General features: G+C 64.6%; 6 protein-coding genes across 19 annotated transcripts; 4 read left to right on the forward strand and 2 right to left on the reverse strand.

Moving 5' to 3' along the window:
• The first annotated feature begins 2,502 nt into the window (after positions 1–2,502).
• Positions 2,503–28,259, forward strand: CEP170B (centrosomal protein 170B). Of its 4 annotated transcripts, none has more exons than XM_038545915.1 (19): positions 2,503–2,550; positions 5,202–5,333; positions 12,567–12,656; positions 14,234–14,312; positions 15,026–15,084; positions 16,115–16,253; positions 16,970–17,074; positions 17,221–17,703; positions 17,995–18,719; positions 18,799–18,969; positions 19,438–19,528; positions 19,707–21,407; positions 22,570–22,813; positions 24,759–24,918; positions 25,217–25,360; positions 25,497–25,585; positions 25,940–26,033; positions 26,136–26,187; positions 26,317–28,259. In XM_038545915.1, exons 2-19 carry the CDS (start codon positions 5,229–5,231, stop codon positions 26,550–26,552), a joined length of 4,767 nt encoding a protein of 1,588 aa, XP_038401843.1. In that variant the 5' UTR covers positions 2,503–2,550; positions 5,202–5,228; the 3' UTR covers positions 26,553–28,259. The 4 variants fall into 4 exon arrangements, with proteins under 4 accessions (XP_038401843.1, XP_038401842.1, XP_038401844.1 ...); XM_038545914.1 differs by lacking the exon at positions 2,503–2,550 and adding an exon at positions 4,699–4,952; XM_038545916.1 differs by lacking the exon at positions 2,503–2,550 and adding an exon at positions 4,699–4,952 and having other exon boundaries at positions 22,675–22,813.
• Positions 28,260–38,739: 10,480 nt separating this feature from the next.
• On the forward strand, positions 38,740–46,245 carry PLD4 (phospholipase D family member 4). Of its 2 annotated transcripts, none has more exons than XM_038544064.1 (10): positions 38,740–38,995; positions 41,439–41,638; positions 42,108–42,291; positions 42,463–42,583; positions 43,111–43,238; positions 43,797–43,997; positions 44,635–44,774; positions 44,886–45,051; positions 45,132–45,228; positions 45,746–46,245. In XM_038544064.1, the coding sequence occupies exons 1-10, from the start codon at positions 38,969–38,971 to the stop codon at positions 45,946–45,948; spliced, it is 1,467 nt and encodes a 488-aa protein (XP_038399992.1). In that variant the 5' UTR covers positions 38,740–38,968; the 3' UTR covers positions 45,949–46,245. The 2 variants fall into 2 exon arrangements, with proteins under 2 accessions (XP_038399992.1, XP_038399993.1); XM_038544065.1 differs by having other exon boundaries at positions 41,445–41,638.
• A 2,350-nt stretch (positions 46,246–48,595) lies between these two features.
• Positions 48,596–66,074, reverse strand: AHNAK2 (AHNAK nucleoprotein 2). Of its 2 annotated transcripts, none has more exons than XM_038545919.1 (7): positions 65,982–66,074; positions 65,310–65,414; positions 64,488–64,629; positions 63,999–64,183; positions 57,221–63,843; positions 55,366–56,716; positions 48,596–54,336 (listed from the first exon to the last, which is right to left on the reverse strand). In XM_038545919.1, exons 2-7 carry the CDS (start codon positions 65,322–65,324, stop codon positions 48,985–48,987), a joined length of 13,668 nt encoding a protein of 4,555 aa, XP_038401847.1. In that variant the 5' UTR covers positions 65,325–65,414; positions 65,982–66,074; the 3' UTR covers positions 48,596–48,984. The 2 variants fall into 2 exon arrangements, with proteins under 2 accessions (XP_038401847.1, XP_038401846.1); XM_038545918.1 differs by having other exon boundaries at positions 48,596–53,790; positions 54,358–56,716.
• A 4,618-nt stretch (positions 66,075–70,692) lies between these two features.
• LOC119876532 (vegetative cell wall protein gp1-like) lies at positions 70,693–76,420 on the forward strand. Its single transcript, XM_038545989.1, has 5 exons — positions 70,693–70,809; positions 72,385–72,624; positions 73,565–73,812; positions 75,210–75,294; positions 76,181–76,420. Exons 1-5 carry the CDS (start codon positions 70,693–70,695, stop codon positions 76,418–76,420), a joined length of 930 nt encoding a protein of 309 aa, XP_038401917.1.
• An 8,407-nt stretch (positions 76,421–84,827) lies between these two features.
• Positions 84,828–92,926, forward strand: CLBA1 (clathrin binding box of aftiphilin containing 1). Its single transcript, XM_038545990.1, has 6 exons — positions 84,828–85,000; positions 86,501–86,948; positions 88,079–88,224; positions 89,828–89,957; positions 91,072–91,182; positions 92,234–92,926. Exons 1-6 carry the CDS (start codon positions 84,828–84,830, stop codon positions 92,396–92,398), a joined length of 1,173 nt encoding a protein of 390 aa, XP_038401918.1. The 3' UTR covers positions 92,399–92,926.
• Positions 92,927–95,914: 2,988 nt separating this feature from the next.
• On the reverse strand, positions 95,915–104,174 carry CDCA4 (cell division cycle associated 4). 9 transcript variants are annotated; one of them, XM_038545927.1, is made up of 4 exons: positions 103,121–103,433; positions 99,783–100,019; positions 98,949–99,259; positions 95,915–98,300 (listed from the first exon to the last, which is right to left on the reverse strand). In XM_038545927.1, exon 4 carries the CDS (start codon positions 98,292–98,294, stop codon positions 97,566–97,568), a length of 729 nt encoding a protein of 242 aa, XP_038401855.1. In that variant the 5' UTR covers positions 98,295–98,300; positions 98,949–99,259; positions 99,783–100,019; positions 103,121–103,433; the 3' UTR covers positions 95,915–97,565. The 9 variants fall into 9 exon arrangements, with proteins under 9 accessions (XP_038401855.1, XP_038401851.1, XP_038401850.1 ...); XM_038545923.1 differs by lacking the exons at positions 98,949–99,259; positions 103,121–103,433 and adding an exon at positions 104,113–104,128; XM_038545922.1 differs by lacking the exons at positions 98,949–99,259; positions 103,121–103,433 and adding an exon at positions 103,501–103,601.
• Positions 104,175–115,255: the final 11,081 nt, after the last annotated feature.

Here is a 115,255-nt window from a genome sequence, read left to right on the forward strand (position 1 = left end):
CTGCGCATCTTCTTTGGGAACACGTCCGGTTCAGCACTTTTAGTCTATTTATTCTTTTTATTTTTTTAAATATATATATATTTTTAGATTTTATTTATTTATTCATGAGAGACACACAGGGAAAGAGAGAGAGAGGCAGAGACACAGGCAGAGGGAGAAGCAGGCTCCCTGTGGGGAGCCGGATGTGGAACTCGATCCTGGGACCCCGGGGTCATGGCCCAGGCTAAGGGCTAAGGCAGGGGCTCAACTGCTGAGCCCCCTGGGTGGCCCTATTTTTTTGAAAGATTTATTCATTTGAGGGAGAGAGAGCAGGGGGAGGGGTGGAGGGAGAGGGAGAAGCAGACTCCTCGCTGAGCATAGAGCCTGAGGACAAGGACGCAGGGCCTGATCCCACCACCCTGAGATCAGGACCGGAGCCAAAACCAAGAGTCGGACGCTCAACCCACTGAGCCACCCGGGCGCCCCTCAGCCTGTTTATTCTTGTACCTTTACTCTCCACATGAACTTTAGAACTCCTTTATGCAGTTGTAAAAAAAATATCTTGTAGCTACTTCTACTGGGTTGTATTCAGTGTACAAATCAGTTTGGGGGGGCTGTGGCCCCACTTGCCCTGTTTTCCTTTCCGTTGCTCCTCTGTGGGTTCCTGGCTGGTGCGCCTCATTCTTTCCAGGCCCTCCCTGTGGCTCTAGGTCTTCCCCCATTCCTGATGGCGCCTAGAGCTGCTCCCCAGTTCTGTCCTGGCCTCCCAGATGTTATTGGCTCACCTGCTTGTCCTCCGGGTCCTCACCCCGTGCCAGACTCTCAGCGGCTGACCCCTGCACACCTGATCACCTGTTTCCCAGGGACAGCAGGCTGTCCAGGTCACTGCTGGGAACCGTACTTGCCTCCCCTCTCCCTCTGCTTGGAAGAAGTCAGGATCCTGGCAGGAAAAAGACACAAAGAGAGAAAAGGACTTTTATTTAGGGCCATTTACCAAGGTGGGTGAAGCTCTGGGTGAGGGCTGGCCCCAGAGCCCTGAGAGGGTAGGAAAGGGCCACTGGGCAAGGGCTGGGGCCTCAGGGAGAGGGTTGGTCTGTGTCCAGCAGGTAGTTGGGGAAATTCCCCAACCTCTGGGCTGGAGGCCAAACTCACCCGGAAGCCGGGGTGGGGGATGGGGCCACCAGTGTAGTCGGGAGCTCAGGGCAGGGTGTAGGGGGGGCAAGCCGGGAATGCCCAGTCCAACCTCTTCCCTCTCCTCAGTCTCCACCTTGTCCAGCCCAGGGCCTCTGGCTGGATACCTGACCCTCCCCGCCCCCACCCACTCTCCCGGGCACCCAGAGCTCTCTAATACCCTCGTCAGGGCAGGTCCTGGCTGGCATCAAACCCTCCTGCGGCGCCACGTTGTCCTTGGGATGAAGTCCAAACGTCTTGATCACCCCTGCAGGTCCCTCCCCGGGCCTGCTCCGCCCACCCCCTCAAGCCCGGTTCCCACCGGGCCCGGCTGCCCGAGCTGGCACAGGGGGGCCTCAGGCCAGGCTCAGCGGCTCCCAGGCCTTCCCTCCACTGCGCACCCGGCCCTCGGCCAGGCCTTCCCCATACCTGGGAGGCATCGCCCCGCCAGGCGTCACCCACGCGGCCCCCGCCCCAGCGTCAGTCCCTTCCCCCTCCCACTCCCGGTGCCCCTGAGCCCTAACCCCGGGAGGGGTGAGCACCCGAGTCCCGACCCACCCCGCCCCTCGACCCCCACCCCGGGCCTGGACCGCGGGGGTCGGCAGCATCCGGGCGGGCCTCTGGGACTCCCCCCCTTACCCCAGGCTCCCCCCTCACTCGGGCGGGCGGGGCTCAAGGTTAGGGGCTGGGGAAGGCTCCCGAGTCGGGTTAAGCGATAACCCGCCGGCCCGGGGCCAGGACGCGGGGGCAGCTCCCGGCCCTAGGTTCCTCCCCGCAAGCGGGGGCGGGTCCCCCAGCCAGGCCGTGGCGGGGCGGAGACCGGGAGGGGAGGGGGGCACGGGGGGCTCCGGGCGGGGAGGGAGCTAGTGTGGGGGGGCGGGCCGGGGACCCCGACCCAGACAGCCAGGGAGGCGTGCGGGGGCCGGGGGTGAGGGGTGAGGGTGGGGGCGGCCAGGCGGGGAGGGGGGCTCCGGCGGGCAGGGAGCTAGCGTGGGGGGCCGGGGACCCCGACCCCGACCCCGACCCCGACCGCGAGGGGGCCTGGGGCGGGCGCGGGCGGCCAGGCGGGGAGGGACCCGGCCCGGGCGGCGGGGGCAGGGCGGCGTGCACCTGGCGGCGGGGCGCGCCCTAACCTGGCTTCCGGGGGCGGGGCGGGGCGCGGGCGGGGGCGGGGCGGGGCGGGGCGGGGCGGGGCGGGGCGGGCGCCCGCAGACGTCAGGGACCCGCGCGCCAGGCCGGGGCCGCCGCTCGCCGTGGGCTCGGCCGGGGCTGCCGCGAGCGTGCTGGCCGCGCCGGGCATGTCCTAGGCGGCGGCCCCGCCCAGCGCTCGGCCGGCGGGCGGGAGGGCCGGGGCCGGGGCCGGGGCCGGGCCGAGCGGGGCCGCGCCGGGCCGAGCCGCAGGTAAGAGCGCGCCCCGCGCCCCGCGCCCCGAGCCCCGCGCCCCGCGCCCGCCGGGGCCTCCTGCGCCCGCACCTGCGCCTGCGGGGCCGCGCGGGGGGCGGGCGGGGCGCGGGCCCTCGGGGCCGGACAAAGGCGTGGGCCGCGGCGCACCTGGCGGGGGGGGGTCCCCGCCGGCGGGAGGGGCCGGGGCGCGGGTTCGCGGCCCGCGGGGGCGCAGGCCGGGCGCCGGCGGATCCAGAGGGCGCCCCCGCCCCGCGGTCCCCCCCGCGGCCTCCCGTCGCCGTGTCGCCGCCGCCCCTGCCTCCTGGCGCGGCCCGGCCCGGCCTCCGTGGCGGTGCCCCCGCCGCCCGCCGCCCGGCCCCGGCCCCGGCCCCGGCCCCATCCCGCTCCCCCCTCCCTCGGGCCGGGGCGCGGGGGCAGCTTGGGGTGTTGCCGCTCCCCCTCGCAGCGCCGGCCGCAGGCGGTGTGGGAACAGCCCAGCTCGCGGCCGAGCCGGTCGGGAAGGGCTGCTGGTGGCGGCGGGCCCGGCCCTGGCAGCGCCGCAGAGCCGGCTCGGGCCTGGGCCTCCCCAGGCTGTAAGGCGGCGCCCTCCGCCGGGTGGGGTCGCGGCCCGTGGGGGTGGCAGGTGATGGAGGAGGGGCGTGGGGGCTGGGAAGTGCGGTGATGGGGCAGGAGCTGGGCCCAGGCTTCCCCTCCCCCCACCGCGGGAGGAGGGGCCTTAGAGGAGGTTGGGGCTGCGGAGGCCTCCGGAGCCCTGGGGGGGGCAGGTCCCCACCCCCTCGGCCTCCAGGGCCCAGCGCTCCGGGTGGACTCTGAGGCCGCGCCTGGGCTCCGGGGAGGGGGTTCCGGCCGCCCTGTCCTGGGGCGCTGGGGCGGGGCTTTCCTGGTGTTCCCACCTGCTCGCCCCAGGTGCCCTGTGGGTGTGCTGAGGGATACGCGGGCACTTGGACCGTCATGGACCGTGGTCCTGGTGGTGGCCTCGCTCACCGCCGCCCGGGAAGGGGGCTGAGGCTGGGCCTCTGGGGTGGGAACCGCAGGGGCGGGGGATCCCCCCACTGCTCCCGCTGTCACTTCTCTCCCTCATCGTCTGACCTCCCTCTGTGCTCTGTCCTCGGAGTCCCATTGTGACCCCAGGACCTCCCCGGCTGGCCACCGCACCCACCCACGCCCTTGCGCCATGTGCTCTGCCCAGTGCTCCGTGCCCGGCATCTTTGAAGTTGTTCATGACTTATAGGCCAGGCGGCCACGTTTTCATTTTGTGCTGAGCCTCCCAGAGATGAGGCAGGTCCTGGAACTACCCTTTGGCTCCAGCACACGCCCAGGACTCCCCGAGCCTTGTGTCCCCGCATCTGCACCGGTTACTTCCTCTGCTTGCAGCGCAGTCCCCAGATGTTGACAAGCCCGCTTCCATCCATCTGCTTCCTCTCCTGCTCCTGCTCCTGGTGGGCATTGCTCAGATGATGCCTTCCCCAGGAGCCTTCCCAGACACCCCGCCCCGTCCCATCCCCCCACACCCACTGCTTCATTTTTCCTCTGGGACACTCACACCTTCTCAGAGCCTCTCACCTTTGCTGTCTGCCTCCCCAGCTGGCAGGAAGGCGGGTGATGCAGGTCACAGGGGGCTCAGAGCCCAGGGCACCCCTTGGCACACATGCAGTGCTCGGGGTGGGATCTATCCTGTGTGTGTGTTTGTGCAGAGAAGAGTGGCCAGGACGCCTGTGGGCGGTGCTCTGGGTACGCATGGAGGCCCTGTGCACACGTGTGTCCTGTGAGTGTGTGCATATTTGGTGCCCGTGCACCTGTGCTGCTGGAGCCACACAGCTCTGCCCTGGGTGAGCGGGGCACCTATGTGAGAGCGCGGGCAGGCTGGCTGCCCCAGAGCCTGGTGTCGAGGTGGCATGGGCCCTTGCTGTCACTCAGATTGCCCCCACCGTGCCTCGCCAGCTACCATGGCACTTGCCTGCCCATCTTGACCATACCAGCCCTTCCTACCTCTCCTTCACTGATGCCCGCAGGGCCTTGTAGGCCCCGGAGCCTGATGCCTCCGTTACCTGGTGCTGTCCTGGCCTGGGGACCTCTGCGGGATGGCCACGGTGGCAATACAGGGATGTTGGATCTCCTGTAAGCGATCGCTGTATTGACAGCTCAGAGTTCCTGTCTTCAGCTGTCCCCCACCCCCTGGCCCTCCTGCCAGGCCCACCCCAGAGTGTCTGGTGGGGGAAATAGGTCCTCTGATTCAGAGTTTGTGTCCAGGGCGGGGTCAGGCCCTGTACACCTGGCATTGTGGGGACCCTGATGGCCATGGCAAGTCCCACTCGAGAGCTGTTCTTCGTTGGGTCATGAGGAAGTGTGCGGCTCCACACGTGGACAGTGTGGCCCGTGCCTCATGGACTCAACGCCGGGTACCTGGGTTGGGGGGACAGAGCACAAGGGAAGGCCAGGAGAACTTAGCTGGGGAAGGCGTCCACAGGGGCAGGCGCACTCCAGGGAGGGCGGTGGCCTCGTGCGGCTGGGCCCAGTGTCTCCAGTGGCAGCCGCTGTGCTGCCACGGGGGTGCTTGGACGTCAGGGGGCGGATCTGCGCCGGGCCTTTCGCGTCCAGGGGCTGGGACCCAGGAAGGGAAGCCTGCTCTGACGCCTCCTTCCCCTCAGGGCCAGACGGGCCTTGCCAGCGCCAAGATGAGTGTCACCTCCTGGTTCCTGGTGAGCAGCAGCGGCACCCGCCACCGGCTCCCGCGAGAGCTCATCTTCGTGGGGCGTGATGAGTGTGAGCTCATGCTGCAGGTGAGTGTGAGCATCTCTGGGGCAGAGAAGGCAGGGGCGGGCCCAGGGCAGGACAGCGCCCGTCCTCCCTGCTGCAGGAGCCTGCTGAGAGCCCTGGAGGCAGCCGAGTGCTGCGTGCCTCTGCCTGGGCCTCCGCCTCGCCTGGGACCCACGGGGGGCGAGTGCAGGCCTGCGTGTGCGCTCACAGGCCAGTCCCGCCTCCGCGTGTCGGGGCTTTCCTGACAGGAGGTCGTTCAGGCTTCTGTCAGGTTCTCAAGGCATCGGGCACCCACCTTTGGAAGGTGCTGGAAAGTGGACCTATCCGTGGTTTTGTTGTCTGGGGCCCCCCTGGGCCATGGCAGACTGGGGAACCGTGAGGCCCACTCTGGCCGTCAGAGCTGTCCGAGGGGAGGCTGGCGCCCCTTGAGGCACCCAGGTAGAAAAGGGTGGTGGCGCCAGCACCCCGTGCACTTGGCAAGCAGGACCTTTAAGCCCTGGTCTCAGAGTCTGGGTCTGGCTGTTTGGGAATGAGGATGGAGGGGAGGTGGACTGACCCTACAGGGTTCCCCTTAGTTCAGCCGTCCTTTGCGCTGCTCCCCATGGGGGTGGTCCAGCCGGGCCTCCTACAGCCCTGGCCCCTGCCCCCACGCTCACGCCCCCCATTATGGGACCCCCAGAAGGAGACACGTGTCCTGGGTGCAGGGTGAGGCCTCGCTCAGGCCCTGGTTCCCTGTGCCAGCCGGGCTGCTACTGCCCACTCCTGGGACGCGAGGGGCTCAGGCTGCAGACGGGGGGCTCAGGCCCCCCACACGCAGATGGCAGATGTCGTCTGTCTCCCTCTCCTGAGGGCGAGCCTGTCCCTGTCTGGACCCCCTGGCTTCTCCGCAAAGGTCCTCAGATTGGTTGACTAGACCGGCCAAGCTCCCGCATCTGTCTGCTTGCTGGGCCGCCTGGTGTCTGCGGCTTGGCACAGCCTGTCCCCTTATTTCTCTTCCCGCTGTTGGACGCTGGAGAGGCCGCGTCAGGGACTGTCCGGGGACGGGCAGGTGTCTCTGTGAAGCCTGAGGTGTATCTCTGAGGCCTGTTGGGCACCCACCTCCTCGGTCACCGCTCAGGTTTGCCGGTGTTGGGAAGCAGTGGCCTGAGGACAGGGGAGCAGCAGGCGGGTGGCGCCAGTCAGGCTTCTTCACGGTGTCAAAACGTCCCTCTTCCTCTTCCGTTGTCGCCTGGCAAGAAGTAGTCTTGATTTAAAGACCGTTTACAAATATGAAGAGCAGGTGCAGGCTGCGGGGTGCACCCCTGGCACCCCGAGCCCCCAGAGCACGCGGTCCACACGGAGCAGGTGCAGGCTGCGGGGTGCACCCCTGGCCCCCCGAGCCCCCAGAGCACACGGTCCACACGGAGCAGCTGCAGACTGCGGGGTGCACCCCTGGCCCCCTGAGCCCCCGGAACACGCAGTCCACACAGAGCAGCTGCAGGCTGAGGGGTGCACCCCTGTCCCCCGAGGCCCCAGAGTAGCAGTCTACACAGCAGGTGCAGGCTGCGGGTTGTACCCCAGGCCCCCCGAGCGGCCCAGGTGAGGCCTGGATGTGGCCAGCTGCTCCCTCATGGTGTCGTGTAACATGACCCCCGTTCTCTGTCATTGGAAGCAGACCCGAAAGTGTGCTGGGTCCCTGACCCCTGGCAAGGTGCTGTGGCTGTGAGGCATGTTGATGCCTTCTCCGGTCTCCCTAGGGTGGCCAGGAGGACCTCTTGGAGGCGGCACTTGACAGGGGCCTGCAGATCCTGGAAGGCTGTGGGTGCCCGGGGCCCAGCGTGCGTGGTCTTCCCGCCCTGTCCTGCCCTTCCTGCTCTGTCCCCCCGCACCAGGCCCTCACTCTGTTTGCCGCCCTTCGCAGGTGCCGGTGGAGAGGCCTCTGGCTCGGGAGGCAGGGGTCAGGGCGCTCAGAGCGAGTTTGGGTCCAGTTCCTGGTTCTGGTTCGTCAGTGGTGGAGCCTTGAGCGGGGCAGGAGCAGCAGGGGCTTCTCAGCCCTTTATGCGGGGCAGCCCTTGGCTCGGCTGCACCCGTGTTCTTGCCCTGGCTGTCCTCCAGCAGTTGGGGAAACTGAGGCCCCAGGAGATCGTGTGGGTGTAGAGTGAGCACCAGGATGCTGTCCAGCCCCTGCAGCCTCCCGCTCTGCCTGGGCCCTGAGCATACTGGGCGGTCCCCCCCTGTGTCTCCTGGAGGTTCCGTCACACCCTTGCCTTAGATTCCACATCTGCTCAGGTGGCTCACACGGTGTCCTCGCCTGTCCTGTCCCCAGCCTCCAGCTCCCTGTGCCCAAGCTCTGTGCTACCGAGCAAAACCCATCAGCCCCCGTCCTCTGCAGCAGGGTCCCCGCCAGTGGTCCAGGGACGAGGCCTGACTTTCCCTCTCCCTTACCTGTGCTTGGGCATCCCCTGGTGGCGCTGCTGCCATACCCTGGGTCAGGGACACACACCAGTGGATCCCGGCCTCGTCCTACAGCTGCCTCATCGCAGCCCCTCTGCCGGGCGCCCTCCCCTGCGCGTCCTCACCAGCCCGCTCCTCCTCACCCCCTCCCTGCCTCGTGCTCCCGGAGGGCCCGGGCCTCCCCTCTGCGGGGTCCATGCTTCATACCCGTGTTGTCACTCAGCAGTTGTGATGGAGCACCACACTGTCCTGCCACCGGGAGGGCCACGCAGAGACCCTGCCCCTGGGGTCACCACGCCAGGGGTGGGGCCGGCCACACACATGTGAGCAGGGACCTGATGATTCCCCGGGGGAGAAGGTGAAGGAGGTGGCGCTGGGAACGGGATGGGGGACGAGGGGCCGACTGGACGCTCAGGAGGACAAGGGGCCCAGGGGGCCCGCAGGGGTGAGGCTGGGGAGCAGAGGCCTGTCCAGGGGGCCCGTGCCGCGAATTAGGCAAGAGGGGCTGTGGCTTGGACCTCAGGGGGCAGAGGGAGTGTGGGGGGCATCCTGGAGGCAGAGCCGGCCAGCCTGGCCCCGTGCCCCCCAGGCTCTCCAGCAGCCACCGTGTCCCGTGCAGTGCCAGCCTGGCCCCGAGCTGGTGCCCTGCCGGGGTGCTAGACGCCGCACATGTGCGTGGGTGCAGGCCCAGGTCTGCCGGGTGCAGAGCCGAGGCCACCTGCCATGGGTCTTGCCCTGGGGTGGGGGGGTGCTCCGGGGCACGGCGGGTGCCTGTGCATGTGTGTGTGCGCCCACGTGCCATTGTGTGCTTGTGCACAGATGCCTGCCCTGCGACTGCCCAGTTCGCCCCGTAGGAGTGTGTGGCAGCCGGGCTCCGTCTGGAGACCCCCACCCCGAGAGGGCAGGCGGGGAGCCCCCTGGGCACTTGCAGCCCCGCCAGGGCGATGTCGGGGTGCGCTGGCAGGAGGCTGTGCCCAGAGCCCCGGCTTCTGGCCGCTGCCGGGATCAGGCTGTTCCAGGCAGGGCCCTTTTTCCACACAGGGTCACATAAAGTTTGGAAACATGTCTTTATTCTTTTTAAAGTGAGTATAATTAGACCTTTTCCCAAAAATCTATGTTGGGAGCTTCTCAGGGCCCTTTTATTAGCCTGTTTCACAATATTTCCCATCACGCGTGGCACAGCTGCTTTCTGCATCTGTATCCTGTTTTTTTTTTTTTTTTTTAAAGATTTTATTTATTTATTCACGAGAGACAGAGAGAGAGGCAGAGACCCAGGCAGAGGGGGAAGCAGGTTTCCCACAGGAGCCCGATGTGGGACTCGATCCCAGGAGCCGGGATCATGCCCTGGGCTGAGGCAGAGGCTCACCCGCTGAACCACGGGGCGTCCCCTGGTTTGTGTCCTGTTAAGTCTCTGATCCAGGACAAGGGGCTGCTCTGCCTTCTGTGCTGGGCTGCCCGGCCTCCGAGGTGTGGATCTGGGGCCGGCTGCTGGCTCGGGGCCCGGCGCTGGGAGGGTGGCTTCTGGAGCTGGGGCCCCTCTCTGCCTGTTCCCCACCGGGCCTGGTGCTACCTGCAGCCTGGGAGGGGGGCTTTGCAGGAGATGTGCCTGGTGCTGGAGCCCCAGTCATGGGTGGAGGGTAGGTCTGGGGACTAGATGGGGCAGCCCAGGCTCTGGGTGCAAATGGTGGGGGGCACTGCAGGGTCCAAGGAGCCAGAAGGCAGGGCGGGTGGGAAGGTGGGCACAGGCAGGGTGGCAGTCCTGGGCAAAGGACCCAGGTCCAAGAATGGGCATGGCCTCTCCAGAGCCCACAGGGCGGTCTGGCCAGAGGGCAGGGCAGGGCAGGGCAGGGAGGAGGTTTGGAGAGGCCTCTGGGACCTGTGGCTCATGGACGAGGCCAGCCTTTCCTCCCGGGCTGGCCGGGGGCCTCAGAAGTTTCTGCAGAAGAACGATGGGCTGGACCAAGGGCTGGGAGGATGGGAGAAAGGGGGCCGCAGGGGGTGATAGGTTGCAGAGGAGGGCCGGTGGGTGCCCGGGGCAAGGGGCTGTGTGGGAGCAGCCGGACGCCCGGCTACTGGCATTCCTAGGGGAAGGCTGCAGGGCCAGGGGGGCGGGGAGGGGGGTCTGGTTTGGCCCGGCCAGGCTTGAGCTGCCCAGAAGGTGCTGGGGTGTGTCCAGGGGCTGGAGGTCTGAGGCTCGGGGAGAGAAGGGAGTTGTTCAGGCTGGGAGGTCAGCCCGGAGGCCCCTGGAGGGGGTTCCTCCTTGGCAGAGGTGGCGTCCGAGCCTGAGGGATGGCGCGCCCTCCTGCTGCCCGCCCGGTCCGCCTTGGGCCAGCCTGTGTCACCCCGCGTGCTGGTGTGGAGCTGGCAAGAGCCCCGTGGCCACCCCTTCCCAGGCCTGCAGCACCCCCGAGCGCTGATACCTGGCGGCAAGGAGGCCAGGGCCCGCCCTCAGACAGGGCTGAGGTGGGCAGCTGGGCTGTTCTCGAGAAAGGGTGCAGAACCCCAGACCCCTCACCAGTTCTCTCAGCTGCCGGGCTGGACTGTAGGAGTCGCGGTCGCTGACTCACAGGGCGCCCAGAGGGGTGGTTCACTGGCTTGGGGAGAGACGAGCCCGAGCGCTCAGGCTCCCCCACGTGGCTGCTGGTTCTTGCCAACCCCACTGCAGCCAGGAGACCGAGGCCCAGGTAAGGGATGCCGGGGGCCCCCTGCACCCGCACCCCCGCCTGTGCCAGGTGGCGGGCCTGCCGTACAGGGTCACCCTTTGGGGGTAGGTGAGCACTGGGCGGAGCCACACCCGGCACAGGCAGGGGAGTCTGATGGAGGAGGGGGTGCCTGGCATCCAGGGAAGAGGCTGTGGCCGGAGTGGCCAGGAGCTGTCTGACCGTGAGCGCCAACTTTGGGTGAGGAGTTCGGGATGGGGGCAGAGGTGAGGTCTGGGGGGAGAAGCAGTAGGTCTCACGGTTGGACACGGGTCAGATACCCACTGCTGTGGGAGCAGATGAGTTGGCACCAGGACCCCCACCAGGCTATCCTGGGGGCTTCGTAGGGCAGATGCTTGCAGCGGGCTGTGCTGCTGACCCGTGCTTCCCTGGCTCCCTTGGGCAGCACTGGGGCACATGGCCCAGGGGTGGCCTCTGTGTCAGGGAGGCTCCGGCTGGCCCCACTGACCGCTCTACCCACTGGATCGCCCCTGCACCTCTGCTTCCTTCCAGAGGACTGAAGGTCCACGCAGGATGAGGTATGGGTCCTGCGTCCCATTCCCTCCTCGTGCCACCCCCCCCAGCTCCCCCACTGCGGCAGCATCCCTGTGGGCCCAGCTGGCCACCTGGGGAGTGCAGGCAGGGCTGGAGCATGTTGCCTACTGCTTGGGCTGAGGGCCACAGCCTCTACAAGCCCTGCCCGCTGCGGGCTGCCCTCCAGGGCACCTGGCACATCGGCCAAGCTGAGTGACCCGGGACAGGGCAGGGCTAGGCCACAGCCTGTGCTCACCCCCACCGCAACCTTGCTGTGCCCTAGGGGTGTCTAGGCCTTGGGAGGGTGCTGGGGCCTCCCCTGGAAACCAGGGAGCAAGTGGGCTGTGTGGAGGGCTGGCCGCCTCGGGGAGGGAGGGTCTGGGCACACAGCTGTGAGCTGAGAGCCCTGGTGGTATGGTGACGCAGGGACTCAGGTGTTGGGCCACCCTCTCACGGGTTAGGGGCCATCCTGTCCCTCGCCGTGGAGAGCTGGTGTGCAGCCCTGTCCCCATGCATGTGACCTGGAGGTAGGTCTGGGTGTCCTGTGGAGGCCCCGTCTGGCAGGACCACAGGGTCCCGTACTGTCATCCTGGCAGGTCTGGACATCTCCTAGGTTGGCCATTTCTGCTGGCCTCTCCAGGGCCTGGTCCCCAGGCCTGTGTCTCCTTAGGTGGCGGAAGAGGGATGCAGGGGCCACCCAGGGATGCCCAGGGCCTCCAGCAGAGTGGATGTGGGGTGGGCAGTGGTGCTGTGCTCTGTGCCAAGACCGCGGGCCTCGTGGCTGCGCTGGCCATGCCTGAGCAAACAACGTGACCCCATTAGCCCGTCCCTGTCTCTGCACCGCGAGCCTGGCAGTGGAGAGGTGTGGTGGGGACTTGCGTGTGCTCTTCTGACTGAGGGGGCGGGGTGCGTCCTGGGAGCCGTCATGGGAGGTCTGGTGGCCAGGGAAAGTTGGAAGTGCTCAGCTCTTATGTGTGCGCGCTTGCACGTGTGTGCGCGCGCTTGCACGTGGGCGGCAGGGTGTGCTTAGGACATGTGTGAGCCCTGTGCATGCAGGCACATAGCTGTAGGGTCTGAGACCCATCCTGCATGTGTGTGACCATCGCTTGGAGAGGCTGTGCCCCTGAGGGGCTGCCCAGGAGTGGGGGGGCCTCTCCCTGAGCCCCCAGCCTCTCCAGCCCCCCTGTGGTCTCTGCCTGCCCTCACCCGCCCTTGGGAGTGAGCAGCATGTCCCAGATGAGCAGAGGTTCTCAGCCCTGCCCCGGCTGACCCAGGGATCTGGCCCACGGGTGCCACAGAGGGCTGCACAGAAGAGGAGGGGCTTGGGTGGCAGTGGGGCGGGAGCACCTGCCCTTGGCATCTCAGCAAGTCCCTGTGGCCTGTTCCAGCGGCTGAGACAGCTGGCGCAGTCAAGCCTGGGTGGGCTGTCCGGGTGTCGGGGCGCGGGCCGGGTGCTGCGGGCTCCCAGGCCCCGTGGCCAGTGTCGGCATTGCCGGGCGGTGGAGGAGGCGGCTCCCGTGGGGCGTTCCTCCGCCTCCTGGGCCTCACCTCGCCAGGAAGGCCAGCTGACGGCCGTCTGTGTGTCCCCAGTCCCGCAGCGTGGACAAGCAGCATGCCGTCATCAACTACGACCAGGACAGGGACGAGCACTGGGTGAAGGACCTGGGAAGCCTGAACGGGGTGAGTGCGAGAGGTGCTGGTGCTGCCCCCGCCCCCTGTGCCGGCCCCGCCCCTCTCGGGACCTGCCCCTTGCTGGCCCCGCCCCCTCCGCCTCTCTTCCCTGTGCCGGCCCCGCCCCTCTTCAGGGCCCCGCCCCTTGCTGGCTCCACCCCTCTCCTGGACCCGCCCCCTTGCTGGCCCCGCCCCCTCCGCAGCTCCCTTCCCTGTGCCGGCCCCGCCCCTTACTGGCCCCGCCCCTCGCTGGCCCCGCCCCCTCCAGAGTCTCCATTCCCTGTGCCGGCCCCGCCCCAGGACCCCGCCCCTCTTTGGCTCCGCCCCTCCAGGCCCCGCCCCCTCCAGCACATCTCCATTCCCTTGCTGGCCCCGCCCCTCTCACGACCTTTCTGCCTCCCTCCCTCTCCTGCGGGCCCCGCCCTCCCTTCGTGGTGTCCCCCGTTCAGAACACCCTGTCCCCCATAGTAGCCCCGCCTGTGTTCCTCACCCCAGCTTCTTCCCCACCCTGCCCCTCACATCATGACCTACTCCTCCGCCTTGGCCCCCCCCCCCCCTCGTGACCTCCTCCCTGTGCTGGCCTCCCCTCTCCGCCCCCCTGCAGCTCTGCCCACCTGCTCTGGTCCTTTCCCCTTGGGGACCGCATCCCTCTGCTCTGTCCCCACCTGGCCTCCTCCCGGATCTCGTGCTCAGGTGGGGGGAAGCCACCTTCAGGTGCAGTGGCTCCATGGCCTCCTTGGGAGGGCTTCCCGCAGGGCAGGGTTGTTCTGGGGGGAGGGCCCTAGGGTGTGCAGGGGAGGCGGGCCTCCTGCGGACTGGGATACCCCGTCCTGGGGGATGCGGGACCCCTGAGCAGGGAGGGGTCCAGTGTGGCGGTGCTCGGGTCTGCCTGCTGCCCTGTCCCGCCCAGCTCGGGCCACCAGCCGTCTCCATCCCGAGCTCGCCTCCACTCGGGGCCCCCGGGCGGCGTCTGCCCCCCCCAGCCCCTCCTCTGTGGGCCCTCCTGTCAGATACAGTAGCCCGACCTGAGTGGGGCTGCGGGGGCAGTGAGCATCCGTGTTGCCCATCCCTGCACACCACGGCCCTGGCCCGGGACACCGCCCTGTGCACCCACCTCCTGCTCGGCTCCCGGGACCCTCCTCTGTCCCGTCCCCAGTCCTCCACGCTTCTGGTTTCTTCCACCAAACTCTGGCACAGTGGCCCTGCCTGAGCCATATCTGTCTTCCCGCTGTCACCTGGGCTGCCGCAGAGGCCTCAGGCGTGTTGGGCGCTCACACATCTGGCCACAGCGTGGTGTCAGTGGCCAGTTAGAGCCCCTGGTGCAGGGAAGAGGATCTCTGGGGAGCAGGCATCACCTAGCCCAGCCAGCCCTGCCGCGGGGCCACTGCCACCCCAGGGTCCCGGGGTGCTGGGCGAGTCCAGTCCTTCAGCGGCCGCCTGTCCTGTGGTCCCTTCGGGGTGTGACGCTGGGTGCACGTGCATCAGAGAGACAGTGCCTGGCCCAGAGCAGCTTGGAGGGAGGGGGACCCCAGAGCCGTTGCCCTGCCCGTTGCTGGCCTGGCCCTCTCACCCGTCTCCCCCCGCAGACGTTCGTGAATGATGTGCGCATCCCGGACCAGAAGTACATCACGCTGAAGCTCCATGACGTCATCCGATTCGGCTACGATATCCTTTCCTGGCAGTGGTGGGGGCCTCAGTGGGCGCAGCAGGGGCCCGCCGGTGTGCGAGGGTAGTGGGCATGACCCCAGGCGGGGCTCCAGCCCCTTCCCCCGACAGAAGCCCCCCATCACAGGCACCTGCTTCCTGCCTCCTGGTCTGAGCTCACACAGGACTTCAGGAAAAGTGAGCCCTCCCTGGGACCCAGGGTCCCCAGTGACCTGGGGGCTGCCCGGATGTGGCATTCTGTGCTTCCGCCCCGAGGAGCATGCTTCCCCTGGGGCCCCACACACATGGCGGGAGCGTGTCCTCTTCTCTGCCTGCCTCGGCTGCCACTCGTGGGCCCAGACACCATCTGAAGCCCCCCCCCAACGCCTAGAACCTGGGGAGGCCAGGGCTGAGGGGTGGTTTGGGATGGGAGCTGGGGCCCCACCTGGCTTCGGGCACATCCCCTGCCTGCCCTGCCCTGTTCTGCCCTTGCGGTGAGGGGCTAAAGGACACAGTCATGCGCGTGTGTGCTGCTTGTCCGAGCAGGTGCAGTGTGGACACACGCTAGGTGCACAGGTGGGTGTGGGGGGCAGCGCGGTCCCCCCAGGCCTCCCCTCTCCGTCGGACTCGATCAGGAGCTGTCTGGTCTCTCCCTGCGGAGAAGGCCCGCCCCACGTGACCCCATGCCCCCGTCCAAGCTCTTCTGCTCCTGGTTCGCCTTAACTCGCTGTCACATTCCAACATGTACGTACTGGAGCGTGTGCAGCACCGGGTCCCCGAGGAGGCGCTCAGGGTCAGTGCCCGCACTCAGCCCAGGGCCCCGCGGCCCCGCACCCCGCCGCCCCGCCCCCGCCCGGCGCTCCCATATCTCTTGGCTGCCTCGGCCTGGCTGTGGTGCCATGAGTCAGCCTGGCCCGGCCTGTCCTGCAGGATGGCCCGGTCTAGCAGGTGGGGGAGATAGTCGCTCCCCGCCCTCCCGGCCGTCGCGGCTGGCGGGCGTGGAGAGGAGACTGCGGTACCTGGCTGGGGGCGGGGAGGCTATCACAGGTGGTAGCCGGGAACCGGCAGGAGGGGAAGCCTCTGGGGACAGCCCTGGGGGGACTCCTGGGTGATGAGTGCCTTCGGGTACTCCCCGTTGGGGCTTGAGGGACCTGGGTCGGGGGCCATGGTGGGAGGACTCCGCTCTGGCTCGTTTGGTGGGAGTCATGGAGCATCGACCTGGGGCCACTGCCCAGAGCTTTGCCCAGGAACCCTGCGTGGAACCCTGCGTGGGGGAGACTAGCCTTGGCCCCGAGCTGTGGGCAGCACGGGCAGTGTGGGCGGCCTGCCCAGAGTCACAGGGCCAGTGTGACCCTGGCCCTGACAGCTGCAGAGCTCAGCCAGGTGGGGCCGCTGCACGCACACGCCCTCACAGGTGTGCACACACAGGCACACACACAGAGCTACACGGTGTGCCCACATAGACCACTGCTGCCCGCCTCTCGTGGCCCCTGAGCCGCTGACCCCATGGCCTGGGGCCTGTCCCCACCCCTCTGTGTCTCCTGAGTGGGGGTTATGAACCACCTCCGATAGCTGCTGCCCACTCCAGGCTCCTTCCTGGAAGCTTTGTGTTCCTGAGGACCTCCCCCCCCCCTGCCCCCCGCCCAGGCTGGGGCAAGGACCCCTGGCTTTGAGCCTCAGGATGTCACCTCCACGGGAGTCATGAAGGAGACCTCCTGGCGTGAGGGGCAGTGCAGGCCGTCTCTGGACCAAGAGGGAGGCGGGCTGCCCTGGGTGTCCTCCTGGAGTGGGCCCTGCCCTCACCCCTGCCTCACTGCCCACAGCACGAGAAGTATACCAGCCAGCTGCAGGTGAGCATCAAGGGCCCGGCACCCAGGAAGGGCGAAGCGCTGCCCCAGCACCCCCCGTACTGCGAGTCCTTGGGTCCCAGGCCAGAGAGGGGGGACCGGAGGCCAGGAACAGGTAGGGCAGCATGGCATAGGGCCTGGGAGGGAGGTGCACACGGGCCTGCCCCCCACGGGCCTCCCCGCGACCTGCCTCATCTGGGTCACGCTCCCCTCCCAGCACAGCCCCTCCACCCGCCAGCCTCCTGGGCTCATGGCATCCCGGCGGGCACAGCACAAAGCTGCCCTCGGGTGAGCTCAGGCACCCATGCACCCACACCTCTGCACCCCAAGACACACCCACCTGTGCACACAGCACCCCTGAGACCCGTGTGGTCTGGTCAGCCTGCGGGGGGCCCAGCCTTCAGGGTCGGCCCTCTGTGACTTGAGTCGTTTACAGACCCTGGAGAGAGACCCGCCCTGGCTGTGGACTCTGCTGTCCTGTCCTTCTGGCAGGGAGGCTCTGGGGGCAGAGGGCTCAGGCAGGGCTGGGGGGTTGCCTGCCTCAGGATGGGGCAGCTGAGGACTGTCTGCCCCAGGTGAGCCTCCTCCACAGGGAGGCCTGGGCGGGGCTGGGGACAGCGAGGGTCACAGACTCACAGCGGTCGCTCACCACAGATGTGGAAACGGGCCTCAGGGTGATGACGCTGGAGCACTGGGGCAGGGGGGCCTGGGCTGAGATGGGAGGTGAGGCCAGGGTCCCTCCAGGACCTAGGGCTTGCCCAGCCCCGGGTCTCCCCTCCTGGTCTGCGTTGGGGCCACAGCGACCCAGGGTCAAACGCTCTCCTTGTGCAGAGGCAGCGGCCTACCGCACCCCCCTGTACGGGCAGCCCTCCTGGTGGGGAGAAGATGATGGTGGCACCCCGCCCGAGGAGCGGCGCCAGGAGGAGCCCTACGCAGGTGGGTCCCAGAGGTCGCTAGAGCTCCTGAAGGCGGCCTGGCCTGGAAATGCCCGCTGGGGGAGACCGAGCGGACAGTCCTGGCGGGGCAGGTGGGCGGGCGTTGCCACCCTGGGGCCCCCAAGGACATGTTCCTCCCTCCCCCAGAGCGGCCCAAGGAGCTGGCGCAGCAGGACGGGGAGCTCCCCGGGACGATGCCTGGCTTCCGGGCCTCGGTGGAGCCTCAGAGCTACTCATTCAGGCGGGAGCCCAGTTACTTTGAGATCCCCACGAAGGAGGCCCCGCCGCCGCCGCCACGGCCCCCCGAGGTGCCGGCGCAGGAGGCACCCACCAAGGAAGGGGAGCCGGGCGGGGCGGCCCCCGTAGTGCAGAGCCACGCCTCCTTCACCATCGAGTTTGACGACTGCAGCCCCGGCAAGGTGAAGATCAAGGACCACGTGACCAAGTTCTCCCTGCGCCAGAGGAGGCCGCCGGGCAAGGAGGCCGCACCTGCGGAGGCCGTGTCCGCGGAGACCAAGGTGGCCGACTGGCTGGTGCAGAATGACCCGAGCCTGCTGTGCCGGGCCGGCCCCGGCGACGACCGTCACAGCACCAAGAGCGACCTGCCGGTCCACACCCGCACCCTCAAGGGTGAGTGCTGGGCTGGCGGGCCCAGCGTGGGGCTCCGGACCTGCCGCGGGGCGTCCCCACTGGCCTCAGTGCTTGCCCGCTGGCGGTTCCTTGCTGAAGACCTGCCTCCGCGAGGGGGCAGTCCCTCGTGTTCCCCTCGCTCATCTTGGCCACGCGTGGTGGCTTCCGTGAGATGGGCGCTGTGTCCCCAGCCACACGTGACAGCTTGGGCATGGGGTGAAGAGCCCCCCACCCCTCAGATCGCTGCATCCTTTCTCTTGGCCTGACGAGTTGCGGTTCCCCCACCCCCAGGCCACAAGCATGAGGACGGCACCCAGAGCGACTCGGAGGACCCCGCGGCCAAGGCGGCGGCGGCGGTGGTGGCCGGGGTCCCTGCGGAGGGCAGCGGGGCGCAGGTGCGGCTGCAGAGGCAAATGAAGCGAGATCCCCAGGAGCTGCTGCACAACCAGCAGGCCTTTGTCATCGAGTTCTTTGACCAGGACACGCCGCGCAAGAAGCGCTCCCAGTCCTTCACGCACACCCCTCCCGGGGACCCCAAGGCCGACAAGCGCCGAGGCCCCGGGCCAGCCGACAAAGACCGCTCGGGCGTCCCTGCCCCGGCGCGGGGCACAGGTGGCAGCTCGGGGCCACAGCGGGCCAGCTCGCTCAAGCGGGAGAGGACAGAGGAGCGGCTGGGGGGGCCCTCGCCCACGCCCCGGGGCTCCGCGCGGCCCTTCGGCAGTGTGGGACGCCGCTCCCGTCTGGCCCAGGACTTCATGGCGCAGTGCCTGCGGGAGGGCTCCCCGGCCGCCCGGCCCGGCCCTGACAAGGCACCCCCAGCATCACCGGCCCCCGAGACACCCCGTGGGGCCAGCCCCGTGGCCCCGGCGACCCCGCCACCACCCCCCGCCGACCCCCAGCTGACCAAGGCGCGCAAACAGGACGAGGACGACAGCCTGAGTGATGCAGGGACCTACACCATCGAGACAGAGGTGCAGGACCCGGAGGTGGAGGAGGCCCGCCAGATGATCGACCAGGTCAGCACGGCAGGGCGGTGGGGGCCGGGCCGGGGGTGGGCCGGCACTGACCCGGGGGCCTGGCCATCCCTCCTGGCAGGTCTTTGGGGTACTCGAGTCTCCTGAGCTCTCCAGGGTGTCCTCCGCCACCTTCCGTCCCGTCATCAGAGGGGACAGAGACGAGGCCGGCGACGGGGTAGCCCAGCGAATGGCCCTACTGCAGGAGTTTGCCTCCCGGTCAGCGGGCATGGCACCCCAAGGGGAGCTCCAGGTACCTGGGTCGCACGCTGCCTGGGGAGGGGCGGGGGCTCCTGCATCGGGGCCTGTGTGAGCTCGGAGGTCTTGCCTGTGTTGGATTCCAGGCCCCAGGGGAGGCTGGGTCCAACCTCCTGGGTAGTGTGCCCTGGCAGGTGGGCTGGGGCCCCCGTGTGGAGGGCTCAAGGGCGGGCCCGGAGGCCCCAAGTCAGGCTGGGCCCCTGGGTGTGTCCCGTGTACCCACAGGCAAGGCTGCGCTGAGTCACAGCGGCTGGCCTGTGAGCCCCTGAACCGGGCTCAGGTTAGGTAGTTGTGTTGGGGGCAAACGCAGGAGCGCATTGGGGTTTCCTGGCTGCGTCCGTGGGGGAGTGTGCCACGGGTAGAGATGGCATGGGTAGGGCCAGGTGTCAGGCGAGCTGCTGTGGCTGCCCGGGCACCTCCTGCCTCCCCTGCGGGAGACACACGCTTGCCCTTTGCTCTGCAGGGCCTCACGGTGCCGGGCTCTCCCGGGAGTCAGAAGTGGGTGTCCCGCTGGGCCAGCCTGGCCGACAGCTACTCAGACCCAGGCCTGGCAGGTGAGTGGTTCAGGCTCAGCGGTGGGCTGGGGCTGGGGCTGGGGCTGGGCTCAGGCCTTTTACTGGACCTGCTGGTGCGAGCGTGCCGGCCGAGTCTGGCGGAGGGCCGGGCGTCCCGTAGGCACCCAGGGCCCGCAGCCAGCGACCGCTCCCTACCAGGCTGCCCTTGTCTTTGCAGAGGAGAGCCCTGGGCGCAGAGCCGGGGAGCTCGAGGGGACCCTGCCTGTGCGCCAGCGACGGCTGCTCCCACAGCTGCCCAGCGACCGCGCAGACAGCCCTGGGGGCCCCGAGGCCACCAGGAGGAGCGGCCCCGGGCCACCAGAGCCAGGCAGTGAGCAGGCCGGCTGCTTCTTGGGCCAGGAGGACTTGGAGCCTGACAGCCTCAGCGATGCCAGCGGGTCGGACGGTGGGCGGGGCTCCGAGCGGGGTGGCGGCCCGCAAGAGGAGAGACGCCGGAGCCCCCAGGAGGGACTGGCATGGACAAAGGGCCGGCGCTCGCCGAGGGCCCCTGGAGAGCCAGCCCCCACCTCTTTCTTCATTGGGGACCAGAACGGGGAGACGGCCTTCCCCAGGAAACCTCTGGCTCCAGGGGAGGTGGAGGGCCCGGGGCGGGTGGCCCAGGCCAGCCCACCGGCGAGGGACAGCCTCTCCGTCGGCACCAGCGGGAGGATGGTGATCCAGCTGCGGACAGGGCGGTCCCCGGAGCCCGAGAGCCCCGCCCCGGCCTTGGTCCGGCAGGACAGCTTCAGCAAGGAGCCGGCTGGCGGCCCCCCAGCGCACGGCCAGCTGCCGCACATCTCCAGCCACCCCCTCCTGCAGGACCTGGCTGCCGCCCGGGCCTCGCGCATGGACCTGCACCCCCAGGACACCCACCTGATCCTGAAGGAGACAGAGACGGCCCTGGCCGCCCTGGAGGCCCGGCTGCTGTCCAGATCCGCGGAGGAGGCAGAGGGCCCCACGGGCAGTGCCCCCAGGCCGCCGGAGGACTCGCTGTCCGGGGACTCTGACGTGGACACGGCCAGCACTGTCAGTCTGCTCAGCGGGAAGAACGGGCCCAGCCCAACCAGCCCGCAGCCCGCGGGACCGCAGAGGGACAAGCCGCCGTCCCCGCAGGCAGCACAGGACCCGGGGGGTGTCGCCTTGAACAGCGCCCGTGAGCGGCTCTCGGACAAGCAGCGGCGCCCGCTGGGCCCGAGCGACGTGGGCCGCGTGGAGCCGGGGAGGCGCCTGGCCGTGCGGCGTGGCCCCGGGCCCCGGGGCTCCTCGGACTGGCCTGACGACGATCGGGGCTGTGGCCTGGCGCCCCCGCCTGGCGCCGACGCGGTCACCTCTGACCACGAGGCCCCCGGGGCCGCTGGGGCGGGGAGGCCAGGCCCTCGGCGGAAACCCGCCGCCCCGCCGCCGCCGCCAGCTGCCCGGGAGGAGCAGAGCCGCGGCCCCGCCGGCTCCCAGAAGGCCCAGCAGGTGCTGACCCGCTCCAACAGCCTGTCCACCCCGCGGCCCACGCGGGCCTCCCGGCTGAGACGGGCCCGGCTGGGGGAGGCCTCGGACACGGAGGCTGCCGACGGGGAGCGGGGGCCCCCCGCCACCCCGGAGCCGGCGGGGCGGCCCGCCCCCGAGCAGGCCAAGAAGCTGTCGCGCCTGGACATCCTGGCCATGCCCCGGAAGCGGGCCGGCTCCTTCACAGGGCCCAGCGACTCCGAGGCGGCCCCCGCGCGGGCTGGCTTCTCCGGCCGCAGCGTCGAGTTGTACTGCTCGGGCCGCAAGCCCGTCATGGCCGAGGCTCGGGCCGCCGCCAAGAAGGCCGCCAGCGCCACCGCGGTCCCCCGCCAGCCCTTTAGCAGGGCGCGCCCGGGCAGTGCCCGATACTCGTCACCCAGTGAGTGCCGGGAGCAGGCGGGTGGCCCCGGGCCCAGGCAGCCGGGGCGGAGGGTGCGCAGCTTGCCCCGTTCCCGTAGGCGGGCCCGTCTCCACGGACGCACACACCAACCGTGTGCATGTGTGACCACCCTCGGGGAGCCAGGATGGAGGGCTCCGCGGCTGCGCGCCAGGCCTCGGGCTTGGGGTGCTCTGCCCTCGGCTGCCCTGCCAGGGCGTGCGGGATGCCGTGGCGGGGGAGGGCTGTGTCCACCCCCCACACCCCCCAGGCAGAGGCCCCGTGCAGCCTGTGGCCTGTGCACGTGCGTAGCCAGCAGGGACAGTGCTGTGGCCGCGGGTGCTTCGCTGCTGCCCCGGGGGGCTGCGTGTGTGTGCGTGTGTGTGCGTGTGTGTGCGTGTGTGTGCGTGTGTGCATGTCTGCTCGTGTGCTCAGCCAGGCCGGTCGTCCGAGTGAGCTGAACATAGGCTCTGCTGGCCCAGCTCCTCAGGGCTCCTGAGGCTGCCGGGGTGGGGCTCCCCCTGCCTCCTGGGTCCACTAGGGGCGCCGAGTGCTGAGGGGCAGGGTCCGCTGCAGGCAGGGATGGGCGGGGACGGTGGTGGCAGGCCGAGGACCCCTGCTGGTGGGAGCCCGCTGCCCCTCCACTGCTTTTTTGGCTGCGTGTGTTTGCTGCCACCGCGGGGCCCCAGAGCAGGGTGGGTGAGGAGCCAGGTCCGAGGGGCAGGCGGGCAAGGGAGGGGGCTGCGGGGGCCGAGCTCAGTCACCCTCGGGTCCCACCCAGGCCTGGGGCCAGTCCACGTGGGGAGGGCTGCCCTGATTTGGGGCATCTCTGGGTGTAACGCTGCCCTGCCACCACGCCTGCCACCTCCCATCTGATGGGTACAGACCGTCCCCGTGGCCTCTGCCCATAGGCCGACCAGCCCCAGGCCCATGGAAATGCCAGGCTGCCCCCGCCCCCCGCCTCTGGGCCACTGGTGGCCTCCAGGCCCTGGAGCTCTGCAGCTGCTGGCGCTTCAGCTAAAGGGCCTCTGGGCATGGGTGGGGGGCCGGCGGCAGCGTGGCTTTGCGCAGCGTTGGGCCCTTGCCTGGGACCCCGGGGCTGCCACGGGGTGCTGAGCTGCCACTCTGTTCTGTTCTTGCTTCTGGAACCGATTCGCGCTCCCAGGCGCGCGCCGCCGGCAGCAGGGCTCGGATTGCACGTCCACGTCCGAGGAGGAGTACGGCTCCCACCACGGCTCCCCCAAACACACACGCTCCCATGCCTCTACAGCCACGCAGACCCCGCGGGCTGGCGGCTCTGGCCGCGCGCGACCCCGGGCGCCCGGCCTCCGGGACACGGATGACGAGGAGGAAGACCCTGACCCCTACGGCTTTATCGTGCAGACGGCGGAGATCGCCGAGATCGCCAGGTGAGCGGTGCAAGCGGAGCCGCTGAGCGGGCCGCGCCTCCCTTAGGGCCAGAGCGCCCCTTGGGCCGGGACTGGGCTGGAGGCTCTGTCCGCCTGAGCTCTGCTTGTCGGGGGGTGGGTGCGGTTATTGGGGGCTTGGATCCTCGGTGGGCGGATGGGTCCCAGGAGGGCGGATGAGTACTGGGTGTGTGGATGGATCCGGGAGGGCGGATGGATACTGGGTATGTGGATGGATCCGGGTGGGCAGATGGGTCCTGGGAGGGCAGATGGATACTGGGTGCGTGGATGGGTCCCGGGTGCATGGATGGATCCCGGGTGGGCGGATGGGTACCAGGTGTGTGGATGGATCCTGGGTGCGTAGATGGATCCTGGGTGGGTGGATGGGTACTGGGTGCGTGGATGGATCCCGGGTGTGTGGATGGATCCTGGGTGGGTGGATGGGTCCCAGGTAAGCAGTTGGGTCCTGGGAGGGCAGATGGGTACCAGGTGCGTAGATGGATCCTGGGTGGGCGGATGGGTCCCCGATGCGTGGATGGATATCAGGTGGGCGGGCAGGTGGGTGGAGGCAGATCTCAGAAGAATGCCGGACCTCTGGTATGAGGAAGAACTGTATTATTTTTGTTAAAGATCATGTTTCTCGTGTGGTCGTTCCCTGGGTCAGCTCCAGGGCAGGAGCTGGGAGGCTGGTGCAGAGGCGGTGGGACTAGAGGGCAGTGCTTGGCTGAGCAATGGTCAGTGCCACGGTGGTTGGGCTCTGCGGGGCTCGTGCAGGGGCAGGAGGAGTCCGGGGCTTTAGGGTGAACGGCGGGTGTTTGGTGCTGAGGCTGCTGAGCTTCTAGAAAGAGGTGACCAGAGGCAGGTGGTTCCTGGGCGAATGGCCCGTGGGGATGCAGGCACAGAGAGGACACAGGCCACGGTGGCTCAAGGTTGAGCGGGGAGGGCCTGCGGGGCATGAGGGGGGCCAGGGATGGCGGCTCCCAGGACACGGAGGGAGGGCAGCGGCTGACGATGGGGCGGACTGCCGAGGTGGGCTCCTCAGAGGTGAGGGGCGTGCAGAGGAGGGGGGGTGGGCGGCCCCTGTGGGCCTCGGGGTCTCTGCTTCCCGAGTGGGCAAGCTTGGGCATCCTGCCCGGCTGGGGGCTGGCACTAAGGCAGGGGTGCACGCCCATGTGGCATCACTGTGACTTTAGGGATGTCCTGTGTTTTTCAGTGTAGGGAGAGTGGGTGCAGTTGGGGGACCCCCATCTCGAGGGGTCTAGGTCAGCCATGCTGGGGGTAGGTGGCGGTTGGAACGGTTTTCTCCAGCCGTGCTCGGCATTTCTGGGAGGGACTGAGCATGGTGGCCGTGCCAGGCAGGGGTGCAGGTGCCATTCGGAGTGGATGGGCCCTCAGGGCCGGTTGGGAGGCGCCCAGTGCTGGGACGATGGAGGCTGGAGGTCGGGGCCTTGTGGGCCTCGGAGGCCCCGTTGCTGGGGCAACTGCAGGCATCCATGTGCCAAGGAAGCTTCCAGGTGGAGCTCGTAACCCCTGTCGAGTGAAGGAGGTGGTGGTGCACAGTGACAGGGGACTCCTGTACCCCAGCCTGGGCCGAGGGCTCAGGTGACACAGGACAGGCTGGTTGTGGGACCTCTGTGCCTGCCCGCCCTTCCTGCCTGGCCCCAGCCCCACCCCTGCCACACTTCCTGGGACCTCCCTTCAGGGCCCTGTGAGGTCTGGCATTGCCAGTGGCCGGGTGGGCGCAGTTGGGGTCAGGCTGGAGGCTGCACACCCCCGACCCCTAACCCTCACCCAGCACCTGCCTCTGGGGCAGGACGCCTGCCTGCACCTGCGAGGGGAGGTCGGCCCGGGGAGGGATCCATCAGGCCGCTGCTTCCCGACCTCCCCAACACGGGCGCTCGGCCCAGGGGGACCCGACAGGACCTGCCTTCTTTCCTGCGGGCTGCAGGCTGAGCCAGACACTGGTGAAGGACGTGGCCATCCTCGCCCGGGAGATCCACGACGTGGCTGGGGACGGTGACTCGCTGGGCTCACCGGGGCCCGCCCGCAGCCCCTCTCTCAGCAACGTGCCCAGCACACCTGCTTCGACCATCTCTGCCCGTGAGGAGGTGAGCCCGGCCGCCACCCTGCTGAGGTCTGGCCCACCCCCGGCCTTCAGGCAGCTCCTTGCACAGGCAGTCTCAGCCAGGGGTACTCGCCGAGGCCGTGTGTCCTGTGCTCGGCTCCCCACACGGCCACCCCGGAGCACAGGATCCAGGACCCCCTGTGTTTGGGGGTAGGGGCATCTCGGGGCCCGAGTCTGCTCAGTCCCCCTACTGTCACGGCAGGGGAGGGACATGGTCTGCCCCTGTGGGTGGATGCCCCCTGCCCCCAGGAGGGCTGACACCACCCTGCCCCTGTCTACAGCTGGTACAACGCATCCCCGAGGCCAGCCTCAACTTCCAGAAGGTGCCACCCGGCTCCCTGAGCTCTCGAGACGTGGACCAGAACATGAACGACCGCTGTGAGGACCCCCTTGCCAGCAAGATGCGGCCCCGGAGCCGCGAGGAGGCAGGTCACCCCACCTACCCCGCAGAAAGCTGGCCTGGCTGCGCGCACAGGGCCCTCCAGGCTGGGTGTTGGGGTGCACCAGGGAGCAGGGCCTTCCGGGGGTCCCGGGTGCCACGCTAACGCCTGGTCCTTGCAGGTGATCTTTGACAACCTGATGCTGAACCCAGTGTCCCAGCTGTCTCACGCCATCCGGGAGAACACGGAGCACCTGGCCGAGAAGATGAAGTGCGTGGGGCCCCCGGGCTCTGAAGGGCGGTGGGAGCTGCCCCACCAGCCTCCCCTCAGACGCAGACGCTAACATGCGCCCAAAGCCAGGACCTCCCGGGGGGTGCTCATGCGCACGCGCGCACCTGGGCCTGGCAGCCGGCACCCCCTGCGCCCACCCCAGAGCCCCCGGGACGACCCCAGTACTCCCCATGTCAGGCCCAGAGATGGAGACTCTGCTTCTGGCCAGCCCACTCCTGCCCTGGGCCTCTGTTCCCCCGTGGGCACGGACGGGGAGGGGTGGGGGCAGCGGGCTGGGTGCGCTTGTGTAGGTTCCAACCTCCCTGTCCTGTTTGCTCCCCCCCTCGGTGGCAGGATCCTCTTTCAGAACACAGGGCGAGCCTGGGAGGAGCTAGAAGCCAGAATCAACTCGGAGAACGAGGTGCCCATCCTGAAGACGTCCAACAAGGTGAGGGCCGCCCCCGCCGCCGCCAAACAGCCTCCTGGCTGCAGGGAGTGGGGGGTCCCCGTGGCGGTCCTGCTCCATGCACCCCCTCCCACCCACTTCCAGGAGATCAGCTCCATCCTGAAAGAACTGAGACGCGTGCAGAAGCAGCTGGAAGGTGGGTATGGTCCAGATGTGCGGGCGAGGCCGCCGGTGCTGCTCGCCGTGGCGCCCGCAGAGGGAGGCCGGGTGGGTGTGGGAGGCAGGGCAGGACCCACCGGCCGGCCTGACCCTGCACCCCCCGCAGTCATCAACGCCATCGTGGACCCCAGCGGGAACCTGGACCTGCTGACCGGGAACCGCGGCTCCGGAGGCTCGGCCCAGCTTGGGAAGGGCCGGCCGGCTGCCCAGAGTCCGTCCTCGCCCCCCTTGGCCCTGCCTCTGAGGAGCTTCCCGCAGCGGGGCACCTGCGGGTCCCCTGGCCTCCCGGACCCCGCCTTCCTCCCCGACTTCCTCCCCGACGCAGAGAGGTTCCTGATCTAGGCGCGGGCCGGGGCGGCCTCCCCGTGGCCCCGGGTCTGGCGCCTCCAGCCTCTCTGCCGGCCGCTGCGGCCCCTCCCGGCTGCGGACGGGTCGCCACAGAGACCCCCCACATGCCAGGACCCCGTGGGCAGGGCCTCCGTGCCCAGACTCCCTCCCTCGCTCCCGGCCAGCACCCCAGCGGGATGGCCCAGCCCCTGGGCTGCCCCTGCTGGCCTTCCGGCCCAGCTCCTGTCGTGGCCACTGCCGAGGGCTGGCGTCACAGGTGTGTACCCCGCGTCCTCTCCACTGCTGTTATTTCTGTCTGTAGCTTTTAAGGAAAGGCTGGTCTGTGCCACGGCAGCAGCCCCTGGGCCTGGAAGGCCCTCCTCCCGCCTCTCGCGCTGGGGTGCGTGCTCACCTGTCCCTCCCTGGGGGCTGGCCCGGGCCAGGCAGGGGAAGAGGGGCTGGGCCAGGGGTGGGGGGCGTCATTCAGTGCCAAACACGGAGCCGGGAGGGGCCCGTGAAGCCCCAGGACTCGAGGGCTCGGTGCGCCTGGCCAGGGCCCTCCAGCGGCCTCTGCCGCCTGGGCCCGGGCTGTGGCCCGTGGAGACGTTTGGGGCCGGAACCCCAGTACTTCAAGCCTTTGGTGCCAATGCAATTGCCAAACCTGCTGAGTGTGCAGGCTGCTGCCACACCGCTGTGCACACGGGCGCACACATGCCAGACACACGCGCCCACGCCCAGGCACACGTCCACACCGTGGGGCAGGTCTTCCCAACGAGGGCTGCGGGGCATCTGCACTTGGCTTCCTGCGGCTTTAGGCTGGGGGGGGGGGCAGCGAGCACTGGACCGCAGGGGCTGGAAACCAGGCTTCCGGCAGCTCCCTGGGCTGCACCCCTCCCCCAGCCCCCGTACCCCCTGACGCTGTGGGCATTACGTGGGTGCCTGCAGCCAGCTCTGAGCCCTGCAGGCTGCTGTGCTCCTGGTCCCGTGGGGGGTGGAGGGCAGGGAGAGGCCCCCAGGGACAGTTCTGCCTTCTCAGGGTTCTTTAAGCTGGGAACATGCCGGGTGGGCAGGGCACGCCTCCCCGGGGCAAGAGGAGGCTGCTTCTGGAGCCTCTAAGCCAAAGAGCCCGTGGGCTGGGGCAGGTGGGGGCGGGGCTGGCCCACCCCGGCCGTTCCGGGGGGTCACTCCGCACCGTGCCCGGCGCCTGTGTGAGTGGCGATTGCGGGATGGGGCCCGGGGGCCAGTGGGTGTGAGTCCGGGCCGCCACGGGTGATGCGTGTGTCCGTGTTTACATTTAGCTGACTTGGAGTTGCGTGCATGGGTCCTGTCCCCCCCCACCGCCCCCGTGATGTTTACGTATGTGTGTGAGTGGGGACGGGGTTCCTGCCAGGACCCCGCCCCCCGGGCCTGCTGTGTCCACACGGAGGAGGCCTCCTGCATGCCCCGCACAGTCCCCTCCAGCCTGTCCCCTGGAGACCAACAGTGGCCATTCTCATCCACACGCACCCTCAGTGATCGCTGTACACTTTTTTTTATTCACAAATTCCCGTTCCTCCCCCTCCAGCCTTTGACTTGGGATCGGTAACTTATTTGTCTGGCTTCTTGGAGGTACTTCTGTATGTTTGTCCTCAGGCGGTCTTACGGATGTCTTTCAGAAAATGGTTATTTTATATGAGTTGTCATGGAATTTGTTCTAATAAATCATTCTATCACATGGCGAGACCCCGGCGCCTGTTGCCTCGGCCTCTTTTCTCCACCCGAGGTGTCCGAGTGGGGGCGCCTGGCCCTGTGCTCTGGGTCGCCGCCGCCTGGAACACCCGATTTGACCCGAGGCCAGGGATGCTGCAGTGCGGAGACGCTGCCGCCAGGGAGCAGCGTAGGCGAGAAAGAAAACCCGGAAATTTCAGGTGTTTCCTCCTCAGAAAGGAGTTATTTAAAAAAAAGAAAAAAGAAAAAAAAGGCTATTTCATTCTAGCCACTGAAGGGTACGGCGACCAGAAGCACGCTCAGGGAGGCAGTCCTGCGGACAGGGGGGATGCGGGGGGTACGGGCACCGAGTGCCGAGCTCCAGCTTCAGGTGCCTTCACGCTTTTCGCAGCTTTGGAGCATCTCTGACTTTGCACCGCGACCGTGGTGACGTCACACTGCCGAGCACCTAGAGCCCTGGGTCTTCAGACCCGGGAAGGGGGGGGTCACATCCCCCAACTCTGGCTACAGGGAGGACCTAGGGGAGGTGGACGATGGGGCTGGAGCAAGCATTCACCCGCCGTCAGCCCTCCGGCTGGCTGCCAGCGACCCTGCGCACCAGTCACTCGACCCGGCTCGGGAGTCACCAGTGTCCCAGCCGTTCCCACGCCAGCTCTGTTCCCCACACGTGCATATTACACCTGCAGTAAGAATTCAGAGCAGCGAAGAGCAATAGGGAAAATGACTCTATTAACACAAAATTGTCGGGGCGCCGAGATTGCTCTTCACATCCTCTGGCTTCCGTGCTCTTGTTCCAGCCCATCTAGAGGGTTCCTTCCTTCACTCTCTCATGCTTGGTCCTGCTGGGGTCCCATCAGTTTTTTTTTTTTTTTAAGATTTTTTTATTTATTCATGAGAGACACACAGAGGCAGAGACACAGGCAGAGGGAGAAGCAGGCTCCATGCAGGGAGCCCGACGTGGGACTTGATCCTGGGACTCCAGGATCATGCCCTGGGCCAAAGGCAGGCACTAAACCGCTGAGCCACCTGGGCTGCCCTACTATTCTTTGTCTTATTATTCCATATTTCCCCATTTGCTTGTTAGTAATACTTTCATTATACTCTTAGTGGTCACCCTAACAATTATAAAATTCATCCTTCAGTTATTATGGTCTAATGTAAATTGTTTTTCCTAATTCCTGGCAATTACAAAATCATTCACAATTCTAAAATTCAATTATAAGGCAGCCCCGGTGGTGCAGCGTTTAGCGCTGCCTGCAGCCCAGGGTGTGATCCTGGAGACCCAGGATCAAGTCTGCATCGGGCTCCCTGCGTGGAGCCTGCTTCTCCCTCTGCCTGTGTCTCTGCCTCTGTGTGTGTGTGTGTGTGTGTGTCTCATGAATAAATAAGTAAAAAAATCTTTAAAAAAAATAAAATTCGGGCAGCCCTGGTGGCTCAGCGGTTTAGTGCCGCCTTCAGCCCAGGGCCTGACCCTGGAGACCCCGGATCAAGTCCCACATCGGGCTCCCTGCATGGAGCCTGCTTCTCCCTGCCTGTGTCTCTGCGTCTCTCTCTCGCTCTGTGTGTCTCTCATGAATAAATAAATAAAATCTTTAAAAAAAAAAAAGAATGCAATGCATGGGTTCACGGCCAATTGGACAAAGCTGAGGGAGGCCTAGTGAGCTGTAATGTCAGTCACTGGAGAATAAAAGATGGGACACAGGAAGAAAATGCATAGAAAACACAGAAAACAGCATGAGAGACACATGGGGCATACACGAAGGTTTAACACATGTATAAATGGAGTCCAAGCACGGAAAAGTTGGGAATGGGACAGAATTGTGTCTGAAGAGCAAGGAGACAAGGCTCTCCCCAAACTCCCAAACTAGTGAAAGCTGGACAACACCACTTTTAGAACAGCTACAAACCTCAACACAGATGAGTACAAAGATGCTCCTTATTATAGTAAAGCCACTGGAAAACTAAAAACAAAGAGAAAATCTAAAACAGTCAGAAAAAAGGACATCATTTAGAAAGGCAACAATAACACGTCTGACTGCTCTGTGGAAGCACTGAGATCCAGGAGACAATGGAACGATATGTTTTAAGTGCCAAAAAACAGTGACTGCCAACTTAGAATACTGTATCAATCTACCAGGTGAAAGGAAAAGGCAAAATAAAAACATTTCCCGACACCCCCTACTCAAGACATTGAGAGGTTTTATTGCAGCAAACCTATACCGAAAATAAACTCAGTGACAATCTGCTGGAAAATGATTCCAGATGGAAACGTAGAAATGCAGAGTGAAAGAAGAGGGTACCAGAGATGAAATATGTCAATACATTTAGGGCATGTTGACAACAGAAAGTAATAAAATAGTTCGTTGTGGGGTTTACAACATTTGCAGAATTAAAATGCCCGATCATGATAGCACAAAGGTGCAAGAGGCAATCAGATTTAAAGTGTTGGCAGGTCTTTACATGGTCTAGGAAGTGGTAAAACTGTAAACTTACATTAGGCCTTAATAAGTGAGAGAGAAATTTTATAATTGGATTTTATTTTTTTATTTTTTAAGATTTTATTTATTTGTGAGAGACACAGAGAGAAAGGCAGAGACATAGAGGGAGAAGCAGGTTCCTCACAGGGAGCCTGATGTGGGACTCAATCCCAGGACCCCGGGATCAGGACCTCAGCCAAAGGCAGATGCTCAACTGCTGAGCCACCCAGGCATCCATATAATTGAATTTTATTTTATTTTTTTAACATTTTATTTATTTATTCATGAGAGACACATACAGAGAGAGAGAGAGAGAGAGAGAGAGGCAGAGACACAGGCAGAGGGAGAAGCAGGCTCCACGCAGGGAGCCTGATGTGGGACTTGATCCCGGGTCTCCAGGATCAGACCCTGGGCCGAAGGCAGGTGCTAAACCGCTGCGCCACCCAGGGATCCCCCCATTGCATTCTTTATTGTATTTTTAGTTCCAGAATTTCTTTGACTTAAAAAAATATTTCAGAGACGCCTGGGTGGCTCAGTGGTTGAGCATCTGCCTTTGGCTCAGGGCATGATCCTGTGGGATCGAGTCCCACATCAGGCTCCCCGTGGGGAGCCTGCTTCTCCCTCTGCCTGTGTCTCTGCCTCTCTCTCTCTCTATGTCTCATGAATAAATAAAAATGTTTTTAAAAAACTTCATTTCTCTAAGTGAAAATTTCCATCCTGTCATTTGTTGTTCTGAGCATAGTCATCACAGCCATTTTCAAAGCTTGTTTGAGCCCCAATACCTGGATCCTTGTTTCTGCTCTTGGCTCAATGGTTTGATGTCTGGTGACTCTTGACTTATTTTTCAAAAATTTTTAGAGATTTTATTTGTCTATCTGACAGATCAGTGTAGGAGCAGGGAGAGGGGCAGAAGGAGAAGCAGACTCCCCGCTGAGCAGGGGGCCTGACATGGGGCTCCATCCCAGGACCCTGGGATCATGACCCAAGACGAAGGCAGATTCTTCACCAACTGGGCCACCCAGGTGCCTCTGGTGACTCTTGGTTTAAAGTGACTGACATTGAGAATGGAGAAGAACAGAGCTGGCCTGGATGAAGCCATATTTCAACAGAGAGGATCACCCAGCAGGGATAGGTCCCTTCAATGCAGCCAGGGACTGAGCTTTAGACATGATGGGGCTTGTTCTACCTCTGTGTCTTGTCTGCCCATCCTTGTAGGGCTCTGCTCTCCTGGAGTCCGCAAGAGCCCCACCTGTGAGTCAGGTGGGCTTACCAACACCTTCCTCCTTTGAAAGAGAGTTTGACCTCAATTTTGTGTCCCCAGAACCATATTATGGAGCTTTGTTTAGGTTTTCGGCCACTCTGCTCAGCCTCCTGTTCCTGCACAGCACACAAGTTGGCAAGTGCCCCGCTGTCCGCTCTGCTCTCTTTCTCCACAGCGCCTCGACCCCTCCAGTCCTAGAGGCCCTGGACCACGGGAATGCCTGCGTGTTCCTCTCCGGCTTCGTGAGTCTGCCAAAACTGGCTCTGTCTGCTTGCCTGGCTTCTCAGCCTCTCACACTTCTGCTTCATCTCTGCCAACCGGAACAGCTACAATTGTTGGCTGAAAGTAAAATTGAAACCAGATGCAAATGTGAGATTTTGGTAAAGAAAGGGAAGTGCCCGGTACTAGACGTGCAGCAGGAGCTGGGTCCTGGGAGCCGGAGTATGGAGCCTGCGGGGGCAGCTACAGGCCCAGAAACCTCCTCGTGGCTGAGCACTCGCGGTTTCTGTCCACACTCGCCCAGTAAGAGCGGAGGTGAAATTAGGAATCCTGCTCAGAGCCGAGTGTCCCAAGGCTGGTCGCACAGGGCAAGGGGTCAGAGCACCCCACCCAGGGCCTGGTGACAGGGCAGGGAAGGTCCTCTGCTGCCTGGCTCTGGGCAGGAGAAAAAAATCTGAGGTAAGAAGTGGGAACCTCAGGAATGCAGAGCAGCCGGTAAACCGCCAAAGATGCAGCTGGGTGGCCCGACGTCAGCCCGACCCGAAGGTTGAGGCGAAGACGTGCCACTGTGGAAGGAGTCTGTGGTGTGGGGTGTGGATGTGAAGGCTCCGTGCACACCTAACCCGAGTTCCACACTGAGGGTACGGAAAATAGGCAGGGGCCGTCTCCAAAGAGATAATGGCTGAGAATGTTCTAGAAATGATTGCAGGCACAAATCCTCCAATTTAAGAGCTCCGAGCCCCAAGGGGGAGGGCGGTGGATGAGAACCGGCCTCACCTGGGCACAGCCACGCTGAAACACGGAGGACCCAAGATAAAGAGCAAACCTTCAGAGGAGACAGGTAGGAGAGCAGCCTCCAGGGGAGCAGCAGGTGGACGGACGCTCGTCCCCCCGGAGAGCCGTCGGAGGCCGGCCCTTCAGGCGCCAGGAGAGAATCGTCACCCGGCGAAACCGTCGTTCCAGAGTGACGGGGGAGAGACGTTTTCCACCGATGACGCCTGCAGCTTTACTGCTCTTCAGGAAGGAGCGGAGCTCTGCAGACTGCGCGTGCGAGCGGGTGCAGAGGCTGGTAACTATGTGGCAGATCCCCGTGCCCGTGATGGTGGCTGGGACCCGTCACCCCCCAAAAAACGTGGGGCTGGCACCCTGGAGAGGAATAAACGGAATCCCCAAGGCAGTTGGAAGCCAAGTTCCTTTCGTTGTTCAGAAGTGCGGGGAGAGCGGTTAGCGGCGGCCTCTGAAGTGCGGGGGGGCCCTGAGATGCCAGGTGCTGGCCAAGGGCAGGAAGGGGGGGCTCGCTTCCAGCCAGGGGGGATGACGGCTCCGCCGAGCAAGATGTGCCTGAAGGATGAGAGCGCGGGCCAACTCCGCGGAGCACGCCTCGGCTGGGGCTGCGGTGGCTGACGCCGGCTTGGCCGGTCCGCCCGGCGCTGGGGTCTGCCAGATGCTGGGGGGTCTGCCCAACATTGGGGGGTCTGCCTGATGCTGGGGTGTCTCCCCAACGCTGGGGTGTCTCCCCGATGCTGGGGTGTCTCCTGACACTGGGGGGTCCGCCCGACACTGGGGGATCCCCGTTGCTGGGTGTGTGTGAGCCTGTTGAGGGCTATTCTCCCCTCCGGGGCCAAAAGGCAAAAGCCCCACCAGCCCACGAATGAACTCAAAGAAGCCTGTTTGTGTCCACTCATGCTTTGGGTAAGACACCACTCGAAACAAACTGTGTTGTGTGAAGGGGGCAGGTAGACGTGGGTGGAGGCGGGTGACAGCTCCTGGGGCGTCCCCACATGCACCGCAGACTGACTGTTAGCCGCCCCCGGGAGGTGGCCTCCTCGTAGACCCCTGGAGCCCTCAGGGAGTCCCACCGTGGGGGACACGGCCTCAGGCTGCTCCCTCCCAGCTCCCCTTCCCGCAGGCAGCAGAGCCAGGCAGTGCTCCCCGCTGCCCGCTCCGCCCGTGGCCGGGTGCTGTGCTGCCTGGGGGGGTCTGGGGGAACCGTGGGGGTAATGAACCTTCAAACTTCCCCACCTGTGGGGGCTCCTGCCAGCCTCACCCGCAGGAACACGATTAAAGCAGCAAGTCAGACTGCACCCTTGAAGATGTGAGAGGATCAGGGCCCCTGGGTGGCCCTGCCAGTGGGGCCCCAGCCGGGCGACGGCCTCCTCATGAAGGGGACCTTCTGGGCCTTGGGACTCCGTACTCCGCTCCTTTCCTCGGCCTAACTCAGAGGCACTGAGCCAGCATCCTTCTAAGTTCTAGGAAGAAGGGATGAAGAGTCGTCGAGGCCGCCGGGTGTGCCAGGGGCTCAGAGGGACCCCGTGCCCACGCCTGGATTCAGGCCTTCCAGCCTCCAGTCGGTAGAGCAGGAGACTTGTTTTTTTAAGATTTTATTTATTTATTCATGAGAGACCCACAGAGAGAGAGGCAGAGACACAGGCGGAGGGAGAAGCAGGCTCAACGCAGGGAGCCCGACGCGGGACCCGATCCCCGGACCTGGGATCACGCCCTGGGCTGAAGGCAGATCCTCGCCGCTGAGTCACCCAGGGGCCCCGAGCATGAGATTCTTGATCTCGGGGTTGTGAGTTCCAGCCCTGCGTTGGGTGTAGAGATGACTTCAATAAGTGAACTTTAAAGGGGATCCCTGGGTGGCTCAGCAGTTCAGCGCCTGCCTTTGGCCCAGGGCGTGATCCTGGAGTCCCGGGATCGAGTCCCGCATCGGGCTCCCTGCATGGAGCCTGCTTCTCCCTCTGCCTGTGTCTCTGCCTCTCTCTCTCTCTCTCTATCATAAATAAATCTTTAAAAAATAAATAAATAAATAAAAAATAAAAAATAAAAAAGGAAACTGCACCTGGCTACACCCTGTAACACTGAAGAATGCCACGGACAAGTGGAATATTTAAAAACCAGCCACAGAAGAAAGAAATGCCTTAGAAAGGACTGAGGGCAGGTGTCTCAGCAATAACAGAGCCCTAAGGACCTCGGGATTCCAGGGAGAACAACTGTCTATCAAGAATCCTGTGGCTGGAAAGCTGTCCTTCAGTAACGGAGGGAAATTAGAGACATTTGCATGTCGCTAAGGACTGGGCGTCCCTCAGCACATTCCCACTGAAGGAAAATAACTGGCGGCCAAGAATGTTATAACCAGCGGAATTCCTATTAGGTGGGTCGTAGAGGACGTATTCAGGAGGCGGGACGCTGGGGGGGTCTGGAATAAGAGAAGGAAGGCTGAGCAGACAGAGACACAAGCAGATCAGTCTCACACAGCCTGACTGGAAAAACTGATGATAAGATGTGTAATGTATGGGGTTTAAAATCATAACATGACAAGACAGGACAGACGTGAGAGACAACATGCACTGCAGATCATCGGAGGTCGTGCCGATGTACCCCAAGGTCCTTGCGTCACCCAGGAGAGGGAAAGATGTTAAATATGTCCCTGCCTCCTTACGGGTGCAGGGGAGAAAGGCAAAGACAAGCTAGCGACAACGCTGGGGCCGCGGAGGTGAGTGCCTCAACACAACAAAAGAGTATTTATTGTGAAAAAAAAAAAAAAAAAGAATATTTACTGTGGAAGTAAAATGTGCCGTGGGTCCGAGTGGCCCTTTGGGGAAACCGTCCTTCAGGTGGGAAGCTGGTGCCCCCCGCTTCTGCGTCCATAGGAGCCCAGGATGTGGCAGGAGGAAGCGATGGAGGCCCCTTGACCAGACGTCTCCACTCGCAGTGCGTGGGTCGGAACGTGCCCTGGGGCCACCACGTGGACCACGGACGGCCAGGAAGGATGACCCTGTCTGCTCACGGAAAGGATAAGGGGGGCGTGGGTGGGCATCGGAACCAGACCACCAAGACAGGGGATAGCTGGACCGGGAGGGGGAAGCCGGAGAAAACTCAGGGGACCCGGGAGAGGCGCACAGAACCAAACGATGTGGGCCAAGCACACAATACAAGGAATGAAAAATAAATAACAATGTAGCTGTTATCACAATAAATGTAAATAGACTAAACTCACCTGGAACAGGCAGAGATGGTCGGGTTAGATATGTTTTAAATTCCAACTCTGGGGGCGCCGCTCAGGTGGTGAAGCGTCTGCTTCGGGCTCAGGTCACCATCCTGGGGTCCTGGGATCGGGTCCCGCGTCGGGCTCCCTGCTCAGCGGGGGAGTCGGCTTCTCCCTCTGCCCCTGCCCTCACTCGTGCCCTCTCACACGCGTCCGCTCTCTCTCTCAAATCAATAAATAAGACCTTTAAAAAAAAATAAATTCCAGCTCTGTTACTTACGAGACACAGATCTGAAGAGCAGACACATACCAACCTCAGGGAGAAGGATATTTTTAAAAGTCATGTGAGTGTTCATCGAGGCACAGCTAGCGCAGGGAAATTAAAGTCAGACAACGCAGGTTTTAAGACAGGAGCTGTTATTAGGGAAAGTGAGGGTCGTGCACGGTGGCACGTGGTTTAGTCAGGGGGGTAAAGAGACACCTGGCGTGCGGCCCTCCCTGCAGGAGGCAAGCATCCGCCCACAGACCAGCACAGACCTCCCAGCGACTCCCGGGCCAGGGAGAGAAAATGTTAATAAATGATTTATAAGGGGCATGGGCGTGGCAAGACTTCACGTTCAAGTCATTGCTATTCTGTTGGAGCACCTGAGATTTCTACTAGGAATTATCAACATTCCAATAATTCTTTTCAGATGCCCTTAAGGTCTGGGGATGATTAAGACGCCTGGGTGGAAAAAAAAAAAAAAAAGACGCCTGGGTGGGTCAGTGGTTGAGCGCCTGCCTTCAGCCCGGGGCATGACACCGGGATCCGGATCGAGTCCCACATCAATCGGGCTCCCTGCATGGGGCCTGCTTCTCCCTCTGCCTGTGTCTCTGCCTCTCTCTCTCTCACTGTGTGCCTATCATAAATAAATAAATAAAGATTTTATTTATTTATTCATAGAGACAGAGAGAGGCAGAGACACAGGCAGAGGGAGAAGCAGGCTCCATGCACCGGGAGCCCGAAGTGGGACTCGATCCCGGATCTCCAGGATCGTGCCCTGGGCCAAAGGCAGGCGCTAAACCGCTGCACCACCCAGGGATCCCTAAATAAAATCTTTTAAAAAAAAAAAAAAAGAAAGAAAAAAAATAAAAAAAGAAAAAAAAAAGAAAGACTGACTTTAGAACACGGTGCTTGCTGTTTACATCCTTGGTCAGACATAATCGTGAGAAAGACCTTGCAGAGAAATCTTAAATTCCAGTTCGTAGTGTCATTGTTTGTAGTGGCGTTAGGACTGTTACTCTGTGGGACGCCGCTCAACCATGAGATAGAGGGGATCCCGCCCCCGTTGGACCTGGAGGGCGCACTGTGCAGGGAGCTGAGCCCCGCAGACTGGGAGGCGCCCAGGTGTGGAGTCTGCAAAACCCGAGCTCGTGGACAGAGCCAGGCGTGGCGGGCGCAGGGGCGGGGAGCGGGGACACACATCGGGCGTCCGGGGATCCCCGGGCGGGGGTGGCAGCGCAGGGCCGTGTGCTAGGAGGTGGCCAGGACGGCATGTCTTCCCCGTCCTCGCCACGACGAACAGTACCGGACCTGGAGATGACAGGTGCCACCCGAACCCATCGTGGTGGGCATTTTGCAGCATCTCCAAGTATCAACCGTGATGTCGTAGCCGGAAACGGACGTGCACATGGCAGGTGGGTCGCGATAAAACGGTGGGGCTGGGGGCTGGGAGAGTGGATAATAAAATTAAAAGCAAGAGAAGCAAGATAGCCCTTGCCACGTTTCGGCTGAGCTGGAACCTTCTTTCGGAAGGCGTCGGCGGCGCGGGCACCAGCGGGTGCAGGTCGGTAAGGGTCCGGGCGCCGGCAAGGCAGCGAGCGCGTTGTACTAACAAGCAGACTTAGCGTCACTAGTGGGGGAGCTGAGATCCAGCGGAACCCGTGGCTGTCGGGGCAGCCCCCCCCCGACCGCACCCCTGCCAGGACGAGCGCCCCCCCCTCACTCGCAGGGCCCAGGTAGCAGGAAGAGGAGCCGAGACTCCGCGGGGAGGGAGGAGGTCAGGCGGGGAGGGTGGAGCCCCTGCCATGGGATTCGTGCCCTTAGGAAGGAGCCTGCAGCCCTCGCCTCGGGAGGACGGGAACCAGACCATGACTGGCCATATCAAGGCACCACTGACTGTCAGGGCTGGTACTGGTGTTGCGACCCTGTAGGGAAGGTATTTGTTAAGTCCTGATGCCCGAGCGGGAGTGCCCCGTGGGACTTCCGGAATGTCTCCTCCGGGACGTCCCTTATGCTCCTAGGAACACGGAGGTGACGGCTGAACTCCAGCAGCCACTGTGGGCCCTCGAGGCTACAGGCCAACCCTAGGGATTGGGAGCGGGGATTCCCTAGGAGCGGCCTGGAGGACCTGGCACCCCATGGCCGTGGAGCCCACACAGCTCTAGGCCACCAGCCCCTAAACCTGGTTAGTGTGAGAGAGAAATGAACAATCTCGCTCCAGCCGGGCCTCCTTGGCTCTGTGTGGGGGGCACCGGGCCTAACCCACACCCGGGCCTGCGCTGGAGAACGCCTCTGCCTGGGCCATGGGGCCGGGGGAGAGAATCTGGAGGTGAACGTGCCCAGGCCTACGCTCCCGCTGGCCCACCAGGCTCCAGATGTGTGTCGGGGGAGCAGAAGGAGGTGCTCGGGGCCAAGAGGAAGTGGCAGAAGGGGAAGCAGCAGGCTGCAGAGAGGAGGCAGGTGGGCTCGGGCGGAGGCAGCCTGCCCGACCGGAGCTGCAGTCTGCGCTGCAGCGAGATGGACGCCAAGGCACGACCCCCCGAGGTGAGTCCAGGGGGCCCAGCGCAGGGGCAGAGCCAGCCCGAAGGCCGGGGAAGCCGGCTGCCAGCACCCCGGGCCCAGGGGATCACAGAGCCTCTGCGGGGCCTGCCGACCACCGTCCCTCCTCTAGTCTGCGCAGCAGGGACCACCGGGCCGGGAGCCTCCCCTCGAGCTGACAGCCGCACCCCACGCTCTGCAGGCAGGAAGTGCCACACCTGCCATGACCTCTGATGGCCGGGGGCCCCACGGCTGCCCCACCGGGTCCCCCAGCCCGCCACAGCTCTGAGACACGATCCCTAGTGGGCCACCCTCTCCCCACCGCGGGCCCCCCAGCCCAGGGACATGGGCTCCCCAGCGCTGCAGTGAGTGAGCGGGTCTGCAGCCAGGGCGGCCGGCCTCCCGGGCCCCCGTGCTGTTCCCAGAGGCCGAGAGAGGAGAGGATGTGCCCGGGCCTCGGTGGTCGGGGAGGTGCTAGGACAGCTCCAAGTCCCAGTGGGGCCGCAGGGCTCTCACCTGCCCTCTGCAGGGGACGTCTGGGTCTGGGGGATGGGCGCCTTTCCTCTGTGGTGCAGCAGGGGAGCGGCCAGTCCCAGGAGGCCCTGGTGCCCCCGCTTCACACCCACTGTCTCTCTTGAGGGTCAGGGAGGGCCTGATGAACCCGCGGAGGGGGTGGTGAGGCGGGGCGGCCCCCCGAGCCTGGCTCTGCCGGTGCAGGAGCACCTTGAGGCCCTGAGGCCTTGCTCTGGTCCCTGTTCTGGCTTCTGAGGCCCCCACCATCCTATAATGTTCTGGCTGAGGGCAGACACAGCCCCTCCAGCCTCCGTCTCCCACCCCGAGGCAGGCAGGGTGTCCCACGGGAGGGAGGACAGTCCTAGAGCAAAGCCCAGGGGCCTGGACACTAACCACAGATCCCACGGGGCCGGTGCTGACAGTCTGGCTGCACGTGCCTGGCCTAGCTGCCCACGAGGCCTGCAGCGTGGCCCCGGGCCCCGAGGTCCCCTCCCCACCACGGCCCAGGCCTGTGGACATCTGGACGGTGCGTGGCTAGCCAGGTGACCCAGTCACTGCATAGGGGGGCGTGCTGAACTCGGGGGCGCCCGGCTCGTGGTGGCATCGGAGGTCACGGCGGGGAGGGTCCAGCAGCGGCCCAGCCCAGCTGGCTCCCCGGTCTTTCTGGGAGTAGCTGCCCTGGGGGGACGTGCCCCGGCGGGTGACAGAGTCCTGCTGTGCGGGGGGAGCCCCCACACGGTGCCACGGGGTCCTCACTCAGTTCCCCCGACCCCCCAGGACAGCAGCGAAGGGCCCCAAGTCAGCCGCCCCACGCCCTCCCAGCCATGGGAAGGGTGGGGTGCTACCCGGGTCCCAGGAGGGCCTGCAGAGAGCGGGGCCGGGGCCCGGCCCTGGGAAGGGAAGCGGCGACTTACAGGCCCATCCGCTGAAAGCAGAAATGGCTCCGGGCCTCGCCACACGCGTGGCTGAAAGAAGGAAGCGAGATTCAGACACGCAGACGCCCCCGGGGACGGAGACGGAGAGGGGGGAGCAGCCCGAGGGCCAGGTGGGGTCGCAGGCACAGATGGGGACACACGTACACACGCGTGTGCGCACACGTGCACCCATGCACACACATGTACATGCACATGTACATATGCACACACCTGCATGCACACATGTACACGTGCACGCGCAAGGCACAGGTGGGGTCATACATACACACATGCATGCACATGCACACATGCACACACCTGCCTGCATGCACACACACGCACACATGCACACACAGGGCACAGGTGGGGTCATATGTACACACGTGTGCGCACATGCACACACATGCACACATATGCACACACAATGTACACATGCACACGCCTGCACACACGCACACATGCACACACGCACACACACCCGTATACCAGCCTCAGGCTCCAGGCAGAGGGCCCCACCCGCAGCAGAGGGAAGCCTGGCACTGGCCTCACAGCCCAGGCACCACCTCGGGCAGCAGGCTCTGCGGGGTCCCGGCCCAGGCGGGGCTGGGCTGCGGGTGACGCCCGGTCGCCCCATCAGGTGCTGAGGCCTCCACAGAGAGCGCCGGGGCCCCTGCCTGGCCGCTCCACACGCCCCACAGCCCGCAGGACAGAGAGGCCAGCGCGGGGGACCCGGGGGCAGGTGAGCAGAGTGGCCACGACGACAGCAGCCAGACCGGTGGGCTGCCCTCGCCTGCCCACGTCCCTGCTCAGGGGGAGCCGAGGGACGGCCCCAGGCCACCCGAGCCCCCCGACATGGGCAGCTTGGGCCCTGCTCCGTCCACCCTGCCCTCGCCCCGCTGCGGGCCTGGTCCCCTCGGGGAGCCGGGGACAGTCTCTGTCAGCACTGGAGGGGCTGTGTCAGCCCACCCCGAAGTAGGGCGCACCCGCGGCGTCCAGGGGCCCCGTGGTGACGCCTTCTCCAGTTGCAGGTGCTGGGAATGCTGGCCTCGCTGTGGCTCGGCGCCATGGCTCTTGCCTACGTCCTGTGGCAGGTGCACCTTCCTCCCACCTGCGGCCAGGTGTGCCCCGAGGAAGGGCCCAGCAGGTCCAGGGGCCACGGGGCCAGCCGGGCCTGGGAGCCCCCGAGAGGGGAGGCCCCAAAGCTGCCGCAGGACTCTTGCCGGTGAGTGAGCCTGCGATGCAAGGATGGGGGGGCGGGGGCGGCTCTCAGCGCTGCGCCTCTGGGTGCCTCCCGCTGTCCCTCCGCGGGAGGACACGGGCCTCTGGAAGATGCAGCTGCTGGTCCAGCCCTTCCTCGGGCTCAGCTTGGGCCGCCTCCAAGGGCCTGCCCCCCAGTAAATCTCCGCTCGGAGCCACAGCTCCCCAGGCTCCCAGGCTCTCCAAGGCGGTGCCTGGGATTGGCCCTCACCCGCCCTGCTCCCTCCTGGCTGTTGCCGCCCCCCGCCGGCTTGCTGGGCTCAGGCCTGCCCTGTCCAGTCTATTTGCCCCTCCCCCCACGCACCCTCGGCCTGGGCTCGGGCCCCATGTTGGCAGTGAGCCCCCCTGGTTTGGCCAGCGGGGACGGAATGGGTGATGCGAGGCAGGTTGGTGGCACCTGGGCTCCGCTCAGGCCCCATGTGCCCCTTCTGCAGGCTTGTCCTCGTGGAAAGCATCCCCCAGGACCTGCCCTCTGCAGCCGGCAGCCCGTCTGCCCAGCCCCTGGCCCAGGCCTGGCTGCAGCTGCTGGACGCCGCCCAGGAGAGCATCCACGTGGCCTCCTTCTACTGGTCCCTCACAGGGGCTGACATCGGGGTCAACGACTCGTCGTCCCAGCTGGTATGCCCAGGCCTCCCCACCCCGCTCGGAGGCTGCAGGCCGTCCCGCCCGGCCGGGTGCCAGGGCACAGCTCCCTGCCTCTGCGTGGCGGGGGCAGGGTGGCCTCCCGGGAGAGGTCTGGGCTCTTCCTAGCGGGCAGGGAGTCCGCTCACGGCTGGCCTGGCCTCACAGGGGGAGGCCCTTCTGCAGAAGCTGGAGCAGCTGCTGGACAAGAACATCTCCCTGGTGGTGGCTACCAGCAGCCGGTCGCTGGCCAAGAAGTCCACGGACCTGCAGGTCCTGGCGGCCCGAGGTAGGTGCCCGGCCGTCCTGGGCGCCTCTGCCCCGGGGGTAAGCATGTGCCTCCGGACAGGGACAGGGATGAGCAGAGCAGGGCGGCCTGGGGGAGGTGGGGAAAGGCTCCCCGCGCTTCCCTAGTTCCCCGGGACGGAGGGGACCCAGGGCGGCATGCTTGGGTCAGCTTCCCCCGGGGCCGGGGCTGGTTCCAGGGAGCCCGAGGGCCGTATTCCACGGGGCAGAGCCTGGCGTGGCCTTGGGGCGCCCCTGAGCCCCGCTGCTTAGACCTGCGGGTGGGCTCAGGCTGGAAGCTCAGCCGGGGAGCAGCCCTTGGTGACCCGGGCTCCGGAGCCGGGCTGCCCGGGGGGATCTGGGGCCAGTTGGGGCGTCAGGGCCTGCGTTTCCCCGCCCGTCAAGTGGGGACGATGATGGCATGAGCCCAGCAGCACTGCCGTGAGGGTCGTCGGCACGAGAGTCGGGCTCGGCCCGTGAAGGCGACCCTGACACGAGCCGGTGGACCACGGGGTCCTGAACTCTCGCCAGGTGCGCAGGTGCGCTACGTGCCCATGGAGAAGCTCACCGGCGGTGTTCTGCACTCCAAATTCTGGGTCGTGGACGGGCGGCACATCTACCTGGGCAGTGCCAACATGGACTGGCGGTCCCTGACGCAGGTGAGTGCCGAGCCCCGGGAAGGGAGGCGCACCTGGCCCCGTCCCCGCCCGCGCCCCCGGGGGCTGGGCCTGGCGTCCCGTGCACCTCTGGGGCCTTCACCCCGGTGGCACTGGTTACGGAGTCACGCTCGGCTGTCGCGCCCGCCCCGTGGAACGTCACGTCAACCCCGTAGACGGACGTCCCAGTGTCTTTATCCGGGGAAACCTGCCGACCGCACAGCACCATCCCTTTAGGAGAAGCAACGCGATAAAAACCAGCTCAAGGACGGTGGCGGGAAAGGCAGCCGCGTCTGTCGCCAGACAGGGATGCAAAGAAGGAAATTTCTGGCTTTCTGGGGCTTTTATGCATTTTCTATCTTTTCACAAACACGTGTCTCTGTGCTCATTGGAAGGCAATGTTGAAGGCCGGCGGGGCACCCCGGGCCCCCACCTCCCAGCTCCGCCGAGCACCCTGTCTGCTGGGACTCCTGCGGGCCGGCACGGTGGGGGGGGGGGCGGGGGGCTACGCTCTGCCTGGGGGGCGGGGGGGGTCACACAGCCGCTGCCCCGTCCCTGCAGGTGAAGGAGCTCGGCGTCATCATCTACAACTGCAGCCACCTGGCCCTCGACCTGGAGAAGACCTTCCAGACCTACTGGGTGCTGGGGGCGCCGAAGGCTGTCCTCCCCAAAGCCTGGCCTCACAACTTCTGGTCCCACATCAACCGCTTCCAGCCCCTCCGGGGCCGCTTTGACGGGGTGCCCACCACGGCCTACCTCTCCGTAAGAGGGGCTGAGGAGCCGTCATGCCCCTGCTCTCCCGGCTGCCCGGGCCCTCGGGGAACCCGTCCTGCCGTCGTGCCCGCCGGGGCCTCCGGGCAGCGGCTGGGGAGCCAGTGCCCAGGACGGGGCCGTGGTCCCCTGGCGAGCGGCAGGCTGGCGTGGGCAGGCCCAGCTCCAGGGGAGGACGTGGCCATGGCCATCGGGGGGACGGGGCTGGCAGGGCATCCTGCGGCCCGGGGCGGGGAGTCTCCTAGCGCGCTGCCCGGTGGGGCCGAGGTGGCTTCAGCTGGGGGCCAGGAAGTCGGGGAGGGCCGGCTCATCGAGTGGCTCTGTCCCTCCGCGGGGAAGGAAGGGCCAAGCGTCTCCGTGGCTGCCCCGCTGGCTGGTCTGGGCCCGGCACCGAGGGGGGTGCTCCTCCACCAGGCCCCGCTGAGCCCCCTTGTTCCGGGAAGTCCGACCAACCAGGAGTGGGGGTGGGGAGCGGGGGGGGGGCCAGTTTAGGCCCCCTCCTCCCTGCCCTCCTCTCCAGGTGGCGTCTCTTGCCTTCCCCCGGCTCCCAAACGCTGGAGGGTGGGCGCCCGGTAGGGCCGCAGTCGGGGGGCGCTCGGTGCCCTCAGTGACCGCTGCCCGTGCACAGGCGTCGCCGCCGGTGCTGTGCCCGCACGGCCGCACCAGGGACCTGGAAGCGCTGCTGGCAGTGATGGGGGGCGCCCAGGACTTCATCTACGCCTCGGTCATGGAGTACTTCCCCACCACGCGCTTCGTCCACCCCGCCAGGTGCGTGTGGGGCGGCCCGCCCTGCTTCTGGGGCCCGGGGCGTCCCCTGTCCCGCCGAGACCCCGCCCCCCACGGCTGCAGCCCCGGGGACCCTGAGCCTCCGTCCCGCAGGTACTGGCCGGTGCTGGACACGGCGCTGCGGGCGGCGGCCTTCAACAGGGGTGTGCGCGTGCGCCTGCTGGTCAGCTGCTGGCCCCACACGGACCCCAGCATGTTCCCCAGCCTGCGGTCCCTGCAGGCCTTCAGCAACCCCGCGGCCGGCGTCTCGGTGGATGTGGTGAGGACCCGCTCCCAGGGCCGGCTGGGGGAGGGCGCGCCCCGCTTTCCCACACGCTCCCCCCTCTCTGTTCCCCCAAGAAAGTCTTCATCGTGCCCGTGAGGAATCACACCAACATCCCGTTCAGCAGAGTGAACCACAGCAAGTTCGTGGTCACAGAGAAGGCGGCCTACGTAGGTGAGCAGCCGCGGGCGGCGGGCTCAGGCCCGCGGCCCCGGACCCTGGAGTCTGGGAGGGGGCCCAGCAAGTGCGCACAACCCGAGGCCTCACAAACCCGCAGGACGGGGACGTGAGCCCCGAGTGGAGGCCAGGCCGGGGTGCGGAAGGGGACGCTGCCCTCACAGGCCGCAGGGACCCCTCACGGCCCAGGGCAGCCGAGGGGGATTGGGATCTCCAGCGGGGCTCTAGGGACCAGGCCAGCAGCGCAGCCCCCACCCGGGCCCACAGGGAGGGCGGCAAGGCCTGAGCGCTGGGTTTTCAGGCCCTCCGTCCCAGGATGGTGCGGATGGAGCCCCACGCGTGGCGAGCTCAGCGCCCCCCTGCGACCAAGGGGCTGCCCCGGCCGCAGCGTCCAAGCGCCGAGTGGCCGCTGTGCCCCCTCTGTCCCCAGAGCACGACGGGGCCGCACGGCTGCCCTGCAGAGGGGCCGCGTGAGCCCAGTCATCCAGGGACTCTCTCCCATCTCCGCCCCCAGGCACCTCCAACTGGTCGGAAGATTACTTCAGCAGCACCTCGGGGGTGAGCCTGGTGGTCAGCCAGAGGCCGCCCGGCGCCCGGCCAGGGGTGCGCACTGTGCAGGAGCAGCTGCGCCGCCTGTTTGAACGGGACTGGGATTCCCAGTACGCCGTGGGCCTGGACGGGCAAGCCCAGGGCCAGGACTGTGCTTGGCAGGGCTGAGGTCCAGCTCCACGCGGCGCCCCGGCCGCACGGCTCCCGGTGGACGCTGCTTCCCCCCGCACCTCCGCACTCGTCCTCGTCGGGGCTCCGAGCGGCCCATCCTCCCAGCCCTGCTCGGGGCCAGGACTTCCCGACCCCTGGCAGGTGGAGACTGCTTCCTCGCCCTCAGCTCTCCGCACCAGCCTCTCTTAAACCCCACCTCCTCGGAGAGCCCTCCGGGACGCTCCTCCCTGACCCACAGAGCCACCGTCCCCACCCACAAAGGGGGGCCTCAGAATACAGACGCACCTCCCTGCCTCTCTGTGTGAGTCCCGCGTGGGCTGCAGGCCCCCAGCCCCAGCTTGGAGCTCAGCACCCCGACCGTGTGCGGGGCCCGTGTCCGCACGGCTGCCGGGCGCGGCTGCTCTGCCTGTCTGACAGTGCCCAGTGGCCACCCGCAGGAACCGGGGCAGGGGCAGGGGCAGGGGCAGGGACCCAGCCCGGTGGGGACGCGTCCTGGAGAGGGGAGGGTGTGCAGGGCTGCTGCACGGCCCCTGGGACCTCGTGGTGGGCCTGGTGGGTAGTGGGCAGCACTGTGGGCACGGGATACCGCGCCCAGAGGGGAGGCAGCGCAGGGGTCCTGATGGGGGCCCACCTCGGGGAGCCTCCTCCTCCTCCTCCTGTGGCAGCGCCGGGGAACAAACCCAGATGGGGCAGCGGAGTGAGGCTCCCGGGTGTCCCACCGCCGCCCAGCTACCCAGCGTCCCTCTCCGCGGCTGGGGCGCTCTCCCGGCAGACCCCAGCGCGGCCTGCCCCACCCCTGCCAGGCCCGGGGCTCCTGCTCACCCGCCCCGAGGAGAATGGCTGCTCCCAGCTGTGGGGCAGCAGCAAGAGCTGGGCAGTGAGCCCCCCGCCCGTGGCTGGAGGGGAGGGTCACCCGAGGTAGGGGGTGGGGCAGGGATCCCCTGGAGAACGGGCAGTTCATGAACGAGGGCAGGAAGGAAGCCGCGGGGTTTGTCATGCGAGGCTGTGGGTGTCCTGCGAACACCGGTGGGGGTCAGCCTCCTCCTCCTCCGAAGCTCCAGTCGAGGCCTGAGCTCCCGGGCCTTGGTGCCCGAGGCAGGGGCCATAGTCTTCCCACGCGGCGTCCGTTCCCTGCATGACTTTTCCACACGTGATGGCGTTGCCACACATCGCGGCCGACGACAGCGCACGTTACGACCTCCCGGCCCCTCCGGACCCCTTCTCTGGGGCCTGTGCTCAGCGCCCCGCAGGCTGCAGTGGGGGTGTGAGTGGGGCTGGGGTCTCATCACCTGTCCCACCAGCTCCGTTCGGCCCTCGCAGGCCGGGTGACCCAGGGCTGCTTGTCCTGCTGGGCCCCCCTCTGTGCCCTGGCACAGGGGCTTCTCTGAAGGACCTGCCACGGCCGAGGAGCTTGCTTCATCAGCCAGCGAGGATGCTGCGACAGACATCCGTCACATAATCACAGAAGGACGCATGTCACCTTTGTGCAAGCAAAGACGGGCTGTGCCCGCTCCCGAGGGGACGGGATCACACGGCGTGGGCTCCAGGGGGCAGGGGCAGGAGGGCCACGTTAGAGTCTGTCCACCGCGGCCACAGAAGGAGCCACGTGGAGGCATCCTGGGGGGGTGGGGGGGCTCTTGAGCCTCATCAAGCTAGGTCTCCCGCTGAGGAGCAGGCCTCCCGGGCTGCCGCTGAGGTGTGATGGCCCCTGGGCTGCTGGGTGGCCTCCACACCTGTCGTCGCAGCGTGGCCGGGAGCCCGGAGCCCTGCGAGCTCGGGGCTGACCCGCCCGGGACAAGGTGGCGGTGAGGCCAGGACCAGAGCACCAACCCCCAGGCAGCCCTGGAGAGCAGGGGGGGTCTGCGCGTATCTGCTCCTACGGGGCTCCCGCGCGGGACACGGGCAGCAGCCACGGCGGCCCCCGGGCCTTGGCTTGGGCCAGTGCCGCTCACGCACAGACGGGACCGGGAGGCTGTGGACGCCTTGCAGGGCTGCGTGCATCGCTGGCACCGTCCCGGGACCCTCGCAGGTCTGGGCAGGGCAGCAGGCTGAGCCCGGGGACCTTCTTCACCAGCGAGGATGCTGACGTGTAAGGGGCCGGCCGCAGCCTGTCGGCTCACCCGGGAGCAGAGAGAACGGGGGGACAGGGAGGGGCACCCCAGGGTGTGGGACAGCAGGACCCAGGTGTCCCACTCTGCTGTCCCTTGGGCCGCTGGCCAGCCCTGAGCGCCAGCGTAGGGGGCTCCCGCAGGGCAGGTGGGCTCCGAAGCTTTGGTCAGAAGCCAGGGGTCGAGAGAGGCCAGGGCCGCAGAGACAGGCTTCTGATCCAGCAGACGGGCCAGAACCCGGGGTCCACGCGGATTCCGATCCTGCCTCTGCAGGGCAGGTGCCTGGGTGGCTCCAAGTCCCCGTCCCAGCCCACTGCCAGCACCCAACCCGCTGCCAGCACCCTGCCCCGGCCCCGGCTCACGGCAGGCTCTCTCGGCTATGCCCACAGTGCGCCCACTACCCGCCCGGCCCACCACGAGGTCCCAGGGGCCGTGCAGCAGCCCTGCTCTTCTAGGGCAGCCCGTAGAGATGAGTTCGGGGGGAGCACAAGCAGGGGTGTTCCGACCCGGAACAAAAGACCTCGCAGTCGGTGTGGTGGGATGCATCTTGTCCTTTATTGCCCGTCCAGGGGACAGCCGAGGAGGCTCCGCCCACAGCCTGGCTGCATTGTGTACACTGCGGGGGGGGTGGGGGCTCAGGGACCACGCGCGGGGCTGCACGGGCACTGGGATGCACCAGACTTTAGCAACCCGACGTCTGCACCCGCGGACATTAGCAAGCCTCCGTCGAGGGGCTCTGCAGGGATGGGTCTCTGGAAGCATGGGTAATGGAGACAGCACCCCAGCAGCCGGCACGGCCCCCGCCCCCCGGCCCCACGTGGGAGGGGTCCGGCGGCTGGCGTGGGGCCTACTCTGGGAGCGGGGTGGACGCGGGGTCGGGACTGCGAGCGGCGGGGCCTCCCCGGAGGACTCCGCCAGCCGGTGCTCACTTGCTGGCGGGCCTGGGCGCGGACGGCTGGCGGGCGGCCCCGTCGGGCTCCAGCAGGATGAGCTCGGTTCTCGCCGCCGAGGCCACCATGCTCCCCGGGGCCCGCTCCCCGGCGCCCCGCTCTTCGGGGGAGAAGCTTTCTTGGGCGTCATAGAAGGTACCTGCCTCGTCTTGGGGAGTTTGCTCGGTCGGACTCGCCTCTTCTTCTGCACTTTTGCTTTTCTTGGCAGGGGAGGAGGAGAACCCCAACTTGGGGAATCGGAACCAGCCCCCCTTCTCCTGGGAGGGAGGCGGCCGCGCCGCGGGCTGGGTCTGCACCGGGGCCGCGCTCGGGGCTTCCACGAAGGCATCGGGGCTCGCCTCGGCCACGGAGGAAGAGAAGCCGACGCTCGGGAGCCAGAATCGGAACAAACCCGAGGCCCGTTTACCTTCCGGCCTTGCCCTGGGAGCCCTGCCCTCCCCTCCCAGGCCGGCGGCCGCCTCCTGGCCCTCCTCAGACGGGAATTCCAGAATTTCCGCGGGCTCCTCGTCGGAACAGCTGTCAGCAGGGACGAGGCCAGAGTGAAGGTCGGATGAGCACTCTGGGGGTCCTGACAGGTCTACACTGGTGGAGATGATTTCAAATGGCTCTCCGGTGTCGGGCTGGAGGTCTCCAGAGACGGGGTCAGCTCCCGGGACCACTGGTTCAGGGGCCTCCGGAAGGCGCCCCCTCGGCCCGGAGTCGGCGGTCACCACGTGCACCCGCGCCCGAGCCGGGGCCTCTGGGACCCTCCCCTTCAGCAAGGAGAACCCATAAGAGGGTGTTTGGGTCTCAGACGCGGGGACCTCTGACTCCCGCACGATCTGGGTGGGAAAAGCCTCGGGCCCTGAGAGCTCAGTGTACACGGCCGTCACTGTGCTGTGCACGGTGACCTGGCGGCTCTCGGCCTCCGCGCCCTGGATGTGCACCCGGACCTTGCAGATGGGGGCGGCCTCCGAGGGGCCTCGGGCCTCGGCGGCTGTCAGGCTGCCGGGGGCCCGCACACCAGGGTCTTGCTCGTGCAGGGCCGTGTCAGGCCCGCTCTGCGCGCAGGGCAGCTCTCTGAGGCTGGGCACGAAAACATCAGCCTCCGAGCCGGGGGCCGGGAAGCTGAACCGCGGCACGGTTAAGGTGGGGAACTGCACGCTTAGCACAGAGTCTTCCCAGACTTGACCCACGTTGACCACGGAGACCTGAGACAGCACATCGGTGCTGGAAGCCCTCAGTCTGAGGGGGCCCTCCGGCTGGGAAGGCGGCTCCTCGGCACCCCCCGCCCCCCTGACCGGGCCCTGGCCTGCTGGCCCAGGAACAGGGGGCCGGCCTGCATCTCCCCGAGGGGCGCAGGGCTCTGCGGGTGCCCCGTGCACCTGGAGGGGCAGGGAGCCTGCGCCGGGCCGGACCCTGGCCTCGGAGGCCAATACCCCTGCCGCAGGGGCGTGAAGGTCCAGGTGCCTCTGTAGAACATCCGAGTAGGAGGGAGCCGGGCTGCCAGCAGCCGCCCCGTCTGCACCGGCCTCCAGGGGCTGCGGGGACTTAGGGGCGTCCACCTCTGACCCGGGTACACGGTCGTCCTGACCCTGCACTGCAGCCGGTGCCTCTCCTTCCCCTGGAGCGCTGGCAGCAGATGTGGGGCTCTGGGCCCCCAGTCCCGCAGACCCGGCTCTCTCCTTGGAGGGGCGTCTGAAGCCAGGCAGGCGGAGCGAGGGCATCCTAAACCAGCTCTCCCTGGACCCCGCTGGCGCCCCTCCTGCGGCCGCGGCCCGCTCCGGGCTCCCCACTGTCGGGGATAGCAGAAGGGGGTCTTCTGCTGAGGGGGCTGTCCCCTCCCCACAAAGCTGGCTTGTTGAGCTGTCCCCGAGCCCGGATTCCTTGGCGCTGCCTCCGAAAGACAGGCCGTGTTTGGAAACAGGAAGGTCACCCGTAGACAGGCTCCCCTCCACTGTGGCACCGCCGGGTCTGAGGTCAGAACTGGGAACACGGGCCGGTGGCAGTTGGAGGTTCACGTCCGCCCCTTCTGAGGGACCCGCGGCGGCGCCAGCACCCCCAATTCCACCCTCCCCGCTGGCCGTGTGGGCCCGGTCGGGGTCTCCCGGTAGCAGGCCGGCCCCTCCCGTGGAAGCCTTCACTCCAGGAGGGGCGACCGTCTGCAGGACCAGGGCCTGCGTTCTCACCCCTCCAGCCTCTCCCTCCTTCCCAAGAGCCACATCCCCATGCGCTTCTGTGGGTGGAACACGAACCCCAGGCGGGGCACCCAGAGCACCTGCATCTATAACCACGCTGACGCCAGGGTCGGCTTTGGACTCCGCCCCCTTCTTTGGGGACCAGCTGAAAGAGGGGAGCTTCAGCCTTGGTGCTTTTACGGGACTGCCTCTCCCCTTGCGCTCTGTACTGTCACCTGGGGCTTCCACGAGGGGCTCTGCTGAGGTGCCCGCGGTGGCGGCAGAGACAACTGCAGGTGGCAATTGGCTGCCTGGCATTGGGAACGCCGTGGCTTCCGTGGAGGAGGAGTCCGGCCCCTGCACAGGGAGGGGAGGAGACGTGGGGGACGCAAACTCTGCACCTCCAGGCTCCACTCCTCCAGGGTCCGATTTGGGGAGTGACACCCGGAACTTCGGTCGATGAAACTTCGGGAAAGTTACCCTGCCTAAAGATTCAGTAAGTGCAGTGTCCACTGGGGCCGTGGGACCTTCAGACTGGGACAGGAGAAGGCTCTCTCTGCAGGTGAGGTCAACATCACCGGCCGCGCTGGGCGGCTCAGATGCCGCTTGAGACACAGACGGGGTTTCACAAGGCAGCTCGGGGGAGATGGGGCCTCTGGGGACAGTGACCTGGAACTTCGTAAGAGTGACACCATCACAAGGAGCAAGGCTCGAGATCTCGACCTCAGATTCCCGGACAGAGGTTATGGAGCTTTTAGCTGTTTTACCAGTTGGAGAGAAGACTTTGGGCATTTTAAAAAGAGATTTTTTACTTTTACTTTTTTCGTCACTTTTTCCACCTGACAAAGAAATATCACTTTCCACGTGGAAACTGTGATGATCATGATGACTGACGGAGATTCCCTTGTCTCCCAGGGACAGGTCGGCCTCCAGCTTGGCGCCGGGCACCTGGGTGTCCACCTCCACGCTGGGCAGGGTCACGTCCACGTCGGGGCCGCTCACCTCGGCTTTGGGGCCCTTCAGGTCCAGTTTGGGCGCCTTGATGTCCACCTGCGGCGCCTTGATGTCCACTTTGGGCATCTTGAGGCTGGGCATCTGTACCTTGGGCAGGTGGCCCTTGAGTCCGGCTGCGGCCGAGGGCTCCTGGGGCTCCCCCTCGGGCACTTGGCCCTCAGGGAGCTTCAGGCCCGCCGCGGGGGTTGTGAGCTCTAGGTCGGCAGGTGGGAGCTCAACGGTCACATCAGTGGTCTTGACGTCGGCCTCTACGGAGGGCACGGACACTTCGGCCTGGATCTTGGGCACGGACACGTCCACGGACGCCTCCAAGGACTTGCTCGGCGTCGACGCGCCAAAGGACGGCATCTTGAACTTTGGCATTTTGAACTTGCTGTCTCTGGCGGCCACCCCCTTGTCTCCCAGGGACAGGTCGGCCTCCAGCTTGGCGCCGGGCACCTGGGTGTCCACCTCCACGCTGGGCAGGGTCACGTCCACGTCGGGGGCGCTCACCTCGGCTTTGGGGCCCTTCACGTCCAGTTTGGGCGCCTTGATGTCCACCTGCGGCGCCTTGATGTCCACCTGGGGCGCCTTGATGTCCACCTGCGGGGCCGTGATGTCCACTTTGGGCATCTTGAGGCTGGGCATGTGGACCTTGGGCAGCTGTCCCTTGATCTTGACTCCTTCTGCTTTGCCCTTGAGCCCGGACACAGACACCTCTCCCTCGGGCAGGGACACCTCCAGCTCTCCCCCAGGGAGGTCCACATCGGCAGTGGGCAGTTGGACGGCAGCCTCGGGAGCTCGCATCTCCCCTCCCACGGAGGGCAGGGTGGCCTCCACTCCGACCTTGGGCACGGACACGTCCACGGAAGTTCCCAAATCCTTGCTCGGCGTCGACGCGCCAAAGGACGGCATCTTGAACTTTGGCATTTTGAACTTGCTGTCTCTGGCGGCCACCCCCTTGTCTCCCAGGGACAGGTCGGCCTCCAGCTTGGCGCCGGGCACCTGGGTGTCCACCTCCACGCTGGGCAGGGTCACGTCCACGTCGGGGCCGCTCACCTCGGCTTTGGGGCCCTTCAGGTCCAGTTTGGGCGCCTTGATGTCCACCTGCGGCGCCTTGATGTCCACTTTGGGCATCTTGAGGCTGGGCATCTGTACCTTGGGCAGGTGGCCCTTGAGTCCGGCTGCGGCCGAGGGCTCCTGGGGCTCCCCCTCGGGCACTTGGCCCTCAGGGAGCTTCAGGCCCGCCGCGGGGGTTGTGAGCTCTAGGTCGGCAGGTGGGAGCTCAACGGTCACATCAGTGGTCTTGACGTCGGCCTCTACGGAGGGCACGGACACTTCGGCCTGGATCTTGGGCACGGACACGTCCACGGACGCCTCCAAGGACTTGCTCGGCGTCGACGCGCCAAAGGACGGCATCTTGAACTTTGGCATTTTGAACTTGCTGTCTCTGGCGGCCACCCCCTTGTCTCCCAGGGACAGGTCGGCCTCCAGCTTGGCGCCGGGCACCTGGGTGTCCACCTCCACGCTGGGCAGGGTCACGTCCACGTCGGGGGCGCTCACCTCGGCTTTGGGGCCCTTCACGTCCAGTTTGGGCGCCTTGATGTCCACCTGCGGCGCCTTGATGTCCACCTGGGGCGCCTTGATGTCCACCTGCGGGGCCGTGATGTCCACTTTGGGCATCTTGAGGCTGGGCATGTGGACCTTGGGCAGCTGTCCCTTGATCTTGACTCCTTCTGCTTTGCCCTTGAGCCCGGACACAGACACCTCTCCCTCGGGCAGGGACACCTCCAGCTCTCCCCCAGGGAGGTCCACATCGGCAGTGGGCAGTTGGACGGCAGCCTCGGGAGCTCGCATCTCCCCTCCCACGGAGGGCAGGGTGGCCTCCACTCCGACCTTGGGCACGGACACGTCCACGGAAGTTCCCAAATCCTTGCTCGGCGTCGACGCGCCAAAGGACGGCATCTTGAACTTTGGCAGTTTGAACTTCCTGTCTCTGGCGGCCACCCCCTTGTCTCCCAGGGACAGGTCGGCCTCCAGCTTGGCGCCGGGCACCTGGGTGTCCACCTCCACGCTGGGCAGGGACACGTCCACGTCGGGGGCGCTCACCTCGGCTTTGGGGCCCTTCACGTCCAGTTTGGGCGCCTTGATGTCCACCTGCGGCGCCTTGATGTCCACCTGGGGCGCCTTGATGTCCACCTGTGGGGCCGTGATGTCCACTTTGGGCATCTTGAGGCTGGGCATGTGGACCTTGGGCAGCTGTCCCTTGATCTTGACTCCTTCTGCTTTGCCCTTGAGCCCGGACACAGACACCTCTCCCTCGGGCAGGGACACCTCCAGCTCTCCCCCAGGGAGGTCCACATCGGCAGTGGGCAGTTGGACGGCAGCCTCGGGAGCTCGCATCTCCCCTCCCACGGAGGGCAGGGTGGCCTCCACTCCGACCTTGGGCACGGACACGTCCACGGAAGTTCCCAAATCCTTGCTCGGCGTCGACGCGCCAAAGGACGGCATCTTGAACTTTGGCATTTTGAACTTGCTGTCTCTGGCGGCCACCCCCTTGTCTCCCAGGGACAGGTCGGCCTCCAGCTTGGCGCCGGGCACCTGGGTGTCCACCTCCACGCTGGGCAGGGTCACGTCCACGTCGGGGCCGCTCACCTCGGCTTTGGGGCCCTTCAGGTCCAGTTTGGGCGCCTTGATGTCCACCTGCGGCGCCTTGATGTCCACTTTGGGCATCTTGAGGCTGGGCATCTGTACCTTGGGCAGGTGGCCCTTGAGTCCGGCTGCGGCCGAGGGCTCCTGGGGCTCCCCCTCGGGCACTTGGCCCTCAGGGAGCTTCAGGCCCGCCGCGGGGGTTGTGAGCTCTAGGTCGGCAGGTGGGAGCTCAACGGTCACATCAGTGGTCTTGACGTCGGCCTCTACGGAGGGCACGGACACTTCGGCCTGGATCTTGGGCACGGACACGTCCACGGACGCCTCCAAGGACTTGCTCGGCGTCGACGCGCCAAAGGACGGCATCTTGAACTTTGGCATTTTGAACTTGCTGTCTCTGGCGGCCACCCCCTTGTCTCCCAGGGACAGGTCGGCCTCCAGCTTGGTGCCGGGCACCTGGGTGTCCACCTCCACGCTGGGCAGGGTCACGTCCACGTCGGGGGCGCTCACCTCGGCTTTGGGGCCCTTCACGTCCAGTTTGGGCGCCTTGATGTCCACCTGGGGCGCCTTGATGTCCACCTGCGGGGCCGTGATGTCCACTTTGGGCATCTTGAGGCTGGGCATGTGGACCTTGGGCAGCTGTCCCTTGATCTTGACTCCTTCTGCTTTGCCCTTGAGCCCGGACACAGACACCTCTCCCTCGGGCAGGGACACCTCCAGCTCTCCCCCAGGGAGGTCCACATCGGCAGTGGGCAGTTGGACGGCAGCCTCGGGAGCTCGCATCTCCCCTCCCACGGAGGGCAGGGTGGCCTCCACTCCGACCTTGGGCACGGACACGTCCACGGAAGTTCCCAAATCCTTGCTCGGCGTCGACGCGCCAAAGGACGGCATCTTGAACTTTGGCATTTTGAACTTGCTGTCTCTGGCGGCCACCCCCTTGTCTCCCAGGGACAGGTCGGCCTCCAGCTTGGCGCCGGGCACCTGGGTGTCCACCTCCACGCTGGGCAGGGTCACGTCCACGTCGGGGCCGCTCACCTCGGCTTTGGGGCCCTTCAGGTCCAGTTTGGGCGCCTTGATGTCCACCTGCGGCGCCTTGATGTCCACTTTGGGCATCTTGAGGCTGGGCATCTGTACCTTGGGCAGGTGGCCCTTGAGTCCGGCTGCGGCCGAGGGCTCCTGGGGCTCCCCCTCGGGCACTTGGCCCTCAGGGAGCTTCAGGCCCGCCGCGGGGGTTGTGAGCTCTAGGTCGGCAGGTGGGAGCTCAACGGTCACATCAGTGGTCTTGACGTCGGCCTCTACGGAGGGCACGGACACTTCGGCCTGGATCTTGGGCACGGACACGTCCACGGACGCCTCCAAGGACTTGCTCGGCGTCGACGCGCCAAAGGACGGCATCTTGAACTTTGGCATTTTGAACTTGCTGTCTCTGGCGGCCACCCCCTTGTCTCCCAGGGACAGGTCGGCCTCCAGCTTGGCGCCGGGCACCTGGGTGTCCACCTCCACGCTGGGCAGGGTCACGTCCACGTCGGGGGCGCTCACCTCGGCTTTGGGGCCCTTCACGTCCAGTTTGGGCGCCTTGATGTCCACCTGCGGCGCCTTGATGTCCACCTGGGGCGCCTTGATGTCCACCTGCGGGGCCGTGATGTCCACTTTGGGCATCTTGAGGCTGGGCATGTGGACCTTGGGCAGCTGTCCCTTGATCTTGACTCCTTCTGCTTTGCCCTTGAGCCCGGACACAGACACCTCTCCCTCGGGCAGGGACACCTCCAGCTCTCCCCCAGGGAGGTCCACATCGGCAGTGGGCAGTTGGACGGCAGCCTCGGGAGCTCGCATCTCCCCTCCCACGGAGGGCAGGGTGGCCTCCACTCCGACCTTGGGCACGGACACGTCCACGGAAGTTCCCAAATCCTTGCTCGGCGTCGACGCTCCAAAGGACGGCATCTTGAACTTTGGCATTTTGAACTTGCTGTCTCTGGCGGCCACCCCCTTGTCTCCCAGGGACAGGTCGGCCTCCAGCTTGGCGCCGGGCACCTGGGTGTCCACCTCCACGCTGGGCAGGGTCACGTCCACGTCGGGGCCGCTCACCTCGGCTTTGGGGCCCTTCAGGTCCAGTTTGGGCGCCTTGATGTCCACCTGCGGCGCCTTGATGTCCACTTTGGGCATCTTGAGGCTGGGCATCTGTACCTTGGGCAGGTGGCCCTTGAGTCCGGCTGCGGCCGAGGGCTCCTGGGGCTCCCCCTCGGGCACTTGGCCCTCAGGGAGCTTCAGGCCCGCCGCGGGGGTTGTGAGCTCTAGGTCGGCAGGTGGGAGCTCAACGGTCACATCAGTGGTCTTGACGTCGGCCTCTACGGAGGGCACGGACACTTCAGCCTGGATCTTGGGCACGGACACGTCCACGGACGCCTCCAAGGACTTGCTCGGCGTCGACGCGCCAAAGGACGGCATCTTGAACTTTGGCATTTTGAACTTGCTGTCTCTGGCGGCCACCCCCTTGTCTCCCAGGGACAGGTCGGCCTCCAGCTTGGCGCCGGGCACCTGGGTGTCCACCTCCACGCTGGGCAGGGTCACGTCCACGTCGGGGGCGCTCACCTCGGCTTTGGGGCCCTTCACGTCCAGTTTGGGCGCCTTGATGTCCACCTGCGGCGCCTTGATGTCCACCTGGGGCGCCTTGATGTCCACCTGCGGGGCCGTGATGTCCACTTTGGGCATCTTGAGGCTGGGCATGTGGACCTTGGGCAGCTGTCCCTTGATCTTGACTCCTTCTGCTTTGCCCTTGAGCCCGGACACAGACACCTCTCCCTCGGGCAGGGACACCTCCAGCTCTCCCCCAGGGAGGTCCACATCGGCAGTGGGCAGTTGGACGGCAGCCTCGGGAGCTCGCATCTCCCCTCCCACGGAGGGCAGGGTGGCCTCCACTCCGACCTTGGGCACGGACACGTCCACGGAAGTTCCCAAATCCTTGCTCGGCGTCGACGCGCCAAAGGACGGCATCTTGAACTTTGGCATTTTGAACTTGCTGTCTCTGGCGGCCACCCCCTTGTCTCCCAGGGACAGGTCGGCCTCCAGCTTGGCGCCGGGCACCTGGGTGTCCACCTCCACGCTGGGCAGGGTCACGTCCACGTCGGGGCCGCTCACCTCGGCTTTGGGGCCCTTCAGGTCCAGTTTGGGCGCCTTGATGTCCACCTGCGGCGCCTTGATGTCCACTTTGGGCATCTTGAGGCTGGGCATCTGTACCTTGGGCAGGTGGCCCTTGAGTCCGGCTGCGGCCGAGGGCTCCTGGGGCTCCCCCTCGGGCACTTGGCCCTCAGGGAGCTTCAGGCCCGCCGCGGGGGTTGTGAGCTCTAGGTCGGCAGGTGGGAGCTCAACGGTCACATCAGTGGTCTTGACGTCGGCCTCTACGGAGGGCACGGACACTTCGGCCTGGATCTTGGGCACGGACACGTCCACGGACGCCTCCAAGGACTTGCTCGGCGTCGACGCGCCAAAGGACGGCATCTTGAACTTTGGCATTTTGAACTTGCTGTCTCTGGCGGCCACCCCCTTGTCTCCCAGGGACAGGTCGGCCTCCAGCTTGGCGCCGGGCACCTGGGTGTCCACCTCCACGCTGGGCAGGGTCACGTCCACGTCGGGGGCGCTCACCTCGGCTTTGGGGCCCTTCACGTCCAGTTTGGGCGCCTTGATGTCCACCTGCGGCGCCTTGATGTCCACCTGGGGCGTCTTGATGTCCACCTGCGGGGCCGTGATGTCCACTTTGGGCATCTTGAGGCTGGGCATGTGGACCTTGGGCAGCTGTCCCTTGATCTTGACTCCTTCTGCTTTGCCCTTGAGCCCGGACACAGACACCTCTCCCTCGGGCAGGGACACCTCCAGCTCTCCCCCAGGGAGGTCCACATCGGCAGTGGGCAGTTGGACGGCAGCCTCGGGAGCTCGCATCTCCCCTCCCACGGAGGGCAGGGTGGCCTCCACTCCGACCTTGGGCACGGACACGTCCACGGAAGTTCCCAAATCCTTGCTCGGCGTCGACGCGCCAAAGGACGGCATCTTGAACTTTGGCATTTTGAACTTGCTGTCTCTGGCGGCCACCCCCTTGTCTCCCAGGGACAGGTCGGCCTCCAGCTTGGCGCCGGGCACCTGGGTGTCCACCTCCACGCTGGGCAGGGTCACGTCCACGTCGGGGCCGCTCACCTCGGCTTTGGGGCCCTTCAGGTCCAGTTTGGGCGCCTTGATGTCCACCTGCGGCGCCTTGATGTCCACTTTGGGCATCTTGAGGCTGGGCATCTGTACCTTGGGCAGGTGGCCCTTGAGTCCGGCTGCGGCCGAGGGCTCCTGGGGCTCCCCCTCGGGCACTTGGCCCTCAGGGAGCTTCAGGCCCGCCGCGGGGGTTGTGAGCTCTAGGTCGGCAGGTGGGAGCTCAACGGTCACATCAGTGGTCTTGACGTCGGCCTCTACGGAGGGCACGGACACTTCGGCCTGGATCTTGGGCACGGACACGTCCACGGACGCCTCCAAGGACTTGCTCGGCGTCGACGCGCCAAAGGACGGCATCTTGAACTTTGGCATTTTGAACTTGCTGTCTCTGGCGGCCACCCCCTTGTCTCCCAGGGACAGGTCGGCCTCCAGCTTGGCGCCGGGCACCTGGGTGTCCACCTCCACGCTGGGCAGGGTCACGTCCACGTCGGGGGCGCTCACCTCGGCTTTGGGGCCCTTCACGTCCAGTTTGGGCGCCTTGATGTCCACCTGCGGCGCCTTGATGTCCACCTGGGGCGTCTTGATGTCCACCTGCGGGGCCGTGATGTCCACTTTGGGCATCTTGAGGCTGGGCATGTGGACCTTGGGCAGCTGTCCCTTGATCTTGACTCCTTCTGCTTTGCCCTTGAGCCCGGACACAGACACCTCTCCCTCGGGCAGGGACACCTCCAGCTCTCCCCCAGGGAGGTCCACATCGGCAGTGGGCAGTTGGACGGCAGCCTCGGGAGCTCGCATCTCCCCTCCCACGGAGGGCAGGGTGGCCTCCACTCCGACCTTGGGCACGGACACGTCCACGGAAGTTCCCAAATCCTTGCTCGGCGTCGACGCGCCAAAGGACGGCATCTTGAACTTTGGCATTTTGAACTTGCTGTCTCTGGCGGCCACCCCCTTGTCTCCCAGGGACAGGTCGGCCTCCAGCTTGGCGCCGGGCACCTGGGTGTCCACCTCCACGCTGGGCAGGGTCACGTCCACGTCGGGGCCGCTCACCTCGGCTTTGGGGCCCTTCAGGTCCAGTTTGGGCGCCTTGATGTCCACCTGCGGCGCCTTGATGTCCACTTTGGGCATCTTGAGGCTGGGCATCTGTACCTTGGGCAGGTGGCCCTTGAGTCCGGCTGCGGCCGAGGGCTCCTGGGGCTCCCCCTCGGGCACTTGGCCCTCAGGGAGCTTCAGGCCCGCCGCGGGGGTTGTGAGCTCTAGGTCGGCAGGTGGGAGCTCAACGGTCACATCAGTGGTCTTGACGTCGGCCTCTACGGAGGGCACGGACACTTCAGCCTGGATCTTGGGCACGGACACGTCCACGGACGCCTCCAAGGACTTGCTCGGCGTCGACGCGCCAAAGGACGGCATCTTGAACTTTGGCATTTTGAACTTGCTGTCTCTGGCGGCCACCCCCTTGTCTCCCAGGGACAGGTCGGCCTCCAGCTTGGCGCCGGGCACCTGGGTGTCCACCTCCACGCTGGGCAGGGTCACGTCCACGTCGGGGGCGCTCACCTCGGCTTTGGGGCCCTTCACGTCCAGTTTGGGCGCCTTGATGTCCACCTGCGGCGCCTTGATGTCCACCTGGGGCGTCTTGATGTCCACCTGCGGGGCCGTGATGTCCACTTTGGGCATCTTGAGGCTGGGCATGTGGACCTTGGGCAGCTGTCCCTTGATCTTGACTCCTTCTGCTTTGCCCTTGAGCCCGGACACAGACACCTCTCCCTCGGGCAGGGACACCTCCAGCTCTCCCCCAGGGAGGTCCACATCGGCAGTGGGCAGTTGGACGGCAGCCTCGGGAGCTCGCATCTCCCCTCCCACGGAGGGCAGGGTGGCCTCCACTCCGACCTTGGGCACGGACACGTCCACGGAAGTTCCCAAATCCTTGCTCGGCGTCGACGCGCCAAAGGACGGCATCTTGAACTTTGGCATTTTGAACTTGCTGTCTCTGGCGGCCACCCCCTTGTCTCCCAGGGACAGGTCGGCCTCCAGCTTGGCGCCGGGCACCTGGGTGTCCACCTCCACGCTGGGCAGGGTCACGTCCACGTCGGGGCCGCTCACCTCGGCTTTGGGGCCCTTCAGGTCCAGTTTGGGCGCCTTGATGTCCACCTGCGGCGCCTTGATGTCCACTTTGGGCATCTTGAGGCTGGGCATCTGTACCTTGGGCAGGTGGCCCTTGAGTCCGGCTGCGGCCGAGGGCTCCTGGGGCTCCCCCTCGGGCACTTGGCCCTCAGGGAGCTTCAGGCCCGCCGCGGGGGTTGTGAGCTCTAGGTCGGCAGGTGGGAGCTCAACGGTCACATCAGTGGTCTTGACGTCGGCCTCTACGGAGGGCACGGACACTTCGGCCTGGATCTTGGGCACGGACACGTCCACGGACGCCTCCAAGGACTTGCTCGGCGTCGACGCGCCAAAGGACGGCATCTTGAACTTTGGCATTTTGAACTTGCTGTCTCTGGCGGCCACCCCCTTGTCTCCCAGGGACAGGTCGGCCTCCAGCTTGGCGCCGGGCACCTGGGTGTCCACCTCCACGCTGGGCAGGGACACGTCCACGTCGGGGGCGCTCACCTCGGCTTTGGGGCCCTTCACGTCCAGTTTGGGCGCCTTGATGTCCACCTGCGGCGCCTTGATGTCCACCTGGGGCGCCTTGATGTCCACCTGCGGGGCCGTGATGTCCACTTTGGGCATCTTGAGGCTGGGCATGTGGACCTTGGGCAGCTGTCCCTTGATCTTGACTCCTTCTGCTTTGCCCTTGAGCCCGGACACAGACACCTCTCCCTCGGGCAGGGACACCTCCAGCTCTCCCCCAGGGAGGTCCACATCGGCAGTGGGCAGTTGGACGGCAGCCTCGGGAGCTCGCATCTCCCCTCCCACGGAGGGCAGGGTGGCCTCCACTCCGACCTTGGGCACGGACACGTCCACGGAAGTTCCCAAATCCTTGCTCGGCGTCGACGCGCCAAAGGACGGCATCTTGAACTTTGGCATTTTGAACTTGCTGTCTCTGGCGGCCACCCCCTTGTCTCCCAGGGACAGGTCGGCCTCCAGCTTGGCGCCGGGCACCTGGGTGTCCACCTCCACGCTGGGCAGGGTCACGTCCACGTCGGGGCCGCTCACCTCGGCTTTGGGGCCCTTCAGGTCCAGTTTGGGCGCCTTGATGTCCACCTGCGGCGCCTTGATGTCCACTTTGGGCATCTTGAGGCTGGGCATCTGTACCTTGGGCAGGTGGCCCTTGAGTCCGGCTGCGGCCGAGGGCTCCTGGGGCTCCCCCTCGGGCACTTGGCCCTCAGGGAGCTTCAGGCCCGCCGCGGGGGTTGTGAGCTCTAGGTCGGCAGGTGGGAGCTCAACGGTCACATCAGTGGTCTTGACGTCGGCCTCTACGGAGGGCACGGACACTTCGGCCTGGATCTTGGGCACGGACACGTCCACGGACGCCTCCAAGGACTTGCTCGGCGTCGACGCGCCAAAGGACGGCATCTTGAACTTTGGCAGTTTGAACTTGCTGTCTCTGGCGGCCACCCCCTTGTCTCCCAGGGACAGGTCGGCCTGCTTCCTTTGTCCGTCGGATCTTAGGTCCTCACCCACTGTTGGGTGTATCCCTGGGGTGTCAGGTTTTCTTTCCTCATCCTCTATCCGTGTTGTTCTTTCCTCAGTGTGCAGCGTGGACACTGTAATGGTGCTTCTTCCTTTTCCGTCCAGTTCCAGCTCTGGTTTTTCTCCTGCTGGTTTCCCATCCTTCCTGGGTGACCACCCAAAAGAGGGAATTTTGAACCTGAGCGTTGTAGTCCGGTCCTCCTTCCCATCTCTGTCCTTTTCTCCTTCTTTCTGGTGTCCATCCCCGTGAGCTGCTGCGGCTCCCTCAGCTCCTCCCTCTTGTTCTAGCAGGTGTACTGAGGGTCTCCTGGGTGCAGGTGCCTCGGGTTCCTGCCGCCCCTCCTCTGTGAAGAGGGCCTTCTCTGCCAGGGTCCCTGCCTGCCCGTGCACCTGTCCCTGCACTGCTGTGGCATCCTCTGTATCTTGTATTCTTTCCTTGGCAAATTTAAACCGCGGTGTTTTTAAGGTGGTGGGGATTTGGATTTGGAATTCTGGTTGGCGGCCCTGTGTGTCTCCTTTGCTCTGCAGAGCCGATCTGGCAATCCCAATTTCTATGCCGTGGTGTACCCCACCTTGTCGTGGGGCTGAGCCCGGCCCCGGCCTTCCTTCGGACACAGCGTCCTCCTGGTCCTTCGCCTCCTTTGTCTTCCTCCGGTGCCTGGATGCCTCGCTCGCGCCTTCCCCCAGGGCTCCCTGGCTGGGCAGAGCCAGTGGCCCCTCTGGCACCTCTGCCGTCTTGTCCTCTCTCCTGCTGTCCATGGTGGCCTCACTGGCCTTTTGGCTGTCCTCGTGGGATCCAGCCTCCTCCACAGCGCCGGCCGCGAGTGGTCCGACTTGGCCTGCCGTGCCCGGTCGCCCCTCCAGCGTGGGAGCCTTCCCTGAGCGCACCCTGAATCTCAGGTTCAGGAAGCTCCTCCTCCGCTGGTCGTCGGGGTCTGCCTTGTGCTCCTGCTCCTCTGCTGGCAGCTGTGCCTCCGTGTCTGTGCTTGTGGGGGACACTTCGGGGGCACCTCCCCGCCCATAGGCCTCGGAGGAGCTGTGTGACCTCCGCGGGCCTGGCCTGCGCTTGCTCGTTATTGATTGGAATTTGGGCCAGGAGAGCCTCTCCTTCTGGGGACGCCTGCCTCTGCCCTCCCTGGGCTTGGCGAGCAGTCTCTCCCGGTCTCCGCTCCCCTCCAGGGTCTGCGGGGGGGTCTCTCTGCACCCATCGGCAACATCTTTGTCCTGAAACACAAGGACAGTGAAGTTGGCGCTGCTGGAACAAGACATCTGAGCCCTGGGCTCAGAGCACAGAGGACGGTTTGGTGGCACCCCCCAGCCCCAGTCCCGGGGGCGGGGAGGCCCGACGGGGCCCAGCCTCTGCGCCCGTGCTGCCTCACCTGCCCCTCGCTGCCCTCCGGGCCAAGCTGAGCCCCGCTCGAGGCCCCTTCCTCGTCCTCTGCGGCAGGATGTTTCCGTTTGATTTGGAACTGAACCTTGTAGGGCTCTGAGTACTGGAGAATTTTGAGAGCGTCTTCATATTTAATGTTGTCAAAGAATATGGTCGCGCTGAGCAGCTGATCGCCTAGAGAAAGACAGGGTGGGTCCTGGGCGTCAGCTCCCGGTCCCGCCATGACCTGGACAGATGCGACTCCAGGGGCACGTGAGACAGGCCCCCCTGACAGGGAGCCCACCCCGGCCTCCAGGGGCCCTGCTGGGAAGGAGGCCACCCCGCGGCCCCGGCGAGGAAGCCCTGCACGGCCGGTGGCCGCCGCCTGGACTTGTCTGGGCAGCGTCAACAGGGGCACCCCGAGGTATAGGTATGGCCCATTTCCCCCCAGGTCCCTCCCGTCCCGTCGGGGACCCCGAGGTGGGGGTGGTCAGCACACCTTCTCTTAGGCTGAAGAGCTTGGCAGCTGAGGAGTCCTTCAGCACTTGCTTAACAAAAATGCCCTGGTCCCCGCCACCTGTGACGCTGTAGCCGCTGGCCCCAGCTTCCACCTCGGTCTGCAGCGTCACCTCTGTTGCCTCCTGCGTGGACCGGAGCAGAAGCAGGTCAGGGCTATCGTGAGCTTCTTCCTATGCCATCGTGGGCATCGGTGTGGGGCCCTACCTCCCATGAGCACGGGGACCCCAGAGTCCCGCCCATCATCCGGGGGACACAGGGCACGAGTGGGAGCCCCCAGCCAGGGCCCAGGCCGCTGCGTCCACGCGCTGGAGGAGAGCCAGCTGCCGGCCACGTCCCGTGGGAGCGGCACCCCTCCTGCCAGCACTAGGGAGCCGAGTCCGGGCCCAGGAGGCTCGGTGAGCAAACAGGGGGGCCTTCAGCGGCCAAAGGCTTGTTCATTCTTCACACGCACTCCGAGCGTCAAAGGCACGCAAGGAGGCTGGTGTTCAAACACAGGAGGGTCACGAGGGCAAGTCTGACGCAGCAGACAGTGCGACCAGCGCTTTGGGTCCAGCAGAGCTTTAGAACTGAGGGAGCCACCGATGACAGCACATGCTGCCTCGGGGCAGGGCACCCTCCTCACTGGGAGGCCCCAGAATCTAGCACCTTCCACGCTTTGTGTAGGAAGCGGGCAGCACTTTGCCCATTGTAGAGCCGAGAACACTGAGGTCTGTGTGCCTGGGTCTGCCCGGCCGGGGGTCTGGCCTCCAGGGGCCCCTGCAGAGACCCCAGCTCCCTGACCCTCAGGCACTGCCTCACCCACCTGCCTACGACTCATCCTGGAGAACGTCCGTGAGTCCCCTGAGTCTCGCTTCCACCAGGATCTCCGTCCTCCAGAGCCCGAGGAAGCCCGCCTGCTTGGTGTGTCCTGCGGCCACAGATGCCAGAGGTCACCCCCTACCCGGCCCAGGGAAGGACTCGGGAGGCCAGGAGGCCCCAGAGCAGTGCTGCGTGCACAGGGCGCTGGTCTCATGGGAAGGGGGCTCGGTGACTCTCGGTCCTGCTGCTTCCTGCAGGGCCCGGCCTCGGGCACCGCACCCACGCCCAGGGAAACCCCACAGGAACTGGGGTTTTGTGTGCAGGGTAAGAAGGAAACACAGCAAGAACAAGTCCTTTAGTAAATTCACCTGCTCCCATGCCCGCCCCCCGCCCCCGGGCCTCGTCTCCAGAGACACGCGAGTGTGCACACATCCAGAGCACTGAGCCTCTCTCCCACACGCGTGCACTACCTCAGCTGCGTCTTGGCCCACTGATCGGAGGGGTCCTGGGGGACGGAGGGGTCAGAGAGGATGGCGGGAGGGGTATAACTGTGGCCCAGTGGGCAGCAGGCAGGGCAGCGTGGCTGCACAAATGGGGGGGTGATGAAGGAGGCGCGGCTGCCCATGGCCCCAGCTGCCTGTCCCTCAGCCTGGGGGTCCCTGTCCAGCAGCCTTACCGGGAGTCCAAAGCTGGCACCCTCAGCGGCGTATTCATACACAGGTGAGGACCCCTGTGGGCGTGGCCGAATGATCTCGTCCACGGGTCCTTCCGTCACCTGGTGGGAGACAAAAACCAGGTAACCCTCAGCCACCTGGGCTCTGCCCGGGGCCCAGGAGAGGCTGGGGGCTGAGTGGCGAGGGCGTGCATGCTCCCGGGGCCTCGCTTACAGACTGGTCCTCTTCCGTTTCTGCATCTGGCTCCTCGGGCTGCAGCTGCCGGCCAGACACTGCAAACAGAGAGGCTGAGTCAGTGGAGCCTTGTAGGTGGGGAGACCAGATGGTGGACCCCGGCGGGACGGGGGACGGGGCCCGGGCGAGGCCGTGCACTGTGTTTGTGCCCGCATTGCCCCATCCTGGACCCTGGGTCTGAGAGCACATGCAGGGGTGGGGAGGTTGTGACGTGAGGCCAGATGGCAGTGAGCCCGCACAAAGTGGACTTCACAGATGGAGGCCAAGGAAGTCGCTAACAAACCCAGGGTAACAACGATGACAGCCCTGGGGCGGCCAGAGTCCGCGGCGGCTGCGGAATCTCACCCGGTGTCCAGCACTCAGCCAAAAGTTACACGACACGCCAAGAGCCTGTGATGCATACCAGGGAACAGAACTCCCGGGAGCTCTCTGAATGCCCACGGAGGGGGCTGCGCACACTTCACGGCAACTGCTGTAGGTGGAAAATACCACCGCTCAGTGAAGGGAGGTTGTCGTCGAGGAAGAGCAACTGTAACAGGCTCCATGGATATTCTGGAGTCGAAGGGACGCCTGGGCGGCTCAGCGGTTGAACATCTGCCTTCAGCCCAGGGCGTGATCCCAGGTCCCGGGATCGAGTCCCCCGTCGAGGGAGCCTGCTTCTCCCTCTGCCTGTGTCTCTGCCTCTCTGTGTGTCTCATGAATAAATAATTAAAATCTTTAAAAAAAAAAAAAAACAGGCACGAGGTTGTAGGAAGCAGGGGTTGGGCAACTTTTCTCTAGAAGCCCAGACAGTGACTAGTCTAGGCTTTGCAGGCCACGTGAGCCGGGGCAGAGGAGCCACGTGAGTGCGGCAACAGCCTCAACTCCCCAGACCGGCAGGCGGGGTTAGTGCACAGGCCAGTCTGTCCACTCCCCAGATGGGAGGCGCTCATCCCGGGGCCGTCTCGTTGGAATCGCAGCATATACAGATGCGGCCCATATGTGACCACCACGGGAGGGGGCGGGGGCCAGCGCACACGCTGGATTGAAGTTTCTGTACTTTGCCAGAAGGAAGTCAACATTACTAGGGCTATGCGTGGACACAGGCGTGGACCGTAAACAGGCTCACGAGTCTGGGGCGACGGAAACGTCCCAGAACGGATCGTGGTGATGGTCGCACAACTCCATAAAGTCACTAAAAACGATTGAATTGTACATTCACAACTGGGGGGAGGGTTTATGGCGTGTAAGTTATCCCTCCACTGCGCCGTGAAAGAAAAACATAATCTGGGCAGCACGGGTGGCGCAGCGGTTTAGCGCCGCCTTCAGCTCGGGGCGTGATCCTGGAGGCCCGGGATAGAGTCCCACGTCCCACGTCGGGCTCCCTGCATGGGGCCTGCTCCTCCCTCTGCCTGTGTCTCTGCCTCTCTCTCTGTCTCTCTCTCTCTCTCTCTTTCTCTCTCTGTGTCTGTCATGAATAAATAAAATTTAAAAATCTTTAAAAAAAAAAAAGAAAAACATAATTGCACAAAATGAAAACGACAAAATGTGAAATTTACCACATGTAGACGTGAAGCAAATGACAACTGTAGCTTGAAGGATGGGGATGGGGAACGGAAGTTCCTGGTGAGTTCTAAGGTTCTCACATTATACACGAGGCCAGTGCACTGCGACGGGTACAGAATACACCATATGAGCCACAAAGGAGGCATTACCGAAGACGCGGCGCTAATAAGCCAGGAGTGGAAATGACATGGAATCCTAAAACTACGTTATCTATAAATACCTACAATGCGTGTGTGGGTATATATATAACATATATTACTGCGCAGTTATATATGCGTAAATGTATTTAGTCAATCCCAAAATATAGTAAGGAAGAAGGGGGAACAGAGCAAGGATAAAATAGGAAGCCATTAGCAAGACGGTGGGATTTCAACCAACCACACGGACAATCACATTAACTATAAAGGGACTTAATAATTCTAACCAAAAGGTAGAGATTGTCAGAGGAGATTTAAAATAGCAAGACCTGGGACGCCTGGGTGGCTCAGCGGTTTAGCACCTGCCTTCGGCCCGGGGCGGGATCCCGGGGTCCCCAGATCGAGACCCACGTCGGGCTCCCTGCGTGGAGCCTGCTTCTCCCTCTGCTTGTGTCTCTGCCTCTCTCTCTCTCTGTGTCTTATGAATAAATAAATAAAATCTTATTTATTAAAAAAAAAAAGAAAGACCTATCCATATGCTATTTACAAGCACTGGGTTATAAACATGAAGCTTTAGATCGGCTAAAAAGTGAAAGGAAAGAAAAACATACACGATGCACTTACTATCCTCACATGTCATAGCAATGAAAAGTATAGGGGCCCCGGGTGGCTCAGTCGGTCAAGCGTCTGACTCTTGGTTTCGGCTTCGGTCACAATCTCAGGTTCCGCGTTGAGCACAGTCTGCTTCGGTTTCTCTCTCCCTCTCCCTCTGCCCCTTCCCACTACTCACTCTCTCGCTCTCAAATAAACAAATCTTTTTAAAAAGGGAATAATTCGGGGATCCCTCGGTGGCTCAGCGGTTTAGCGCCTGCCTTCGGCCCAGGGCGTGATCTTGGAGTCGCGGGATCAAGTCCCACGTCAGGTTCCTTGCATGGAGCTTGCTTCTCCCTCTGCCTGTGTCTCCACCTCTCTGTGTGTGTGTCTATCATGAATAAATAAATAAATCTTAAAAAAAAAAGGGAATAATTCTTAAAAAAAAAAAAAAAAACCAATGAACTTAATGTCTGTATCCACCTAATAACAGAGGGTATAAACACAGAAGAGAAAACTGGCAACCCTGACAGAACACTTAAATCCACAATTTGGACAGGAGATCCTAGTCCTCCTCTGGGTACAAAACAGGACACGTGGGATCCCTGGGTGGCGCAGCGGTTTAGCGCCTGCCTTTGGCCCAGGGTGCGATCCTGGAGACCCAGGATCGAATCCCACATCGGGCTCCCGGTGCATGGAGCCTGCTTCTCCCTCTGCCTGTGTCTCTGCCTCTCTCTCTCTCTCTCTCTCTCTGTGACTATCATAAATAAATAAAATTAAAAAAAAAAACAAAAAACAGGACACATAACAACAGGTGAACCACCTGTGAACCGGTGAGACCACACTGGCACTAAGAGGCCACTCCACCTTCGGACAACAAAATACACCTCCCTCCTATGTGCACGTGGGACATTCACCAAGATAGACTATGTGCCGAAATGACTATGTGTCATTGAAAATGTCTCAGTAAGTTTAGGGGCAAAGGGGGGCCGGGGAGCACAGTGGTTTGAGCATCCGACTTTTCGTTTCAGCTCAGGTCGCGATCCCCCCTCCGTGCTCAACGGGGAGTCTGCTTGAGAGTCTCTCCTTCCCTCTGGCTCTCTCCCAGGCGAGGCCGTGCACTCCATTTCTTTCCCTCAAAAATAAATCTTTTAAAAAAAACTGAAATAAATAAAATGTTTCACTAAGTTTAAGAGAATTTGAATCACGCCCAATGGAATCAACACAGTCTGATATAAATATAAAAGATCAATGAAACAGAATAGAAAGTCCAGAATTGGTCGATTGATTTTTGACAAAGTGGCCAGGTTATTTCAATAGGGAAATCACAGTCTTTGCAACAATGGTGCTGGGACAACTGGATGTGTGTTTGGAAAACAAAACAAAACAAAACAAAAAACCTGGACTCTTACATAAGACATAAAAATGAATTCAAAATGAATCATAGAGCTAAATGTAAAACCTAAAACTATAAACCTTGCAGAGGAAAACACAGGACATTCTGTGCCACCCTGGGGAGGCGATGTTTTCTTAGAACAGCAAAGGTGTGACTCACAAAAGAAAATGCGATAAATTATATTTCATCATAATTAAGTACGTCCGGTCTTGAAAGGCATTCTTAAGGAAATGCAAAGGCAACGTGTAGATCTGACAAAGGACTCGCATCCAGATAAACTCTGACAAATCAATACAAAAACACCAAACAAAAACAACCCCACCTCAGTTAAATATGGGCGAAAGCTCTGAACAGACCCTTGACAAAAGAAGCTGCACCGATGCCCACGAGAAAAGACGATCAACTTCCTTAGCCAGGCAGGAAAACGCCAATTAAAACCAACAGAACAGAACAAAGACCCCAGAACCAAACTCACAGATGCAAAGCTGCGGGAAATGGACGGTCTTTTCCGTCGCCCGTGTGGGGCCGTTGGCTATCCCCAGGAAAAACGTTAATCTCAACATTATGGCAGCCCCAGAAAGTAGTGATTCCGCGTGGGCTGTAGAACCCGAGCAGAAGGTCTCACGGCAAAGCTTCCAGCAGATAAATAGGAATGACTTTGGGGGAAGGGAAACAAATCCTAAGCAGCACAGCGAAGGCGCTGGGCCCACGGGGTATGGCTGAGAAAGTGGTCTAGGTCACGGCGAAGAGCCTCCGCTCCCCAGAAGACCCCGCGAGGGAGCCAGCCGTCAGGCCACGAACCGGGCGGAGATGTGCAACGCGCTGGCCGAACCAAGGCCTCCTCCCCAGAACGCACGAAGAATTCTTGCAGACCAGAAGGAAAAGACAGACAACCCAGTAGAAAAACGGGCAAGACTGGAGGGCGCAGTCTGTCAAGCACGACTCTTGATTTTGGCTCAGCTCACGATATCAGGGTCATGGGATCGATCCCTTCCTCAGGCTCCGCGCTCAGCGGGGAGTCTCCTTGGGATTCTTTCTCCCTCTGCCCTTCCCCCCACTCCTGCCTGCTCTCTCTCTCTCTCTCTCTCTCTCTCTCTTTCTCGCACGGCCAGCTCAGCTGCAGGCACAGACCCTCGGGGAGCGGAGGGGCTGCGCCTCGTCCCGGGGACACGTGTGTGGCCACCTGGGGAAAATGCCTCAAGCCGCACACTTACAACTTGCACTCCTTCTCGAGAGAGACTTTAAAAAATTCTCCATGAAACTGAAATGAGGAAATGGCAGACTTCATGGCCACAGGTTTGAACCTTCAGACGGGCAGGACCCACGTGCAGAGGAGCGCCGTGCCAACGCCGCACAAGGAGAAGCGGACTCTCCATGGTTGTGTCGTGGTTGAACAATGAAAGCCGTATTCACGGCCTTTCCAGCAACATGACTCCAGCCCCCCACCCCCGGGACCGTACTACGCATTCCAGGAAGAGACAGCGCTGGGGACACCCTGGCATGCCTGCCTGGGCCTGGGGACACCCCTTCTCCAGACGCCCACACTGCCGGGGACCAGGGGGACAAGCCCCCCCTGCCAACCACACAGGCGCCCGCCCACCCCCGCCAGCCCCGTGAGGTGGGCACCCCGCTTCGGGGACCGGGCAGGTCCTTGTCCCTGTGGAGCACATGGGGGCCCAGTCCCTGCAGGAGCGTGGGTTGGGCTACTGCACTCTGGCCAAGCTGCTATGTGGCCCTGAGCAAGGCCGTCCCTTCTCCGGGCCCTGATTTCCCCGTGGGCGTCTGAGGGCTGCTGCGTGTGCCCAGGAGAACCAGAGGGCCTGCCAGGGCGGGGGCACAGGGTGGGGACACAGAGTGGGGACAGCCCTGCCTCCGACTCCCGGCCTCGCCTCTTCTCCACGAGCCTGCTGCCCCCGCACAGCAGCTGACGCCGACGGCGGCTGACCCTACTCTCCGGCCTCAGTTTACCACCCAGGCCCCCCCAGGCCCTTACCCCCAACCCTGGGGTGGGGGGTCGCCGTGTGTTAGCAACAAGGAATGAGAATGCCCAGCCTGGAAGAGGGAGCCGCTTGCCCAGGGCGGCCACCTGGGGCGGGGCGCAGGGGCCGGCTGAGTCCCAGGGAGGCAGCACTCACACCACGGCCAGCCCAGCACACAGGGGACCCACAGGGGCGAGAGGAGGGTGTGCCCCGGGGAGGGGCCAGGGGCTTGGGGAGCCTGCCAAGCTCACCGCCGCCCAGCGCCTCCGCGGCCGCAGCCCTTTCTGTGAGTCAGACAACAAAACAAGATCCCGGTGGCCGCCCTCTCCCGGCAGGCGACCCGGAGAGGCGGGGGGGGGGGGGGGGGGGGGGGGGGGGGGGGGGGGGGGGGAGTCCCACAGGCCTGGGACAGGACCCCCAGGCAGGGCCTCCAGCCGGCAGCCAGGCCGGGGGAGGGGCCCCACCGCAGGGAAGGCTCCCGGGCAGGGCAGGGATCGCCGGCCCTGAGAGGCTGCACCCCCAGATCGACCCCGGGGTGTCTCACGGGCGCGAGGGCCAGGGCGTAGGGAGCGGCGGTGTGGAGGTGGGCGCACACCTGCACCGGGATCCTGGGGACCCAGGCAGGCCCAGAAGCCCACTGCCCTGCTCCTGCGGGCCAGCGGGCCAGCTGCAGTGCTCGTACCCGCACCCGCACCCGCAGCCGCTGGGCGGTGAGGAGCAGGCCCTGGAGGGGCGGGCCCAGCCCGAGGCCACCGGCTGGAAGGTGGGGCTGCAGGGTTAAGCCCCGGGTCCCTGGGCGCCCCTCAGAGCCGCCAGCTGGCCCCAGCCTGGCCCAGGGTCACACAAACAGGAAGGAGGAAATCCTGCCTGCTGCGGGGCAGAGCTGCCAGGGGCCTGCCGGCCTCGGACCTGCACCCCGGGGCGGGAGGCCGAGGCACCCCAGGATCCCCCAGAGCATCGTCCTGCCGGGCCCTGCGACCGGAGGGCCCCCCTCGGCCGTGAGTGCAGGGGCAGCGTCCTGTCAGCCTGACCCGGGCCCTGCCCCCTATGGCCCCACAGATGGGCTCTGTGGGGACTCGGCTCAGCAGCCACATCGAATAATGACTACTAATACTTCGGGGCGAGCCAGGGACTCTCAGGCAGCCCCCCACCAAGTGGGGGTTCTCAGCGGCAAGTGTGCTTAACCAAAGCCCAGTTTGCATGGAAACTGGCCGCCCTCCAGAGGGGCCAGGGACGGTGGGCGCATTTGCATGTCACCAGGGCAGTGGTGGGCCTGGGAACGAGGACACTGGCAGGAAGGGGAGCTGCAACCCGGACCGGCCGTGGCCTCAGAGATCCAGCGGGGCATGTGTGCCCGCGCCTGGGACCCTCCCCGAGCACAGCGCACAGTCCCCCAGCCACCCAGGGTGCCGCGGGGCAGGACCCCACGAGGCAGGCTCACCCTCGGGCCTGGAGCCCAGTGGCCACACAGGCGCACGGCACGCTCAGGCCTCACCCCAGCCTGGAACTGCGCGAGGAAAGTGCTGGGCTGGGCTGACTGGTCATGAGACCTGCAGCCTTCCCACAGCAACAGCCGGCAGCGAGGCCCTCCCAAGGTAACTGCGCGGGGAGGCCAGCTCGGCTCCCGCTTCTGCCCCCAAGGCCCTCGCCTGGCCCTCGCCTGGCCGGCTGGGCCTGGGAGTGAGGGCTGGCACCCCCCGCAGCCACACCCCTCCCGCTGCTGCCCGGCTGCAGCCAGGACTTTCCAGGACTTTCGGGTCACCCTGCAGCGCCCCCAGACCGTGCACAGCCCCCCCACCGCTGCCTGGGCCCAGACCTTCCAAACTGCGCTGCAGACCAGCAGCCTCCCCAGCCCCGGCACCTCGCTCTTCCACCCCGGCCAACTCTCAGACCAAGCCTGGCCACTGCCCCCCTTCCTCTCTGGTCCCCAGCACTCAGAGCCCTGCACACAGTAGGTGCATAATAAGTGCCAGTGCAGAGAGGAGATGGAGAAAGAAAGAGGAGGCGCGGGGCAGCTCTCCTGGGAAGGGGCAAGTCCACGGGCCTGAGGGTGCCGCCGAGCTGTGGGGCTGGGAGGATCCTTCTGAACCTGGAGAAACCGAGGCAGGCACGCCGGCCTCCGACTCCAGAGGGCCCAGCAGCCAGGACGGGAGTGGGCCTGAGCCTGTTTCTCTCTCTGAGCTGAAAGGCCGGTACCCTGGAGGTCCTGCCCACCGCTGCCCACCTGCCCCGCTGCAGGGGAGCCTGCACTCGCTGGAAGCGCCTGCCCCAAACTCCTGGGGTCTCCAGTGCACCAAACAAGGATGGTGGACGTCACCTGAGGAATCCTCCCCGGCCACATGGTCCCACCTTGGGGACCTGCCCTGGGATGGCGATGGCTGTGTTGGTGCCCTCGGCCACCACGACCTGGTGGCCCATCCCACCAACGTGGGCTTGGGATGAGGCAGGGCAGGGGCTCTGGGAGATGACAGCCCGCAGCCCGCAGCCCGAGCCCCCACCCGGCCCCCACAGGCCTACTGGGTGGTGAGGGGTGCAGGTACCCTAGGGCTGAACCCCGGGAAGGGGGCTGGAGGCTGGGAGCAGGGGGCAGGGGGCAGGGACAGGGGCAGGGGCAGGTACAGAAGACAGCCGCAGTGGCTTACCCAGGTCGATGTCCTCCCAACTTGCCCAGAGTGAAGATCCCAGCTGGCGCTCCCTCCGCTGCCCTCCTGGGTCCCTCCCCTCCAGAGCCCCGGCTCCGGCTCCGCTGCCCCGCCCTGGCCTCCTCCTCGCTGGCCTGGAGCCCCACCAGGGGGCTGGGCGGCCCCCTCACAGGCCCGGAGCCGGGCCAGGCCCCTCCCCCAGAGTGCCCCCCCCCCCCCAGCCCAAGCAGCTGACTGGGAAAGGAAACGCCCGCCTGGGGATGTCTGAGTCACTACCACCCGCCAGCGCAGTCCAGTCCGGTCCTGCTGTGTAGACAGGTAGGCAGCCGCAGATGTCAGATAGGATTCCCCCACCCCCGCCAGGCTGTTCGTTGGCCCCGTGCCTCAGTTTCCCTGTACGTGCAGGGACAGAGGCTGGAAGCTGGCCAGGCTGGGGGCACAGAGAAGGGGAGGCACAGCCCGAGGGGTACCCAGGCCCTTCCAAGAGAGCCCCACGCGGGGTGCTAACGCCTGCTCCACCTGCGACGTCGGGGCGACACGGCGCGTCAGGCTGTACCGAGACCCCTGCCCAGGGCACAGCCAGCCCCTTCCCCGGCAGAGACCACCGAGGCCGGAGCAGGACGAGCCCGAGCTCGCCGTGGCCCGGGCCAGTGAGTGACCTTAGGTCTGCCCGTGCCCCTCGGCGTGCACCCCGCCACCCTTGCAGCCCCTCAGCCAAAGCTCCGCAGCAGCCTCCGCCCAAAGCGGGGGCCTCCGACGAGCTGGGCGCCGCCGGGCCCTGGACCCCGCGTGTATGACCCGCGCCCGCGTCACCGGGGCCTGAGGGGGAGCTGAGACGCAGCCTCTCTGAGCCTGAAGACCCCAGCTCTGCCCTCCCCGAAGCGCCAACTGCCTGGCCTACCACCTCCTGTCACCTCCCGGGACCCCCAGGACCCAGCCCCCAGCCCAGGGGCCCAGGGGGCGGGTGGGAGGACGCAGTCTGGCTCCCCGGCCCCTCCAGCTCCCGGAGCCCTGGCAGGCCTGGGCAGGACCGCGCAGCCTGTGCCATCAGCAGATCTCTTGCTGGATCCCGAAGCCGCCCCGCCCTGCCCCAGGGCCCTGCGGGGTGGGGCTCAGCTGGCTGCTGGCACCTGCACCCAACAAGCAGGTCAGAGCAGGCCCGCCCAGCTGAGGGACCCAGCCTGGGGTTCCAGGGCAGTGAGGGGTCAGGCCCAGCCCTGGGGAGGTGGTGGTGGGATGGCTTCACCCCCACCCCTGCCCGCCACCCCAGGCCCGATCGGCAAGGCAGCCACTAACTGGGGGCTCTGGGGACAGCCGAGGGCAGCGAGCCCCCCATGGGGACACGGAGGGGGTGACAGTAAGGGAAGGCACCTGGCCGCTCAGGGGGATCCCAGGTACACAGAAGGCTCTAGCCCGTCCCGGGGCCAGGGGTGCTCTTGGGTCAGGGTGGGCGAGAGGCCCAGGGTGGGCCCCCAGTCCAAGAAGGAGGTGCCGTACCCAGGCCTCTCCCAGCCTCCCCCTCTCTAAAAATTTAACGGTCACAAATGACTCTATTTACAGTGAGCCGGGAAAGCTGGCCAGGCCGGCTGGCGGTGACCTCACCCCTCCCACAGCCCCAGACAGTTCTCACCTGGGAACTCGCTGCCTGGCACCCCACGGCTCTCTCATCGCCCCCAGGCCAGGGCTGAGCCCAGCCGGAAGGAGGCTGCTGCGGGTTCAGAACGGGCCACGCACTCCTCTCTCCAGCCCGGGACCCCAAGCCCACAGAGCCACTCGTCCCCCTCCTCGGGAACCCCACTGCCCCCCAGCCATCTGGCCCTGGAGCACATGGGCCCCCACCTCGGCAGCCAGAGGGAGATGTGGCCAGGTGGCCCCACGCTGCGTGGCCTGCAGGCTGGGCCTGCCCCCGCCCCCTGACACCCTGTGCTCTGCTCCCCCCGCCCCCACATTGCCACCCCTCACCCCCCACCCCTGCCGCACCCAGGCTCCCTGCAGACTCCCAGTGAGCACATGCAGCTTGCTCTGCCCAAAGCGCTTTCCCAGCTCGGACCCTGGACTCCCTCCCCACAGGCAGCTGCCCGCAGCCCTTGGCAAGCGCTGTCTCCAGGTGAGGCCCCTGCAGACGGGAGGTGGGTGCCAGCAGGACCTGCAGATGTGGGGGCCAGCCGGGGGCACCGGTCAGGCAGGGACTCAGGCTGGAGGCTCAGGGCTCTGGGTCCAGGCCACCGTGACCTTGTAGGGCCAAGCGTCAGGGGGCCGCCCTCCATACCTTGCCCCTGTGCTGGTGTCCAGTCCCACAGGGGTCATACCTGGCTCTCCTGCAGGTAAGGGGCCCCGAGTAGGGCCCCGCCCCCTTGCCTCAGCAACCAAGGACCCCACCCGCCTGGTCCCCGGCCCCAGGTGGTGCTGGGCCAGCTGAAGGGTGTCTGCTGACCTGCCACACCAAGGGTCCTGAGATCCAGGCCGTCCAGCACACGCCTGCCAATGCCCACCTCACAGGCAGTCCTCGCTCAAAGCCCCCTGCACCCTGGGCTGCTGCGCAGTGTCACCACAGGAATTCGGGGGCTGGCAAGAGCTGGGCAGGGGCTGGGCAGGCCCATGGGCAGCTGATAGTGAATCAGCTGGGGAGGTGGCCAGGGCCAAGCACCGCATTCTCAGGAGATGTGTCACAGAGGAGCCCCCGGGGGCTGGTGCCACCCAGGAGTAAGGCCTGCCGGGGAGGGAGCTGCTCCTCCAGGGGTCCCGCACGTGGCCTAGTGCCCTGTGGGAGTGGGAGGCCATCCTCTGCCCCACCCAGGAGGGACCTCGAGCATGCATGGGAGACAGAGGTGCAGGGCCGGTGGGGGCGGGGGATGCAGAGCGCCCACACCTGATGCAGGCAGCCCATGGTCTGACCCCCACCAGGGGCTTGACCCCCAAACAAAGGGGACACGACCTGGCCCAGCGGGCCTGAGCCCCGGGCCTCCCGCCCAGCAGACAGCAGTGCCCACCAGTGCGGGGGCAGCCCCTCCAGCAGAAGCGGGTGTTGGCAGGGCAGGGAGGCCCGCACAAGGGCCCCAGGGCTCCTGTCCCCAGCCGCTCCTTTCTGAACCTCCACTGTCCCTTCAGCACCGGGTGCCCGCATCCGGGGCTGTGTCCAGGCAGGCGTGCCGAAGGGCCCTTCTCAGGACTCCTGCCCCGGACCCCAGCGTCCACCCCGCAGGCAGGGGCGGCTGGCTCAGAGCCAGTCACCTGAGGGGGTTCCTCTCGACAACGGGGAGGGGGGCCCATGGCACCCCCCCACCCACACGGGTCAGCGCAGGGCGGGAAGCGGGGTGGGAAGAGGGGGCTAGTGGGCTGGGCGTGGGCGGGGCCACCACTTGCCGCCCCCCTGCCCCAGCTCCTGGGACCTTTCCATTAGAGAAAGTGTCTCTAACTATTAAATATTTACCCCAGTGAGCTGGACCCTTGGCTCCCAGCGGCCGCGGCTTCCAAAAAAAGATAAACAAAGGGAAGCCTGGAGGTAGAAGCAGGAGCTGGGCGGGGCCCGGCCCATGGGGAGGCTCCGGGGAGGTCGGGCACACACGGGGTCCCACCGTGCACCCAGCTAAGAGCCCCCCAGCTCTCCCCACTTCCCTGCTGGGCCCCTCTGCCTCTCCATTTCCCCTTCCTCTGCCCGGCCTCACCTCTTCCCATGGGGACTGCCCCGAACCCGTGTGGAGCCCCGAGCGCCCTGGGAACAAACCCCCCCAACCGCTGGCCCCTGCCCTCTCTACCCTTCTTCACCCCTACGCCTATCCCCAGACCCACCCTGTAAATCTGCTTGTTGTCCCCCGGCCAAGGCTCTCCAGGCCACACGCACATTCCTCCAGGAAGCCCTCTCTGACTCCTCAGTGCAGCCGAGAGGTGCCTGACTCACCTTAGCCGAATAAACAATGGTACAGTGTTCCCTGATGTGTGACCTCCCAGGTCCCAGGGCCCCTGCCAGAGCCCGGGGTGCTCGGTCGCCTCCTCCTGCCTCCACCCAGAGGGCTGTGCTGGGGAGATCTGGGCTTTCATGCCTGGAGCGAGTGGCAGGGCCACCTGCTGGGTCCTTCCCCCTCACACCGACACTTCCTCACCCCCCGGGCAGGCCAGCCCCAGGCTCAACCTGAAACAGAAGCCTTCAGCAAAGGGCAGTCATGGGAGAAAGGACTCAGCGAGGGCTGGAGCCTGAGGGTGAGACAGGGTTGGGCCCAGCAATCCTGGGGGCTTCCTGGAAGAGGCAGCTTCTAGCAAGTCCAGGGTAGAAGAGCTCAACCAGATGGAGAGAAGGCCCCGCACTCACCACTCCTGGCACACGGGGAGGCAGGGGCTCCTGGGCCCTCCCCCCCCCCCCCACTCTCCTGAGACCCTGGAGCAGTGGCAGAATGTCCAGCTTGAGTTTTCCTACAGGGAGAAGAGCTGGGGTGCTGTCAGGGACACATCTGCCAGCAGCACCTGCGGCGGCTGGGAGAACCCGCCTCACTAAAGCACAGGGAGGGGGGGGAGGCCCAGCCCAAGATGACCTTCACTCCTCCTCCTTGCTGCCGGCTCCTGCCACGGACACTCTGGGCAGGAGGGGGCACTCCAGAGCCCTGCCTGGTGGGGCGGCCAGGCCAGCACCTGCCGGACATCACCGCCCTCGGCCTGCGGTTTGGCCACTCCAGCCGCTGTAGAAGCCAGAAGGCTCGACCTCGACCTCGGTGCAAGGCCCTACCTCACTGCTCCAAGACTCAGCGTCCCTGTCTGCAAAATGGGGACACATCCCTGTGCCACTGGACAACCCAGGGCAAGCTGCCAGCACGGACACTGGAGACACTTGCCACCCACGCCGGCACTTGGCCTCTCCGCCCGGCCTCTGCTGTGGGCGGCCGTGCTCACTCCCGTTCACAGGTGCTAGTCGCAGCCCACAGACCCCTGCAGCCCCAAGCCCAGGGCCCTGCAGAGGCCACCAGCCCCGTTCAGAGGAGGGAGGCCACTGCAGGGAGGCCCCACATTGCGATGCGCCTGGGAAGGGCCCCAGACTTACCACGGCCCCCCACAAGAAGAGACCAGGCAGACTCTCCTTCATGGTGGGCCCTCCCTGGACCTCGTGGGGGCTTATCAGAGTGGGGATGGGAGGGGGGGCTCAGGCCAAGTCAGGGGCCTCAGGGGCAGGGCAGGGGCCCGGGGCAGGAGCCGGGGGCTCCCTGTCAGTCCAGCTGCCCAGGACCCAGCTCTGCCTTGGGAAGAAACTGGCTGCCTCTGAGGGATGGTGTGGAGGCGCAGCCGCCAGGCCCAGCCTCCCAGTGCGGGTGGGGCAGGGCCTGGGGACCCGCACGCTGGACGGAACCCCCAGGGGCTCTGATGCACTAGGTCTCCTACCCACGCCCCGTGACAGCCCCTGACATTCCCTACGGGCTGCCCCACAGGCCGGCCCCAGGTCAAAGCAGAGAATAAGGGTCTCAACGGGGGAGGGCTGTCCCGACCAGGCCGTCTCGAGGCAGACGGGTGGAGGGGGTGGCCTTGCACCCTGTATCCCGGGCGCCTCTGGGCAGCCTGGGAGTGAGGGTGTAGGCCGGTGGGAGATGCTGGAGGCAGAGCAATGGCCCCACGTCCCTCTGCCCCTCTCCTTTCCCTGTGATACAGCAGATCCCCAGGGATGTGGGCCAGGGCCGCCACGGTCAGGAGGAGGGGGCTGGGGACCCACAGCATCTATCATCCTCCCAAGCAAGCTTGTTCAGGGAACATCCCTGGGCCGAGGGAGGCCCTGACAGGAGGCCAGCTGGTGTTCAGCAGACAGACGGGCAACAGAAGGGACCATGGGGACTCCCGCTGCGGCTGCAGGGGCGTGCCCAGGCCAAGGGGCAGCCCTCCCCCTCTGCATCGGCAGCACCATCATCATCTTCCTCCTCTGCGTTCCTCAAGGAGTGGGGTCCGGTCTGCGCCACTGCAGCAAGGCCCAACCCTCCTTGCTGGCAACCGGCCAGATGCCCTGGGCGTGGCTGCCGCATCCCTGACCCACAGCTGGGATAACTGCCCCTGCCTCACCCCACCTGCCCCCCAAGACTCTGAGACACGCAGACGCGGGAACCAGACCTCGAGCGGGGACAGACAGATGACAAAGCACCTGCTTCCCATTCTGCGGGCAGAGGCGAGGGCAACACCCACCTTCCCTGCCCGGCACCGGGGACTCCGTGGCCCCTCACCCAGCCGCAGCCCTCGGGGCCAGCCCTGCCTGCCCCGCCGCGCCAGTGAGCCAGCCACACTGTGGACCCACCCAGCCCTAAGTCCGTGGTCCTCCGGCCCCAGAGCAGGGCCCCGGGCAAGCCTGGCTGCAGGTCCCCGTGCCAGGTGACCCACGGCCCCCGCGCCCCACTCACACGTGCCGCCTCGCCGAGCGGCGCCTCTAGGGACACGGGGCAGTGACAGGGAGGGAAAGCCAGGCAGGGAGAGTGACAGAGGCGGGAGCGACAGAGGGAGTGGCAGGGATGAGTCAGCGACCCCGAGACGGTGAGCGGCAGAGATGGGAGAGCGAGGCAGGGCCAGGTGAGAGGCGCGTGCGGGGGGCAGCAGGCGGGAGGAGGCGCACCGCTGCCGGGGGCTCCGGGCCAGGAGGGCAGCACCACGTGGAAACAGTCGCACATCGCGGCGCCGGGCGGTGCGGGCCGGCGGGCCCGGCGCGTCCGGTCGCGGGTCTGGGCTCGGCGCGCGGGCGGCCGGGGAGCCGGGAGGGCGCTGCCGCGGAGCCGGGAGGGCGCTGCCGCGGGCGGCCGGCCTCGACTGCGGACCCCGCCGGCGCCCGGGACCCGCCGCCGCCCCGCCCCGCCCCCTCCACCCCATTGGCTGCCGCGCCCCGGCCCCGCCCCCGGCCCCGCCCCCGGCCCCGCCCCCTCCGCCCTCCGCCCCCCGCCCGGACCGCGCGCCTCGGGCCGCTGCCGGGCAGGGGTCCCCGCGGGGGCGGGGCCCGGGGTCACAGGGGCAGAGGGAGCCCGAGGGGCGACGGGCCGGAGATCCGACCTCCCGGCCCCGCCCAGGGGCTCGCAGTCTAGACGCTGCTCTGCCCGGGAGCGCGCCGCCGCGGTTGGGGTGCGCGGGGGGTCCCAAGGGGCCGTCCAAGCTGGGACCCCAGGAGTGTGCGGGAAGAGTGTTCCCTCGAGGCCACAGAGGGCCCAGGCCGAGAATTAGGTGCAGCGGGGCGGGGGGCAGCGAGACCGGGCGGTGGGAGCTGAGGAAAGACCCTCCCCGGGGCGGCGGCGGGGGGCAGGGTGCGTGGGCCCTGCTGGAAGTCGGGAGCCCTGCAAGAGGGAGGGTGGGGCTGGGCCCGGGCAGCAATATGAGGAGGGAGACAAGGCCACAAGGCCCCGGATGCTCCAGAGGGCCTTGGTAAGGACTGGAGTGGGGATGGCTGGGGCCGCTGAGCTCCAGCCTGGGTGTTGTGCAGAACACCACACTCCTTGGGGAACCGGCAGGGAGTGGGAAGGCCCAGGAGAATTCTGTTAACACCAAAGTAGGAGTTCGCTGAGGCCCAGCCTGGCGTAGACCTGAGGAAGGGCACCTTGGAGGTGTGGGTCCCACTGGGGCTGCGGGCGGGGAGCCTGGGCCAGAACAGACCCAGGAACGCATCGCTGTGCCAAGGAGGACCACGCCTGGGCGCCACCTAGGCATGGTGCCCGTGGTGCTGGGACGGACAGGTGGACACACACACATACCTGCTCCTGGAGCAGAGAGAGACGGGGAGCCACTCAGACACAGGGACGCACCTGAGACACACCCAAGACACACAGGTAGACGAGATGACGCACATGTTCACACCAATACACAGATGGGCTTGGATATGTCTCCGTGCACGGAGAGGCGCACACACAGTCCCACCCATGCTGACACAAGTGCACCCGTTGGACCCAAGAGCCCAGGTATGCACAACCGGACACAGACACACACATGCACACACAGGTGCACTCTCCTCCTGGGCCTCCTTGGGGATGCCGGCAGGGCCCAGGTGAGCCTGCCCAGCAGGATGACTCATGTGTGCCAGTTCCCGTTAGCTGGGCTGCAGCCAGGCAGCCTGCCAGCAGCAGGTCCCACAGACATGCACATCACTGCTGGGAAGAGGCTCTGCAGCCTCTCCTCCACGGGGCCCATGGACAACGGGGCACAGCTCTGTCCTTCAGGTGGGGACAATGGGGTGTGGGGTTTTCCCCATGGGCTGGGCAGCATTGCCCTGGAGCCACAGACCCTGCGCCCTCCTCCTTCCCTGGAGTCCTGCCCTGCTCTGTTCTTCTGGGAGTCAGCTGCTCATGGGTGCAGGGAGGGAGGACTTTTTGTGTCCCTGGGTGTGTCCCACATCTGTCCAGATCTGTTGGGATCCCAGCCTGCCCATCCGTGTATGTGAGTCTGGCATTGGGGGCCAGGGAAGAAGGGGCACTTGTCCAAGCGGGGACCTTGGGACACAGACCCAGTTCTGTGTCCCCCCGCCCCATTACATGAGTGACCTTGGCAAAGTGTGTGTCCAAATGAAGCGGTCTCTTTCCATGTGACATATCCTGATCGTCTAGCATGATGCACGTGGGGCTCTGAAGGGCAGAGGGGGATGGGTGGGGAGGCCAGGGAGCCGCCCCACCTAAGCAGAGGTCAGGAGGAGGGGTCTCACATGGCTGCTGACGGAGCAGCCCCCAGCGGGCCCGTGTGCAGCTGGGCGGTCCCTGGGACCCTGACTGGCCAGGGCCTGGGGGGGACCAGGGCAGGGACCCTCCCTGCAGCCACTTCTGCACCCGTCCTTGGTGACGCCTCGGTGGGCTTGCACTGCCCTGCTGGAGCCTCGCTTACCCTGCAGCAAGCGAGTTGGCTCAGCACTGACCCAGGGCCCTAGATCCAGGGCACTCCTGCCCCAGAGGCTGCCCCTCCCATCTCCTGCAGAAGGCTGGCATCACCTGTTTTGCTCACCCCTGCACACTCCCCGGGGGACCCTGTGGGCCTCATTTCATCTCTAGGAGGGCCTGGCCCCTGTGTAGAGGAAGACGGCCCCTAAGTCGGCCCTCTCCGCCCTGGGCCAGCCAGACTGGGCCCTGCCTCCTGTGTCCACTCCCTCCTCCCACATACGGGGGCCTCAGAAGCCCCAGCCTGGCCCCAGGATCACAGGGTGGGCCCAGGGAGAAAGCTGCTCAGGTGGAGCCTGTGAAGCGCATCCAGGCCTCCCCACTCCCCGCCCGGCCCTCCCGCGAGCCGAAGCCTGGCAGTGAGCCTGCCGCAGAGCCCTGAGCTGCCAGAGCTGCTGTCGTCATGCCCCGAGACAGCCCGGTCCCCGTGGCCCCTCCGGGCACAGATGCCTGCTGGGGAAGGTGACAACAGTTGGACGGCTGAGGAGTCACTGTTCCCCCACAAGCACGGAGCCCTGGGCCCAGCCCGCCCACCCCTGGCCCCCACACGGCCCCCACCACTGAGCGCCGGGAGGGCCGTGGCGGTCGTGCAGTGCCCGGGCTCTCTCCCGTTGGCAGGCACAGGCTTCACCGCCTCCCTGGGACCACCGCGCCGGGGACCCCACGGCCCTCGTGATGCTCGGGGGTCTCCCGAGGCGGACTGCCTGGGAACTGGTGGGGCTAGGGTGACGGGTGGTGGCTGCCGACTCCACAGGCCGGGGTTCCCCAGCAGAGTCCCCCACCCCCACCCCGCACCCGCTGGTCGCTCTCGGGCCTCTCCGGGCGGGCAGGGATGCCCGGAGCATCAATGATTCATGTCTCCATGCGGCAGCCGCAGCACCATAAGCAAAAATAGCTCTGCCATTGTACCGGCTGCGGCCTGGCCCAGCGCAGAGTCACAACGCAGGACCCCATCAGCCGCCATCTGCCCCCCACCGATCCTCACACAGCAGGCGGAGGGGTTTGCGGCAGCTTCAGGTCTCCTGACCCCTGGCTTCTGACTGCCTCAGTCTCCCCCGAACTGGGTGCCTGCTCCACGCCTGGGGGCAGCGGCCTCCTTGACGTACCCCAATGATCTGGGGCTGAGAACCCCAGAGGAGCAGGATACCTAGATGCTTCTGAGGGCTAAGGACACCTCCTCATCCCTCACCAGGCAATGGCCAGGGGGTGCCAGGCTACTGTGGGGCTCTGGGCCAAGTGGAGGCCGGCCCCTTCCTCCTGTTCAGAGGCTGGGACGTGGAGGCTCAGCTTGGCGGCAGAGAAGCTGTCCCCACCCATGTTGGGCAGGCTGGGGACCAGGGATGGACCAAGGTGTCCCAGGAGGAGTCGGGTGGGGGCATATGGACTCTTCCTCCTGACTACACTGCCTGCACCCCCTCCACAGCCCCTCAGGGCGTCCTGCATGTGTCCCCTGAACTCCTGCCTGGATGGCGCCATGCTCCCCACTGGCTAGTCTCCCCCAGCAGGTGAAGCCTTTTAAATTTGAACAGCTATGTGCCCCGCTGCCCCAGCTGGAGGCCTGGCCCTCGGCTGGTGGCCCCTCTCCTGCCCAGTCTGCCCAGTTGCTGGCTGGAGGAGCCAGGGGCCGCCTGTCGGCTATGTGGGTTACCCCCCTTCACCTGCAGCCAGGGCTGAGCACCCTATGTTGGGTCACCTCTGCCACTTCCTCTGAGTCTGGGCTCCCCCAAGGCAGCACCTTCCTAGTAGCCAAGGGCCACTGGCTTCTACTGGCTTCACATGGCCGCTAACAAATAACCACACAGTGGCTTAAACACACATTCAGTCCCTGCGGTGCTGGGTGCTGGGTGCTGGTAGGGCTGTTTTCCTTCTGGGGTTTCAGGGGAGGTGTACTTCCTCGCCCTTTTCAGATTCTAGGGGCTGCCCCATCCCCTGCTTCCTAGCCCTGCATCACCCTGACCTCTGCTTCTGTCTGTCCGTCTCCTCAGACTCTGACCCTCCTGCCTCCTCCTTGTAAGGGCATCGGGCCCAACAGCATGACCCAGGACTTACTTCTCAAAAGCCTTAATGCAATCATGTCTGTAAAGTCCCCTGTAAGGTGTCGCAGCCACGGGTTCTGGGGATCGGGGCGTGGACATCTCTGGGTGGCCTTGTTCAGCTGCCACAGCTGTAATGCAGACCAGCCCACCTGCACCCTGACACAAGGCCATCCTCACTCTCCACTGCGGCCCAGACAGGGCGTGGGAGACTGCTGAGCTCAGAAGACCTGGTTCCAGCCCAGCAACACCCCCTCTGGGCCCGGGCCTCAGTTTCCCCACCTGCGCACGAGTGCAACACTTCTCGTACCCCTTTCCAGCTCCCTGGACTATGAGGGCAGCAAGGACGATGGATGAGGAGGTCCAAGCAGTGGGCACACAGCAGAACTGCCTGGGACCCACAGTGTCCCTGGGGTGACATCCAGGCAGGAGAGCCGGCATCTGGTCACCTTCCCGCAGGGTCACCCAGGTGTCTGCCGGAGCTGGGTGCTCGCACACTGCCTGATGCACCCCTCGGGAAACAGGGCGGGGGGCCGGACTCTGCTGTCCCGCGGCCGGGGATGATCTCATCTGCTAATTTTCAAAATTAAAATGGTCAGTAGCGGGGAGGGCAGGTGACTCATGCCAGCGGGACAGGGCCCAGGGAGGTCGCGGGGCGGAGACGTGGGAGCACGGAGGGGGGCGGGGGAGCGGGCCCTGCATCCGGGCAGGATGGAGTCCAGTGCACGCATCAGGCTGGATTTCCCGGGCCTGGGGGCGGGCGCGCAGGGAAGGGTCTGGAAGGGCCTGGAAGGGCCGGCAGGGAGGCCCCGGGCGGGTGGCGGCGGCAGGTCCCCCCCAGCTGGCAGCAGCGCGCCCCGGGGCTCGCGGGGGCGGCGGGCGGCTCGGGGCAGCCCCTCCGCAGAGGCCGCGCGGGGGCGGGGCCCGAGGGCGGGGGCGTGGCCTGAGGGCGGGGGCGGGGCCGGGGCCGCGGGCGGGGGCGGGGCACACGCAGCACGCGGCGGGCGGGCGGGGCCGGCGCGCTGACGTCACGACGGCCGCCGCGGCGGGGTTGGCGCGCTCCGTTGCCGGGCAACGGGCAGGCGTGGGGACCGCGGCTCGCGCAGGCCGCGGCGGGAGCGGGCGGCCCGGCCCCCGGCTGCCGTCTGCCCCGCCCGGGGCGCCCCCGCCCCCGCCCCCGCCCCCGCCCCGCCCGTGCGGCCCCCGAGGCCCCCGCGCGGCGCTGCGGTGCCCCTCCCCGGCTCCCCGGCGCGTGGACGCGGGCCCGGCGGCGCGGCCATGCAGGGCCAGCGGCAGCGGGGGGCAGGCCCTGGCCGCTCGCGCCCTCCCGGCCGGTGTCCCCGCGACCCCGCGGAGGGGCTGAGGACCGGCCCCCGCCCCCCGGGCGGCCCGGAGCCCGCGGAGCACGGCAGCGCCTGGGGCGAGTTCGAAGGCTTTCAGGAGGCCCCGGCCAAGGCTGGACAGTTCGCGGCAAACTCGGAGGCCCCGGAGAGCCCCCCGCATCCAGGGCGCCAGGCTGGGGGGACGGGAGCCGCGGGCAGCTCGCCTCGAGAGGTATCTGCGGGCCGACCCGGGCTCCCGGGAGGGCTCGGCTCTGCGTCTCCCCCGGGCCGTCCCTGCTGCCCTCCTGACGGGGCGGGGGTCCTCAGGGGCGGGGGCCCTGTGCCCGCTGCTCCCGCCCCCCCGGGCGCCCAGTCCGCCGCCCACTTTGCCCGCCGCAGTTCAGGGCACACTGGAAAGAGCTTTTCGTCCGAATTGTCACTCTGCTTCCTTAGAAAGCCTCCCCGAGAGTCCCTTCCAGCCTGCGGCCCATGCCGGGCTGGGCCCCTTGGCCCCTGGCTCTGCCCCTCCCGACCTCACAGCAGTTCCACCTGTCTTGTGACTGCACCTGATCCCTCCGTTTCTCCGCTTCTCTTCCTCCACCATCTGCTCCCAAGGGCTCCCCCCTCCCCCAGCACCAGGAGAACAAAAGCAGTCAGATGGGGAAGGGCCGGGAACAGGTTTCTCTGGTTCTAGGGGTGAGCTGTTTGCTTCCTGAGCCAGGCGGTGACCCCTGGACCTCGGCGGGGCGCCCTCTTCATCAGTCCACCCTGCTAGGACGCTTGTCTCGGAAACAGGACTTGTCAGGGAACAGTCTGAGGATAATGGGAGCTTTGCAGGAGACACTAGGGGAATAAGGAAGCCGCCCCCCGCTGCCGTGGATGCAGCTCTGCACACACGCACACCTCCAGCGCTCTCGGGGCCCCCAGGACCTCAGCTTGCACAGCCGCCCTCACCTCCACCTGCCCAGTGCTCACCCGCCCTCACCTCCAGCCCCCCGGTTTGCACTCCTGCACTTGCTGTCAGACTTTACACAGCCCTCATTCCAGCACTTCACACTAACTCCCACTTTCCGACCTCAGGTCTCCGTCAGGGAACGGCCACCCTTACTGTCGTGTGGCTAGATTTCCCAGACAGTTGACACGGGCGCCTCTTTCTCGTGAGTCACTGACGAGGCTTATGAGTATTGTGCCCTAACCCACTTTGCCTGCGCGTCTCATCGGGAGTGTGCATGGCGGAGACTTGTAGGAGCGAGCGTGTCCCGCCGTGGCAGCAGTAACGATGTGGTTGTTCACACGCTTCGTTTGCACCAAGACTGCGTGTTGGGTACAAGGTGACGTAGTGTGTGTGTTTCTCTCTTTCAGCTCGCGCTCAGCTACGCGGACGTTTTCAGGTTTGCATTTCAAGAAGTCCTGGTCCCGCAGGCCGCTGAGGGCATCTCCCCCTTAGACCACGTCTTAGACGCAAGCGGCGAAGGGAAGCCTGGCTGTGAACCTGTACACACACTGTGGTAATGAACTTACACGGGAACTGACATTTCTTTTTTTTTTTTTTTTTTTAAAGATTTTTTATTTATTTATTCATGATAGTCACAGAGAGAGAGAGAGAGAGGCAGAGACACAGGCAGAGGGAGAAGCAGGCTCCATGCAGGGAGCCCGATGTGGGATTCGATCCCGGGTCTCCAGGATCGCGCCCTGGGCCAAAGGCAGGCGCCAAACCGCTGCGCCACCCAGGGATCCCGGGAACTGACATTTCTTACGGCGAATCTGAGTTTATACTTTTGGTTGATAAGTGGACCTTTCCAGAGAGCCTGTCTCTCCTGAAGTCCCCACAGCCTTGGAGTCAGGGGGTCCTCACACAGGGACTGGGTGCCACGGAGTGATGCCCACGGTCTGGCCATGGTCGCCCGCTGAGAGCCGCGTTCACCTGGAGCAAGGCAGACCGGGGGCGCCAGCTCCTTGTGTCTTAATGCGAGTGCTGGGGCTGTGGAAGGGCCTGGGGGCCTGGGCTGCGGCACAGCGCTGCCCCGGGGGACCTGACCCGCTGATCCTCAGCCACAGAGAAGACACGCCAATGCCCCGCAGGGACAGTCTGCACCCACAGGGTCAGCCAGCCTGAGCGCTCTGGGTGCTGCCAGCAAGGCTGGCGGTCCCCGGGACTAGTCCTATGGCCTTTCACAAACACAGCTGTTCCAGATGACCATGTTCTCAGACACGCTTTCACTGGGCACCCGGGGAACCCACGTTTAGCTCACTGGATCCTGTGTAGTGGTCGAAAAGCCCGAGGTCCTCTGGGTCCAGGCCACAGGAGGAGGAGAGGGCTGGTGTGAGCTGGCTTCCCTGGCCCCTGTGCTTGACCTCTTTGTCAGGGAGTTCTGCAGACTGGCCCTTCTGGGCTCTGGCTTCGGCCCCAGTCAGGGCCACCGCTGGGGTCCAAGCCAGTGCCTGCCCCAGGAAACCCCCAGCAGGGACCTGGGGACAGGCCTGAAGCCCAGGAGGCTGTCACCACCTTAGCCCAGAGGACCATGTGCCCTCCAGATGTGGCGCTTCCCCGAGGTGTGGTCCAGGCCAGCAGGCAGGTGGAAGGGCCTTCGGGGGCAGCATGAGCCTCAGACACCCAGAGACAGGGGCCCCCGGTGTCAGGTCTGGCGGGGCCAGACGGGACATTGCTGTTACTCTGGGGTGTAAATGCGTGAGGACGGCTTGGAAAGGAAGCAGGTGCTTAGCGTGACTGCCCTACTGTGGTCCGTGGGCACCCCTCTCTTCCCTCGGAGGCACTGGGCTGGCAACTGTGGCCGCTGCGTGACGGACACCCAGCGGTCATCCTCTCGGCACCCCTCCAGCCCGAGTTGATGAGCATCTCTGGTACCCAAGATCATCAGGAACAAAAGTCGTACCAGGCCTCCAGGAGCTTGTGCCCTTGGAGGAGCCGTTCAGCCATGACCATGAGCCCGGCGGTGCCAGGGGCAGAGGGTGGCGGTGCCACAAGTGCTGGGGTGTTCGCTGTCCCGGAGGAGGCGTGCTCTGTTCTCGCGGCCTCCGAGGGCAGGTACCCTCCGGCTGCTGTTCTGAAGGCTTCTCTGTCACCTCTTAACTAACGTATGTCTCTTCCAGTTCTGAATCTAGAGAACTCTGGAGAGCCCTTCAGAACACAAATGGCATGTCGGCCTCTCGATGCCTCTGGAGCAAGTCCCGTTGCCAGGAAAACTTCTTTCTTGTTCTTGGGATAGATGCTGCTCAGAAGGTGATTCAGGTGTACACGGGGCTCCTGGGGGTGCAGCTGGACTCCGCAGCGACTTTGCCGGCCACCCTGCGGCCGCAGGGAGCTGTCTACACAGCATGAGGGTAGGGGGGCCTTGCTGCCAGAAAACAGAGGTGGGGAGAAAATGCACAGGTTTCTGGGGAGGGGGGTGATGAGGCAACACAGGCAGGGAAGGGGCGAGACGGGTCAGCTCATCAGAGTCAGGCCCCTGCTCTGTGCCAGGCTGACAGATGTCCAAGTGCAGGCCAGTCCCCAGCACCCAGTGGAGGAGGTGTCCTGGCAGGACATTGGCAGACTGCAGGGATGGACACAGCATTGGCGGGGGCAGTGGGGGTGGTGGCAGGAGTGGTCTCTGCTCAGGGGCTGCAGGGGTGAGGGGGCACAGGAGTGGCCTCTGCTCAGAGGCTACAGGGGTGGGGAGGCAGGAGTGGCCTCTGCTCAGGGGCTGCAGGGGTGGGGAGGCAGGAGTGGCCTCTGCTCAGGGGCTGCAGGGGGGGGTGCGGGGAGGGGCACAGGTTCAGCAGAGCCACAAGTGCAGGCAGAGGTGGGTCCTAGCGCCTGAGGTGGAGCCAGCGGAGCTGGAGCAGAGGGGTGAGGGGTGGCCGAGGAGGGGCCACCGTGACATCAGAGACCCCACCAGTCGTATCCAGAACAGTCTCTGCGATCCAGTTGGCAAAGACCCTCCTGTGTCCCAAGTATTAAGGACATATTCAGACACGGGACACAAGAACGGGCTGGCGGCCTCGTGAACGGGGCCCTGGGACTGGCTGCTGCGTTGGCCTCGGGCCAGAGGGACCACGAGCAGTGGGGGCCCGGGGGCCCCGTGAGCCCACCCGCGCGTTGCCTTTGTGCAAGGAGCACAGCCGGGAGGACGGGGAAGGGACAGGCTGCAGGGTGCGGCCGGGCTGGGGGTGCAGGGCTCACCCTGGAGCGGGGAGGACTTGAGGCAGAGGGCACTGGGGCCTGGCGGGAGGGGGGACGGTGGGACCAGCCCTGGTGCGGTTTCCCAGTGGCTGCGCAGAGGGGCAGGGGCGGGGAAAACCGGGAAAGCGGCCCTTTAGCTTCCTTCCCGCTGGGTGACGGCTCGCCTCACTAGGACCTTTCCGGAGACCTGGGTCACATTCCCGAATGCTCCGACCTCAAAGAGCCTGAAGAAGCGGGCGCGCCCTCCCGTCTGCAGCCCTGCAGAGCCCTGATCCAGACCAAGGTGAGCCGCCCCCCGGGACAGGCGCGTGGGCCTCCGTGGTGGCACCTCCGACCTGAGGCTCATGGGCTCGGGACAAACGGGCACTGCCGCTGTCCGGAGGCAGCCGAGCACCTGGAGGGGAGCCGCTGTCACAGGACTGCTGGGCGGCAGCAGGGGCTGCAGGGAAGCCGAGGGGCCGGCGCACCTGAGGCTCAAGGGAGGGGCGCGCGGCCAGGGGCCCCTCCCACCCCCTTCTGAGGGCCGGCACAGCCTTTCCTGGGGCTGGGGCGGCCTGCACACTCGGGCCAGGCATTGCGGGGCCTGTTCCCCCAGGGCCCCGGGGCACAGGTGGGGTTCCCTCTGCCCGCACCCCTGCCCCGGAGAACACTGGCACCCAGGGGCGCCCACCGCAGGGTCTGCCCTGATGGTGCTTGGTGTGGAGAGCGTGTGCCGGGGAGGGGCCGGGCTGCTGCTGTGGCCGCTGGGAACACACAGGGCAGCAGGGCAGATGGAGCACAGGAGAGGCCCTTTGTCGTCCGGTCACACAGGCCGGGGCCCTCTCCAGGGATGCCCAAGCACGCTGCTCCATCTGCTCTTTGGGAACCCCAACAGGTGGGAGAGAGAAGCTTCTAGACGTGCAAGCAGGGGCCCCTTAGAGCAGCCAGTCTAGAAACGTCCACAGCGGCATCACTCAGAGTAGCCCACACGTCCCAGCAGCTGGTAGGCGGAAATCCGTGGATGCTGCGGACGAGAGCAGGACAGGCCAGGCCCCCAGCACCGGGGCCCTGTGACCCCACCTAGGCCCTCAGGCCAGCGTCCTAGCATCACTTGGGACCAGGAGGCCTGCGTGGCCCTGGGCCCGGGGACACAGCCCGCCGTCCTCCCAGCGTGGTGCCCCGTGCGCCGGGGGAAGCCGCGGAGCTAGCTGTGCGCTCCATCCCGCACACGTCCGGGGTGACGGCCCGAGGACAGCAGCTTGAGGCGGGGGGGGGGGGGGGGGGGGGCCCACGGGGCCGGGGGGCGGCGGCCGCTGGCGTCTGCGGGCCCTGACCGCGCCCTGCCCTTCCGTCAGCTCTCGGGGCCGTCCGGCGGCGGCCAGGGGAGCCTGCTTGCCTGCAGCCTCTTTCTGAGGACGCCCTTACGCAGAAGCGGGCAGTACGTCCCAATCCCGTGGAAAAAGAAGATTTTCAATCCACGTAACCTGAAGATCACCTTGTTTAATAGTGACGTCTGCTGAAACAGGAGCACTTGGTATTTTTATGAGGAATTTTATGTTTTCTTACTGGCTCAGCGGGGTAGCTGGAGCCCGGGACCGCGCCGTGGGCATGTTTCCTGGGACGCCCGGGGCAAACCTGTCCTGCGCCAACGGGCAGGGGTCTGACCGCTTTAGAAGACTGTGTCCTCGGGCAGAGCCGTCTCCACAGGAAGGGGCCGCCCAGGGTCCCAGGAGCTCCGCCCCCCTGACACGGACCACGGTGGCATGAGGGGCCTGGCTGCCAGCGTGGCACCGCCCGGGGCACACCAGGCTGGACCGTCACGGAAGGCAGCCGTTTGCAGCTCAGGAAGTCCCACGTGCATTGCTGTCACCTGGGGCAGGGCACCTGGTGGGTCAGAGCGAAGCGTGAGCACCTGCCTGCGGCTCTGCCCAGCCCGCGGCCTGGTCTGCGTCCGGACGTCCCCCCGACTCTGCGCAAGCTTCGCTGGTTCTGGCTGAGGCACGGGTTTTTGTAAAATTTTATTAAATAAAGTGGCCTGGATAAGCCCACGTTGTTGGCGACTCGTCTGCCGTCGAGGGACCGTGCCAGCAGTCCCGTTCCAGCCCGCCCCTGCCCGGGAGCCCGCCCGGCCCTCCGGGGGCGGCCTGGGGACCTGAGGCTGGCGGAGTGCCTGGCGCACGTCGCTGTCCTACCCGGGCCACGGTGCAGCTGGGAGGAAGCAGCTCCGCCAAGCCAGGGGTCAGACCCAGAGTGGCCAGCAGAGGGCACCGGCCTCAGCCCCCTCTGCCAGACCCGCCTGGTTTTGAGGCTCTCGTTGAAGGGTGACCAGATGATTTAGTGCCGGGTGTTTGGGAAACGTGCCCTAAGTCTTCACTTTCAGGCACAGAGAGATGGACACTTGGAAACTGCTTTTCTTCTACGCTTTCCCCAAAGGGCAGCATCCCCCCTGGGGACCCCTGGGGCCCCGCCAGCAGACCCGCTGCGCATCGTGTCCCAGTCTTTCCTTAAAGTCAGACGTGAACTCAAAATAGGCCATTCCATGGTCTGCTTCCTCCCACCAGTCACCCTGACCCGGCGCTGAACTCCCCCAGCTGCCCTCCCTGACCTCTCCTGACCCCCAGCCAGCCCAGCACCCCCCACCCTGCCCCCCAAGCCCCAGGCCAGGCCTGCCCCTCACTCCGCGTCCACGCAGACATCAAGTGTGGTTCTGATTCTGCGTCCTGATGTCTGGCCAGTCTGCTCAAGGAGGGCTTCTGAGCCGGGCGGGTGAGTGCCGACAGGTGCCCCGGCCAGAACGTGCCCCGTCAGCTGCCAGGGCAGCTCCAGAATAATCACAGAGCCGCGGATCCCAAGGAACCTACATTGATTAAATTCAGTGCCCCAGGGGCGGAGCGGGGGACCCCAGGGCGGCTCCATGCCCCTGGCAGGTCCAGAGTGGGGCCCGGAGAAGCACGAGACCCCCCGGGGGAAGCTCAAGGTCCTGCTGCTCGCTCCAGGGGCCCCGCAGGGCAGCTGGACCCTCGCCCCGGGCGCTCCCAGCCACGGCCTGGCCTCTGCCCTGCTCTCGGGCCTGTCATCCATCCGACGGGGGGACCTCCGTGGGGCGGCCCCTCCTTGGGCCCAGCGCCCCGCCAGCGGCTGCGGTCTTCCTGAGACCCCAGCCCCCAGGTCAGCTGGCCCGGCTGCCTCCCACGGCCTCATACTTGCACCAACGTGCCAGCAGGTGCCGGGAGAGCGCGCCCGTGCAGACGGTGGCCCCGGGCGGGCCCCATGCTCGGTGCTCCCGGGAGGACGCGCCGGTGCGGGGAGAGGAGGCCGCACGCCTCCCTGGGCGAGCTGGCTCCTGGGGCGGGCGGCAGCAGGCCTCCCCAAGGAGCGCTGGGCTGCAGTTTATACCTTCTGGGGCCTTTTCCCCAAAGACTACAAAAGTACAAGAACAAAATTAGCAACAGAAAGCAACTTGGAGCATGAGAAAAGGAAAAATGTAAAGAGGCCAGATCCAGAAACGTCACAGAGCGCAGGGCAGCAGCTCTCTGCGTAACGGCCGCCTGCCTCCGTCCACGCCTCTCCCGGGCTTCCTGACCGACGTCACCGCCTCCCTGCGACAGTACTTCCACCCTGTCACCTGCTCCCGGGAAGAACTCCCGGGAGACATCCGCAGCAGGTGCCTCAGGAGGCTCTTCCAACCACAGGCCCGTCTGGGGGCGGCACTGTGACCTCGGGGCTGTGGGTCAGGGCGGTGGTCAGGGTCCCCTGCCACAGCCCGGACAGCAGGGGAGGTGGGGCGTTGGGGCCGGGGTATCAGGGAGCGGGGCGGGGGGGGGGTCGGGGGGGGGTTGGGGAGTGGGGGAGGTGGGGGGTCAGGGGGCCGGGACCTCCTGCCCTCCAGCCCGAGTCCCCGGTCCAGGTGTGGTGGAGGCATGGCCGTCCTCAGCCCCGCTCCGGGGACTCTGCACGTGCCGCCCGCCTGGGGTGGCAGAGGGGCCTGCAGAGGGGCCCCAGGAGGGAGCTCTGGGTGGGTGCAGCAGGGGGGGCGGCACAGCCTTGGAACTGCCCTACCGACCACAGCCAGGTGGGCGCCCAGATGTTGACACAGAATGTGACCCTGAAAGACATGAAGTCTGTCCCCCAGATGGTAAGCCCACGCTTCTCCCTCGGGCAGGTGGATGCATCTGGGAATAACAGAACTCCCATCCAGGACGAGCCCCAGGAAGGCCACCCACAGTCCTGAGAGCAAAGCAGAGGCTCTTTGATGGGGCGGGTGGGGGCGTGTTGTAAACAGCAAGTCCATTGGAGGAAACTGGGAGCTTGGAGTGTAGACATTTCTCATTGCCTGGGGCGAGACAGTCTCCCATTGGCTGGGCTGTTGCCAGGGCAGGAGGAAACCTTCCTTCCTCCTGCTGGGATGGTAGCAGTGTGTCCAGGAGCAAGGGGCGCATCTTCCTGTGGGGTCTGCAGTGGTCAGTGAGTGGTGGGGCTGAGTGCTCCCCCTGATGCCATTCTAGAGGGTGTCCTGATTTTCACACCACTTCAGGTTATACCTTATAAAAAATACTTTATTTTCCACAAGAAAAACCTATGGAACCTGAAGGAGGCAGTGGGTGGAAGTCTCAGCCTGGTCCTGGCTCCTCCAAGGGCACCGTCCCCAAATCCAGCCCAAGACCTGGGGCAGGGAGGTGGGTGCAGAACCACAAAGTGTGGGTGGTCGGCAAAATGCTGACTTAACACACCCAAGTGCAATGGGTAATGCGGCCGCACTGAACTAGGAAAAAGAGATCCCCTGGAGAATTATGATGCAGCTGATAAAGAACACATTTCCATTTGGTTTGATGGATAATTTTTAAAATTTTTTTTTTTTTTTAATTTTTATTTATTTATGATAGTCACAGAGAGAGAGAGAGAGAGGCAGAGACACAGGCAGAGGGAGAAGCAGGCTCCACGCACCGGGAGCCTGATGTGGGACTCGATCCTGGGTCTCCAGGATCGCGCCCTGGGCCAAAGGCAGGCGCCAAACCGCTGCGCCACCCAGGGATCCCTGATGGATAATTTTTAATAAAGAGACGCATACATGGCTGATGTTAAAGAAAGGTCACATGTTGGAAAGAAACAGGTCTTTTTGGCCAAGGGCTGGGTAAGGAAGGAAAGGCAGAAGCAGGAGTGGGGCAGGAGTGGGGAGAGAGTGCGGTCTTACATGTAAACCAGTGAAACAAATAAAGGTCTGAGTGTTCCTAGCGTCCAGGACAGCGTCACGGGGTCACGCGCGCAGGTACCCCAGAGCCCACTTAGGTGGCCCTGCCCCACCAACCCCACCAACGGCCCCCAGGATTGGGAGGTCACATGTAGTGAGTGTCCAAATTTAATTCTAGACTTAACCTTGAAGTTCTGCCCAGCACCAGCGTCCCAGAGCAAGCGTGGCACTCTGCAGGCCCGCGGTACCCAGACAGCACCCTTCCCATGCACACCGGGCACCCAGCAGCCTGTGCACGCCAGCCCAGTAAACGTGGGTCCAGCAGCCAGGCGAGTGTTGACCGTTTTACCAGCAGAATGGGTTTATTCAGGAATAAGAGAATCGCAACCCACTATGGCAGAACCAGAGGCAAGGCCAACAAATGAGAGGAACGTTATTTATGGAGGAGGGAGGAAGTTGGAAGGGCTGTTCTGAACAGAAGTCCACAGGCGAGAAGTGGGAGTCCAGGATGACAGGGACTCGTCTCTGGCCGTTTCTGGTGGGTTTCTTCCCGTGGGGCCTGGAACCAACTCTCCGGCCGAAGCTTCTCCTGCTGGGCCAGTGACTTACGATCCTTGATGTCCAGTGGGACAGCGGGAGAGCCCCCCGGACTCCTCACTGCATTTTAATGACGCTTCCCTTGATCAATGTCCACGCCAGTCAGGGGCCTCCACGGTGGCAGGGCACGTACAGGAGGGGGCCCGGGAGTCAAGAGCCCCTGAAGGCACCGCCTGACGCCCCCGGGGGCCGGAGACCCTCGCCTCCAACACTGACACATAAATAGGCATAAATAAAACCCTCCGAGATCCACACTGGAGACATGGCTGGCACAGCAGATCTGGTAATGACACTCAAGAATAAGAGGTGGGGCAGCGCAAGGTGCTCTAATTGTAACAGGACGTGGAGAAGGCTCACGCCAACATAAAGAGAAAATTCATGATCCAGGTACGCTACACAGAACATAGTGAAGCCTCGTGTAAAAAAGTCCTTATTTAAACCTTATAAAAAGAAATACACCGACTGCAACTGTTTAGGTTATAAGTTTCTAATGTAGCAGCAGAAAATGTTTATAGAAAAAATATACTTTTAAGAAAATAGCTGAAAAAATCTAAAAAGATAAAAGTATAAAAAGTTTAAAAAATATATCTTAAGACAAAATATTGCCCAAAACATATAAAACTTAATTTAAAAAAATTCACCTATCTAAAGTTAAACCAGGCTGGTCACGGAGCTGCAGCAGGACACCAGCGGCCGGCCTGGGTGACCAGCCCAATGGAAAACCACGCAGCCCCTTCAGGAAGAAAGGGGAGAGGGCGACTAGATGTTGTTCTGGAAGGTTCTCCTCATCACAGACAAACCAGGCGCTGAGCTCGCAGATGCACGGCAGCGAGCACTCCCGGCCACTCTGGACGCCTTACGAACCCATCCGTGAAGTGTCCCATCGGGGCACAGGGGCCCTCTCAGGTCTCCACCAGGATCTCCACCGCGTGGTCCAGCTCGCCCAGATCCGACCTGCAGCTGGAGCCGGGAGGCGGGGTGGCCGCAGCGGTGAAGGCCTGGAGCCCACTGCCGTGGCCTGACTGGGTGCTGCCCACCATCCCCGTGAGCACCGCGTCCAGGTCGTAGTAGGAGCTGTCCACGTCTGAAAACAGCTCCTCCACAGAGCCAGGGGTCTTACTCTCCAGCGTTTCAAAGATCTGATCTAGTGACTTCTGAAAGCCTCCTCTGTTCTCTCGAGAGCTGTCCACTTCCCAGAGGCTGCTCTGCGGGCTCCGCAGGGCCTGTGCAGATGGGACCGCGGAAAGTCCCGGGACCAGGCCTGGCGTGCGGCCATCTCCCACGTCAGCGGCAGGGCGCTCCCCCTCCTGCTCCCGCACCGAGCGACACAGGATCTCAGTGGACACGAGGCGGTCCAGCGGCGCCCGCCCTGCCGCCTGGGGTGCCAGCACCCGCCAGGTCCCGTCCTGGGTCATCTCTTCTTGGATCTGCCGGACCGTGTTGGCTATGAGGACCGAGCGACAGAGGTTGGGCTCGACCAGCATGTGGCACAACTGGAGTTTGACCAGGGACATGTCCAGGAGCGACTGGCGCTGCAGGCTGTAGGAAGGCGTGGCCTGGGTGCCCGCCAGGCCTCCTTCCACGTCCTCCCCGTCCTCGGCGCTTTTTCTCTTTAACCCTCGTGCAAACATCGTGCCCTGTGGAAAGCAAGGAGATGCCGTTTAGCACACTGCAGAGTCCCCAGCAGACGCTGCCCTGAGACTCAGTCTGCAACTGTCAAAGACGGGGTTCCTGGGAGGGGACGGCTGCAGTTACACGACCGCTGTGGCCCCGTGGGCATGTGTCCAAGCAGGGCCCAGCTCCTGGGACAGCCCTGACACAGAACAGAGGTCAAAACCACCACACGGCCCCCCCCCACCCTCTGCCTCCATCAGAAAAAAGAGAAAAGGACTGTAAGTAAGGGAACACACTCGCCGGGAACAAGGCTGGAACGCTACACCCGGATTCTGGGCACTGGTGCCCACTGGGCCCACAAGGGAGAAGAGTGGAGGAAGCGGGACAGGTGCCTGCCTGCCTGCTGCCACCTGCCTGTGCCCAAGCTGACAACTGTGAGTCCTGGGCACTGGCAGCCGCTCTTCCCTCAGGGCTCACGGCAAGAGGGCTACAAGGGCTCCCGCGGCCCAGAGCCCTGGCGGTGCCCCAGCAGCACCTGGGCGGCTTCCCGACAACCGTGTGCCCTCCCCCAAGGTACAGATGGGACTCAACCTCACCGGGTACCGGTGGGGCCAGGCACCTTGCGTAGGCTCTGGGGTGGCACTGGTGTCACTCACACAGCAGGCCATTACCTCTGCTCGCAGAAGCCAAAATACGAGCAAACTGTCCTTCGAACTGATTCTAGGCGGAGAGCTCCGGAGAATCACAAGGCAGAGCAGGACGGGTCTGGGGCTGCAGTGTGGCACCTGCACCCCCAGCCTGGCACCAGGAGGCTCCAGAGCCAGCGCGGGGCACACGGCGAGCAGCCTGAGGACCACCCTCTCTGGACCAGAGGCGGGGTAGGCATCAAGCGTCTCTCTTCTCAGGTTTGTAGGTAGCTAACCGTGTTGGTTTCCAATAATTCATTTGAGTTATTCACGAAGAGGATTACGGTCTTTCAAATCTGCAAATTTTTGTATTTCCTTTTTTAGAAAGATCAATGCAGTGGCTCTCTGGGGCTGCTGCTGGCCGGACTTTGGCAAGCCCGGGGCCCCTGGAGACCCGGGTGGGGTGGGGCGGCGCCGGTGCTGTCTGCACTCAGGCCCCCAAGTTCGGCACCCCTGCCAGGAGCCCCTCTGAGAACCCCCTCCTGCCAGCCCCACCCTTCAACAGGGAGGAGGAGGAGCCCCGTCCCCTGGGTTTCCTTTCAGTGTCGTGGATCTCATCTCCTGGATGCTTAACATTTTAAGACATTTTTAAAATGAGGTGTTTTGGGGGCACTTATCCCAAACAAAGGAAAGCCAACATTCATGCAATAACCTGCACAGGAATGTTCACGGTGGCTCTACCCGTAAAGCCCTGCTCCAGGGAGTGGCTGACACCCGAGGGCACCGGCCGCACGCGGCCACTGGGCAGAGGGCAGAGGGCCCTAGGGACACCAGACTTGGAGGGATCTTAGGGGAGTTATGCTCCAAGAGAAAGCCAACCTCAAACTGTTGTGCGTGGTACGCATATTTGTGGAACAGGACATAGAGATGTGGTGGGTGTAGCGGGTCCAGGAGGCCGTGCATGTGCTCTAAGGGTGCAGAACCCGGTGTGAGCACGCAGGATCGCGACCGGCTCTGTGGTCACACACAGGACATGCTGCCTGGGCATCTTGCTGAAGCTCCGACACCAGGGAGGCAGGTGTTCTCCAGGCCGGTTCTTTACAGCGGCCCGTGCACCTGCATGTATGTATGTATTTATGTATTTATTTTAAAAGATTTATTCATGAGACACACAGAGAGGCAAAGACACAGGCAGAGGGAGAAGCAGGCTCCCCTGAGACCCGATCCCAGGGCCACGGGGTGGGACCCGATCCCAGGGCCAGGGGTCACGCCCTGAGCCGAGGGCAGATGCTCAACCGCGGAGCCACCCGGGTGTCCCACCTGTAATTATTTAAAACTAAGTTTACGATACGAAGCGCCTGTAGCTTGTTCCCTCCTGGAGCAGCAGACCGGTCTGACCTACCAACTCTGAGGCCGCTGAAGCCACCTGCCATTTCCACCACGACACCTGCCACACACTGACTTGTTGCCTATTTTTAAACAAACGAATGAAAGAGCTACTACCAACCACGTGAAGATTTCACTCACTACGACAGTAAAGGATCCGAATGTTTCATGGCTTCAAACTCAACTCTTACAGGTTTTTTCTGTCAATCTTTGTGTAAAGGTCACTTGCTTAACACTGATGAGCACATGGAGAATCTCGGTGAGATGATGGGGTACTAGTGCCGCCTGGGGAAGGACATGCAGGGTGCGGGGTGCCTGTCTCCAGGGTCTCAGATCCCAAGTCTGTAGGCAGCCCATTTCATATAGGCCCACTGAAGGCCCCGGAATCACAGGATGAGCCTGAGCCTCCGCTTCCGCCCCCGGCAAGACGAGTCAGCAGCAGGGCCCGGCTGTGGCCGCGGGGGCTCCTCGGACAGCATCCCTGTCCTCCGGACGGCCGTCGGGGCAGGGAGCCCGCGGGAGCCGGTGCACCCACAGCCGGGGCGGCCAACGCGGCCTGCGGAGCGGGAGCATCACGTTCCACCCAGAAGCCGGGATGGGGGGTGGGGTGGGTTACAGTCCGCTTCCAGAGCCCGAGTGCGCACCGGGCACCGGCTACACCCGCAGCCGCAGCAACAGCCGCGGGAGCCCAGAGGAGAGGCGGGGGCCACAGCGAGCACCAGAATGTGCCCAGGGTACCCCCGGCTCCCCCCCGCCCTCGCCACCCTCCGCTTCCTCGGATCCACAGCAGCCTCACGCCGGTTTACCATCTGTCATTGGCTGGGCCGGGACAGTCTCCCATTGGCTGGGCTGTTGCCAGGGCAGGAGAAAACCTTCCTTTGTCCTGCTGGGAAGGTAGCAGTGTGTTCAGGAGCAAGGGGCGCACCTTCCTGTGGGGTCTGCAGCGGTCAGTGAGTGGTGGGAGTGAGTGCTCCTCCTGCCCGCCTCCTGATGCCATTCTAAAAGGCATCGTTTTACTAATTTTTACGCCCTGAACTGCTATTGTTATTCCCAAATAAACCCATTTTTTGCTAGTGAAATAACAAACTTTCATTTTCAAGGTTAACACGGCCCAGGAAGTCAAACTTCTATCTCCATGACAGGCCAGGAAACCAATGACTTTTGTAACAATCACCCTCAAGGGTCTGGACTTCATCAATAACAGACAGCTTTCCTAGTATCTGTCCCCACCTCCTAGAGAAATCCAAACGTGCTCCCCCCACAAAGCCACCAGGGCGGCTGGCTCCTCAGGCTGCAACCCCATCAGGGGCCCTGGAAGCCCTTCCAGTCCGACTCCCCTGCCTGTCCCCAAGTGTCTTTCTGCAAGCCAGAAGGTGGCCCAATCCCTGGTGGCAGCCACTTCCAATAACAGCCTTTGCTCTTCTCATGCAGGCGCCTTCCCCTGTTTCCGCAGCTTACTGTACATAATTGGGAAGAACATCAGAAAGTACAAGACAAAAATCACCGTGGCCGACTCATCAGAGAAGCAGTCACCACACAGGTTCTTCCCAGCATCTCCCTAAGCAGCCTCCTCTCTGCATGAGAGCTCACTGCGAGCTGTTCTTGGTTACTGCATTTTCCATGTCAGCAAAAGCCGACCCTCAGGATAAACACAGCGCAGGAACTGAGCCTTACTCCCTGCATTTGTACCACTCACAATCTCCTCAGTTACAGTGATGCTCGGTTCCGACCTGGGGCTTTATTGACAGGCACATGATCCACATTATCAAGCTGCTTTCTAAGAAGCAGAATCAATTCACTCTCCACCAGGATTTTCTGTATGGACTTCCTCACATTTGCTGGCAAGTCCCCCCAACCACCACCACTTCACCCATTATCCCTGCTCCATACTCCTGCCACAAACCCAGTTCACCACCCCGGGTGTAAACATTATTTTCAGATTCAAAATAAGCAAGTCAAACATGTAAGCTGTGGTATGTCTGACAACCAAACACGATCCAGCAACAAAGTTCACGCTGATCTACGGAACGAGAGCAAACCTCGGACACCACGCCTAATCACAAAGCAAGAACAAAGAAACAGGTACCCTATAATTCTGTTCACATGAACTTCGAGAAGAGGTAAAGCTAACCTAAGGTGTAAAATAGCAGAATGGTTGCCAACGGAGGGGCAGGGATGGTCTGGAGGTCTCCAGGATGATGGAAATGCACCCTATCTAGACAGGTGCATGGTCCTGGTCAGATTCACACAACTGCACAACTACTAACTGCCCACTGCATTGTATTAACTAAATGATACCTTGGTTACAAAGAAAAATACAGAATCCAGTTGACGGGGGAGGCTACCACATTCATTTAAATTGAAACCATTTTAGGTAGTGCCTCCCGCGCATCACTAAGCGCTGGATCTCACTCGGCATGCCAGGACAAGTATGTGTTCAAAGTCACTCTAATTATTCCCTTCTGATGTTCCAACCCCTGAACAACTGTTAATTTTTGTTACGCTCGGGACCAGCAAGCGCTAGCCGATTAGGATTTCAGAAGGAGTAGCCGGAGGGCAGCACATCCAATTCCAGGAGCCGATGGAGGGTCCCAGAGCCTGTGTGGAGGTGATGCGTCAGGCTGAAGGGGGCCGGAGAGCCTCACCCTCCCCACACAGTCGTGTTCACAACAAAGTCAGCGCGAGGTGGGCACACAGACCCCCGGGGCCGGGCTGGTCCAAGTTACAGCTCCTGGGGCAGCCCGTGACAGTGGCCTGGGGCTGGACGTTTCGAAATCAGCACACAAGACCCCACGCTTCCCAGGCTGCCCTAACTGCAGACCCAGACTCACCATTCAGTTCTGAACAAGAAAGCGCTGGTATTACCTCCATCCCCCCACACGCGGCCAGAGGGTCCTGCGGAGTTCAATCCCATCACCTCCTCAAGGTTAAGGGTGTTTTGCTCCAAACCCTCCAACGTCAGGGGACAAGCAGGCCATGGGTGTTCAGCCCTAGGTCAGAGCACAGCAGCCTCCAGACCAAGGGCTGATGGAGCAGAGATCACGGGAGGGGTCCCGCGTGGCGGGTGGGGCCTGGGGGGTGCTGTGCCCATCCGTCAGGGCGCCCCCAAGACAAAGGGGACCTCCCCGTCCTGCAGCGGCTCTCCCGTATGTGCCCAGCAGCCCAGGCTGCCGGCAGAGCCTGGGGGGCCTGGGGCAGCCTCGGCCCTGACCTGGCGCATCCCTACGACCTTCAGCCACCCGCAAGCTCGCTCCTGACTCAGGTCTTTCAGGCAAAATAACGTGAACGCTTCGGTCACACGCTCAGGCGGTCTCCGAAATATGTCATCCCAGAAGACCGGCAGGCAGGGCGGCTGCAGAAGGGCCTGGGGTCCCCGCGGGGCGTCTGCCGCGGCTGCTGCTCCTGGGCCTGGGGTGAAATACAGTGTCTGGGCCTGGAAACCCGGTCCGGACGCTGGGGGACACTTCCTGGCGCCCTTCCGAGACACGGTTCCTTCTCGGGAGATGCTAAAGCGGGACTTTGCATCCTGCATTTCCGCTTCGGGTGGAAAACACGGCAAAACTTGCCCAGAAAGTCCGTGCCCCGGGCCGCTGACCGCCCCCGCCCCGCCCCGGCCCGGCCCGGCCCGGCCCGGCCCGCAGCACCCGCGCCCCGAGGCCCCTCGAAGCGGTGAGGCCGGGACACAAAGGACAAGGAGCCGGCGCGCAGGTGGGCTCGGCGGGAGGGCAGGGCCGGGCCGCGCGGCGACCCCCGGGCCGCGGGCCCCCCCGACCCGCCCCCGACCCGCCCCCGACCCGACCCGGGGCGCCCGCCCGCCGCTCACCTGGCCGCCGCCGTCCCCGCCGTCCCCGCCGTCCCCGCCCGAGCCCGAGCCCGAGCCCGAGCCCGAGCCCGCCGCCGACCGAGGGGCGGGGCCGCGGGGGGCGGGGCCGCTCCGCGCCCACAAAGGGTCGCCAGGCGCCGGCCGCCCCGCACGCTGATTGGCCGAGCGCGGGGGCGGGGCCTCCGGTTCAAACCGCGGGCGGGGCCTGGCGCGAGACTTCCCGCGCGGACGCGTCGGCCGTTGGGGCCCGGCGCTGGCCACACCCCCGCCCGCCCCGCCCGCTCCCAGGTCTCCGCGCGCGGCCCCGGCGCGCCTGCGCAGGAGCGGGGGGGGGGAGGGGGCAGAGGGCAGGGGAAGGGAGAGGAGGGGAGAGGACGGGGAGGGAAGGAGGGGGAAAGGGAGGAGAGGGGAGGACGAGGAGGGGGGGAGGGCAAGGAGGGAAGGGGAGGCAGGGGGAGGGGGAAACGGAGGGGAGGGGAGGGGAGAGGATGGGGAGGGAGGAGGGGGAAAGGGAGGAGAGGAAGGGAAAAGGGGAGGGGGGGAGGGAGAGAGGGGAAAGGAGGAGGAGGGGAGGGCAGGAGGGGGAGGGTAAGGCAGGGGAGGGCAGGGAGGGGGAAAGGGGGAGGGGAGGGGAGAGGAGGAGAGGGAAAGGACAGGGAGGGGAGAGGACGGGAGGGAGGGGAAGGGAGGGCAGGAGAGGAGGGGGATGGAGGGGAGGAAATGAGATGGAGGGGCGAGGAGGAGGGGAGAGGGGCCCTGAGAAGAGGGGTGCAGGTAGGAGTCAGAGCGGTGGGCGGGAGGGAAGAGGAGGGGGGGCAGCGGCTCGCGGACAGCCTAGGACCACAAGTACTTCCTAGTTTGTTTTGTTTTGTTTATTCATGAGAGACAGAGAGAGGCAGGCTCCATGCACCGGGAGCCCGATGTGGGACTCGATCCGGGGCTCCAGGATCACGCCCTGGGCCGAAGGCAGGTGCCCAACTGCTGAGCCACCAGGCGTCCCAGTACTTCCTAGTTTACATGCAAGAAACGAAACCCTAAAAGTGCAAAGCAGGGGAGGTTTTGTAAAAATAATTTCTTAGTGGAAAAACGTCTTAAATAGAGCACGAGATCCTGACGGCATGAATTGACGCAACGTTGCCTGAGCGCAGGCTGGGCCGCAGTCCTGGGTGAGGGCCCCTGCGCCCTGCTGTCTGCTGATGGGGCTGAAGACATCAGGCCCCTGCACCCCACCCAGGGTGGGAAGTGCGGGGCACCCTGTGCAGACAGCGAAGTGGGGGGAGTCCCAGGCTGGAGACAGGAGCCCTGGGGTTCCCGGGGAATGTGCAGTGGGGGGGTTGGAGACCCCAGAACCTGCTGTGGAGGCCGAGAAAATTAAGGCCACTCCACCTCAAGTTTAGCGTTAGCACAAGTATCGCCATCTCAGGCCCCTGTGAATAAGAGCTGAACTTTACAGGAAAAACCGCAGAGCACCCTTGACAGAGAGTCAGTCCCATAACATAATGAGAACAGAGCTTAATGCCCTTGACAGAAAATCCCGTATCAGAATGAAAACAGAGCTCAGAACGCCCTTGACAGAGACAGAAAGTCCCATATTGGAATGAAAACAGAGCTTAAGAAATTCCTCCACCCCTTCCAAAAATCCCCTAGACCAGCCCATAAAAACCCAGCTGCGACCCCCCCCCTCCCCGGGGTCCAAGTCCCTGCTCCGCTGTGTCGGGTACACGTGGCCCCAGGCTCCAGCTTGTTAATAAACCCTCGTGTGTTTGCATCGGCGCCGGCTCCTCGGTGGTTTCTGGGATTCGCGATCTTGGGCACAACACTGCGTGTGCCTGGGGGCGGAGGGGCGCGTTCTCCGGGGGCTTGGAGAGCCTCGCTGTGGAGAACAGGGGTGCGGGGGACGACGGGAGAAGGAGAAAGGCCGCCCAGGTTACCGCCATGTGCTCTGACACATGGGACTTGCACACGTGTAGATGTTGGCGCATCCAACGGTGGAAAAGCTGGGGGAGCCCTTGTCCTAGCCATATGCCACACAAGGGATTAGATTCCCTGATACGGGATCCCTGGGGGGCGCAGCGGTTTAGCGCCTGCCTTTGGCCCGGGGCGCGATCCTGGAGACCCGGGATCGAATCCACGTCGGGCTCTCGGTGCATGGAGCCTGCTTCTCCCTCTGCCTGTGTCTCTGCCTCTCTCTCTCTCACTGTGACTATCATAAATAAATAAAAATTTAAAAAAAAAAAGATTCCCTGATACGCAGATACCCTCCCAACGAAAGCAAGATGAACAAACCAGTAGAAAGTGGGCAAAGGATATTAACACGCAGGTCAGAGCACAGGAGACAAGACTTCCCTTCTTGGTGGAAGGGCCTTGGCCTGGGAAGGAGAGCCGCGGTGTTACCGCTGAGCTAGGTGCGCGCCAGGCCCGCAGAGTGCCAGAAACCCAGAATCCTCTGCAGCATGTCTGTCTGCCACAGCCACCAGTCTTTTTGACCCCAAATGTCCAGCATCAAATGAAAAATTAATAGGCATCCTGGGACCCAAGCCCAGAAAATGGAAAAAACAAGGCAAAAAGACAAACAAAAACATACAGAGTATATAGTAATGGACTCACGGGGGATCCTGACATTGGAGCTTTCAGACTTTTTAAAATAGTGATCATTGGGCAGCCCGGGTGGCTCAGTGGCTTAGCGTCGCCGTCAGCCCGGGGCCTGATCCTGGAGACCCAGGATCGAGTCCCACGTCGGGCTCCCTGCATGGAGCCTGCTTCTCCCTCTGCCTGTGTCTCTGCCTCTCTCTGTGTGTCTTCCATGAATAAATAAATAATATATTTTTAAATAAAAACAGCAATCATTTTATTCACAAAAATTAGTGACAAGTGGAACGGGAATGTACTAAAATGACTCAAATGTAAAAAAAAATAAAATGACTCAAGGGGAGGAAATAACATCGATCTTACACAAAGTTTTCTGGATGAGAAAGAAGGAACTCTTCTCAATGAAAGGCCAGCAAGACCCCAACGCTAAAACCCCGAAAAGGAGGCCAGAAAGGACGAATCGTAGGCTGATGGCTCTCGGAGCCACACCGGGAACTTCCAACAGTATTAGCAGCTCAAAGTCCCAAGACACACAGAAAAGACGACGCAGCACAACCGAGTGAGGGTTGCTCCGGGAAAGAAGGTTAACCTTCCAGCTCAAACCAAGTAACTCATGACGTTAACGTGAAGGAGGCAAAATGGAACAGCCTGGTGGAGAAGAGTCCCCTGAAAACACGCAACCTGGGACTCCCGGGGGGCTCAGCGGGGGAGCGTCTGCCTTCGGCTCAGGGCCTCATCCTGGGATCTGGGATCGAGTCCCACATCGGGCTCTCTGCAGGGAGCCTGCTTCTCCCTCTGCGGCTCTCTATCTCTCTCATGAATAAATACATAAATCTTAAAAATAAAAAAACATGCAGCCCACGTTCATGATAAAATACTGAGCAAACTGAATATACGCAAGCGCAAGGTTAGGAGCAGCCCCCGCTCCCCCCTGACCTCGACACCCGCGGCAGGTTTGCGCCCACCAGGGCCGCCCTCGGTGCGGTGATGCACAAGGCCTCACTGGACAGACCCCTGCCCGGCGGGGGGAGGCCCAGGAGGGCCCAGACCCGGGGCTTCCAAGCACGTGGCCCCAGGCCCCCACATGGAATCACGCTCCCTGCGGCTGCCAACGGACGGGCACGTGGGTGTCCGTGCTCCCGGGGTCCTGGGCTCCCTGCAGTGCGGAGTGCCCCCCTCTGCCCCCGCCCCCATACTCTCTCTCTCTCTGTGTCAAATAAATAAATAAAATCTTTTCCGAAAGGGGGGGAGGGATACTCCATGAACAGCCCCAGGGTGAGAACAAGCCGAGCGCCGCGGCAGGAGAGCGGGCAGGCCGCCAGCTAAGAGCAATCCAGGTCTACACCCGGCGGGTGGATCTCAGAACACAACAGACAGGGAAGCCTGACCGGTGGAAAGCTCAGAGCAGATGGAGCTGTTCTGTGGGAGGGGAACTGGGGGGGGGGCAGGGAGATGTCTGGGACGCCGGACCCTCCACGCTCCATCTGAATGCAGGGCCTTGACCTTAGGTTGACCCGTTCCCACGGGGAGCACCCTCCATCCGTGCTCTGATAGATAAGCTGATTAGGCATCTAAGGCCAGCCCCAGGCCCCAGGGTTGGGCGTCACACTGGCTGTGGGGCCCAGGCCGTCCGGGCGCCTCGTGTGTCTCTTAGACCCTTGGAATTACTGGCCCCACCCGTGTGCGACCTGGTCCAAGCGTCCAGTGTTTTCTGTAATACAGGAAACCATGCGTGTGGCTCCAGCCTCACAGCAGAGCCCCTTCCTACAGCCTCAGGGAGCACGTGCCGGCCTCTCCAGGCGGAGGAGGGGGGCCACAGCCCCCACCTGCCCCAGTCTCCGGGGTAGAGGCGGGCGGCGGGCGGTGACAGGCCCAGGCACGGAGGAGACTCGGAGGTCGTGGGCCATGTGGCCCTGCCGCAGAGATGCTCCAGGCCCGCCCGCTGCCCTGGACCCTCGCCAGACCCCGGCACCCTTCCCGGGATCTCCTGTCCGCTCTTGGAGGGGGTCCCACGGAGCAGGGGACACGTTTGCTGCCACAAAGAATAGGTCGGGGGCTTATGGCCTCACGCATCTGGTTTCATTCCCCCCAGTCCTTTGGATGCGGCCGGACGTAGAATCACACTCTGAGAGGCCGACTTGATTTAAATAATGTCGTCGGGAACCTTGTACCTGTAGACGTAGACGCGTGCCCGGTTTTGGTGAACTTCCCGCCTGACACATCCTTGGGTAGCCTGGAAGGTTCTTCATTGCTCTCCGTGTTGTTTACAGGATAATGGAATGACGTTAAGAGATGTTCTCCTCTACGCGTCTGCTGTTTGCCTGGTTAGGGCCGAGCTGCCCCGTGAAGGGTGACCCACCTGGCAGCCGCTGGGTGGGCTGCAGAAACCCGCCCAGACCCCGGGCCCGGGAGGGGCAGCAGGTCTGCGGGGCGGGAGCCCGCGGACAGGAGGCACGTCCGGCCTTCCCCCTGCACCCGCCGCGGCCCTGCTCCTGCGCCCGGGGCTGTGCGGGGACCGTGCTGTCCTCTCCTGTACACACCCCGCTCCCAGCTCCCCGGCTTTCGCGTTCCTGCCCCGGTGAACAGCCCAGGCCCTCTCGGTGCCCCAAGAAATAGGTCTGCCGGGGCCAGCTGAGCAGCGGGCCCCCTCTGTGTGGGTCCAGGCCGCGGGGACGGGCAGGGGGTCATGGGCTGGCACCCCAACACTGCCCATGGCGGCCCAGCCCACCAGACAGCCTTGGGGTGCCCACAGGCAACACGGTGCTTGAACCGCAGATGCCACTGGGACTCGGGGTCCCCCGGCCACCGTCCCCCCACATCTCTGGGTGAGCCCTGTGGCTGGGCACCCTTGCGGGGCTGGGATGTGATGTTGTTGGAGGAGCCCTCCGTTTCCGAACACGGGTAGCTATTTCCGTGTGCACCTCCCCTGTCCGCATCCGCCGCCTGGTGGGCCCTCGGGACCCCCTAGAGGCCTGGTGGGCCCCCTCACTGGTGCCTCCTCTTCTCCCCCCTCCAGATGTTGGGGTGTCCCAGGGCCCAGCCCCTAAACCCCTTCTGTCTACACCCACTCCCTGGGCTGCCTCAGCCCGCCCCCCGCTGAAGCACCAACTACCCCACACCGGAGACCTCACCCGCCCGGTAGCCTGGTCACCCCCGTTCCGCTCACGCACTGCAGAGCAGACGGGATCCTACGGGTGGTGCCCCTGAATCCCTGCACCCCAGGCCCTGCGACTGCCACCAGACGCCAGCCGGAGGCTGTGTTGTTGCGCAGCAGGGTGACCGAGTACCCAGACTTCGGGGGGGTGGCCCCCGACCTGGTCACAGGAGCCCTTGGGGAAAGCTGGGCGAAGCGGCAGAGGCCCAAGCAAGAGGAGGACGGGGGCGCCTGCCCCTGCTGGTTTGGGGGGGGTGTGTGAAGGCAGGTGGACCGCCCGCAGAGCAGGGAGCACCCGGCAGGGGAGCCGCAGGACCCACGGGCCTCCATCCAGTCCTACAACCTCAGGTGCCAAGCCCTGCCCCCGGTGAGCCAGCAGGACCCCGGCTACCTGGAGGCCCGCAGCGCCCCCAGCGCCCCCTCCTCTCCCGCCCTGAGCTCTCCTCACTCCCTCCGCGGCTCTCCGCCCAAACTAATGTCTGAAACAGAAGTCACACCCCGGCCCCGAAGTGTCCCGTTTCCATCGTCGGTTCACTCAGTCACTTGCAGCTCAGCCACGGACCTTTGGGTCCTCCTGCCCCCCACCCCCCACTTTGCTCATCTCCACCTCCAATCTGCCCCGGCTGTCCCGCTGGGACCTGGGCCGGGACCCTCCAGCCACTCCAGAGAGCCCCTCCCACACCCGGCCAAGCAGGCGGCGACCGGCCTCAGAACCCGGTGACGCGGGCCACCTGGTGTTCCAGGCCCTGGAGGGTACGGGCGGGGCTGCAGGGATGGAGCGCGCCTGGGACGGCTCCACCGCGGGGACAGCGCCGCCTGCTGCTCCCCCAGCACCTGGACCAGAGCTCAGTCGAGTTGCTGCCCCGGAGGCTGAATGAAGATCCAGTTTGAGCGCCGTCCGTGCCGTCCGTGCCGAGGCCGTCGGAAGCCGCAGCCAGTTCAGTGCGCGGGGAGCCAGCAGGTCCTGGAGGACCCGGTATGGACCCCTGGGCGGTCAGGTAGGGCCGGGAGGATTAGGGGGAGCAGCGGGCAGCAACACACGGAGTGTGCAGTTACCCCTGAGAATGAAACAGCGCAGAGGTGCCGGGGGGCTCAGTGCTGAGCGTCTGCCTTGGGCCCAGGGCGTGATCCCGGGGTCCCGGGATCGAGTCCCACGTCGGGCTCCCCGCATGGAGCCTGCTTCTCCCTCTGCCTGTGTCTCTGCCTCTCTTTCTGGGTCTCTCATGAATAAATGCATAAACTCTTAAAAAGAATGAAAGAGCACAGACGTGCATGGGCCCTGCGATCCACTGTCTTCCGAGCAGAGGCCCTGACAGCTCTTTCCAGGGGTGTTGTGAGCAGACCAACGGGGAGAAGAGAGAGCTGCGTCTCCCTGGAGGCGGAGGACGGATTTGCTGTCCCGGATCCCGACGACGTCTCTGTCCGGGGCCAGGATGGACAGGTGGGGCCACCAGCGCCCTGGGACGGTTGGTGTTTCCCAGACGCAGGCAGGCTTCCACCCTGTGTGCACCGCACCCACCTGGGCCGGAGGGCTGGCTCCCGTGTCCCAGGTCTTGGGCCGGTGCATCCGTCACTTGCAAGCAGGGTGAAATCTCAGACCCTTGGGGGTTTGACCCTCAGCTCCCCCTTTCCTCCTTCCCCTTCTCCCTGTGGGAACCTGCCCTGGGCCACGGTTGGGGAGCAAACAGGTGAATCCCGACCACATGCCGCAGGGCTCTGAGTCTCGTGGGGGTGAGGGGGTGCAAGGGAGAAGCCAGGGCCCCTTGGAGAAAAGGCTGAGCCCAGTAAACTCAGCATCCTGTGCCAGAAGGGGAGGCCGTGTCTAAACAAAACAAGGCGTGTCAGAAGGGACCCCGCAGGGGATCCCTGGGTGGCGCAGCGGTTTGGCGCCTGCCTTTGGACCAGGGCGTGATCCTGGAGTCCCGGGATCGAATTCCATGTTAGGCTCCCTGCATGGAGCCTGCTTCTCCCTCTGCCTGTGTCTCTGCCTCTGTCTCTCTCTCTCTGTGTCTCTCATGACTAAATATAAAATCTTAAAAAAAAAAAAAAAAAAAAGAAGGGCCCCCGCAGCCCACTGGAAGTTACAGGCAGTGGCGTCGAGTGAGCAGCAGTGCAGCGTCCGTGCTGACACAAATCCAGGCGTAGGAGCGTCCGTACCCATGACGGAAGGGAATGCCAGGCTGGAGGAAGAAATGTCAAGCTCTCCCCTCACAAACTGCTTAATAATGACTTATTAAGTAACGCATGGGAAGTGCTCACCGGCCGGGTTCACGGTGGGGGCTGCCGGCAGGTGCCATCCGACCCAAGCGACGAGAGGCCGCCGCCGCGGTGCTGCGCTGGATCGGCACTCGGGGCCTCCCCTCCCAGGGGCCCTGCAGAAAGGCAGAAAGTGCGGGAGGCAGACGTGGCTGAGGAGAGACCCCAGAGGCTGTCATCAGGACGGTGGCACGTCAGATCAGAGGGGATTTCCTGATCTTTGAGGTCACACCGTGGTTATGTAGGACACAGTCCCATGGCTCCAAAATCTCTCCGGTGTTAAGGGCAACAGGCATCACGTCTGCAACGTATTGTCAAATGGTGCAGACATAAAGAGTCACGGAAGAGAGAGCGAACAACAAGGCAAATGCCATAAAGTGCCGACAATCGGGGGACCTACAGAAAGAGAGAAAATATCCAGACTCTTTCTGTACTAAGTGTGAATTAGAAGCTGTTTCAAAATAAAAAGTCGGGTAAAAGGGGCACTCGGAGGGCTCAGCGGTTTAGCGCCACCTTCAGCCCAGGGCATGACCCTGAGGTCCCGGGATCGAGTCCCATGTCGGGCTCCCTGCATGGAGCCTGCTTCTCCCTCTGCCTGTGTCTCTCTCTCTCATAAATAAATAAAATCTTAAAAAAAAAAAAAAGTCGGGTAAAAGAAAACGATTCCACATGGTCTCTACAGGGGCCGACACAGACAGGTCAACGCTCAGGGGTAGTCGGGAGGGTGTGCAGAAGCACGGAACGGGCGGCCTCAGAGGAGGAGAGAGCGGGATGGCGGGCCGTGGTCGGAAGAGCTTCAGCAGGGCCCGTTGTCTGCAAGGAGGAATCACGGGCAGGGCAGCTCGTGTGAGCACACGTGGGCGTGACAGTAGGAGAGGAATCGCAGACACAGTGGGGGTGCCGGTGTGGGAGAGCCGAAGGAGGGGAGGGCTGGACAGGGACGGCTGCCCCGCCTTCCGAGGGGAGCAGCCCTGGGCACGGGAGCAGAGGTGGAGTTCAGGGGAGCATCACTTGCCCTGACGGGGCCAAGGAGTGGGATGGCAGGTGCGGGATGCAGAGGCTTTGTGCAGGCTTTCTGCTCCAACAGCTTTGCCCACAGCGTGGCAGAGTGGCTGCCGCAGCTCCGGACCTTACACCTGGCCTCGAAGTCCGTCCAAGGAGAGGGAGAGCCTTTCCTCCAGGACGCAGGAAGCCCCAGCCTTTCTCTGACACAGAAAGCGTAGAGCTGCCCCCACCCCCCCGCCGCCGTGCCTTCACAGGCCCCCTGCGTGATTTGGATGCAGGCTGCCCGGCCAGAAGCAATCAGAGCCCACCCCAGGCCCACCCCCAGGGGCGGAAGGGCAGCTCGTCCCAGGCCGGGCAGGAGTGCTCGTGATGGAGGAAGGTGGCTTCTGAGCCGCAGGAACAACGGGTGCCCCGCTGACCTCCACACCTGACCACCCCGGGCTGACCCCCACCCCCTGCTCGCTCTGCCTCCCTGTTGCCTCAGACGACACGGGGGTGGGGGTGGGGGGCCTCTGCCTGCCCCGGGGGCCGAGCTGTGGTGGCCCGGACTGTCGCCTCGGGGGCTTTAGGGCTGCAGTCTGATGTGTCTTATTTGTTTTTGAACTCGTGGAGCCATACTCGCTCGCACACAGACAACTCACTCTCTTAAAAAGCACAAGTCGGGGATCCCTGGGTGGCGCAGCGGTTTAGCGCCTGCCTTTGGCCCAGGGCGCGATCCTGGAGACCCGGGATCGAATCCCACGTCGGGCTCCCAGTGCATGGAGCCTGCTTCTCCCTCTGCCTATGTCTCTGCCTCTCTCTCTCTCTCTCTGTGTGAATATCATAAATAAATAAATAAATAAAATTTAAAAAAAAAAAAAAAAAAAAAAAAAAAAAAAAAAAAAAAGCACAAGTCGGTGTTTCCAGCGAACCCACAGGAGGAACCCGGGCCCTCCATCTGCTCCGTCCTGAGCAAATCCTACCCGCGGTGGCCTCCCGTGTCGCCTGTGTCGCTCGGGCTGTTTTCGGGTCGCTGGCGATGCCGCCTGGGTCGGGCTTCACTCCAGAGCATGGCTCGGTACTTCCCACGGTGGGAGAGACCACATCTTGTTCGGCCTGTCTCCAGCCTCCGGCCGTGGCCAGGGTGCCGCTGTGGACCTGTGTGTCCGTGTTCCCGCGTGGACCTGTGCTTTGAGCCCCGGGTGGCCCGAGGAGTGGTGCCACTGGGGTCCCGGTGACCCCCGCTGGGGTCGTTTCCACTACGTTCCCACCAGCGCCCCACAAGGGCTCAGGGCTCGGACTTTGCTCTCAGCAACACCTGTTACCACCTGACTTTCTGGTTCGGGTGCGCGAGGAGGCCGCCCCGTCCTGGAGGAGGCCCGCAGGGGGGCTGCCCACGCCCTGCCGCTGTTGTTCAGGGGGCACTAGGCACCCCTGGGGAGGGCTCCCCGCAGCTACCGCTCGGCCTCCACCAGGCTGCCCTGCCCCGGAGCTGAGTCTCTGCCCGGTGGCCTCCACCCACTCCCGGATGGGCCAGCGGGCTCCCTGCTGGCCTCTGGGCCCGCTCCCTCCGGAGCCCAGTCCTGAGGCCGCCCCTGGCCCAGCGGTGTCTCACCAGCCAGGTGGAGGAGGGCGGCACCGATGTCACTATCAATAATGCTGTGGCTGTCACTTGTCCCCAGGGCTCCAGGCTGCTCACCGGTCCTCTTCTCAGACCCCGCTCTGGCCCCCGGGGTTTGGAGGGGGCACTGGGCTCCGCCTGCCTGTCTGTGGGCCTTGAGCCACTTCCTCCCTGAGGGTGGGGATGGGGATGGGGGGACCACTGGGGTGGTGCTGCCCCCTGGTGTCCGCGCACGGCACCTCCTGGCCGCCACTGGGCCACGTGGGCCTTTGTCAGGAATGAGCTTGGCATCCTTGCAGGACCTGAGAGCGTCTAGTGTACTTGGAGGGCACACTCGGTGTCAGGACAGCTTGAGCCAGGGACGCGATCATCTCAGCGTCCCCACCAGCCTGGCAGGCAGACAGGTGAAGACACGAGGGTGAAGTGACCTCTCCACAGTGAGCTGTCCTCAGGAGCCCTGTGGGTCGTGTTGGTGCACATCCCACAGCCAGCGCGCTCACTGCCCGTGCATCACTCCAGAGGGCGTGCGCACGTGCTGC

This window comes from Canis lupus, chromosome 8, assembly GCF_011100685.1.
Source record: "Canis lupus familiaris isolate Mischka breed German Shepherd chromosome 8, alternate assembly UU_Cfam_GSD_1.0, whole genome shotgun sequence".
In the NCBI taxonomy this organism is placed as follows: Eukaryota; Metazoa; Chordata; class Mammalia; order Carnivora; family Canidae; genus Canis; species Canis lupus.

Bases quoted from the DNA above. Each gene is read 5' to 3' on its own strand.
- CEP170B (XM_038545914.1), top strand. From the start codon at position 4,890: ATGAGGAAGTGTGCGGCTCCACACGTGGACAGTGTGGCCCGTGCCTCA. The intron at 17,704-17,994 runs GTGAGTGCTGGG...CCCCACCCCCAG, and splicing joins CCACACCCGCACCCTCAAGG to GCCACAAGCATGAGGACGGC. The intron at 21,408-22,569 runs GTGAGTGCCGGG...TCGCGCTCCCAG, and splicing joins TGCCCGATACTCGTCACCCA to GCGCGCGCCGCCGGCAGCAG.
- PLD4 (XM_038544064.1), top strand. From the start codon at position 38,969: ATGGACGCCAAGGCACGACCCCCCGAG. The intron at 41,639-42,107 runs GTGAGTGAGCCT...CCCCTTCTGCAG, and splicing joins CTGCCGCAGGACTCTTGCCG to GCTTGTCCTCGTGGAAAGCA. The intron at 43,239-43,796 runs GTGAGTGCCGAG...CCGTCCCTGCAG, and splicing joins ACTGGCGGTCCCTGACGCAG to GTGAAGGAGCTCGGCGTCAT.
- AHNAK2 (XM_038545918.1), bottom strand. The intron at 63,844-63,998 runs GTGAGGCAGCAC...CTTGTGTTTCAG, and splicing joins CGGAGGGCAGCGAGGGGCAG to GACAAAGATGTTGCCGATGG. The intron at 53,791-54,357 runs GTGGACATCAAG...AAGGCGCCCCAG, and splicing joins TGGACATCACGGCCCCACAG to GTGGACATCAAGGCGCCGCA.
- LOC119876532 (XM_038545989.1), top strand. From the start codon at position 70,693: ATGTGCAACGCGCTGGCCGAACCAAGGCCTCCTCCCCAGAACGCACGA. The intron at 70,810-72,384 runs GTCTGTCAAGCA...CTGCACCCCCAG, and splicing joins GGGCAAGACTGGAGGGCGCA to ATCGACCCCGGGGTGTCTCA. The intron at 73,813-75,209 runs GTAGGTGCATAA...CCACCCTTGCAG, and splicing joins CACTCAGAGCCCTGCACACA to CCCCTCAGCCAAAGCTCCGC.
- CLBA1 (XM_038545990.1), top strand. From the start codon at position 84,828: ATGGCGCCATGCTCCCCACTGGCTAGTCTCCCCCAGCAGGTGAAGCCT. The intron at 89,958-91,071 runs GTGATTCAGGTG...TCGCCTCACTAG, and splicing joins GGATAGATGCTGCTCAGAAG to GACCTTTCCGGAGACCTGGG. The intron at 91,183-92,233 runs GTGAGCCGCCCC...CCCTTCCGTCAG, and splicing joins GAGCCCTGATCCAGACCAAG to CTCTCGGGGCCGTCCGGCGG.
- CDCA4 (XM_038545920.1), bottom strand. From the start codon at position 103,821: ATGCAGGATGCAAAGTCCCGCTTTAGCATCTCCCGAGAAGGAACCGTG. The intron at 98,301-103,500 runs GTCAGGGCCGAG...TGCTTTCCACAG, and splicing joins AGGTCGTAGGGATGCGCCAG to GGCACGATGTTTGCACGAGG.